At 43.7% G+C, this 144179-nt stretch overlaps 1 protein-coding gene across 1 annotated transcript; it reads right to left on the reverse strand.

Annotated features, from left to right (window-relative positions):
* Positions 1-31378: 31378 nt before the first annotated feature.
* TDRP (testis development related protein) lies at positions 31379-102568 on the reverse strand. Its single transcript, XM_066603516.1, has 4 exons — positions 102331-102568; positions 77775-77834; positions 35155-35258; positions 31379-32973 (listed from the first exon to the last, which is right to left on the reverse strand). Exons 1-4 carry the CDS (start codon positions 102406-102408, stop codon positions 32628-32630), a joined length of 588 nt encoding a protein of 195 aa, XP_066459613.1. The 5' UTR covers positions 102409-102568; the 3' UTR covers positions 31379-32627.
* Between the last annotated feature and the right edge of the window lie 41611 nt (positions 102569-144179).

Below are 144179 nucleotides of genomic sequence, written 5' to 3' on the forward strand. Positions count from 1 at the left end.
GATATATATATAAAACTCGGAGAACCCTTTTAAAGAGAAGCTTTCCCAGAGAGACAAACATTTCTGCCATAGTGCTTGCACATGAATGGAAGTATGCTATAAATTAGTGCTGACATATATGATGACAGAAGCCCGGACCCTGATCTATGTACAATCAGGGGCTCCTAAGTGAACAAGGCGCACATATAAAAGGGGGAGTGAAATGAACCATCTGCAATCATGAACCACATCCCCTTGCTGAATATCTGAGCATTATTTAGATGCAATAGACTGTAGTTGTTTCAGTGAAGTTGAACCGCTCTTCCGGGCCTGGAGAAACAAATATGCCCGCACCAGCTTCTCTGACTACCTGGTGCACATTGTGTATTAGTATATATTAGAGATGAGCGAGCATGCTCGTTTAAGGCTGCTGCTCGAGCGAGTAGCAGTCTTATCGAGTAACTATGTACTCGCCGAGCAGCATGTGGGGGGTAGCGGGAGGGAGCGGGGGGAGAGTGAGAGCTCCTCCCCGCTGACCCCGCCGCCCCCCCCACATGCTGCTCGGCGAGTACACAGTTACTCGATAAGACTGCTACTCGCTTGAGCAGCAGCCTTAAACGAGCATGCTCTCTCATCTCTAATATATATATATATATATATCGTTAGTGTAAGACACTACACCTGCTTTGATTAATCAGTGCTGCCCACATGATCAGTGTCGGCCTGTCAGAGCAGCATGTAGTGTCTTAGATGACCGATGCATACAATGCACAGTCGGCATCAGGTAGTCAGAGAAGCGGTTCGGCCATCTTTGTTTGTCCAAGCCCAGAGGGTTACTTTAAGGCCTTTCTCAAACAAGTGTTTTTATAGTGCTTGGCGCACATTTTTAATGCCCACTAAAAATGCTGCAATAAGCCTCCATCTATTTCAATGGGGCTTCTTAATCGAGCATTTTAGTGCAGTGTTTATAACGCGGGCTAAAACAAATGCTGTATGTTCTATTTTCAACATAGCAGCACATTTTTGAAGCACTGCATCACCCATTAAAATGATTGGGGTGTGTTAACCCCTTAGTGGCCACACCATAGACCTTTGACGTCCTGCTTTAGTGGGCTTTAATCCCTAGGGGCTGCGGGAAGCCCCCTCCCCACCCCAGTTACGCGATTGCCGGTATCTACTGAATATCGACAATCACATAAAAGTGTAAAAAAGTAAATGAAAGTTAACCTCCCCTCATGGATCAGACTTAAAATCCCACTGCTCCAGCCTACCATGTGTAGCCGAGAGCAGAGAGATATCCCAGTCACATGATCGCTGTTATCCAATGGATAACAATAGTGATCATTTAAAGTTAAAAAAGAGTTAAAGTTCCATCTTCCTTTATGGATCATATCTGTGAGGGAAGATGAAATGATTTACCTAAGGCCCCCAGATTTAACTGTGGACTTTACCCTGGCTTCTGCGCATGCGCCCATCGCCAGAATGGTGGACGCATGCGCAAAAGCCAAGGATTGTGGGGTAATTATATTTTCTCCTCTAAATTGTGTAATTCCTGAAAAGAAACTGTGGGGTCAAAATACTCCTGACACCCCTCAGTGGATACATTAAGGGGTGTAGTTTTTAAAATGGGGTCATTTGTAGGGGTGTTTATCATTTTGACACCTATGAGCCTTTGCAATCTTGGCTTGGTGCAAGAAAACAAAGTGTTCCTCAAAATGTTGACAAGTCATGTTAAATTTGTACGTCTCCTAAATGGTTATTAAAAACCAGAAGTTTTTCCAAAGTGCTTTCAGAATAAAGTAAACAGATGGAAATATATATCTCATCAAAAATTTGTATAGTATGTTTGCGCATATTTGAGATATTGTAGTTGAAAATATGACAATTTTTTCAATATGTTCACAATTTTGGAGCTTTTAATAAATATACACAAATTCTATCACCACCTAAATGAACATGTGGCGAAAAAACAATGTCAGAATCACTTGGATATGCAAAACCTTTACAGAGTTATTCTATGTTAAAGTGACACATGTCAGATTTCCAAAATTTTGCCTGATCGTTAAGGCATCATTGTACAGCATTTTTTAATGCTTCTTACTATGCGACCAGTAGGGGGGGGGGGGGGGGAAATGGTGACATCATCAGCGTGCTTTGCCTGCGTCGCTACTTCACAAAATATGCAGTAAAAATACAAACAAATGCTCACAAAAACGCTGTAAAATGCTGTGTTTTTACAAACATTTGTGCCAGAGTGTCCTAACTGAGACTGGTTTTCCAGAGCTATGCTATACTGTATTAAGCACGGTTTTACACTGTGCTGTAAACAGTTTTCTTTACAGCTCCTGGGTCCCTTTAACAGTTCACTGCTGGTTATGTTAATTGGGTATGATTACAGACTGGGGATCACATTTTCCTGTGGTCACTGGTGCAGACAGAGTATGATAGAGCACAGGCTCCATTGAAAACGGGACCAAAACTCTAAATAGGACTGCTTTTCGCACCTTTGTGAGTTGTGACATACTTAGCAGTAGACTGTGCGGCAAGTGTCAGGTATAACTGGCTACACAAGACCTAAAGTGCTCTTAGATGGAATGGACGTGAACGATAATTGTTCAGTCTAAACGCCAGCCAACAACTGAATGACGAACAAGAATCATTCGCTTCTCATTTGTCGTTCAGTTTCTGCAGACGTAAAAATCATTATTGGCTCGTTCACTTATCATTCACTGTCTCACATCGCGAATGTGAAACACTGAACAAGAAGTGAACGATTCTCGTTGTAAAAGTCAACAATGAATCTGCCTGTCTACGCAGGCTGCATGAGCGCGAGGGAGCTGGTGATGATGTCACTAGCTCATTCTCTCATGCAGATGAGATTGTGTCATCTAAAAGGAGTCTAAGTGGACGTCGCAAGCCTGGTCAGTGAGAACTGAGAAGGGTCCAGCCAGTGAATCATGCTTGAGCTGCTGCTCCTGAGATCATGTCGACTGGTAACTCATTACCCGTCATCTTGATTGACACTAATTATGATCTTGCATGTGTCGCAGGTGGTGGCAGGTGACACATTTTACAAGATATGACGCGGACGACAGAGTTACAAAAATGGAAACCTTTTATTTCAAACAAATAACTGAAAAAAGCTATGTTATGCAATATAGGAGGCAGTTTAACACATGGTGAAAACACATTTTTCATCCCAGCCCTATCACTTGATTGTAAAATATCAGGTCTCTGGAGAGAGAAAGACTGTGAGATGGGCCACACTCTGGGGGTCTGTGTATTGCAGTCACTTCCTTGCAGTGAAGTCCCTGTCTGATGCTTATCAGGCACCTTGATGCTGAGATTTTTTACTTTCACTTTCAAACAATCCAATGATGGATCAGCACAGCATTAGATAAGGCTATACCTTTAGATATACAGTTTAGATATCATTACCTTCTATAGTTACCTAAATAATCTATAGTCCATAAGTATACAGTTAGGATGATGGGCTGTGATCTCCTCTATTATAACTGTATGACAGGAGCTTTGTCATCATTCTCAGTAGCTGTGACAGGAGCACCTGTATCCCCTTCTGAACAGTTTTTGTGGTAGATCCATGTAACCACATCACACAGACTGAGAAAATGACTGGAAAATGAAGTAGATCTGAGCTGGTCAAACCTAAAATCACATGACCATTTGAGGAGAAACTTTCAGGCAGAAACAAAAGTAAGCAAAGGAACACTATCTCACTTATATATACTGTGGATATAGCTACATAATGAATGAATTAAAAAATCACCAGAGTGGCCCTTTAAGAACCAAATAAATTTCCTGGTACCATATGCAATTCCTGACTACCAGTAATTAAGAATGTATTACACATATCTGGAGAGTAACAATTCTCCACACTTCATATGGTATGTCACAAAGTGGCAATGCACAATATTTATCTGTCAGCTAGTAGCTCCCGATATGAACGAAGCAACTTGAATTCAAATACCAGTCCATAAAAAACCAGATCACAGATTTCTGCACATGTTTATCACCAGAACACTCCTCCATGTTTTGCAGGATCCAAAAGTAATTTACTTAAATCTAACGTGTACTTATGTGTCCAAGTTCGACGTTCGGCTCAGTCTCAATAACAGTTCAGTCCCATCCGGTAGAACTCTGGTTAAATTCCTGTTATACATGAATCTAGTACTCACACTCTCTCGAGTGCACACAAGTCTGTTGGCTAACTAACTCATACTCGCTGGTGTGCACACCAATGTTTACCAAGGCCAGCCTCACTTACAAAACATTCTGTATTCAAGAATCCTGGACTCCAGACAACGATCCCCCTGTAGGTTGTTGCTCCTCTTGGATGTTCTCACTCCTGCAGTTCATTGATTTTGACTGGTAACTCACTCAAAGCTGAGAAGCTTGTGCTTTTTCTCACTCAGGTCCCTTCTGCAGACAATTGCGCTCAGCCTCCTTTCCGAGCCACACACCAACTCTGCAATCCCAGATCTTTTTGCTTTTGTCACAACAAACTACTCCTTTTATTGCCTGGGAAAACTGCCAATTACAGAATGTCTTTCAAATTGTCACACAATTCTTACACGTGACCAATTTGTTGCACATTTTGTCGCATTTCTGCCCATCACTATGGCAAACCATTAACCTTTTAAGAGACGTTCCTTACATAGGGTACTAGTGGACCTGAGGAAAGTCCTCAACTGGAAGTGACCCTGGACTATTAGGGTGGTTCTGGACCACTACCAGAAGAGAGAAAGATTGAGATGGGCCATTTTTCTCATGACACAGCTGTGGTTAGTTTATATCTTGAGGGGCAAACTCAAACCTATCACAGACAAAACTTACCTATAGAGTGCAAGGAAATCCACCAAAAAAGGGGTAAATATGCAGTGTAAGAATTCATTATTGTCTAAAAACCAGAACATGCGCAATATGGAAGGTTTAAACATGCTGGGACCTCACGTGCTCTTACTGAATAAACAAGGTAGAAAAGTATATAATAAATGCACCACAATAGAAGTACATACACAATGCAAAAAAGTAAGTAAGTATAAACAAAGACAGGCTAACACTATATCTTCTCTGGCACATCCCTAAATTTTGACAGCAGTAGCCACCCAATTCACTTCAATGGGACAGGCAGAGATTACCAAGCACTTGAACTCAGCTATATCCAGCAGTTCCCATTGAACTGAATGGAGTGGATACACAGATACACATGTGGGCTTGTCACTGCTGTCAAAATTTAGAGAAGTCCTGGGGAAGATAATTTTTAATCTGTGGGAGTCCCAATGGTCAGACTCCCTACCAATCAGCAAACAAGATGGAAATACCCCTTCAAGCATTTCTTTCATCCTGTGTATAAAACTAGACAAGGGATGCTGCCTGCAAGTACCTGCACTAAGAAACTTACAGCGAATTATCACCCATGAAAACTTTTCTAAATCTGAGTCCGCGTTATTCGAGTCGAGCTTTTTGTAAAATCCGAGAGCTCTACTCGAGTAACAAACCCCATTGACTACAATGGGAGACTCGAGCATTTTTGTATGTGGGACGCCGGGTCCCAAGCTTTTTTTTTTTCCTAGGCTCTCTCTCTCTCTCTCATTAAGATATATTAAGAAATTAATCACCACTGAATTTTGGACCTACAAAAGGAATTTAAAAAAGAGAGATATTAACTTAAAGGGGTATTCCCAACTTTGAGATTTCTGGTAGGTGTGGGTCTTAATGGTGGAACTTGCATCTATCTCCAAAACAGGGTATGCAGATGGGCTGTTTCTATGCCTCCAGAGAAGTGAATTAAGAGAGTCATGGCATGTGTGGCCACTTTTTCATCCATTCTCCACCTCCATGGGGCAGCCAGTGGCCACCTCAGTAGACAGCACAAAGTTCTGGGCCCGCAGTTTTGGAGACAACTGGGGGACCCAGTGTAGGACTGGATCTAACACATTTATGCACAAGGAATTAAGGTAGGAATATCACTTTAGAGTGGGATATTAGTGCATTGAAATAGGAAATCGTTTTCACTACTGCTTTGGCTAGTGGTTTTAAACCAAATATGCAGGTTTGGGAGGCAACAGGAAAACGCATCCCATCAGTAAGTAAATACTTGCCATATAGAGTAGTATTTGTGCTGCACTAAGGCTTGGCACAGAATTGGAATGCACCAAGTTTCAGCCAATGCTTTTATTTGCCTTTACAGCTGTCATACATCAGTTCGATGACACCTGCACTGCTATGGGAACACTGCCATTGCCCACCTCGAATAGAACAAGAACGTCTAACATACTCTGGACATTGGCAGAGCACCAGGCCCTCATAAATTTGGGTTTGTTATTGTAAATAAGATAGAGCAGGATGAGATATTAAAACAGTGAAGATTTGGTGGTTGGCAAAAATCTCAAACATGAACCAAGTTATCCAGCAAGAGGTTCATAGGTCATGCTCCAGCTATTTTAATCCTGTTCTTGCAAGAGCACTTGGTATTTTTCAAAAGTTCACATTGCTAATCCTACTATCAATGTGGACATTTATATGGTTTTATAAAGAGTGTGAAATGAAATGAAAGCATTAGACCACATTTAGAAAGACAATTATGACAAAATGATATGCCCTCGCTGTATAACATAAGCTTGTATTAAAAGGTCCCTAAACCTAAAAAACAGTTCTTGAAAAGTCAAGACTGTGAAAAGAACTGCCGACTCCACGTACAAATATGTATGTAAATGTTTTTCTGGGTTCTCAGAACTAGAGTAGCGGTCACAGCTGCAGAAGTTTTCTTTACTTCCTGTCAGTAATACAGTTAAAGACTGTTTGATTGAAATAAAGAGAAAGTAAAGAAATATAGCGCATTAAAGGAGAAGTCTAGCATTACTATGTCTTTAATAACGTGCTCCCCACATTTGGGATTTATCCACACGGGACAAATATGCTACGGATTTTCTGCTACAGAATTGCAGGGGGGTAAATCCCAAGCATTTACAATAGCAACAAAATGAGTGAGATTAAACCTGATATCATCCACATTCTACAGAAAGGATCTACATGGATACTGACCTGCTTCTAGGATTATATATTCACAGTGCAGTGGTACCTCAGCTTGCGAGCTTCTTGACTTGCGAGCAGGCTCTCTCCCGAATATTTGCTCTGATTTAAGAGCAAAATCTCGGGTTACGAGACTGCTCGCAAGTCAAAAAGCTTGCAAGCTTATACACGGGGGGCTGGCTCAAGGGGTCTAATACTCACCTACAGCCGGCGTTACAGTCCTCACGATGGTCTGTGGCGCTGCCTCAGCCTGCTGCATCTTCCTCCACGCCGACAGAGCATTTCTTCCTTGAAATGGGGCTTGAATATTTTTGGACACCACCATAGACACTTGAATACAAACACCCCTATAGCAAAAACCAATTGACGGGCCCACAAACTTCAGATGGGACAGTTCCCATCCTAAACACATCAAAAAGTCCATTGTCTATAGCCAGGCAATCAGATACAACCGGATCTGCTCCAACCCAACAGACACAGAGGAACATCTATACCATCTTAAAAGGACATTTTTAAATCAGGGCTACCAAAACCTTAATTGATGACCAAATCACCAGAGCCACCAGAATACCCAGAAATCAACTACTCCAATACACAGGAAGAAAACAATCGTGTACCTCTAGTAGTGACCTACAATTCACAGCTAGCGGTGCTAACCACAAAGTAACTCCATCATACCATATGTCTGAAAGCTATATTCCCAGACCCTCTCCTTCTATGTTACAGACAACCTCCAAATTTGAGGAACCTTATAATCAGGAGTGCATTGCCCTCTGACACACAGAAAGGAACTTATCCCTGTAATGTAAGGAGCTGTAAGGCCTGCTCACATGTACTGACTGCAGACAGGATACAGATCCTCAACACACAGCAGGACTATAAGATCCCTGGGACATTCACATGTTCCATGTCTGATGTTGTGTACCTGATCCTGTGCAGTAAATGTCCTGTTGGGGGCCTTTATGTTGGAGAAACGGGACAAAAACTTCAAACAAGGATGAGATCTCACCGCCATACAATTAGAGAAAGAAAGACAGAATTACCTGTGGCGAAGCACTTTTCTAGTCATGGACACAACATAGAACACATAAAAGTTACCATATTAAAAGGCAATTTTGAGTCACGAAGCCATAGAAGAATTTGGGAGTACAAATTTATAACAACTTTTGACACTGTCAACAGAAGGTTACATTTTTCAAGAGGATTCATGCATGAGTGGGAAATATGAGAAATCTATAGCACAGATAACACACAAGCCTGGTGACCCCCTAACACTAATTCATAAACCATAAAACCTTCACATCTTTATCAGTGGACTATTTATGTATTTATTTCTCAACTCAACCTGTTGTGGTATGCTTTTGAGTGCAAATGAGCAAATTCTTTAATGAGTGGCAGATGTGTTCTTTTCCTGCACAAATGTGAAAATAAAGCATGCTGTTTTTTGTGTAACGCAATTGCACTCTCAAAATACACGCTTGTGAATGAACCCAATTAAAATCAATGGGTTCTATATTCTGCATATTGTGCATGAAAGTTTTTCATGTGAAAATGCACCAGTGTGTAGGGGGTCTTATACCATTACCAGTCTGCTCTGCACAAACTCTTTTGTATGAACTTAGCAAAGGAGAATAAAAATGGCAGTGGTTGCAATGAAGACAAACCAACACTGCTGTAATAAATTAAATTGGCAGTATCTCATTATCAAGAATCAACAGGAAGGGATTAATGTGCATGGGGAAATGTGGTGATGTATGATTCAGTCACTTGTGTATGTGAACAAAAGATAGAAGCAATTCAGTGGCGAAATAAGTAAGCAGTTTGAAATGAGCTGAAAAACTGCAAGGTGCCTCAAGGTGCCCTCAGTAAGGACTCTTCTCTGCAAGGTGCCATCAGTAAGGACTCTTCTCTGCAAGGTGCCCTCAGTAAAGACTCTTCTCTGCAAGGTGCGCTCAGTAAGGACTCTTCTCTGCAGGATGCCATCAGTAGGGACTTTTCTCTGCAAGGTGCCCTCAGTAAGGACTCTTCTCTGCAGGATGCCCTCAGTAGGGACTCTTCTCTGCAAGGTGCCATCAGTAAGGACTCTTCTTTGCAAGGTGCCCTCAGTAAAGACTCTTCTCTGCAAGGTGCCCTCAGTAAAGACTCTTCTCTGCAGGGTGCCCTCAGTAAGATCTCTTGTCTGCAAGGTGCCATCAGTATGGACTCTTTTCTGCAAGGTGCCTCCGAGTGCCCTCAGTAAGGACTCTTCTCTGCAGGGTGCCTCAAGGAACCCTCTGTAAGGCCTATTTTCTGCGAGGTGCCCTCTGTAAGGGCTCTTCTCTGCAAGGTGCCCTCAGTAAGGACTCTTCTCTGCAAGGTGCCCTCAGTAAGGACTCTTCTCTGCAAGGTAACTCAAGGTGCCCTCTGTAAGGACTCTTCTCTGCAAGGTGCCCTCAGTAAGGACTCTTCTCTGCAAGGTACCTCAAGGTGCCCTCTGTAAGGACTATTCTCTACAAGGTGCCCTCAGTAAGGACGCCGCGCTCCTGTTCCTAGAACATCTTGACACAGTACTTAACCCCTTAGTGACCAAGCCTGTTTGCGCCTTAATGACCAGGCCAAATTTTGCAAATCTGACATGTGTCACTTTAACATGGAAAAACACCAGAAAGGTTTTGCATATCCAAGCGATTCTGACATTGTTTTTTCGCCACATGTTGTGCTTCATTTAGGCGGAAAAAATAGACCGATAGAAATTGTGTTTATTTATTAAAAGCGCCAAAATTGGGAAAATTTTGAAAAAATCGTCATTTTTTCACATTTCCAACTGCAATATCTTAAATATGTGCAAACATAATATAGAAATTTTTGCTAAGATTTATATTTCCACCCGTTTACTTTATTTTGGGCGCACATTGGAAAAACTTTCGTTTTTTTTTAACTATTTAGGAGACGTACAAATTTAACATGACTTTTTAGCATTTTGAGGAACACTTTGTTTTCCTATACCAAGCCGAGATTGGAAAGGCTCATGAGTGTCAGAATAATAGATACCCCCCCAAATGACCTCATTTTAAAAACTACACCCCTTAATGTATTCACTGAGGGGTGTCATGAGTATTTTGACCCCACAGTTTTTTTTCAGGAATTAATTCAATTTAGAGGAGAAAAAGTAAAATTTCATATTTTTGCAAATCTGTCATTTTAAAGACATATTTTTTTCCTATAGTTTACATGAAAATCAGGATTTACACCCCAAAATGGATACCCCTATTTCTCCCGTGTTCAGAAATATACCCATTGTGGCCCTATTGTTATATCTGAGTCCACAACGGGGCCCAAAATGAAAGGAGTAGTCAGTGTCTTTCAAAACAGAAATTTTGCTTGAAGTCCTTTTAGGCCCCATAGCACACATGTAGAGTTCTTGAGCGCCCAAAACCATAGAAAACCCCCACAAATGACCCCATTTTGAAAACTAGACCCCTTAAGGAATTTATCTAGGGGTGTACTGCATATTTTGACCCCACAGTTTTTGAATGAATTCAAACCAAGCAAAAGGAAAAAATTGTGATTTTCGTTTTTTCGGCAATTCTGTCATTTTAAAAACAGCTTTTTTTGTACAGCACACATATGAAGGAAGACTTGCACCCAAAAATGGATACCCCTGTTTGTCCCGTGTTCAGAGACATACCCATTGTGGCCCTAATCTTATGTCTGGATACACAACGGAGCCCAAAATGAAAGGAGCGACCGGTGGCTTTCGGAACACAAATTTTGCTTGAAGTCCTTTTAGGCCCCATTGCCCACTTGTAGAGTTCTTGAGCGCCCAAAACCATAGAGAACCCCCACAAATGACCCCATTTTGAAAACTAGACTCCTTAACGAATTTATCTAGGGGTGTACTGCGCATTTTGACCCCACAGTTTTTGAATAAATTCAAGCAAAGCAAAAGGAAAAAAATTGGATTTTTGTTTTTTTGGCAATTCTGTCATTTTAAAAACAGCTTTTTTTGTACAGCACACATATGAAGGAAGACTTACACCCCAAAATGGATACCCCTGTTTGTGCTGTTTTCAGAAATATACCCATTGTGGCCCTAATCTTATGTCCGCATGCACAACGGGGCCCAAAATAAAAGGAGTAATCGGTGGCTTTCAGAACATAGATTTTGCTTGAAGTCCTTTTAGGCCCCATTGCCCACTTGTAGAGTTCTTGAGCGCCCAAAACCATACAGAACCCCCACAAATGACCCCATTTTGAAAACTAGACCCCTTAACGAATTTATCTAGGGATGTACTGCATATTTTGACCCCACAGTTTTTGAATAAATTCAAGCAAAGCAAAAGGAAAAAAATAGGATTTTCATTTTTTGGGCTATTGTGTCAATTTAAAAACAGTTTTTTTTGTACAGCACACATATAAATGAAGGCTTTCACCCCAAAATGGATACCCCTGTTTGTCCCGTGTTCAGAAACATACCCATTGTGGCCCTAATAGACTTACAGGACACATGGCTAGGCCTACAATGAAAGGAATACCCGTTGGATTTCAGGGTACCACTGAATAAATTTCAGGCCCCATTGCCCACTTATAGAGCCATTGAGCGGCCAAAACTATAAAGAACCCCCTCAAATGACCCCATTTTGAAAACTAGACCCCTTAACGAATTCATCTAGGGGTGTACTGCGTATTTTGCCCCAACAGTATTTGAATGAATCTAAGCAAAGCAGAAGGAAAAAGTTACGATTTTCAATTTTTTTGGCAATTTTTTCAATTTAAAAACAGTTTTTTTGTACAGTGCACATAGGAATGAAGACGTTCACCCCAAAATGGATACCCCCGTTTGTCCCGAGTTCAGAAACATACCCATTGTGGCCCTAATCTACTTACAGGACGCATGGCAAGGCCTATAAAGGACGGAACACCTGTTGGATTTTAGGGCACAACTGAATAAATTCCAGGCCCCATTGCTTATTTGTACAGAATAAAGATTGACTCCCTAAAAATCCCCCCCCCCTCCGCGCCCTTTTTGGCGTTCGCAAATCTTAGATAAAAGTAAAAATGTGAACTGTGTAGTATTTCCGAAGACAGGGGTAATTACGGAGGCTGGTTGGAATGGGCCCATGGGGCAATAAAACCGGGTATCCCCCCCCCCCTCCTCTCATGCTTTTTGGGGGTATTTTGTGACCTCAGTAGCGGGTATGGGGTGTAAAAAGTGGCGTTCCGTGAGTCTCCGTAAGCTTGATGAGGTGCGGCGGTCTCACACAGAAGGCGCTCAACAATGTGCTCCTGGAACTGCAGGAAAGCGAGCGTTCCCGGGGCTTCTTGTAAAATACGTCTCACAGGTAGCGGTCTGAATAACGCCGGGCTCACGCGGGTGCAGGCGGAATCCGCTTGCGGAGGCCCACAGCGGATCCCATCTGTGAGCCCGGCTGTGACCCTGCGTACGGCTGCGTAATGTACTGCGCATAACTGCCTACTCACACAGGCGGTCATGCACAGTACACCTTTGTTTGTATTTCCCGCACCATCGCTTAGCGATGACGCGGGTACCCGCAGCCCGTATACAATGTAGTTGCGTATGGACTGCGGGTATATCCACGACCATGGAGCACAATGGGCTCTATGTTGCCGATATCCGCAGTAAAATAGAACCTGCTGCGTTCTCTTTTCTGCGAGTGGATTACGCAATTCTGACCCGCTAATGTGAGCGGAATTGTGTAATCCAATGCGATTGATCTGCGTAATACCGTGGATCAGAAGTATGCAGAATCCGTAATTCCTATGCGGTCATGTGAGACCGGCCTAAGGTAGATCGCTACCTTTTTATCACGTGACCGGGGACCGCTCAACGAGGCCACCCGTCACTGCTCCAGGCTCTCTGTGACCGTTGGTCGCTGGGAGCAAGGAGATTTTCAGTTTCCTGGGCTCCCCGACTCCTGCGCATGTGTCCGGCTTTTTGCCGGCAATCGCATGTGCAGAATTCGGGAAGGTTCACGGAGGAGGATCGCGTCGGGATTCAAATACGCAGGCCTCCGGTAAAAAGATTCATCTCCTCTCACCGATCGCATCAGTGAGGGGAGATGAAACTTCAAATTTTTTTTTTTACTTTTACGTGATCGCCATTATTGGATAATGGCGAACACGTGACCAGGAACCGCTCACTGCGGACCCCCATTAAATCTCCATGCTCTTGGCTACGTTTTGTAGCCAGGAGCAGGGAGAATTTAAATTATCCTGGCAATCCACAGCTTTTGCGCATGCGCCCGCCATTTTGGCGACGGGCGCGTGTGCAGAAGCTGTGGTAAGGTCCGCGGATAAATCTGGGGGCCTTAGGTACGTACTTTCATCCTCCCTCACGGATATGATCCATGAGGGGAGATGAAACGTACGCTTTTTAAACTTTTTAAAACTTTTTTTTACTTTTTTTTTTTTTTTACTTTTTTACACTTTTTTTTCACTTTACATGATCACTGTCATCCATTGGATGACAGTGATCATGTCCCCGGTATAATCTCTCTGCTCCTAGCTACACATGGCAGCCAAGAGCAGAGGGATTTTAAATTCCCCGGGGCTCGAGCCCGTCTGTGCACGCGCCCGATGTCAATCATCGGGCGCGCATGCGCAGACGGGGATTCGGGTCCCGGGACATCGGGACACCGCTGAGGACTGGGGGTGAGTATTTTCACCTCCCCTCATGGATCCGATCCATGAGGGGAGGTGAAACTGACTTTTTAAAAACTTTTTTTTAACTTTTTCGCGATCGCCGCTAACCATTGGATAACGGCGATCGCGGTACCGGGGACCGCTCACCGCAGTCCCCGCTGACATCTCCTGCCTCCCGGCTACCTACAGGAGCCGGGAGCCAGGAGATTTTAAATCTCCCGCGCCGCCGGGCCTTCTGCGCATGCGGCTGACGTAATGCCGCCTGGCGCGCATGCGCAGAAGACCGGCTTCGGGCCCCGGAGCGGCAGGAGAGCGGGGAGCAGCGTGCCAGACCTCGGTGAGTAATTTCAGCTGCTCCGATGGATCCGATCCATCAGAGCAGCTGAAACTTTAACTTTTATGTACTTTTATTTACTTTTTTTGCGATCGGCGCTATCCATTGCATAGCGCCGATCGCAATGCCGGGGGGGGCTCCGAACAGCCCGGGATGACAGCTCCATGCTGTCAGCTACCTGCGGACACCGACAGCATGGAGCTGTCACGTCCACAGCCCGAGGGGCACTATTCTCTGCAGGAAGCATGTTTTTACGTCCTCAGAGAATAGAGCCCACTTCGGGAGGACGTAAAAACACTATGGGCTGGTCGTTAAGGGGTTAAAGGGGTTGTCCCGCGAAAGCAAGTGGGTCTATACACTTCTGTATGGCCATATTAATGCACTTTGTAATGTACATTGTGCATTAATTATGAGCCATACAGAAGTTATTCACTTACCTGTTCCGTTGCTGGCGTCCTCGTTTCCATGGAGCCTGTCTAATTTTCGGCGTCTAATGGCCAAATTAGACGCGCTTGCGCAGTCCGGGTCTTCTTCTTTTCGCAATGGGGCTCCGTGTAGCTCCGTGTAGCTCCGCCCCGTCACGTGCCGATTCCAGCCAATCAGGAGGCTGGAATCGGCAATGGACCGCACAGAAGCCCTGCGGTCCACCGAGGGAGAAGATCCCGGCGGCCATCTTCAGCAGGTAAGTAAGAAGTCACCGGAGCGCAGGGATTCAGGTAAGCGCTGTCCGGTGTTCTTGTTTAACCCCTGCATCGGGGTTGTCTCGCGCCGAACCCGTTTCGGCGCGGGACAACCCCTTTAATTTGCTGTGATACTATTAATAATCATTAATATAGATGTGCTGTCATTTGTGAACCAATACATTGAGGTAATGAATGCCCTTCATATGCCAATGATAAAACATATTTATGCATACTAGCATTTTAGGCTGCTTTCATACGCAGCACACTCAAACATTTTTCGCATAGCTTTTTGATGAGTTTTTTGTTATTAACGTTGTTTTTGCAGCCAGATGTTACTTCCACCCATTTTCCATTGCAGCCGCTTTTCATTCCTACCTTCCAAGAGCTATATCTTTTTATTTTTCTGTCAATGTAGCTGTAAAGGGCTTATGTTTTGCAGGAGAAGTTGTATTTTTTAATGAAACTATTTAATGTACCACATAAAATATTGAGAAACGTACTCATTTTTTTAATGGGATGCAAAGTAATTTTTTTGCTTAATTTTTACAATGTTCATTGAGTCGGATAAACAGACGTGTTAACATGAGTACATCGGGGCATAATCATTTTTTTTGGTGTGGCAGGAATGGAAAAATACAGCAATTCCTTCTGTGCTGTCTAGGTTTGTTTTTTTTGCAGACATTTATGGACGAAAACCCTATTATGATATGGTAATTAATCAGTGTAACCTGGCATATTCCTTTAGGTAATACAGGTTATAATGACAAGTTTCAAAAAGAAAATGCAAGTGTGCACATAATACAAAAGGTAGCAGCATAGTGATGTTATAGACCACTTGTCCCAATTCAAAGGGTTATTCATCATCTCTATCTTGCTTTTCATGTCTGCATCCTGGATATTGTTTCCAGTTTAGGATAAAACTTCCTGAGTTTCCCATAGGTTAGCAATGAATTGTCCAAAACAGTTACAAGTTAAAACAATGGGTCTGACACAACAAACACAATGAAGAACTAAAATAGTAAGTCAGGTCACAGGTCAGACCACAATGTTTCTGCATGTATATAACGTAGAAATAACAATGTTTCTAGCAATAATAGCCAAGAGTCTCTTAGACAATGTGGCTGTTGCCCAAGCCATGCTTCCACCAGCAGTCATCGGTCTGGATGGTGTGATTGCAGATTTCCTTCCCTCATTACCTGTATAGCTCTGCTAGATCAGCTCTTACCACACACAGAGTTTCAGATTAAGGGTGGCTCCCATGAGCGTATGAACATCACACTATAGCGCGTATCTGCACATTTTACTGTCCTTTTCACGCAGACCAGGACTGTTCACAGGAGCGTGAGACACAGCCACACCAAGAGTTAACAGACTATTTAGCCTAATCAGTCCCTGATGTGTTCTTTTCCCTGCAAAATTGCAGAGCATATTATGAAATTGCGCATGTCTCATGTGCGCATTTGGGCATCTCCCAGCGACTCCTATGTGGCCTTTGACACGCAAATGAACACTAAAATGAGCTTTTTTTGTGAGCGAAATGCACGCACAAAAGCAGAGCGGAGAGTGAGCCTATTGAAAACAATAGGTTCTACTCTCTGTGCATAGTGCGGAAATATGCCCGTGTGAAGTCACCTTAAGTGTAATTCAGGGGCGTAGCCTATGCATGGAGGAGTAGAGAACAACACTGTCCAGAGCTCCGCAGCCGTTACCCTTCAGAAAACCACCAAACCAGAAAACTACACCACTTTCCGGCATGAGGAAGGGGAAAAAAGAAAGGGAGACCCGCTGCCTGCCAGCGACACTCTGCTGAGCCGCTACCTGACAGGTCCAAGCGCTGCCGGCACTTCACACTGCTCCTCCAACATAGCGCCGGAACACCTCGTGCACTCGGACGCCCTGCTCCAATGCTCAAACGCACGTGCAGCCGGTGAGGGAGACCCCAGGCACACGGGAGAGATGTTGAAGAGCAGGTACACGGGGGATCTGAGGGACACCAACACCCCGCTCTGCACAACCAACATGGCGCTGAATCTCCATGTGGAGCGGGTGCCCCCCGGCTGCGGGGATGCAGGTACCATGCCTCAGCACGAGGACGGGCATGCAGCATATGAGGGAGATCCACAGCAGGTTAGTGGCTCACTGAAGAGCCGGTCTTCAGGCGATAGGAGAATGGCTGACGTCCCGGACTGCACCCACAATATGGCGTCGGACCACTGTGGAGTTAAGGCACCCCTCCTGTGCAGGGGACCCGGGAGTCCCGCTTCAGTCCTGAGGGGACCAGAAGCAGACTTGGGTCAGTGAAGGGGACAGGGACCTACAACAAGGGGCACACCAGTACCTCCAGGCCCCAGCAGAGATAACCAAGAAGGTCCACTCTGTCTTAATGACATCAAGGAATTTTTCCGGAACCCCAGCCAGCAGTAGCTGCAGCGGCCAGGGAGCAGCTCAGTTCCCACCACAGGGTAGCATACTGAACTTGGGCAGGCAGGAAAATGGAGGAGCTACCACTCCTACCTTCTCCACTACAACACCTTTAATAGGGATCTCCAGCACCAACCCACCCATCTCAGGCACATACACCCCAGAAATACTAACCTAGACGATATAGAAAACAGAGGCCGTCGCAACAACCTTAAACTGAGGGGCCTCTCTGAAGATATCTCACCAGAAGACTTATATGACCATGTGACCACCATCTTTAACAAGCTGTTACAGCGCCCCGACAATAGGGCGATTGAACTAGACAAAATCCACCGCTTGCAAGTCAGCAGAGCCCGGAACCTGAACTTCCCGAGAGACGTAATATGTCGGGTGCATTTTTACAGACAAAAAAAAGAAATACAGCGTATGGCCTGGAAACAAGGTCGATCAGGCACAACAGGGCGGAGATAACTATTTTATCCGGCGTGTCCAGATTGACTCTCAATAGTCGGAGGCTGATTCGTGATGCAGCACGCAAGGCGGATGCAACCTATAGATGGGGACACCCCTTTCACTTGATCCTCCAAAAACGCGTCCGCCTTTTTACGGTTCAATCTCTGGCGGACTTAGACGGAGCATTCAATTTCCCAGGAGTACCACCAACACTGGTTCCAGACTGGACCTTGCCCCTGGAGACAACATCAACCAACGTGTGAAGATCCACCTCCCTGTGGCCCAGCAGATATAACTAAACTCATAGTTTGCCTCATAGTTTCTGGGACGTTTCCATGATAGAGACTCGTTTCTCCACAGGACCTTGACTCTCAGGACGCTGCCTAGTTACCGATGCTCAAGGTTTCTCCCAATGGTGCCTGGACATTCTCCAGGCTCCCCCAAGGTTCCCAAAATATCTTCTTTCCTTCCTCCTCTCCTTTTCCCCCCTCACCACCTTTTTATTATATTTTCTTCCCTCCTCTTTTCTCCCCCTCTCCTCTCTTGCCATGTCAACTTGTATCCATCGGCTCAAGACGTACAAGCAATGGCGAGACGGACCGCCGGCGTTACTTGGACTACATTTTACAGTTTTCGGCCACTCGTTTTTCTGCAGGGAGTCCTGTATGTCAGTCTGCTTCTCTTGTTCATTTTCACCACCCAGCTCTGGGACTTGTGGCTGACTGAGTTTCCGTGCTTTCCCACGTTTCCCTCAGTAGGGCATCCGAGATCCTAGTTTCTTTCCCATTTTGTGGGAGTGTAGGCCCTCTGATTAATTTAGAGGTACTATAAAGTTTGTTGTGTGTCTTGTCTATCTCCCTAGTGTTTCCTCATCTCCCCTACTTTCCCACCCTCATTCACGACCCATTGTTCCCTCACCGGACTCACTTTTGTCTTAACAACTCCTGGTCTTAATCTTTACAGAACACTGAGAATGCCATCAGATTCCTCAAATCTTACAGTTGTCTCTCTTAACGCACAGGGTCTGGACATCCCCGAGAAAAGGTCCTCTATCCTTTGTCTCCTCTGGAAGAAGAGAGTTCAAATGGTCTTTATACAGGAGACCCACTTTTGCGCAAGAGCGGTCCCTAGATTCTCGGATGCCAGGTTCCCCAACGCCAACCATGGACCGAATTCAGAATCCAAATCTAAAGAGGTGTCGATCCTGATAGCCAGTTCAATCCCATGGGAGCACTCGGCAACAAGATGCGACACAGAGAGAAGATGCCTCTTCGTCAAAGGTAAGCTCGCTAGCACACCAGTCACACTGGCCAGTATATATCTCCCTTACTCCAACCAGGTGGCCTTTATTGAGAGGACCCTGGAGGCATTTAAGAAGGGCACCCTGATACTAGGAGGAGACTTTAATATACCACTTGACCTCCACATAGAGACTTTTAGAGGAAGCAGTTGTCTCACAATAGCCGCACACCGTAGAATTAGGAAAATACTCCATAAACACCAGATGATAGACGTCTGGAGGGTCTTACACCCTGACACTAGGCACTACACATACTTCTCTCCCCCCCATAATTCATACTCCAGGATAGACTCCATAGACTACTTTCTCCTACACCATTCAACTCTCCCATTGGTGAGGTCAGCAGAAATAGACAATATCACACTATCTGACCACGCCCTTATTACCCTATGTCACTTCCTACAATCCATGACAAAGTCTGGCATTGGAGTCTCAACAAATCCCTCATTCACAGTCCAGAGACATCAGGAGAGATCCAAAGAGCCCTAGATGAATATTTTGTGAACAACTCTACACCAGATGTCGACCCCTTGGCAGTCTGGGAGGCCCATAAATGTGTTATACGAGAAGTTTACATAGGGATAGCATCTCGAATTAAGAAAGAACGAGGGGCACTTCTCTGCGGGCTACTGAACCAAATCCAGGCTTTTGAACTTCTGCTCTAAACAGGATAGTACCATAGGGGCAGAATTAGCGCAATTACGGGATTGTGTGCACGCTTTGTTTAGCTCAGGCAAAGGGGTCCCTAGTAAAATGCAAGCGTCACTTCTATGACTTTGGCAATAAACCCAGCCATACATTAGCCCGGGCCATACGGGCAACTAGAGCTAGAACATACGTTCCCCACATCTCCTCCCCGTCTAGCCATATACTGCACTTACCACATCAGATAACAGAAGCATTTCGCGACTACTACCAGGCCCTCTATAACCTAACACCCTCACTAACAGAACAAGATAGAGCCACACAGAAGGACAAAATACAAGAGTATCTGCAACAATCAAACCTCCGCAGGATCCCGCAGGAGGCGATGGAAGCAATGGAGACCCTGATCACGCAGACCGAATTGGCAGCTGCCATAGCAGAAACCAACTTGGAAAAAAAAAACGGGACTAGACGGGCTCACTCTCTCTTCTATTACAAAAAATACGCAAAGACACTGACCCCGCACTTCTTGCGTGCCTTTGACTCCCTCAATACAAGAAAAGAAATGCCTAGAGACAATCTAGGAGCCCATATCACGGTGATCCTAAAAGAAGGGAAGGACCCCTCATAATGCCAGAGCTATTGCCCTATCTCCTTACTGAATGTAGATTTTAAGTTGTTCACAAAATAGTGGCAAACAGGATTTCCCCCCTTCTGCAACACACAATCCACGGAGACCAGGTGGGTTTTGTCCCACTCAGAGAAGCAAGGGACAATACGACAAAAGCCATAAATCTGATTTACCTGTCAAAAAATTAGCCCTCTCCGCATGTCTACTATCTACTGATGCTGACAAAGCGTTTGACAGAGTGGACTGTGACTTCCTGTTTGCCACTATGTCCCATTTAGGAATAGGCCCCAAGATGTTGCAATTAATTAATTAATTTTTAACCTGTGCCTGGAGCCATTTCTGAGCCATAAACGCTCTAACCTGAATGTAAGTGGAATTTAACTAGCTGATTCCGAGTACAAGATCAGATCATATGCAGACGCAGCATATCCAAATTTATTATCCGAAATCAAACTATACTCCGTACTCTCAAATTTCAAAATTAATTATAACAAATCCGCGGCTCTCAACATATCATTTCCTCAAACTTTAGTCAATGAACTAAAAAACTCATTTCCATTCTCCTGGGCGGGAGGTTGTATTCAATATCTGGGCACTAATCTCACCCCGGACATCGGGGACTTGTATGCAGCTAACTACCCAGAGCTTTTGAGCAAGACTAGGACAGATTTGAACTCTTGGACAAAGGGTCTCTTTTCCTGGTTCGTGAGGTGCGCGATATTCAAAATGAATATCCTTCCTAGAGTGCTATACATGCTCCAAGCCCTCCCTATCCACGTACCTAGACAATTCTTTGAACATCTACTCTCTCTTATGACCAAATTTGTTTGGGCGGATAAACCAACTCGTATCGTCCATAATATTCTGACAAGACCGAAAACAGAAGGGGGTATGGGCCTCCCAAGCTTCCCACGATATCACCAAGTGGTCTACCTGGCTCGCATAGTAGACTAGCATAGACACGTAGCCCTTAAACAATGGATGACCATAGAACAAGCAGCCACAACTGTATCCCTATGGGTCCTCCCCTGGGTACAGGAACAGATCCCATCAGAGCTATTCCAACATCCCACCATTGGCCCCACATTGACGACAGCAGCTAAAACATTCACAAGGTCAGACATTGCCCCCAAACCCTCTCCAAAGTTCCCGATCCTAGGCAATCCCGCATTCTCGCCGGGTAATGAGAGTAAGGCATTCAGTCTCTGGTTCCAGAGAGGCAGGTTTCGAGCTACTCATTTCCTGCTCGAGAGCCAATAGCTAACAATGGATGCCCTTGTGGGGATGTTGGAACCATCTTCAATACCGTTTTGGGAGACAATATAACAGACATTTTCTCAGGTCTCTTCCTCACCCCAGTGCCTTTACTCTCCCAAAGACCCAATTTGAGTCAATATGCAGTACAGAAGGGCCCTCCAGACACACACTATCACGCCTATACGACATTCTCAATTCCCAACCCGGTTCACACCCTCCGGGATTTATACAGAAGTGGGAGGAGGACCTTAAAATTACCCTCTCCACGTTGGAAAGAGAAAAAATTTTCACACTCACGCATTCCTCATCTATCTCCAGCAGAATTCAGGAATCCAGTTACAAGGTGCTTTCACACTGGTACAGGGTGCCATCCCGATTACACAAAATATACCCCTCGGTGTCTCCTCAATGTTGGAGGTGTGGGACTGAACAGGGAATTTTCTTGCATGTTTTCTGGGACTGCTCCATGCTGGCGGGCTTTTGGGCAGAGGTCTGGCGAATTACTTCCAAATTCATGCAATACCCAATACCGAAAACACCTGCTTTCTTTTTATTACATTATAATGAGATCCCTCTATCAGTCTACAAGAATTCTATGGTGCGTCACATGGTCGGGGTGGCAAGGTCATGTATACCGGGACTCTGGCGGCAGTCCACCCCACCCACGGTGGCTTTATAGCTCAATACAATACAGGGGATGATGGAGATGGAAGACCTTACAGCGGCACTCAGGGGAACCCAGGAAAAGTTCACGAAGACATGGTATTACTGGCTTGAGTTCCAGAACTCGACGGAATACCGGACGCTATTAAACACCAACCACTGAAGGTCCCCCCCTCCTACCTCTTATGTCTTGTACCCCATTGTATTCCACTGGGATGTGTGTTTAGTCATTAAATTAGCTAGTGGTTAAACGAGATAGTTTCTGTTATATCTCATGTTTATAAACACAATAATTCGAAGCAGGTCTTGAAACCCAGCTTAGCAGTTGTAATTAAATAACTGTCAATTTGAATAATAAACGGCTTTAGCGCATTAAGACTAGAGTTGAGCAAACATACTCTTCTGAGCTTGATGCTCGTTCGAGTATTAGCGTACTCGATGGTGCTCGTTACTCGAACGTGCTCGACCCTGCCCCAGCTTTTGGCTCCTCCCCACTGTGACGTCCCTGTTTTGGCCCCTCCCCGCATTGACGCAGCGCGCGTAATTGGCAATTTTTTTGTCTGGCAGGAAAGAGAGAGGGAGAGAAACCAAGAACCAAGAAGAAAAAAAAAGAAAAGCTCGGGACCCGGCGTCCCACATACAAAAATGCTTGAGTCTCCCATTGTAGTCAATGGGGTTCGTTAGTCAAGTAGAGCTCTCGAATTTTACGAAAAGCTCGACTCGAATAACGCGGACCCGAGCATTTGGGTGCTCGCTCATCTCTAATAAAGACTAAATGTATATCTTGTCAAAAAGTTATCAATGCCTAAAGTTGGTAACGCGATTAAAGTCATTTTTATTGTCGTTCAAAAACAATTGTCGGGATTAAAGATATTTACATTCCCTTACAAATGTACGAATATAGCATTCTTTATATGATTAATGTCAATTGTACTTTAATCGAAAACGAGAAATAAAGAATTAAAAAAATAAATAAATAAGTGTAATTCATTGTTCTATTAAGTCCCATTTAGACACAACGATTATCGCTCAAAATCCGTCTAAATGTGCCCATCTTTCAGTTTTCTGCCGATAAACACTGGTTCAGCAGAACAGCTGATAAGCAGGACCACACGCTGGGTTTTGCCAGCAGAGATCTAACAGATGATAACATTGTTACAGCTGATCTCAGTTCTCATGCCAGCACAACAGCTGATTAGCAGGACCACAGGCTGTGTCTGTTGTCCATGGTGCTGAGTTGTCCAAGGGGAGCCTGCAGCTGAACAATACAGCTAATTACAGAGCTCAGACCTCCTGCTGAGTTCTGTTACAGCTCCCAGAAGCATATTTGCATGCAAATGAAGATGATAATTAGTGCCTATTAGTACTTCTATGCAAAACGATCACTGATCTTTCAATCTTTTGAAAGATACCTGTGTGTGTAAATGGACCTTTACTCAGCTGTATACCATTGACTGATATACCTTGTATGTAGCTGTGCTCTTCCAAACCTCTGTTGTCAGTGAGGGTGCATTTACACATGGGATCTCTGTGTGTTGTGACCTGCACAGAAATTGTCCATGAAAAAAAATTATTTTAAAAGGGAAGTGGGGGGGGGGGGGGGGGGGGGTATTTATATAGAGCATTCTGCAATTTTTTTATTGCTACAAGAGAAAAATCACCTATTTTTAAGCACTTTTGTTCAGGAATCACCCATTATTTCGCATAGGAGGCAAAAAAAAGTTGCATTGCTCTTGCATGTAAATGAGATTTTTATTTTTACTATTAAAAAAAGATGCAACTTTCATGCCTGGTAAAATTGGATGCACGGTGATTTGATATATTTTTCTCGCAAAACGCCTTGCACTTTTATAGAAAAAAAAATTGCATATCACACTTACCAATGTAAATACGGCCCGCGCCATCTACAGTGGGAGCAGATTGTGACTGACAATCAGCTTTCCACTGCAACAGTGAAAATACTGATGCCCACTGTTAACCCCTTACATGGACTTCCACCTCTTTCAAACAATGAAGGGCAAGCATTTTCCAGATGAGACCGATTTCCAAAGTCACAACGTGGCTTTTGGAGCAACCTGTCGACTTCTATAAGCTAGGTGTTTAAAGTTGCATAACAAGATGAGAGAAGTGTGTGTCCCTAGGTGGCACCTATGTAGAGAAAGACTAATAACTGTGCTGAGTTTTGTTGCTTCAGGTCCACAGGAAGTGGGTCAAAAGAAATTTTTTATGGATTCCCCTGGCAAGTCCATGTTGAGGGGACTGTAATATGGGGCTAGTGTAAATCTTCAGGGCTAAATCACATGGCATACTTTTACAGCTGTTTTTTTTTCTTTTCTTTTTTTTTTCTTTTAAATATAGAATGATCTAAATTTTTTGCATACTTGCCTCCATATTTGAATTCTTTTCTATTGGGTAATTATGGATTAACTTTTGCCCAACAAAACATAATAAGTATGCAGGCAAATACAGATGAAACATTTCTTTTGAAACACGTGCGTAATATGAATCCATGCTATGGACGGGTTTTTATACTTATCGGAGATCAGCCTCAGAGTTGTTTTTTTTTACATAGGAGTTTGATCACTCAGTGTTATAGCTTTTTATAGGCTATAAGAGCCGAACCTGAACAATGAAGAATTTATTAAACCTGGTGGTAGGCAAAACTCAGGTAGTCACCCACAGCAACCAAACTTCTTTTATTCTCCAAAGCACCTCTAAAAATTGAGAGTTGGAACCTGATTGGTTGTACTGGCAATCGTTCAACATTTCTATTACACTACTTTTGATATCGCCCTGTCCAGTGTGTTGTCAGTTGATTCCTATTGTGTTGCTATGCAAGTCATCCTTTGAGGCCATGCCTTTAACCCATTCTTTAGAAAAATTCCCATTTAAAAAAAAACAAACAAAAAAAACCACACAGGATCATTTAGGCCTCATGTCCACGGGGAAAATCAGATCCGCTACGGATTCTCCATGTAGAATCTGTAGCGGGTCCCTCCTGCCCCGCGGACATGAGGGCTGAAAATACGAAAAAATGAGAATAAACTCACCTCCGATCCGCTCCGTTTCTTCTCTTCGCTGCGGCGTGATCTTCTCTCGTCGCGGCCGGATCTTCTTTCTTCGGCTCGGCGGATGTGCATGATGACGTCGGTGACGTGCCCCGCGCATGCGCCGGGCCGAAGCAAAATGATCCGGCCGCGACTGAGAGAAGATGGCGCGGCGCTGAAGAGAAGAACCGGAGCGTGTGAGTAAAATCAGATTTTTGTCTCCCGCGGATCTGGACGGCTTCCATAGGCTTCAATAGAAGCCCGCGGGAGCCGTCCCCGCGGGAGACCCGCATGAAAATGGAGCATGGTCCAGATTTTTTCATGCTCCATTTTTTTTAAAATCACTTTTATTGACGATCCGCGGGTATTTATCTACCCGCGGGTGGTCAATGCATCCCTATGGGGTGCGGATCCGCGCGCGGGAGAAGAGTTAAAATCCGCTGCGGATTTTAATTCTTATTTTCCCCGTGGACATGAGGCCTTAGTCTGAAGTATGCCATTTTAAAAAATTAACTTATCATTTCGGTATAAATTAATATGCAAACAATGTTTTCTTTGTACTTCGTGTATAATTTGCAAAATGCAGTGTAAAACAGTCCTTAGTTTGCTGCGTCTGATTAAAAGCAGCTCTACTAATTTTTGGACAGTTGGTAGTCTCTCATAAGTGATGGCTGAGTTGCCCGATTTTTATATGAAAAAGCAAAATGTGAACCCAGCAGCAGACTATTCACCATTCATTCACCATCAAGTTTTCATTTCTCTTTGAATAACATCAGTTCCCATGATATTCTATCCAGAAAAAAAATGGAAACCAAAACAGACCTATTATGAGTCAGTGGAAACTATTAGAATAACAGATCTGTCCTGGCTCTCGTATAAATGGATGACGTTAGTATGAACAGAGCCTAAGAAAAGTACAATTCTATATAAGTGCAAACACAGTGAGAGATTCTGATTTAATATGCACTGAATGGCCACTTCATTAGAATGTTCCGGACCTCATTTGGCCTTCAGAACTGCAGAAATTCATTGTGACATCTATCCTCAGGTATCAGAGGACCCAGGGTGTGCCAAGAAACCATTCCCCACCTCCATTAGCCTTAAAGGGGTTGTCCCGCGCCGAAACGTTTTTTTTTTTTTTTCAATAGGCCCCCCGTTCGGCGCGAGACAAACCCGATGCAGGAATAAAAAAAAGAAAAACGGCCAGTACTTACCCGAATCCCCGCGCTCCGGCGACTTCTTACTTACCTAAGTAAGATGGCCGCCGGGATCTTCACCCACGATGCACCATGCGGTGCACTGTGCGGTCCATTGCCGATGCCAGCCTCCTGATTGGCTGGAATCGGCACACGTGACAGGGCGGAGCTACGAGGAGCCGCTCTCCAGCACGAGCGGCCCCATTCAGAAAGGAGGAAGACCGGACTGCGCAAGCGTGTCTAATCGGGCGATTAGACGCTGAAAATTAGACGGCACCATGGAGACGAGGACGCTAGCAACGGAACAGGTAAGCGAATAACTTCTGTATGGCTCATAATTAATGCACAATGTACATTACAAAGTGCATTAATATGGCCATACAGAAGTGTATACCCCCACTTTGTTTCGCGGGACAACCCCTTTAAGGCCGCCTGCACACGAGCATTCCGGATTCCGCTAGCGGATTTTCACGCGCGTATGGTACCTAAATGTGCTTGCAGGTAGGTGCGGATGCGTGAAAAATCACACGCGGATATACGCGGATGTGTTGCGGAAAAAAACGCGCAGAAAAACCAGCAGACACCCCTTATAGTAAACCCAACCCCTAGAGAACTGCCCATTCCTTGGAAAACAGCTTAAAAACCAACACCCAGACTCCGTTTTGTCCCTCTTGCTTGTGCGAGCACCGTTAAATTATTCTGGCAACATGCTTTCACCCGGTGAGCAGATGTCTTTGTGGGCATGGTTGATCCATGTAACTTTTTTCAGGCGCTTCTCCAGCGTGACTTTATTTCAGTCACTGCGAAAAAATTCACAAGAGGAAGGCCGCCTGCACACGGGCGGAAATCCCGCGGTGGTATTTCCCGCGGGATTTCCGCCGCTGAAAGTCTGCATAGGAGTGCATTACAATACGCACTCCTATGCAGACGGCCGCGGTTTGGCCGCGCGAAATCTCGTGCGGCAAACAAACCGCGGCATGTCCTATTTTTGTGCGGGGCTCGCACTCACCCGGCCGCCGGCTACGGTCTGCGCATGCGCCGGCTGCGCGGCAGCCGGCACATGAAAGAGGCGGGGCCGCCAGGCGCGGGTGAGTACGCGTTCGTCACTGCAGGCTCTCGGGTCGGGTCCCGCAGCGAGAATTCTCGCCGCCGGATCCGACCCGCTCGTCTGCAGGCGGCCGAATTCATTACTACAGATTTTGCATTCTTAGATCCTGCATTGGCAAGAAATGCTACCTATTTCCCTCTACAAATTTGCCTGTGAAGCTCTGTGCTGTGTGTTGGGACGCCTCCTACCATGCCTACTTCCTGTAGTCATAGCAACCAGTGACTCCATCCGCAGCTGCACTGCGGATGTACTGCGTGAAAAAACGCACCCATTCACTTGTATTGGAGGCTTCACGCGCAGAATCCGACCCAAATTAGAACAGGTCGCAGATTTTTTCATGCGCGTGAAAAAACGCGATACAAATCCGTCCGTCTGGGGACAACTGCGGATCCTCATAGGAGTATATTGGCTGCGGTCTGGGGAAGATAATGTGCCTAAAATAACGCGCTGGAAATTCCGTTCGTGTGCAGGCACCCTAACTGTTGACATCTGACAGGAAGGGTTCATCGACTCAAGCTGCTTGTGCCAAATTCTGAACCTCCCATCAGCATAGAGCTAGAGAAATCTGGATTCATCTGACCAGGTGATGTTTTTCCACTGCTCAGTCATCCAATTTTTGAACTTTTGCCTTTCTGTTTCCCTTAGGGCTTCTACCCACTAGCGTTTTTTTTTTCCTTCTAAACGCTGCAATATTGCTGCAGTTTTTTTTCAATGGGACTAGTTTGTGCTTTTGCGATTTTTGTGCGATGCGATTTTAACATTAGAAAGTCTCATTGCAAAAAACACAGCGATATCACAGCGTAAAAAAACAAAAACAACTTGACTTGACCTGTTCGTCTGCCATTCTGGTCCATTTATGCTTAAAGTAAAGGGTTGTGTATTGAGAAGAACTAGTTGGAGCACTAGTGTTGCAATTTGCTTGACTGTGCACTCACTGTCTGTTAGAGCAATTCTTGACAGCTTCCTTTGACCCCTTTTATCAAGTTTACATGCATAAGATCTTTCACTGGAAGTTTTTCCTTGATCACATCAGGCCCAATGTCCACAGGCAGATTTGATTTGTAGAACCCGCGCTGGATATCCGCAAATCAAGCCACCCATGGGGATGCAGTAGCATCCGCAAAACAGTTAAAAGCATGCAGATGTAAATTTTTTTTCCGGCGTGCGGATCAAACGTGCAGGAAGAAATCGCAGCACGCTACATTTTTCTGCAGATCCTGCAGGGACAGCTTCCATTCGCTGGAGGACGTCTGATCCCCAGCACAGCCACATCTGTCACTGTGGACGTGCCCCGGATCTGCGGGAAAGAAGGAGATTTAAAAAAATTTAATTAAAAATTGCACTGCGCGTGCATCTGGTATGTCAGCCGGCGCGCTGGATGTATCTGCAGTGCTGAAGAAAGAAGATCCGGCCAACATGGAGGAGATCCACGCTGGATCTGGACAGGTAAGAAAATGTCTGTCCATGTCTGCGGGCACAGCTGTGGGAAGCAGCAGATGGAATCCGTGCGTGCAAATGGACATGAGGCCTCATTGCACCATTTTCAGTATACGGGCAACTTTTTTGCATGAGAAAACCACACAAGGTTGGCAGTTTTGAAATGTTCGCTCCAGCTCATCTAGCACTGATGACTACATCTTGTTCGAAATTCCTCAGATTGCTCAATTTCCCATTTTAATGTGGATTCACACTGAAACTGATCCACAGAAAACATTCTGGTAATAAAGTGGCCATTAAAGTATATATTACTATTATTACTCTGTTTTATCATGCTGGTTATTAAATGATTGGAAATGTTAGCCTGGGTAATCCTGGATGGAGGATTTAAGTTTCCTACTTTGTGACTTATTTATATCGAACTCCCCACACTAATCTATTTGACAGTTTTTGGATATGTAGTGTCACAGAGCAATTAATGACAGCACGCTTGTGAAACCAAGTAAAAGGGCTACAAGAACTAACTTGGATCACACTAGTATTATAACCAGCATGGATAACAGAAAGGTATACTGCAAAGAAACGAACAGCTGTGCAAATAATCAGCTTCCCTTCATATCTACCAGAAACCTGGGGAAAAACACACAACCTTCTTATTCCAGATATAAAAATAATGAACTAAACTATTGCAAAGCCTCTTCAAATGAGAATGGATGACATGTCAATTTCATTACAGAACTTCTAAAATGCGGTCCGTAATTTTAAAGGACAAATAAAATGAAATTGCTTCCAAATATACTTTGTGCTGGAAATGGTCTCTGGTTACAGAATAATAAAACCGTATGAGACATCACAATATTCATGAAGCTTCCATTCACAATTGTAAAATGCTGCAATAATATTGAGTTAAGAGCTTATCTAAATGAAAAGTTAGCACGTAGGTGTATGAGTAGACAGACGTAACAATGCAGATATGTCCTCTGGCATAATAGGCCCCATGAGAATATGTCTTGCTCATTTCTGGTTTTTCATAATACTGAAAGAAGACCCAATAAATTATTTTATTTCAATGAATTACCATGTTGGACAAAAGAAGCAGAAACGACAGATTTAGCAGCTTCGTGGAAAAAGGAACATGAAAAAGGGTCAAATGATGGCATCGCTCAATTGTCCAGTTTTGCAGAGCAATCCAGCTCAATTCTGTATATAAAAAGAAATCAAATGTGGATCTGATGAAAGCTCATAATGTACAATAGAATATGCTTCTATCATCTTATCTATGAGCAGATTAGAGAGAGTCTGCAAGGTTTCACAATGACCCGCTGCTCTATGGACTTGGGAAGGTAGGATCTATAGAGATTCACAGGAAACTATTAAGGGGTTTCCAAGATTTTGCGATACCAGTTTGGGGAATGTAAGAGCAAACATTGTATACACTAACCATCTAAATTAGTTTCGGGACCTGCAGCTACACTCACTGTCTGGCTTGTGTAGGGACTGGATCAAACTGATGCAATGTTACACAATAGCTACATTTTTTACCGGTCTGTCCTATTTGGACTATTAGTTCAATTCTTCTATTAACCCTTTAATAAACTTGCAGGTGAATAAATAGCTACTGCTGCTAATATAATCAGTGCAGATGCTGGCATGTTAAGAGGAGTTTTGCACTGTATTCATATGTAGTCCATCATACAGTAGGCATTATCTCAAGCCTTTTCTGGCCAGTGTGAGGCTGGCTGTAGTAACCTGCAACAAAAATGTTGAGCCAAAGAGAGATGGTTATATTTCATGTCAAAAATGTATCTATTTTTCACCATCTTCTGGCCAGTTTTAGTAAAACCATTGTTTAATGTTGAAACCAAAGCGGTGACTTCAATTAGATGCAACCTTTAAAATATCAAATAGTGTAAAATACTATAGAAGAAAATTTGAAATCTATCAAAACCTGCGTTAGGTTGGTAAAGCTTATACACATACATTATATACAGGGATGGAAAAAATATGTAAACACCGTACAAAATGCATGTCTTACGTTACATGGGATTCTAAATCATATTTTATTAAGACATGTAGAGACCGATTTTAAGTGGAGGCAATATGCTGTGAACATCTGCCCAAGCAACAACGTTCCATTGGTCAGGGGCTTGAGCCTCTCAGCTGCTGTTACCAGCTGACTCCCAAAACCACCCAGAGCAGGGCAAGAGGTGAAGTAAACACAAATTTGGCGGGAAAGCTCTCAGCCAAGCAGTGGTCAAAAGGGCAGCTCAGTACTAATGACTAAAATCCCATGCATTTCATACGGTGTTTCCATATTTTTGTCCACCCCCGTATGTTGAGGTATTTCACTCCAGCTTTCTTCAATATTAAACATGAAATCACACTAAAAGTTCTCAAACTACTATCTACTCTTCTTGCATAAAATGTGCTTTTTATTTTATACAAAACCCTTTGTATGTAGATCTCTTTAGTCTCCAATTACTCCATTCACTATAGCATTATAGATAAGTAAATGGACAAACCATGATATGGGTGCAACTGAATTCTTTATTCAAGATGAAAAAATACAAAGAATATTCTTCAGTTACTTCAACAACAACACTGACAAAACAATGCATCGACCATACGGAATAAATGCTACGTTGCATGGGGAGACTGACTGACGCTGTCGGTCAAAGTTATTTCACCTTGGTAAAGTCTTAGCTGTTAACCATGCATATCTACAACAGGCAAGCTTGACAATGCAGAATTCATAAAAAGACATTTTTACTCCCTATATATACAAAAATATCATCTAAAACAAAATGAACCTACCATGCAAAAGCCTTTTAAAATATCCTCTTCTAGTAAAGAACAATAAAAACCCTTTTTTTGGTCTACAGCAGAGGTAGACAGCCAGCAACTATAGTGGCTACAGAACTAGAACTTCCATTATTATCTGACAATCTAAAGGTTCTTTCACAATCGCTTTTTGATGCTCCAGCAGATCACGGCAGAGAAAAGGAAAGTCTTCCCACTGTACGGAACGTGAAAATGCTCGAGTCAATGATCCCCAACACTAAGTAGCAGAGCATGTTGGGTCCAGTAGTTTCACAATTGTATAAAACCCGGTTTACAGGGGCAGCTCTATATAGATATTAATCAACTAGGCATAATAGAATGGCCTTACGTAAATGTAATGTACTCTACTAGTTGGACAAACTCTGATTTAATAAAATAGTATGCAAAACACATCTCTTCTATGGAATTGTTTTCTAACACAAAATGCCATTCTTTACAAAAAAAAAAAAAAAGACATCCTTGTCTCATAAAAGCAACAAAAACGTAAATTAAGTTATCAATAAATTAAGCTGTGCATCACAAATACATTATCAAGGTGAAATACAGGCACTTGACAGTTTAATGTGCAAGGCAGATACCCTTTACTGCTAACAGTATAAGGCAGTCTAAATTACAACCAGTGTATACATTCTCTAAGGAATTACTGTTTTTTGGTAAAACCAACTTTCATTTCAGTTATCCAAGTGTTATGTAGGCACAATCAAGGACACCCTAACATTTTCACAGGTGGGTTTTTCCTTTTGAAACAAAAGTGAGCCATTTTAAAACTATGTTCTACTTAAAAAAAACTGATTAAGAGTGCAAATTTATTTTTGAAGGACTCATTTAAATATAAAAGTACATAGGTATACAATACTTGGGATATTTCGGTATAAAATGACATGACATCCATTAAACCTGTGGAAAGATATTGCATATTGCGAGATTTCTAGCTACATCATTCTAACTCTTCCCAATTTTCAGTGAGGTTGCCTTTGCTTCGCCGTCTAATACTGACTAGTTTGCCAGCTGACTTAATACTCCATCTAGAAGTGTTTCCAGAGCTTGACAAATTAGTATACTTGGAGGATCCTTTGCCTTCTTCTTCCCAGCCTTGCCATGAATGGTTGTCATCTAAAGGGTCTTCTGCAAAGGACAAGGGGTCTTCAACCATAATTTGTGGGGGCTCCCAGCCCTCAATCTCATCGGCTTTCTTTGGCTGAATATTTTGTTTTATTGCCAAACTGTCCCAAAAGCCAGATTTCTTCTCTGTTTTTACATCATCTTTTGTCTTCACAGAAGCTCTAAATATAATGAGAATACATAAAGTAGTTACAACAGTGTGTAAACTAATACAAACCTCTTCCTTGATTGTACTACTTAGGCATGGGTAAACTCATTTGCATAAAAATCAATAGCAAATCTTTGCTGCAGATTGAACACTGATTGACATTAAACTGCAACACCATTACCTTCTCATGTGAATGTACCTTTCAGTTTGATTGGACTTCAGCATTTTCTATCCGTTTTTTAAACCAAGATCGGGAGCAGACTCAAAAAAATAGAAGGTAATTGTTTCAATTATGTTTTTCTGTTTATGATCCACTCCTGGTTTTGGCTTAAAACGACTGAAATGAATTACTGACTAAAAACAGAAATACGAATGAAGCCTTTGCCATAAAGAATGTGTTCCTGTATTAAAGGGGTTTTATCAAGATCGAAAGTTATTACCTATCCACACAATGAGGGATAGCTTTATGTTCGGGTGGGGGTCCAACAGCTGGGACTCCAACGATCCTAAAAACAGAGGTTCTGACGGTCCCTACATGAATGGAGTGGAGGTTGCACATTGCACGCTCTTCATTTCATTTACAGTTATAGAAGTTGCTGACTGAGTGCTTAGAATGACCCCAATAAATAAGTTAGCAGATGATTAAATCTACTTGTGAACACCACAAAAAAATATATATACTGGATATAAAGAAACATGGCCAAAATTGCTAATTTGACATATCTTACTTCATAAAAAAATGGAATAAAAAACGATCTGTCATTTGAACCCAAAAATGATACCATTAAAAGTCAGTTTATCCCACAAAAAAAAAAAAAAAAAGCCCTTAACAGAATAAAAATGCTATGGTTCTTTGAATACGGCAATCCCCCCCAATATATCTCGTTTTAAAAGTTTTTTTAGTCTGCAAAAGTAGTAAGACAAAACCATACAAGAAATTTGTATACATTTAAAAAAAATTTGGCATCACTCCAATCTTGCGGTTTCATAGAATAATGCTATACTACTTATACTGCATGGTGAATGCTGTAAAATCAAAACCCAAAAAACAATGGCAGCATTTCTAATTCCCCCCCCCCCCTTTAAAAAAAAAAAAAAAGTTATAAAATACATTATATGTACCCGAAAATGATAGTATTAAACACACAAGGTTGAAGAGGCGCTCTATCAAAAAACTGGAAGCTGGCATCGGCTGAACTGCTCCATGACTGGAGACAATCTTGCGAATTGATGTGCTCCACAATTATAGTACGCCACAGATTTCTCAAAGATGGGTTGGGTAGGTGTAAGGCCAAAAAGAAACCATTGCTGTCAAAGGAAAAGAAGGTTGGCCCTGTTGAAAGAAGACCGCCTCTGGTCTTCCTGACAATGGAAAAAAGTACTTTTAAATAACGGGTTGACCTTCACAACTGGGGCAAATTCTGGATCTGTCTACATCAGGACCTGAGACAAGAGTTTAAGCCAGAGTGCACAGTTTCTACAATTAAGCACCCGATGTCAGTAATGGCATGAAGATCTATGGCTGCAAACAACGTTGGGAGACTACACATCATTGAAGGGAAGATTACTGGCACCAAATACTATGACATACCAAAGAAACATGCAATTCATCACCCGAAAATTGTTTCCCGATGGGGACTTCCTGTCATGGGTCAAAATTCATGAAGTAGTTTTTCCAGGGGAATAGTATCCAGCAAATGGATGGACCAGCTCAGTCACTGGAACTAAATCAGACTGAGAACTTATGGCAAAGAGTGTCCACCAAAATATCCAATACGCCCAATTTAAAAGAAACCTGGCATCACATGATTTTGAGTGAACTGCAAAAAAAGCTCATGCACTCCATGTCTCAGAGAGTCAGATTAGTGATCAAGAAGAAAGGACGGACAATTTGAACATTATGAATATCGATAATTTTCATATATACTTTGTAGCTTAACTTTACTGTATGTGGGCAATTTTTAATATGTTGATTTTTTTTCTTTAGAGAATTGTTCAGTTTTAAGAGAATTTAAATGTGTCACAATTTTTTTCTTCTTAAATTTCGAACAAAATGGCATGTAACATTGCCAACTAAAAATTTGGTTATAACATAATAAAACCTTCAAAATCGATCTACTTTTGAACAGTATTGTATAATTTAGTAGTACGAAGTAAAAAAGTGGCAGAATTTCCTTTCCTTGATCAGACTTACACTTTTGACTTTGGAGACTTTGATCCTTTCAGCAGTTGCTGTTCGTCGTCTTTGTTAAATATGGACGTCACATCCTTCCAGCCTCGAAAACTGGCACCCTGGACCTGGAAAAGAATGACACACAGTTTATTCATATGCACTGAACATTCAAATAAATATATGGGCAGCAGGTGGTTCAGCAGCTCTTTAATTTACATGGTAGATACGAATTCTGCATACAACTTATTTCCAGAATCAACATGCAGTCAAACAGTGAGGGTTTTATTCCAGCGCTTGGAACACTGGAAGTTTTATAGCCTCCTGGAGAAACAGTTTCCAAATAACAATAACAGCCTTGAAGACTTTTAAAAGTTTGGCCCAGTTATTTGAACAATACAGAATAAGTAGTCTGAAAGCAAACCTCTACTTATGTAGACAGCAGCAAATAAAGGTTCATTTGTTCAGTTCTCCTATTGGATCTACTTCCATTTACTTGGCATACATATCTGGTGAGAGCAGGTGATTGTGTTGTTTGAAGGGTGAACAGATTAATGCAAACTTTGTGTTTTAGAAGTTTTTTTTTTATATTTTATTTTCTGAAAAATTAACATACAGAACCTGTTGATATGGGTCACGGTAAGATTACACTTGTTCCCAGTTATAAACCATAGTCGAAACATATTTCATCACACGAGGACCCCATAAGTTATGGCCTCTTGGGTAGGCTGGTCAAGCAGCTATGTGTGAAATATCCAGAACTGAATTCTACTCTTTGGAATCGTTTAAAGGACAAAAGTGCCTCCAGGACTTAAAAAAAATAAAAGGATTAAAATTAAAAAAAAAAAAAAAGTAGAATTTTCTTTGCATTCCATATTTAACCCCTCCAGAAGCAGGTTTATTATTATCATGTCAGCAAAGCAAGCCGCGGATATTTTCCTGAGGTAATTCGAAGTGGCAAACGTGTACAGTGGCGCAATAACTGTGTCCTGGCCCGCATTTTAGCAATAGAGCTGTCCACAGAAATCTTCCGGGGTTTAACTGCATGGTCAGTGCAGCAAGCTCCGGAGATTTTCCGGGCGTGCCACTAAAGGGGTTAAAGGGATACTTTAAAACACATTTTTCCAACTTTACACTCCTTACCTGATTGCTTGTTTCACACTGAAGTACTAATTATATATATATATATATATATATATATATATATATATATATATTATATTGCAGTCACTTACATGCAGTGCAGCTTCCTGTTTGAGGCTTTACAGGCACCATCTTGATGCTGCGACTTTTCATGACAATGATGTCATTGAATGGCTGCGATTGGCTGAAGGCACGTGTGTTTCTGGAGGCAGGGATTTCAACCACTGCGTCCAGAAAGCAATGCTCTGCCGGGGACCAGGAGGGAGCGACAGCCTGCAGGAGCACCGCAGAACGCCCGGGGAAGTGAGTAATGATTTTTATTCTTTGCTCCGCTGTATTCCCGGCGTATAAGGTGACAGTTGGGGGGTCGTCTTATACGCCGGTATATATTTTTATTGTAACACATTTCTGGATGAATTGCAGGGAAGGGCTTATATATTTAAGCCCTTCCCGACAATTCATCCTGCGATCGCCGGCAGCCCATTGCTTTCAGTGGAACCTGCTGTATTGCTGGCTCCATTGAATTCAATGGGCAAACATCGTTCTTCTCTGCCACAGCTGTTACAGCTATGGCAGAGGAGAACGATCTTTATGCTGACAGTGGGGGGGGGGGGGGGGGGCACTCTTGCCGCTATTGTGGCTTAATAGTGGGACCTGGGAACTTGAGATGCAGCCCAACATGTAGCCCCTCGCCTGCCCTATCTGTTGCTGTGTCGTTCCCATCACTTTCTTGAATTGCCCAGATTTTCACAAACGAAAACCTTAGCGAGCATCGGCGATATACAAAAATGCTCGGGTCGCCCATTGACTTCAATGGGGTTCGTTACTCGAAACGAACCCTCGAGCATCGCGAAAAGTTAGTCCGGAGTAACGAGCACGCGAGCATTTTGGTGCTCGCTCATCTCTAGTTGTGACGCATTTCAACTGAAGTAGACCTAAAGTCGTTTTTCCAAGTTGGGGAAAGCTCTGTCATCAGGTCCCCCATGCCTTGAAATAGCAAATCGGCATCCAGCTAAGGTCTCCCTGTAACATCACTCTGCAGTCAGCCTAAACCCCCCTACAAACAAACTGCAGCAGTCAATGGCGGCACTGAGCAATCATGGCTGAGCGCTGTGATTGGCTGCTACAGCAGGTTTACGGGATGTCACAACAGCCTGTAAACAAAGACAGCAAAGACTTGAGCGGGGAGTGGAGAGAGGTGAGTAACTGCTGATTTATTATTTTAACGCATGGTGTCTCCAGTGACATGGGTTTCCTTAATTCAGACAACACCTCTAATTACCATGCTAGTCCATATTACAGCTGCATGACAATGGCTTTGGGCTTTGGTTCAGATGTGCTGCTTTTGCTACTTTTGTTTCTCAATTACAGTAAAAATATTTTGCTGTATGAAAAACGCAGCAAAAACACCACGAATCAGGCTTTACATAAAAGGTAAACTTTTAATCAACACGCACAATTCAATACATAAATGGCTGCATTGTACAAGCTTCAAGAATTAAATGCAATAGGACCTTATATGTTTTTCGAGAGAAAAATCTCAATTTTTTTTCCCTCCATCAGCGCTCCTCTATCCTTATAAATGTAGGACTATAAATCTAAATACAAAACCAAGGACTTGCTCTACTTGACGCTAGATCATAACAGATCAATGACAGATGAAAAGGTTACGTGCGTCTATTTTCTGATGCCATTCATACACTTTAAATGAAGTCTGCTGCAACCAGGTCCATATATTACAGAAGCATACCCTTGAGGATCATAAAGGTTGCGTGTTTCTCTGTCAGCTATGGCTTTGGCTGCCTTAGTTATACTTGGGCTCAGGATACTTCCTTCCTTTACTTCCTCAAGGCAGCGGAAAATTGACAATACGTTAACTATGGAGTAAACCTCTTCTGTACCTCCCTCACACTGAGAAAATGCATGCCTCCACATCTTTTGCCAAGTGTCTGATTATAACATGCTGTGAAAAACAGCACCCACAATGGGCAGGAAGAAGGAAAGGAGGGATTTAAATGGCCAGATCTCTTTCCAGGAATTCACCCCGCATTACTTATACAATCAGGAACAACCTTTTGTTGTATACTACAAGAATGCAAGTTATGCAGCATTAACATATACAACTTGGAACATTTTTAGGTTAAACGGACATTCAAATTACAATAGCCATTCATGGACCAAGGGCATTGGCAATTTGTGGTGCATGCAACTGGCTGAAAGATCAAGCCAAATCACACCGAGGCAAAGTAGAGCCAATGATGGGTCTCCTGTAGTCAGTGCTCTATGTACTATAGTGCCAGCTACCTGTGCCAAGGTGATCTCTACACACCATATGAGGATTGATTCTTTTTAATATGTACAGTGTGTGCTGAAGACCATAGTAAGTGATTTACAGCTTCAGCAGCTATGCCGAACTGGTTTTATCTGTGTTATCTGCCTTTTATTTTGAGTTGACACTGGGTTCAGAACAATATACTGGTTTTCCATAGGGGTTTGGTCTCAAGATGCAGCCTTTTAATTTACATAAGTTGTTCTGGAACAAGTTAATATGGTAACTTTAAAGGTAGTTGTGTAGTTCACTGTAGTTAAATTCAAAATGTTGCCCCCTAGTAGAGACCTATAAAATACACACAACGGATTTTGTATTGGGTGACACTTCAAAACTGCGTAACTTTAGAAGAATCTTGAATGTTGTACCTAAAATGGATATAATCCACTTAATGCTTAAAGCCTGAGATTGCACTAGTGCCATGTTCTCCTACAGTAAATTTAGTCACATCCAGCACAGGGCTGTTAATCTGCAAATCACATCAATATACGTACATATATTTGCCATTACCCAAATCAAGCAGGAAGTAGATCATTTTATACAATAGATTTCATCAAAGTAGTCACATTTGGCAGGCAAAGTGAAAAATGTCCTCAGCCCAGCTACATGAATACTTCTTCATAGGCTTTGGAGAAGGATATTTTCCTGTGCCAAATGACGTTGAAAGCTACAACGCTGATAGATGCACAGATACCTTACCATGTGCACTTCCATAAAACCTTCCAAAATGCTGTAATACACAGTTTTTCGGTAATTTGTATCTCTTACAATTCACATTAGCAGCAGCCCTAAGGAGTGACTGATAACGATAAGTTAATCCCACGTTAGTAGAAGGTTTTCTATATACAAAATTGATCACTTTATGTAGTAAGCCAGCCATTGGCCAACAGCTCTATCATCTGGTGTATTCACATGTGGCAGATTTGTTGCAAATATTTCTGCCACTGAACGTTAGTGCCATTTATCTGAACTGGGTTGTTTCACTGGCAAGTATGGGCATTTTTTCAAGTTCCATTCAGGTGAATGGGTTAGTTGCAGAACTGTGTGCAAGGCATCTGTCACATGTAAACATACCCTGAATATGCCCCCAGCCACGCCAAGTGTGCATTATTATTTCAATAGGGAGATGAAAATAACCTCATCTCACACAAGAACACAGAAGCTCTGCCACCTGGAAATTGTGGCGCTTTGGATAAGTCCAGATACACAAGATCCAGGGACTCTCCCTGGTCCAATCTAGAACTTACCTCCTTGTAGAAGCTGATCAGATTAGTTTGACAGGACTCCCTCATAAAGCCATGCTGATACAGAGTTATAAAGCCATTTTCCTTGAGGTACTCCAGGATAGTGTCTATTACAAACCCTTCAAACATTTAACCCACACTAGAAGTAAGACTTACCGGCCTGTAGTTTCCAGACGTTTGATCCTTTTTTGAATATCGGCACCACATTGGCTACGCGCCAATCCAATGGAACAGAGGCCGTCACTACCATACCAATACTATATTTTTGACATGGCAGAAAGGACCCAATAGCAATAATGTGCTGTCTTTAAAAAGTACAACAGTATATTGTGGCAGATACACTTTAATGTAATCATTATAATATTAAACACATAACTAACTGTTCAAATGCAGAGAAGAATATATAGCTCTAATCTTGCACTTTTCACGTCACAATATGGAAGTTAGGCTTTTTGAACACTGGTCAACAGAAATAAAGAATTGAATTTCGTGCTACAGTTGAAAGGCGCCATTTGGAGCCTCCGTCGGCAGTTTACTCAGATATAATGTGAAGGATACTGGCAGCGTCAGAACAATGGACAAAAAAAAAAAAAAACACAAAAAAAACAAGAATACTGCAGCATGATTTCTTATGGTGCAATTTTACACAATAAAACGCCCATTAAAGTCAATTGTTTCCTGAAAAAAAAAGGGGATGCACTCACATGTCATGCATGTGTGCTATGGACTTTTTCACACACCCATTGACTTCATACGACATCAATTGGGCCACCTTTTTTTTTTTTTATTTGCACGAAAAACAGATTATATTTCCAAGACACCTGCATGTTAAAAACATAACAAAATTGATGTAAACCACACATTGACTAATTTTTCACTTAGTCCATTTTTCACTGAACGAAATCATACTCTCCTGCGTGAATAAGGCCGTGAGTTATTTAGATTATAGCAGTGGAAGAAAATCTGCATCCGAGTTCACCATCCTTGCCAAAGTAACGCCATCACTGAATATATGATGTACAACTGGCATTTGCCCAGAGAAGGCTCAGGGCTCATGGACATTTTTCACAGCGTATTACATGTGTTGCAGGGCTGAGTGATACGCGATGAAAGGAGTCAATAAAAGTTAATGGACTTTCACTGATCCATGTACATTTACGTGTAGACACTGCGCATCGATACGCACGAGAAATAGATGGCAGCATGCACCATTTCTCTGCATGCCACGCAGTGTGAGCCTTATAGATTTGGATAGGCATCATATGCAACACTGTCTGTACACAATACATTGCGTATTGGCGTTTTTTTCATACGCAAGCTCGTTATGACACAGGTGCGGGGAATTTTTAAAAAGTCACACTGCGCATGAACATGTGGTACGCGGGCATGTGCAATACACTCACAGCCATACACCATCTCAGCTGGCAGACCTGCTGTATACAAATACCAGTATGGCCATGGGCACGCGGCCTAAGGCTACTCTCATGCAACCATTTATCGCGATTACTATAGCCTTTTGAACGCCGCGGTATAACACTACCATTGATTTCAATGGGGCCTCGCAGACTTTCCAGTCCCGCGATTTCCAAGAGCTGTCTGCTCTGTTTTTCCACGTTTAGTGCACCTCATCACCCAATCTCACCAAAAGCGGCACAATCGAAATTGCGGCGTTTTGCCAAAGGTATTGTGAGAGCAGCCTAAATGTAATATATACACATTACTCTAACACACTGCATACTGCTAGTGAATGTGAACTGTGTCTGCAGTACCGTTAAGGACCACTGCAGAGTGTACAATGCTGTGCATTTCCGGCACACAGTAGCTCCATTCACTAGCACATCGGCCCAGTGAACAGCTGATTGGCATGGGTCCCAGCCAGTAGATCCGCACTGATCTACTGAGGACTTGTCCTGAGGATAGGTCATCCACTGTTCCAACGAGAAAACCCCTTTAAAAGCAAGGTGTATTCTCACGTACCAGTGAGCACCAGCACTATGCGCTGCTGTTTTTCAGTGTGGTTATTGTCTGTGTAGAAACCTGTAATTAACATGTAGTAAAGTATACTACCAGTGCCTACTGGCACATGAGAATGTACCATAAGTTCATAATTAGGGCTGTACAGTGTAAAGAATTAGGATTGTTTCACTTTCCTAGGATCTGCAAAGACTTTGTAGCATTTTGATAGAATTATCCCCAAAAAAATTATCTCAAAACCCAAAACCTAATTTTCTTTTTAACCTTCCGTACAAATACAAGTTTCACTAACAGTGAGCCTCCTGCCAATAGTGTTCTCATGCATCACAAATGTGTAGCGACAAGATAAAAACTATCCGCCGTTATGTAAATAAACCGCATAAAAATAGTTGGAGACTTGGGCACATTGACAAAAAAAAAAAAAAGACAAAACACAAAAAACAACAACGCAGTAAGCGCTTATTATAGAGGCTAACACCCAAAGTGTTTACATTGGCATGGTCATTAATGGCCACTTAAAATTTGGAACCACTGCAAAAGCAAAGACGACATGTACAGCTTCATTCAAACAGGCAGGGTAGATACGGATGCAGATGTGAAGCATGTTGATTAGTCGTTTAAAAGTTGCTTGACTAGAAAATTCCACAGATAAGTTACTTCCAGAAGCTTGTAAAAATAAATCTACAATGTATCCAAATATTATTTTTAAACTGTATTAAAAAAAATGCAATCGACACTAAAAGCAGGGCAGGAGAAGAAATATAAGGGACTACGCTCATTTACATATTCTATGATTGCCACTGTTTCATTTATCACTATTTTAAACCCTTGTTGACCCGGCCATTTTTCGATTTACTCTTCCCCACCTTATTTAAAACTCAAATTTTGTTTTACTCCAGCAGCATAGCCAAATAAGCATTTGCTCTTTGTGAGACAAGCCGTACTTTTCAAAAAGTACAATTTAATGTACCATAACCATATAATGTATGGAAAAAATTGGGAAGAAATGGGGGAAAAAAAATGAAATTGATCCACTTTTTGGGGGGTAGGGTGGGTAGATTGTTTTTATGGTATCTACAGCGGGCTAAAGATGATATGTTAAATATTGTGTGGGTCACTACAATCCTAGCAATGCTACATGTTTAAAGCCTTTTTTGGTTGTGCTACGCTAAAAAAATAAAATACCTTCTAAAACAAAAATAGTTTTCGTTAATCATATTCTGACACGTTTTATTTTTCCAATTAAATGGGGCTGTTTGAGAAATAGTTCTTTGCAGGATGAGCTGTGGTTTCTATTGGTGCTATTTTGGGACACCCAATTTTTTGATCACTTTTAATTGGCTAAAAAAAAAAAAAAAAGCATAATTCTGGCAATGCGAGTTTTTTTTTCTGACTATGTTCAATGGGCAGGTTAAATAATGCAGTACTATGAAACAGACTGTTACATCTACAGCTATACCAATTTTTCAAAAACAAAATTCTCTAAAATTGAAAAAAAAAGGAAAAAAATAGGTTCCACTACAGAACTTGAATACATGATCACTTGTATAATACACTCTTCGTGAAAAAAAACAAAAACAAGAGACCTCAAGCACGAGGAGCTTTTTGCTGCAAAACTCAACATGCAGTCAGTCAACAGTGTTTGAAAGGGGACGCATTAATGTACTGTGAGAAACTAGGTAGTTGTATGGACGAAATGTCCACCACCTGGCCCATTCTGACCAGACTGTTAGGAGGTGTTGGGGGACCAGTGGATGTGTGAGGGCATACATAACAAGGTGACCGGGCTCAGAATGCCTTCGACAGACCACCATCATTAGACAGGATCATCTGATCATCCTACAAGCATGAGCAGCTCCAACTGTTTAGTTGTCTGCCACCCAAAGATAGGTTGCACTACTGGTATAGGCCCCCGTGTCTGTCGGAACCATTTTCAGGCACTTGGCTGAAGGACAATTGTCCCCCACAGAACACATTACGTGTATTGCCTTTGACACACAACCACCATCCTCTCCGTTTGCAATGGTGTCATAAATTACGAAACTGGACTGCTATGGGGTGGAACAGAGTGGTCTTCAGCAATGAATGTTTAGATTAACACGGCCATGGTCAGTTCCCAATGTCTGGAGACTTCGGGGTGAGTGCCTCAACACTGCCCCCACTGCTGGTGTGATCGTCTAGAGGCCATTGCATACAACAGTCTCTCACCCCTAGTAGTGGTATGAGGGACAATGACAGCTCAGCGATTTGTTCAGGACATCCTGCAACCATGTGTTGTCTCTCATGGCTGGAATACCAAGATGCATTTTTCAGCAGGATAACGCTTGGCTACACACAGCAAGGGTGTCACAGGAATGCCTCCACAACATTGTCACACTTCTGTGCCCTGGCTGGCCACCAGGTTTGTAGTCAATAGAAAATGGACCATCTGGGACGCCAACTTTGGCAGCTTATGAGTTTGTATGATAGAGATACTCAGTTATAGCAAATGTGGACCGATATCCTGAAGGATACAATACGGAACCTGTATGCCTCCATGCCAGTCTATCACATCTTGCATCCAAGCAACAGCCTACCTTCAAGTATTCAGTTTCATGCAATAAATTATCCTTTAGCTCAGATATTGTAATTGTTTATTTATATCAACATTACAAATCACACATATAAAGTAGCATTCAATTTGACAACCCCTTCTAGAGGGTTTTTTTTTTAGCAATGAGTGTACATTGCACTACTTGAGTATTGCAGTATATTGCACTTTTAACAGCAGCCTATTAAAAAAGGTGTTATCCAAGGACTTAAAATTTCTCACTGGCACCTAAGAAGTCAGACCAGCCCCTTTCGGCTTTGTTCTGACAAAGTCACGTGTTATTGTGGCCATCCGGTGTTGGCTCTTTATAATAATTAGGAAAGCCGTCGCAGTGATGGAAAGTGGGACTTGCTTAATTATAATGAGCCGACAGCCTGTCCCTCACTTGTGAAGTCACCAACACAGGAGGGCTGCAATATCACATGACTCCTTGTCAGAACGCAGCAGGAAGTGGCTGGACTGACTCAAGGGGCTGGTAAAAAAATTAAAAGCTCTAGATAGCCCCTATTAAGCCCTTGCAAAGTCATAGCTCAATAGGCTGTGAATCTTCAAAAGAAGATTATACTTATGGGATCTTGTGCTTCTAAAACCGCTATATTTATTGTCAATGTTAGCTTTTTAGGGTATGTCCATACAATCCCATTTTGCTGGATATCTTTCCTCGATTACACCATTCTGTGAGTTCATGAACATCGATTAACTACAGAAAACTGCATAGTTGATTGAGCAGGCATTTTGCAAAGGATATTTAACATTAGTGTCGGTTTGCGGCAAATCTGATATTCAGGCGGTTCGGCCTGGCAGAAAACACTGCAGGAGGAAGCATGGTGGCCAGGCAGCAGGGGCTCAGCAGTTAGCAGTGTTGCCTTGCAGTGCTGGGTTCAAATCTGACAACATCTGCATGCCCTGTGTTCTATAATAATCATCTTCCTTTACATAGCACAGTGCTTCACATCACGTGATATTCCCTGTCCCCACTGGGGCTCACAATCTATAATGAACTTAGCATATTTTTGAAATCTAGGCAAAAGTGCTAACTGCTGAGGCACAGGAGAAGGAGAACAACCACCAAACTTTTAAAAAGTTCACTCATCTCTAAAATGTTTTGCTAATTGCTTTCCAGAGGAATGTATCTATATTTTTAGTATTTTAGAATTGGGTCCAGAAAAAGCTCAAAATCACACAAATGCATCACTTTTGTTGCAGATTTGCAGTGCAAAATCTACACTGAAAATCCACAGTATGTGAATCCATTCGAAAGGCCAAGACTTTAGACTAAAATACATCACAGATGAAGGTCCTAATATGCATGTTTTAAGCCTCTCAGCAGGCAAAGCATCTAGTGATCTGCACAGCAACATGCTGCCACTGTAATGAGAGTACCATGTTATCTGATGAGAAGGCACTGAAAGGTGAGAGTAACAGTCAGCCATCCTGTAGACAGTGTTACTGAACTGTGACCTGGGTCGATGACAGCTGGAAACATTCAAGGTCTAACAAGAAGATGTAACCAAAGATTGTAACAGCAAGTGAAACTGTAATGGAAACGGATATCTTACTTGTGAAATAGCTGAAGTGAAGGATATTGTTTTCAACATTTTGTTTTGTGCTAAGAACGTTCACAGCATTTGTCATACTATGGATACATGAAAACACAGGATAACCTCATTTAATGGGGACTGCCCGGCAATGTCCCCTGTAGAGAGAGGGTACTGTAGTGTTGGAGAGGTGACATACAGTGGGTTTTAGTGCTAAAAAGGACAAGACAGACATACATTGGATATAAAAAGTCTACACACCCCTATTACAATGTAGGGCTTTTGTCATCCTACAAAGCAAATTCATTTCAAATTTAAATCCGGCTTTAATGTGACCCGTCATCTGTAGAATTCCACTGCAAAACAAACTGAAGTCTTTTAGGGTAAAAAACAACAAAACTAAAATAATGTGATTGCATTAGTGTGAACACCCTCTTACATTTGGGGATGTGGTTGTGTTTTGAATTGGCCAATCACATTTAAACTCCTGTTAAATAGTAGTCAGTGCACGGCTGCCATTATTTACAGTGATTTCGATTTACCCCCATATTTTCCTGACCATCATCTTAGTTACATTTTTCAGCACAAGCCATGATCCATACATTTTCAAGGCATTACTTATACCATGGAACACAGTGAAGACCGTCATCAAGAAGTGGATTAAATTCTGCACAACAGTGACATTACTAAGACCTCTGCGTCCCTGAAATATTGATGATGAAAAAAAAGAAAAAGAAAAGAAAAAAAATTGGTCTGGGAGGCTGCCAAAAGGCCTATAGCTAAATTAAGGCCTCATGTCCACGGGGAAAAGAATTAAAATCCGCAGTGGATTTTAACTCTTCACCCGCACCCCATAGGAATGCATTGACCACCCGCGGGTAGATAAATACCCGTGGATGGTCAATAAAAGGGAATTTAAAAAAATCATGGAGCATGAAAAAAAATGCTCCATTTTAGTGCAGGTTTCCCGCGGGGACGGCTCCCGCGGGCTTCTATTGAAGCCTATGGAAGCTGTCCGGGTCCGAGGGAGACCCGCACCTGAATTACACTCACCTGCTCCCAGTGATGCAGATTTTCCTTCCTTCGCGGCCTGACCTTCCTTCTTCGCGGCCGGATCTTCTTTCTTCGGCCGGGCGGATGCGCGCGGCACGCAGCCGGCGTGCCGAGCACATTCGCGGGCCGAAGAAAGAAGATCGGGCCGTGACAGAGAGAAGATCAAGCCGTGCAGAAGGGAAGATCCGGAGCATGCAGAGAGGTGAGTAACTGTTATTTTAATGCCTCATGTCCGCGGGGCAGGAGGGACCCGCTACGGATTCTCCATGGAGAATTCGTAGTGGGTCTGATTTTCCCGGGGACATGAGGCCTAAAGGAGCTGCAGGAATTTCAGGCAATTACTGGTTGTGTAGCACATGTGACAACCATCTCACATGTTCTTCATATATCTGGACTGTGGGGGAAGGTGGCAAGACGGAAGCCTTTTCTAACAAAGGAAAACATCCAAGCCCGACTAGGTTTTACCAGAAGCTACATCAAATCTGCCAAAAGTATGTGGGAGAACGTGTTATGGGCTGATGAGACCAAGGGGAAACTTCTTAGCCATAACTTCAAAAGGTATCTTTGGGCTAAAGCCAACACTGCATCACCAAAAGAACACCCTACAAGCAGTGAGGGTGGTGGAAGTAGCATTATCCATTGAGGAGCTTTTTCTGCTGCAGAAACTGGGGCTTTAGTAAAGGTGGATGGAATTATGAACAGTTCCAAATATCAGTCCATTTTGGCATAAAACCTTTGCTAAAAATGTTGACAAGGAATTTCACCTTTCAGAACAACGGCCCAAAGCATACTTCCTAATCAATAAAAGAATGGCTTTCCCACAAGATGGTCAAAGTTTTGGGATGTCTCAGCCGTAGCCCAGACCTGAATCCTATTAAAGATCTGTGGGTTGACCTAAAGAGGGTGATACACACAAGATGCCCTCATGATCTGACAGATTGAGCGCTTTTGCAAGGAAGAGTGGGCAAAGATTGCCAAGTCAAGATGTGCCATGCTGATAGACGCCTACCCAAAAAGACTGAATGCTGTCATAAAGACAACGGGGTTCATCAACAAAAGTATTAGTTTTAGGGTGTGTATATTTGTGCAACCACATTGGGGCGGGGGGCGTCCACCCTAAAAGATTTCAGTTTATTTTTCAATGGAATTGTACAGATAGATAATGGGTCACATTGAAAGTGGAAATAAATCTGCAATTATTCATCTTGGTTGTATTTTTTTTAAACAAAACCATGGCATTTTTACGTGGGGGGGTGGGGTGGGGGTTGACTTGTTATATCCACTGTATTCCTAAAATACTCAGGATATAGCTTTACATCATTTCTAATCAAAAACGTCTTGATTGAAGTTTTTGGAATAACACAATTATAAAATAGCACACTCATGCTAATAAGGCTTAGTCTTATGACTAAGACCACTATCACATGTGCGTTTGGAGTGTATGTTTTACTGTTCTATTATTGGAACGCGAAAACTGAATCTTAGCTGGAAACGAAGATGAAGAGACACATTATAGTCACTAGAGTCCATTGGGGCATCATGCTGGAACTCTAACAGACCCCATTGTCCCCAGATGAAATAGCACAACATGCTGTGCTATTTCACCCGGGACTGCGTATTGGATTGTGTATTGGAGGCTCTGAATAGAGCCTCCGGTGTAGATGTGAATGGGGCCTTATATGTCTTGTGTAATAAGTAGGATCATAGTGTGCCAGGATAGGGACACAGGACTTATTCTTACTGGTCTGGCTATGGAGGAGTCATAATACATTTACAGCAATATCTTACCGTGTTCCATTAGTATAACACCAGCTAAGCATGGATAAACATACTGTAAGTAGGGTCTGTTAAGGCAAGCTGTCACTAATCTTTTATGCATTAGGCTCAGCTTACATGTGTCTGTTCCCTCCCCAATCACACAGACATGCTCATAATTATTAGGACGCGGTCCAGAGCTCAGCATTTACCAAACTGTTTCCATCATAACAAACTACAGCCTGTCTGTTTAGAGTCTCTTCTGTAAGAATAACTGCGCTCACATTGCATTTTTTTCAGTGGTCACATACAGGTAATTATCTTTATGATCATTTATACAAAGAAATCAAATCACTACGATTACTTGGATGTTGTTAGAAAAAATTGTGTAAATACAACTATATATTTAGATAACCGTGACTCTATAGTGTCTAGTCTGGATATTGGTCACTTTCGTAAGAATTGAGGCAGCAACTGAAATTAGAAGCCTTAAATAAGTCCTGCATTAAAAGAAAATGCTTAATTCCCAATCGTATCCCATGTGCCACTTGAAAGAGACACTACCATGATTTTTTTTCATTCCTGTCTTTATATTTGAACAATTCTCTTTAGTTGTGCTGTGTGATATTAGCACCCTCCACCCTCGTTAGCCGACTGGATCCTTTATGCAGGCATAACCATGCTCGCTCCTCAGCACCACTTCTCCCTGTGTAAGAAGGGGATGTCAGTGAATGCAGTCTGTATGGGGATGAACAATTGTAATAACGATCATTTGTCCTCACACTATTATTTTCTGCACAGCGTATCGTCCTCGCGGAAGAAAGATCTTCTCCTCCCTTCTAGCCGACATTCCAGCTTTTCTATCTATTCTATCAAGTTGCAAGTGTTTCCGCGCAATGCTGAGTATGGGCTGCAGGTTGCTTGCATCCATAGACCTCTATTGAGGCCGTCCACGTGAAATCCACGATAGGATGGAGCATGCTACGATTTTTCTTCCGCTTGCAGAATCTGTGATTCGTGTCAGAGAGTGTGAAGAAAAAAAAAAAACGAAAATACAAGTTTTCAATGCCAGTGTTTTACCACGGATCTTCTGTGCGGATGGCGATCACGGAATCTGCAATTGAAATCTGTCTGTGTGAGACCGGCCTAGCAGCATTGCTTCTAGGAGAGAAAAGTGTATCACACAGGACCCACAGTACTGACATGTAGTACACTCCCACACAGTATTGCCATGAATGAGACCAAATGGGGAATAGAACAGATATTCCTAATCCATGGGATTAAAGTGTGTACAGCAGCATAACCACTTTATACTACAGCGTAAGTGAACGATTATAAATGATAAATACAGAAAAGGAAAGATTTAGGGGAAGGGGGGGGGGGGTATTTCAGGAAGTATTAACACATTGTATGAAGTCACTAGTGTTTGAACTGTTTATAAAGCAGATGTCAAACTTCTGAATCATCACAGAACGACTCCCCTGTACAATTAAACAGAACTCCAGTCGGCTCGCTGCTCTTCTGTGCCAAGCATTGCAATATGACGGAGAAGCAAGAATGCGATGCCAAGCACTATGAACAGAAGAAAGGAGTTGAGAGCTTTCTTTTGTATTGATATTCCCCCTTAATAAATCAACCCATAAGTGTTCTGCCTTACAAGTACAGAGCTAAAATTAACGTGATCGTCAGAGCTTCTGCTGTGGCATCTTGTTGTTCTAAAGGAATATGTTAAAATTACATCAAATCCTGAAAGTGAGAATGCCCCTCTAGGTATATTCAGACCACTATACTTATGAACAACACTAAATATATTATTTTAAACCTTTGCAATCCAATTTTGGATTCAGGGTTTCCTAGGCGGCTTTCTCTTGCTGCCATTATACAATGGCGCCATCTGCTGGCTGGAGCCAGTAATGCGGTAGGGGACATGCTGGAGAGGGCCCTACAACAGAGCGGCCAGTAATTTACAAGACAGAAGAATACCCTGCCGGACGTCTTTTGACATTGGAGCTGTACAACCCTCCATCAGAATGTCTGAAAATGTCAGACAGTGGATTGGAAAGGGCTAAAGAGGTATCCCAGAGACTGGGTGAAATTTTCAAAATTTTCCTTAAAATAAGACCTTAAATTTTAATTTTAAATGTACTCTTCCCACCTTTTAGTTCCATCCTGCAGTAGCAACTCTAGCGATACCTCAAGTTACAACGATCACAGGTATTATTGCTGCGTATTTGCAACATTCAATGGTCTTTCCTGGGCTATTGAACTTGAAACCACATTCAACACACAATGCCACAATCTTTATGGACGTGTCTGAAGTGCATGCACTGATTGTCTAGTTCTGTATATCCTGTACTGCATTTATCTGTGCCAGGAGCTGATCCTTTAGACACCCAATGAGAGTGGCCCTAATATTCTATCACATTATATAGGACTCTGAAGAAGCTGTCATCATAGAAAGTGATTTACACCTTCAAGCAGCTATTTCTGACCGTTAAATGTAAGGACTTGTTTTATTGGTGTTATCTGCTTATCTTCATTTTCTCTCATTTTGATGGCATCAGAACAAATTACTAGTTTTCCATAGGGTTAAGTCATCTTGCAAACCAATGAAAGGGGTTTTCCCACTACTTAAAATTGCTTCACATCCACTTCATACTTTCTGGCTGCTGCTGACGAGGATCTGTGACTGCTGCAGCCAACACTAGCCACAGCAGTGACCTTCTATAGCCAGTGATTGGCCGCAGCAGTCACATGTCCTGGTCAGCAGCAATTAGGAAGAACAGAGGGGTTGCGAAGCAATTTTACATTGTGGGAAAACCTCCTTTAACCATTTCCAATCCAATTTGAATCTTGGTTTTCCTAGGGGCTTACCGTATATTCCGGCGTATAAGGCGACTGGGCGTATAAGATGATCCCCCAACTGTCGCCTTATGCGTCGGGAATACGGTGTAGAAAAAAAAAAAAAAAAAGGAGCAGTACACACCTCCCCGGCGTTCTGCGGCGCTGCTGCAGGTCGTCGCTCCCTCCTGGTCCCCGACAGAGCATTGCTTTCTGGATGCAGGGCTTGAAATCCCCGCCTCCAGAAAGCTAATGCTGTGATTGGCTAACTCATGCGCCGTCAGCCAAATCACAGCCATTCAATGTTGACAACGGGAGCAGCAAAGCACGAGTGACCCGGCAGTGGAGAAGGGAGATCGGAGTGTTGTGTCCCAGGACCTGAGAGGCTAACGACAGAGAGCGAGCCATGCAGCCAATCAGGAACAGGGGGCGTCACCTAGCTGTCAAACAGCCTTACCCTTGTCGACAAGATACACCAGTACCCATTGGGCCTAACATCTTGAGGACTGCATATTACAGAGGAACATAATATTTCTCTTCATAATATGACAGAAGGTTTTTAAAAGAACATTATCCAGACGCAGCGTTCCACGATTTTACCTAAATGATTTCACGCTAATAAACTAAAACCAGCATTGCTGCAGAAATAGTTTGCTTGGCTGCAATGTATCAATATTGCAAGGTTTTTTTAGATACATTCCTTAAAACATATGCATTGATTACACCAAAGGGGGAAAAAAACATTATGGCCGCCTGCAGACGAGCGGGTCGGATCCGGCAGCGAGAATTCTCGCCGCGGGACCCGACCCGAGAGCCTGCAGGAACGAGCGCGTACTCACCCGCGCCTGGCGGCCCCGGCTCTTTCATGTGCCGGCTGCCGCGCAGCCGGCGCATGCGCAGACCGGAGTCGGCGGCCGGGTGAGTGCGTGCCCCGCACAAAAATAGGACATGCCGCGGTTTGTTTGCCGCGCGAGATTTTGCGCGGCCAAATCGCGGCCGTCTGCATAGGAGTGCGTATTGTAATGCACTCCTTTGCAAACTTTCAGTGGCGGAAATCCCGCGGGAAATACCGCGGCGGGATTTCCGCCCGTGTGCAGGCGGCCTATGCCACATTTCACACACTTTACATGTTGGACATACAGAGGAACTCTAGTCTATGGTAGGAGGTCAAAATGTTCACTACAGCTGATGTCTGTATATTTTTCTAGGCAACCTTTATAGATCCCTTCAGTGTTCTCTACCAGATTAGACCCGGTTGTTATTTTTTGAGATATAAATTTTAAAAATGTGTTTTGCAATACTCGGCTAAATTGGTAATAAACCAAATAGCTGTGGGAGACTAGATGAAAAATCAGTGTGTAATATGCAAGATATTATCCCTTTGTAGTTGGTAGCAGACTACAGGAAAGTTCTAACGGCTGGCAGATGTCTCACTGATTTATGCCATCTAGTCACCTGCTTCAATCAGTGATAGATATAGGCTTTCAGTAAAGGTCTGGATTTCATATATTACAGAAGAAGAAAGCAAACAACTGATATATGATCAAATTATTTACCATCCATCAAAGGCTGTAATGTTATAATACATTAGTAGCACATGAAGGCTAATAGTTTTCCCAATAAAACATATGTTGTCCATGTGAAGGGTTGTGCTTGATGTAGGACAACATTAAAGGGGTTGTCCCGCAAAAGCAAGTGGGGTTATACACTTCTGTATGGCCATATTAATGCACTTTGTAATATACATCGTGCATTAATTATGAGCCATACAGAAGTTATTCACTTACCTGTTCCGTTGCTAGCGTCCTCGTCTCCATGGATCCGTCTAATTTCAGCGTCTAATCTCCCGATTAGACGCGCTTGCGCAGTCCGGTCTTCTCCCTTCTGAATGGGGCCGCTCGTGCTGGAGAGCTGCTCCTCGTAGCTCCGCCCCGTCACGTGTGCCGATTCCAGCCAATCAGGAGGCTGGAATCGGCAATGGAACGCACAGAGCCCACGGTGCAGCATGGGAGAAGACCTGCGGTCCACCGTGGGTGAAGATCCTGGCGGCCATCTTCGCAAGGTAAGTAAGAAGTCACCGGAGCGCGGGCATTCGGGTAAGTACTATCGGGTTTTTTTTTTAAACCCCTGCATCGGGTTTGTCTCGCGCCGAACGGGGGGGGGGGGCTATTGAAAAAAAAAAAAAACGTTTCGGCGCGGGACAACCCCTTTAAATCATTTCAATTTAAACAAAACAAGGTAACAATATCAATATATTGTCAGGTAATATAGTGCGGTACATACTAGTAATGGGAGAATATAAGCCAATATAGACCATGAACCCCTAGGCATCCAATGTGATGACAATCTGTGTACAGTGCTGTGGAATACGTATGCACTATATAAAGGGGTAAAATAAAATTATGCCATATGGGTCTAAGGCCTCATGCCCACGGCCGTGACAGAGTCCGCCAGCGGAATATCGCAGCGGAGTCTGCCACAGCACCCCACGAAACCCCCATACTCACCACTCCAGATCTGCTGTACACATCCCGCCTGGCAGGCCGGCACAGAGGCGCAGTACAATGCTTGACGCGCCGGAAGTGCCAGATGACCCCCAACGGCGGTGGGTGGGGACGTGTATTCACGCATGCTACAGCAAAAGTATAGCGTGACAGAAGGCTTTGATTGACTACAATAAAAGCCGGCCGCGCATATTGTCAGGGTAAATAGAGCATGCTGCGTTTTCTTTCACGCTGCGGCATTCCGCAGGTTCAATAGATCCTAATAGCTGAGGGACAACGCCGCAGATTTCTGCTGCGTAAAACGCGGCAGAAATCCGACACTGGGCATTAGCCGTAAATAGAAATAAAAAGTTATGTCTTTAATACCCTAACGTTACAGGACGTAGAGTTACGTCCTGCGGCTTCGAGTTGTGCAAGGACCCGCAATGAGACCATTGGTTGCCGTGCGTGTATCATGGCAGCTGGGGTCCTTCCGAAAGGCCCCAGGGCTGTCACAGCTGAATGCCTATGAAGCTGTGCCTATGGCATGGCTTGATAGATTACATTATACTGAGATCTGACAAGCAATGCTATGGCATTGCATCATACTGCAGGATTGATTAAAGCATTTTAAGTTCTTGTTCTCTGGGGGGACTAAGACAAAAGAATTAATAAAACTTTTTTTAAACTTATTAAAAAAATAAAAAGTAATACATTTAAAAAAACAAAAAAAAACAAACAAAAACACACGTTTGCCATATTTACAATAAAATGAAACAAAAATACACATTTGGTATCGCTGTATCCGTAAAAGTCCGATCTATTAAAGTAATTTTTTACCCCATATGGTGAACATAGTCCAAATAAAAAAAAACAAACATCAGAATTGCGCTTTTTTTTTAGCCACCCTATCTCCAAGAAAAAAATGTAATAAAAGGCGATCAAAAAGTCGCATGTACTCCAGAATAATACCAACAGAAACTACAAGGCGTCCCCCACAAAATGAGCCATCGAACAGAGGGATTCCGCCCACGGCTTTTTATCCCAGGATAAAGCAGCAAAGTGGACGAGACAAGGACTAGGGCTACAATCCATAATATGCATTGAGGGGAAAATAGTCAAGTGCATGTGAAAGCGACTAACAAAACATTACGATGAAAGCAGTAAAATAAATGGAACTCCTACATACCGTATATACTTAAGTATTAGCCGACCCGAGTATAAGCCGAGTCAATAAGTTTTACCACAAAAAAAATTGGTAAAAAACTTATTGACTCGAGTATAAGCAGAGCTATACTCGAGTATATAGTAGGCAAAAAAAAAAAAAAGCAATACTCACCTATCAGCCGGCGTCTGTATCACCATCGCGATGCTGTGCCCGGCGGTGCGGCCAGCTGCTGCAGTCTTCTCCCCGGCTTGCTTTTGAAATCCCCGACGTCAGCGCTGTGATTGGATCGAGTGCCGGCCAATCACAGCCGGCACTTGATAAACCAACAACAGCCAGTTAGAATCACATCACTGAATTGCTGTAATTGGTTTATCAAGCGCCTGATAGCAAGATTGGGCATTTTACTTTTTGTGGTACAGTAAAAAATATTTTGTAGACTGAGCAAGAGCCGTTTATTTAAAAGTATTTGCAGTTGGGTAAGGTTAATCATCTTATCACATAATCTCATCTCCTCAAAGCAAATTGATCTGACTAGATCATTAGGTCTTGCTTCAGATCTGACACAAAACCTGAAGTCTGATATGGGATAAACCTATCTGTTTAGACATACCATATAATAATCCAATTCTGATGGATGGCCAAGTAGTTCCCTTTAAAAATAGAAAGGAAATGGTGTACTAAATGGTTAATATACAATTTGCTTATCTCTTTCCATTTCTTGGATTAGGTCCGGCTGCACCGACCATGCTGTTGATGCTGGATTAGTAAAACTGTGACCAACTGTTGAACTTGGTTTAAGGGAAAAGTGTTGCGCTAACAATTTTTGCTCCAAGATCAGAAAAGCCAAAGTTGAAGTGATCGGCGATCAAAGGTTCAACCTACAAGTAATGTATTGCACATGGTGATTGGTTACTGCAGTAAGCTGATCTCCCCAGCATTCATTGCGATAATGAAAACATGGCCACTACCAGCAGCAAAGAGGAGTGTAATTTCACCACCCAGGAAAAGCCTATCAAGCCATCAGCCTAATTCATCCTCTTGGATTTCACCACTTGAACTCAGATCAACTAGTTTGATCTGCCTAAATCGGGGGATCAAACTGAACCTAGATTTGAACCACGATCATGTTCAATGCTTTTCTATTTGAACTCTTGTTGAGCTCAGAGCAAAACTTTGGTGCAACAGGCCCTAAATGGGATACATAGTTAGCAAAGGGTAAAATAGAACATTTTTATAATTTAGGGGCTCAGTGTATGAACGGCATATCTGAACCCATGACCAAAAGTAAGATTTCACCAGCCACCGTCTATGAATGTATTCTGAAGCAAGATTTTCACCCGTATTTTGGTAAGAAAAAGATATTCAAATCAGATACATGCAATATATGAAGACTAAAAGAAAAAGAAACTAAACTGTAAAATTCTAAGCAGTGCAGTCCTTCAAATCACTTTCATTTTTTTGCTATTCCACTTCTCAGGTTTCTCAGTGTACAAAAAATGAATACTCTGACAGATACCTGAAAATTACCAATAAGCTTCTGTAACTATTTTGTCTTTGTACTGTACTTTGACATGTGGCATTTTTCTATGAATGCGCTCTGACACAAAGGTCATCAGTGACATCCTGTAAACAGGCCGGGGCTTCACCTAGGCTTCTAATGTAGAGGCCCTTGTAACATGTTCACAGAACGCCAGCAGGCCTGAAGACTTGGTGACGTCACGAGTCACATACTGAGGCGCTGCAGCTGAAAAACAGTGCTATGGCGCCATAGTAAGTATACTGCTTGGAGCAAACATTTAAAGAAAAAAAAAAAAAAAGTCAGCCAACCCCTTTAATATTTTTACCAAATAAAGTAGTAGATAGTTCTTGACAGTAGAAAGACTAGTCAAAGTGTCACTATAAATCAAACCTTCATACTAAATCCTACTTGCATATGGACTGAAATAAAGAACATTATTCAGGTTATGATGAGTGTCATCGCTGGCATCTGAACCCAGTCTTTAAAAGGAACACAAAAAACACAGAAAAAGCAAAAACTAAAATAAAAGTCTTTAAGCATACTAATTATCTGGTCACATACAGGTCTAAACTCATTTGGACAGACGTTTTGCCTACAGAGCAACGGGTAAATCTTAAGCCCCATTTACACCCAACGATTATTGCTCAAAATACGTTCAAACTATGGAATGTGAGTGATAATCGTTGCGTGTAAATGCTACCATCATTTACTCTTCGGCTGAACGAGGATTTAAAGGCAAGCTTCTAATGCATTGTTCAGTCGGAGAGTACATAGCAGGGACCACTGTGTTCTCCACTGGAGCAGCTGATTACATTGTATTCAGCTGAGAGCATGAGAACAAAAAGGAGCTGATTGCAGAGCTCAGACCACATACTGTGTTCTGCAAGCAGCTCCCAGAAGCTCATTTACATGCAAATGAAGCTAATAAAGTGGTAATAGAGATTAGTGTCCATTAGCACTTTATGCAAAATGATCGCTAGAACTGTCAAGCTTTCAATCATTTGAAAGATTGTCTTTGCGTGTAAATGAGCCTTTACAGATAGGACCAGGAAAATCTTTAAGTAGGTCAGGAAAAGGTGTGGATTTTAATGGATTTGATCATGTCACCATCTATAAATAAATATAGTCTGCATTTCCTACAAACAAAAACACAGGAGAATATATTTAGTGTAGGATCCCATCTATAAAAGGTCACCTTCATGTTGACAAAAGTCCTTATACACGTTGATCATAATGTGCGCCAAGAACCTCAGATTTGTATGTCTGTAGTAAACATAACATGGGTCTGGGCAAATACGGATTTCTCAAGTTGGCATGAAGAACCTCATAGGCCATACAATGGTCCTCTGGGAAATAAGGTATGCAAATAGGAGATACAATGTCTCTACAGTACGACCTATTGGAAGGCAGCGTCCCTATAAGTCACAGTAGCCGACCTTACAGACCTTGTAACATTCTTCGTCGTGTTGCAAGATTGGACACTGTCTTACAGAGAAGCTTTCTTCCAATAGGTGGCGCTCCAGAGGCATTTTCCCATGAAAATAGAACAGTAAAGCAGTTCACAATGCAGATATAAGGTGCTTGCAGTATGCGGTTGCAGCTTGAGTTTGCTTGTACAATCTATCATTATAATATCAGAGCAATAATTGTTGCGGGTGAATTCGTCCTATAAGCAAATTTGAAAATGGAAGAATGCCTCTATAGCACCACCTATTGGAAGGCAGCATTCCTGCAAGTCAATTACAGACTTCTCAAAACTTGTAACAATGAGTGGGAATTATGAGCCAAAGCTAGAATCTTCTCCAGAAGGAAAAGATAACCATGCACAGATAATCTATTTCAGGGTGCTTACCCCTCAGCCCAAAACATGGGCCAATTCAAGTTTTTGGGACCCTGCAAAATTGCAGTATAACCAGAAAGAGGAAGGAAGAAAAAAATAAAATCTCTTCTAGAAAATCAAAATGTTAAAATTTTACTTTATTAATTATAATTAAAATCCCATTTAGACAGCAGCCCATGACAGAATCTGTAGACACATTGCCAATACCAATTCAGCACCTATGGTTGTAGCAAAGTAGTGTTAGACCACTCTCTCACAGACTGGTTTTTTTTTTTACAGCATCTAGCGTGGCGTTTGAAATGTTGTAAGATCGCTCAATTGATTTCAACGGGGCTTTTTCAGACGAGTGTTCGAGCGATGCATTTCTATCACCGCTGTTTTCGAATACTGTCAGCTTTATATAACATTTCTGCGATTTTTAACGCACCTCATCATCCATTGCAATTATGGGGTAGGTTTTAAAAAAAAGCTGTCAAACGAGTTTAAAAATGCGGCGTTTTACAGACCCTAGTGTGAGAGCTACAAACTAAAGACACTGGATTGGTGTTGGAGATATCCTTACAAAATGTGTTGAATCAGCACTCCAGGGGTTAATCATGAATAAAACAGCACTTTATTCCTCAATGGTAAAAGACATAGCTGCAACGTTTCGATCCTACACACAGGATCTTTGTTAGAGATGATTGGTGTTGGAGATATGTCAGCAGAAGTGATTGTGCAGCGTTAGGCTGGGTTCACACAGGGCAGATTTGCTGCGGCGGCTAATCCCGGCATTAGCAAGCCACGTGGACGAGCCTTTCAAAAATCTCGTCCACACAGGACGGACAATCCGTCGTGCCAAAGCCGACACTGCGGCACAGATTCCCGGGACGCAGTCCCTCTCTAAGGGAGAGCCGGCCGCAACGGAAAAGCATGCGGCGAAGCTGCTCCAAAACCTGAAATCTCATGTTTTTTTTAGTAATAAAGTGAAGTATTTAAATGTCGATTGCCTGGAAGAGATGGACTGTTCTTTTTACTCTGTGGTTTGCCTGCATAAGTCTGGTCAGATGTGCCCTATTCCGTTTCACCAAAATATGGATCAGGCTAGCGAGTTGGTTCTTTTTTCTCTTTAGGTTACATATCAGTATGTCTCCAATATAAAAAGTTCTAATTGAACTTCTTGAATTCTGTAGGATTCAAGTCAGAAAAAAAAACAAACTTGTGCCATGTTTCACTATATACCACATTGTTTCTAAGAGAGAATAGCTAGGTGCCACATGTAGATGCCATACAATAGCACAGCGTGCCTATGGTTCTATAGACTGTGTCAATAAGTGTCTTACATGTGCGTGATGCATTTTAAGAATAGTAAATACGGCTGCCTCAAATGTCATCTCAAGGGTCATTTTAGAAAGTATGATCACAAGTACATGACTTTATTCTATAGTCAAAGTTAGCAGGGATGTATTAAGACTGACTGACCAAAATAAGAATAATTGGAAGAAAAAAGTGAAGTTTAAGATTGTGATATAAAATAGTGAATCAACTACTTCAAACTGGCGCAGACAGTAAGCCAACAGGATACTCCATGGACTTTGGATACCAGTTAACCCCTTACCACACTACACTGGTATTTGAAAAAAATTCAGTTCCTCGCACAGAATTTGTTGCTGTAGCCTTCAGTCATTCCTCTTACAACAGATATAATCTTAGATCTATTACTGGCTTGAGTTCTAGCTGGTGTTCTTTTTACATGCCTCAGAAAACGACTACAAGAGGGTTAACCAGATGTAACAGTTGTACTAATGCAAGTGAGCATAATCCTGATAATGTTAGTTATTCCCTCAGAGATCAGTGTAGTGGAGAATACTTAATTGCACCACAAACTTAAATCTTTATTTTTGGCACAAGTAAAATCAGATCTCAAACATTCCAGCCTCAAAAAGAAAAAGGGTTCATGTGTTTATTTTATTTATTTTTTTTAAAGCCCACAACGCTCTGTTATTCTACTACCAGCCATCAGACCATTTAGATCAGAGATCAGGGAAGATGTGGGGCAGAAGCACACAGTGAAGTTGCCATCCCCAGGCATCCAGGGTACATGCACCAGATTTTTTTCCCAGCGCCGTCGATCCCCAGGCAAGCGTCACTTTCAAGTGTAGCCTTAGGATGCGTATATACTAGAAAACTATGGCCAAGCAGAAAGCCATTGATTTTCTGCTCCACCATTTACCATCATAAGCCACAGACCGTATATACACCGCTCCTGTGGGGACACTTGCCTACTTCTTCACGGCCTTCAGTGATTACATGTAAGTAGAGTTGAGCGAATATACTCTGCCGAGCTTGATGCTCGTTCGAGTATTAGCTTACTTGATGGTGCTCGTTACTCGAACGAGCATCAAATAGTGTTCGACCCCGCCCCAGCTTTTGGCTCCTTCCCGCTGTGACGTGCCTGTTTTGGCCCCTCCCCGCCGCAGCGCGCCATTGGCAAATTTTTTGGAGGGAGGGGGAGGGGCCCATGGAAACAGGTGAATGCCCCAGTTGGCCCTGAACTAGAATGGGCCCTCACCCCTGCATGAGCTGCATACTTATTGGATGAATGGTCTATCAATTGCTGCTCACTGCATTTTCAATATATTTTCAATACACTTCAGTGGAAACAGGGCTATACATAAACGCAGCCAGTCAAAAGTTTGCACACAACTTTTCATTCTAAGTTTTTTTTGTATTTTCTACTTTGTAGATTCATATGGAAGAACTGAACATTATATGGAATTTACTGGTAAACAAAAAATAAAATTTTTTAACCTGAATATGTTTTATATTTGAGATTCTTCAAAGTAGCCCCCTTTTGCTTTAATGACAGCTTTGCAGTCTTGGCATTCTCTCAACCAGCTTTATTAGGTAGTCACCTGGAATGGTTTTGTAACAGTCTTGTAGAAGTTCCCAGAGGTGCTGAGCATGTGTTGGCTGCTTACCCTTCACCCAGCAGCCCAACTCATCCCAGACAATCTCAGTTGGGTTTAGGCGAGATGATTGTGGAGGCTATGTCAGCTGACGTAGCACGCCATCACTCTCTCATTTTGGTCAAATAGCTCCCATATAGCCTGGAGGTGTGTTCAGCGTCATTGTCCTGTTGAAAATCAAATGATGGTCCCGTTAAGTGCAAACACTCCTGGTAGCCATGGTGGTTAAGTGTACCCGTGAATTTTGGATAAATTACCAACAATGTCACCAGCAAGATACCCGCACACCACCTCCTCAATGCTTCATGGTGGGAAGCACACATGCAGAAACCATCCACTCACCTTTTCTGGGTCTTATAAAAGACATGGCGGTCAGAACCAGAAATCTACAATTCTGACTCATTAGCCCAAAGTAAAGAGTTACATTGGTTTAATGTCAATTCCTTGTATTTCTTGCACAAGAAATTCTCCTTTTCTTTTTGATGTTACTTAATAGTGACTTCTTTCCCGCTATTTGACCATAAGGCCACTCATACAGACGTTAGTAAAAATGGCAGTTTTGAACAGCGTTTTCAAAGCTGCAATGAGTGATGAGGTGCGTAAAAAAAAAAAAAAAAAAAAAAGACGCTGAAACACTGCAAAAATAGGCCTGATTTTCGCAGTCCCCTTTGAACAGTTAATGTTGAGATGTGCCTGGCACCTGGTCTCTGAAGCATTTAGTTGGGCTCTGTGGGGTGCTGTTAATTTGCAGTTTCTGAGGCAACTAATGAACTTCTCTGCAGAAGAGAACTCTTGGTCTTCCTCTCCTGGGCCGGTCCTCATAAGAGCCAATTTCATCATTGATGGTTTTCATGACTGCACTTGAGGATAACCTTCAAATTTTCTGGATTGACTGATGTTCACGTCTGAAAGAAATGGACTCTTTCCCTTTACTTAGTTAAGTTCTTCTTGCTATAACTTGGATTAGACCTGTACTTGAATGGCACAACACAACGACAATGGTCTCAAACAGATTAAGGCAGCAAGAAATTCCACAAATTAACTCTTGACAAGGCATACCTTTTAAATGAAAAAATTTCCAGTTGACTACCTCATTGAGAGAACGCCAACAGAGTGCAGAGCTGTTAGTAAAGCAAAAGGGGGCTACTCTGAAGAATCGAAAATATAAAAAACACTAGCCGGGTAACAGATACAGAATATGTGCAATACAAAACGTGACATTTTAAGAAGAGAGGATATCAGAACGTACGCATAAATATCTCGAAAGACACCTATGCCGATTAATGCTATGTTAATGAATTCACTTAAAATAGACAAATTCAATGATCCTTGCACTTAACATGTTTATTATATAAAGCTTTTACTGCAAGGCCTTGATGGTTTTCTTTTTGGGTGCTACAATTGCACGGTCACATCCAAATTATAGTAAAATTTGGAATTTTTTGTTGCAAATAGCAACCAATCACAGCTCAGCTTTCATTTGTTATTCGGCTAAGGTAAAACAAAACCTGTGCTGTGATTGGTTGCTATGGGCAACAGTTTTTAATCCTCAGTTCAAAGATAAAATGAAAGCTGCTCTGTGATTGGTTGCTATGGGCAACAACAGTATTTAATCCTCTTAGTGCTGAGATAAAATGAAAGCTGCTTTGTGATCGGTTGCTATGGGCACCAAAAACTGTTCTTTACCGTTTGTTAATTTCCTGTTAGACAGTTTTGATAAATGAGGGCCAGTGTTCATAATCTTGCTCCATGTACTCCTCCTGTCTGCAGACATTATTACATTTTTGCAAACGGTTATCCACACAGACATCCAAGGCGAAATTAGGAAGTACAAAATGGGCAAATGATTGGTGGCTCCACCAGGGTTAGACTGGGGCTAAAAAGCAGTCCTGAAACACAAATGGTCAGCACTCAGTATGAGTCTTCTAGTGGGAATTACTTGTCGGAAATAACCAGGAAGTACGTAGAATCCATGGGGGTTGCTGCATTAAAATTCAAGCAAAGGGAAAAAATGCAAATAAGGTTTCAAGACAACAACATTTCAGAATTTTTTTTTAGCCTATAACAGACAGACATTGACAAATCTATAGAAGATTCTGGTTTGCGCAACACTTTGTTTACTACTTAATGCCATGAGAGTTTATTCGTAGTTTACATGTCTCCCATAGAAATCTAAAATGTAGAAAATAAAAAAAGCAAGAAAAACCCTGGAGTGTAAGGCTGGATTCAGACGACCGTATATTGGCTCGGTTCTCACGCCGAGCCGATATACGGTGTCCTCATCTGCGCGCGGTGGGGGGTGGAAGAGCCAGGAGCAGGAACTGAGCTCCCGCCCCTCTCTCCACCTCCTCTCCACTCCTCTGCACTATTTGCAATGAAAGGAGGTGGGACGGGGGTGGGGCTAAGTTCCAAGAATTAGCCCTGCGCCCGTCCCGCCTCTCCTCATTGCAAATAGTGCAGAGGGGCAGAGAGGGGGCGGGAGCTCAGTGCACTGCTCCCGGCTCTTCCAGCCTCCCCCCTGCAGAGAGAGACGCCATCTATTGGCTGGGCGTGAAAACCCAGCCGATATACATTCCTCTGAATCCAGCCTAAAAGGTGTGTCCAAACTTTTGACTGGTTTTTTTATATGGAGAGCACAAGGGTGAGGAATTTGTGAATGACTGTCAGGTAATATTTGCATGTAGCAGACTGAATCTTACTGCTGGGCCCTGGGCACCCCAGTCCGACACTGACTGCCGGACGTCTGAAACCCTGGCTTACACCCCAAGCTAGTAATACCCAGCTTTCCCTATATGAGCATGCATATTGTAAGACTACCAATCACCAGCTAACAGTGGGGAAAGTCAGACATATACACTCTTGGGCTGAGCAGCAGAAGGATATCAAACTCTTTAAGAACATTCTTCTGAATTATTTCTAGTTGTTTTTTCCTTCAGTCATACCTTACACGGAGATAGGCACCAGATTGGCTCGAATATCAAATATTTATAGTATTTTTCATCTGTTTATTAAAGCAGAAGTGGAAAAAATAACACCTACTCCTGAAATGTTTGCTCTGTCAACAGTATTTTCTCTGCTAAATCTATTATTAGGCAGCATGTGTCACATGTAATTACCCAACGCTACGCAGAAAGCCATCATTGTCCTTCAAGGTTATACCAGATGCAAACAAAAATTAAGAGTGAGCACCACACTAATATCTGGTCATGGCATGAGCAAGGAGAATAAAACATTTACAGGCCATATACAGAACTGAGAGCACCACAATAAATCCCAGATCCACCCTACTCCCCACTGAGTGTTCATCTAAACATATACTAAAATACACAACACCTTATTAAGTCACGTTAATTATCTATTGCACTGTTTTTAGCACCAACATTCTGTTGATTAATCTCATAATATAACTGTATGGGGGAGCTTAGCTCTTTGGATTTGGTGAATTACATTTAATTCTAGCTGCATGAAGCCCCCAGTAGAGGGAGCCATTTTACACACTTGTATGTAGTCAGCTCCCTTAGGCCGCCTGCACACGGGCGGGTTGGATTCCGCATGCAGAATCTGGCCCTGGCGGTGGCAGTGTCCGCACGTACCTGCCTTTTTTTCCCTTCATCTGTACTGCGGATGGTCGGCACGGCTCATCGTTGGACATGCACAGTACAGTTTTTTTTTAAAAATTTAACTCTTGCAGTGGGGAGACCTCCACTGATTGCTAAAACGAATGGGCAAAAGTGCCAATCTGAGAGCTGTGCCCATCCGAGCAATGAATGAAATAATCCATATGGAGTCTGTACACTGCTCACAGCGATTGATGGACAAACAGGCATGGCACTCAGCTATGCGTTTCTGCCCTTTTACTTTATTGAGGGGGGTCTCAGCTACCGTATCACGATCAAAACTTCTGACACATTACTATATAACCTATGAGAAGTTTGTAGAAAGTTTAGTTAAGGCCTATTCACACGGAGCGATGATTGCTAAAAGGCAATCGTTTTAGCGATTATCGTTGCGTCTAAATGTGCGCTGCACTGCTAGGTGATCGTTAAATTCAGTCTAACCGAAAAATCGTCAGTCAGCCTTGACATACTAACAACGGGGTCTGCGATAGCAATGGTCGCTAGTTTGATAGTAATAGTATAGTGGACAGTGGGATAATGTATAGATACGAGCCTGTAATCACATTTTATTAATAGACCGCATAGCACTTTACATCACGTGATATATGTTCGGTCCCCACTGGCTCACAATTTGTAAACTCACCTATTGGCATGCTTCTGCAAGGAAACTGGAGTATCCGTAGGAGACCCATGCCAACACCTTCTATACAAACTCCATGCAGATGTTGTCCTTAGTTAGATTTGAACCCAGGACCCCAGTGCTGCAAGGTAACAGTGTTAATCGCTGAGCCACCAGTTGAATATTTACTTGTTTAGAATGGTAATCCTAAGTACTTTTAGGTTTTGATGCTCAAGAATATATACATCAAATAAACGAGGCGTCTCGGGTGATTTTTGACAGTTTGTATAGTAAATGATCCTGTTACATGGCGAATATCCTGTAACCCAGTCCACAACACAGCTATATAATTACCTGATCTGGCCATCCCTTTGACCTAGAAAACAGCTTACCAATTAAAGTAATGTGGAAATTCTCTAAAGCAGCTCTTCTTATACTAAGAAAATGATTCAATTAAGGGAAAAACAACTGTGTACTTTGCTTTAGTTCTAGGGACAACTATCCAAGAAAACAATTATCTAGTAATGGATGTCATAAGTGGAATACAAAAGAGGAAGTCTTAAAGATATAATATCCATTTTTTTAGGTTTGCTTTAAGGCTTTATTCACAGGAGCGTATATACGAAGCTATTTACCCATGTAAATACGCCGGCCATCAGAACAAACGCATTAAGTCTATAGCATTCATTCAGATGGCCCGGGGGCATTTATGCAAGTAAATAGCTCCTGTGAATAAAGCCCAAGGATGCCTGCACACGAATGGGTCAGATTCCACATGCGGGAGCCCGCAGCGGAATCCGACCAACATCCGCGCGTACCTGTAGTTTTGCCTTTTTTCTGTACTGCGGATGGTCCGCACGGATTGCCATCGGACATGCACAGTACAGATTTTTTTTTAAACTCCTGCTTTTCCTGCGACCTCGTCTAGCGATTACGTGGATTCCGCGACCTTTCTGCAATGTCAATTGTGGAAGGGGCGCGAGCCGGATGGCTTCCGTGGAAGCAGTCTGCGCAAAAATGGAGCATGCTGTGGTTTTTATCTGTGAGTGGAAAAATCTACAATGAGCATTGCAGAAGTGTTGTAGATCTGCGTCATCGCCTAGGCATATAGAAAGAAGACGACTTCTGACAGGTAAGCAGGGTCGCAGGCACCGGACATGGGAGGATTCCATGTGGGGTTTCCCACACTGAATCAGTGCATTAGGCTTTATGCAATGTAGCCAATGCATGTGCAGACATCCTGATGCAGAATTCACATCCAGTGTCATGACACTTGAAATCAGTGTCACAGGATAAAGGTCCGCACACAGAAAAAATCTGCGCTATATACACTATGACGTAAAATTATATTCAAATGAGTGTTGCGCCAATTTGACGTGGATTTAATGCGCAATTGATGCAGAGTCAGCACCAAATCTGTTAATTCCAGTGTGAACAGGGCACATAGCCTTTCGGTCAGGTTCATGTGTTTTTTTTTTGTGCAGTGGCAAGAGATTATACATTAAAATATTAAGTTCAATTCACAATAGGAGAAATTTATTAAGATTGGCATTTCTCAGCTTAATATTTTTTCCACTGCCTAATCTATGCAGAGGTGCACGCCTCTTCATATATTAGGTGCATCTTGGCTCCTCTGTGCGCCTACATGGAAATGTATGCCAGGTCCAGCTTGGCGAGTACCTCTAGCATAAATTACACCAGTTTCTAGCATAAATTATACATAAATATGTCAGTCTTGAGATGGCCACACCCCTTCTAACAAGCCACACACTTTTTTTTTTAGGAAAAGTGGCACAGACTGTCAAAAGTCACTAAAGTTTTGCACAAGCGAGCCTTAGTGGCATAAAAAAAAAAGTTTATAAAAATGACCCAAATATGCCCATTTTGTGATTTTTGACCGCAGTGGCATTTTCCTCTATGATTCAGCAAATCCTAGGTGTTGCATTTTGGTCACAGGCTCAGATCCTCCACCCCACTTCTTCAGCATTCTTATAGACCTACTGTGACCCATTGCCAGAAGCTCACCAGTTGAATGCTGTAAAGGCAGCAAGATGGCGGGAGTAAGAAGGCTCAGCTGGCAGTTGCCACTGCAGTCCTACAAGTGGTAAATTGAGTGTCTCAGAGATTTGCATCATATCAGTATAAATTATCTTAGGTTGTAGCTGAGCTGAGTTTGTTATGGGTTTTTGTACTGCAGTTATTTACAAGCAGCCAAGAACCACACATGGTTAGCAGCTCATTGCCACTGCTTTACATCAAGTACAAATATAGCACAAAAGTCCATGTACTTCACCTGTACTTGCTGAAAAACAGTAGTAAATGGCTTGCATTTCCTTTCCGAGCAGTTTTCAGGCTACAAGGCAATAACCCTAGTCCATCCACTATATGAGTGAATGCAGCCTTCTGTAGTGCTTATTCAGCATTAGTACTGAGGATTACAATATTCTACAGTCCTGGACCTGAAGAGGAGTCCAGGAGTGAGAAGGCCAAGTACACGAGTCTGGGCTGGGATCTGAATATTTAGTTTTTTTTGACTGGTCTGGATTAAATTAGGGGCCTGGAATGGGGTGTGAATTAACTTAGAGCATAATAAGGTTTTTCTGTCACTACACAGTGCTCGCGTTTTTATGAAAACAAAGCAAAAGTTCAATCCAAAATTGCATAGAATCCTGAACAAACACGCAAGTGCCACTCAGCAGGAAAAAAAATCCAAGAGTAATGAAAGAAAAGGGCAATGCAATTATACTGATTTATAAGTAATAGCAGCATAGGAAGAACAAAAACACCATCAGAAATAATAAAGGGTAATTGAAGCTCAATTATGACGATGGAATCAATACTTTGAGGATGTAATGCTTCCCTCTGTAGGAGTAGCTATGGTTACTTGACAGCACCATGCAAGTTTAAAGTGTTAGACCCTCTTAGCAAATTTCATTATAGGAAAATCTTTAGGACTGCTGTCTCTAGAATAGAGCACTTCGTAAACTGCGCAGTCATCCGTTTTTTTCAAGAAAAGTTTCTTAGGCTACGTTCCCATGTAGAAGAAAATTTAGCAGAATGTTCGCAACGGACATTCCATGCCAAATTCCGCATCATAACCACAATGGAAAACCTGCACCATAGTTGCAGATCTTGACACGGTTTTCATTGTGGATCCACAGCAGATTTCACCCTCTCAACATTTGATGCAGCAGCAAAAATACAATCATAATTCTGGAATGTATTAGGAGAAGCACAGAGTCTAGATCACTAGAGGTAAATATCCCCCTCTACTCTTCCTTAGTCAGACCCCATCTGGAATACTGTGTCCAGTTCGGGGCACCCAGATTTAAAAAAAGACAAACAAACTGGAGCAAATTCAGGGAAGAGCCACTAGGATGGTGAGCAGTCTGCAAACCATGGGTACTAGTGCAGTATGTCTCCACCGGAAGTATGGGTTGGGCTGTCTCAGCTACAGGTAACACCCAGGTCATGTCCAAAAGCTTCATATTGGCTCCCGCACACACACCTTCTCCACACAGCCATGCCTATTTCCGAGCTGCTCACCCGAGCCTCCCGAACTCACTCAACCCAGCATTTTCTACCAGTTTGTCCGATGTAGAGCTGGGTAATCTGTGTAGAATTACTTTCTTAATTTAGCAGTTGAATTATAAAAGACTTTGTTTCAATAGTGACACAGGAAACCTACATTTTGACAGTTTGCAGACCATGGCTGTGTCCAAGTACTATAGCTAAGAGTTGACCGTATTTTTAAGCATTTCTGTATATCATTAGGATACCATTAGGTATATCATTAGGATACCTAGGATTAAATGTTCCTTTTAATAGCATGACTTTACTTTCAGTTCAGTCATATTTTAGCTTACAAGAACATCTTACATTACTCATACAAAGTCTTGTTAACGTTGGCCCAGCAGCCGACAAATATGTTGGTTTCAAGAATGAGTCGCCTTGACAAATATTTTTAGGGAGAAAAAAAAAAAACGTAAATGAGAATATCATAAGGTATTTCGCATATCAAAGATAATTGAACTACACTAAGTACTTAATCTTTATATATTGCAAACCAAAGATATCTTACATGCAGAACAGGGTTTGGGCGGGTGTACAGGTCATGGGGTTACTTTACAATTAACACCCCTTATTAATAGGCATAAAGGTCTATTAATGACCTCAAGTTTTATTTATTTAAAAGTCACTTACGTTTTATAAAATGTATCAGTTGTATGTTCATTCACAAACAACTTCAAGAGCTTTTAATAGAAGGCTTTTAACTTGCAACGTGTAAACAGCAAAAGAGGAAACTCCATGAGAAATGGATATCCTCCCTTAACCAACACAAGTATTCACCCTTCTACTTCATATTCATGTACACTTTCTTACTGGGTTTAGCAGGGGAAAAAAGTGTTTGTTCCAGTTTCGGAGATGGATTATGTCAACTTTTCTATAAATAATATTTCATTTCTTGTTGTATTTATAATTTTATAAATTATTATTAATTTATAAAATTTTATAATATTAACCCTTTGCAATCCAATTTTGGATTCAGGGTTTCCTAGGGGGCTTTCTCTTTTTGCCAATATACAAAGGAGCCATCTGCTGGCTAGAGCCAGTACTGCGGTATGGGACATGCTGGAGAGGCCCCCCGACAACACAACAGCCAGTAATATACAGAAAGAATACCCTGCCGTACGTCTTCAGACATCGAAGTTGTACAGCCTTCAATCAGAATGTCTTCAGACGTCAGACAGTGGATTGGAAAGGGTTAAAGGCCTAATATAAAAAAGGTATAAAAGGGCCAAAAATTAGAGGAGAAAAAAAAAATTTAAATCAGAAACAGAGAACTGCAGTCCTTTTGCTTTGTTTCTTCCTTCGGACCCATTCATGACGGTATTTTCAAGCCATGCATTGTCCATGTATTCCACACACAGCACACGGGCCCATGATGGCTAATCACGCCATTTACAGGTTTGTACAAACATTTCAGTCTCTGCAACAAATGGGTGTTCCTGCTGATAGCATATGAATCTAGGTCCACAATCAGATTTGGTTTCTAACCAACTGAAATCCATTAGATCAGTCAACAACATACTAAGGCTTCATGCACAGCTGTGTAGATGGAGACTGAGCAAATGGAAAGATGGAAAAATGCCTCAACAGCGCCGCCTATTGGAAGGCAGCATTCCTAAAAGTCAATGTCAGAAATTCCTACAAGCCTTCTAACAATGACTTGGAATATTAGACAAAGCCAGAGTCTTCTACAGAAGAAAAAAAGATAAGCCATCTTTCCATTTGCATACATTTCAAAGAGAATCATGGATGACCAAGCGGAAGCAGACTCCCTAACCGCGCCAGTCACATTAGAGGAAGCTACTTCTGTAATGAATAGCTTTTCTCTCCACAAAAGCCAGGGCGGACTACCCTTAATTTATTACAAAAAATTCCAAGACATACTCCTACCACAATTAACCCTATCTTTCAACGCACTATTAAAGGGAGCACTACTGCCGAAACAGTCACAAGAAGCCTATATCACACTTATATACAAGGAAGGGAAAGATCCACTATCATGTGGAAGATATACCGTATATACCGGCGTATAAGACGACTTTTGAACACCGAAAAATCGGGTCTGAAGTCGGGGGTCGTCTTATGCGCCGGTAATACAAAAAAAAAAAAAGTGTAAAAAAAAAAATTTCATTACTCACCTCCCCCGGCGTTCTGTCGCGCTCCGGCAGGATGTCGCTCGCTCCTCGTCCCCGGCGCAGCATTGCTTTCTGAATGCGGGGCTTGAAATCCCCGCTTCCAGAAAGCTAGTACACACGCCGGCAGCCATGACAGCATTGAATGGCTGTGATTGGCTGAAGGCGCACGTGTTAGCAATCACACCCATTCAATGAGGTCATTGAATAGTGTGATTGGCTGAAGCCACGTGTGTTTTAGCCAATCACAGCCATTCAATGATGTCATTGAATAGTGTGATTGGCTGAAGCCACGTGTGTTTTAGCCAATCACAGCCATTCAATGATGTCATGGCTGCCGGCGTGTGTATTAGCTTTCTGGAAGCGGGGATTTCAAGCCCCGCATTCAGAAAGCAATGCTGCGCCGGGGACGAGAAGCGAGCGACATCCTGCCGGAGCGCGACAGAACGCCGGGGGAGGTGAGTAATGAATTTTTTTTTTTTCTCCACTGTATACCGGCATATAAGGTGACAGTTGGGGGGTCGTCTTATACGCCCCGTTGCCTTATACGCCGGTATAAACGGTAGGCCAATCTCTCTTTTAAATTTAGATATCAAACTATGGGCAAAAATCCACTCCAAGCGAATAAACAGATTTATTCCCGCTTTGATAAATGAAGAACAGTCCGGTTTTGTCACAGGAAGGGAAGGCATAGACAACTCGACTAGACTCCTTCACATAATTAGCTATGCCAAAAAACTAAAAATCCCCTTAGTCTTTCTAGGTATAGTTGCTGAAAAGGCGTTCGATAGGGTAGATTGGAATTTTATGCGAGCAGCCTTAATAAAATTTAATCTCCCCCCCCCCCCCCCCCCCGCCTGATCAAAGCAATTTTTACTCTATATTCAAACCCCTATGCTAAAATTAAAGTAAAATGATTCCTTTTCACCACCCTTTTCGATCTCCAACGGAACTCGTCAAGGCTGCCCTCTTTCCCCAACCCTCTTTATCCTTTCACTAGAAATCCTGCTTCAGCTGATACGTCAGAGTGAGGATATTCAGGGAATCCGCCTAAAACACCTGTCACTTAAATCCGTAGCCTTTGCTGACGATAACCTGTTCGTTCTCAGCAATCCAGAACAAGCCCTCCCAATCTTAAAAAACATCCTCGACCTCTATGGATACATCTCCAACTTTAAAGTCAACGAAGCTAAGTCAACTATACTAAATGTATCTCTATCCCCTGAAATCGCTAAAAAACTAAAGAACCTCAGGTTTTACTTGGTCAGAGACCTCTATAGAATACTTAGGTGTCAAGTGTTACGGCACTCTGCCCCCCTGAGCGCCAGGTGGGGTGCCCTGATCTTCCCGCACCCCACTGTCCCTGCCTACTTGCCTCGGCCCTGGCTAACCCCAGGCGGACAACTGGGCGGCGGTCCCTGCTCTGGCTAGGGACCTGGCGACTACCTAGGTGGAGATAACTAACGGGGGACAGAGTGCTGACAGAAAAGGCAGGTGGAACAGACCAACAGAACTTACAAGGCAGAGCAACGCTGGAGATGGAGCTCACAGGCAAACTGGAAGGACACTGACTAGCAACTAGAACAGACTGAGACAGACCTGACTAGAGGCTAACAGAACCAATAACTGGCAGTGAGCTCAGGTCACTGCCAGCCTTTTAACTTCAAGCCTCCGCCCATGGGCGGAGAGTGGGAGGAGCCGACTCCCCCACTGTTGCATATGGAAGGTGGGGGAGAACGGGCGGCCCCCTACGGGCGGACACGGCCACACTCCCGCACGCTGGCTGCCCCACGCCGCCGGGAGAGCCCCGACTGCCGAGCTCCGGAACGCCGGAGCAGACATCGGAGCGGAGTGCGCCGGCCGCGGGACCCAGCGCCGCCCTGCATGGTAACATCAGGATAACAAAAAATCTTGATCACCTATTTGACAGCAATTTTGCCCCACTTCTATAAAATATCTCCTCGTCCTTGCGAACTTACGACCTACCAGTAATTTCATGGTTTGGCCGGAGAAACCTCCTACAAACATACGTGGTCCCTAAGATCTTATATAAAATGCAAATGCTCCCAATCTACCTCCCGGACTCCTTCTTGTAACAGATCAGATCAAAATTCTCCAAATTTATTTGGAAACATAGGAGACCCCGTCTTACCCACAACTTACTGACACAGAAGAGAGAATTCAGGGGTATAAATTTGCCGGACATGTATCGATACTATAACGCAATTCAACTAACCAGATGGCTAGAGCTAACTAACCCTTCAAAAAATAAAATAGTAAGAAATTTAGCGCAAGCCACCTATGGTAAATATTTCGTAAGACACATGTGGTTTCCCATACAAAAATCTTATAGGAAGTCCACCTTTGATCCACTCTTGAAAGGTGCATGCAAGATTTGGGATACTCTCAGAGCCGACCTAGCACCACACCCATCCCCGGCAGCCCCTCTATCCCTGATACCAGACTATTTGGGAGTAAATTTAGACCCTCACACAGAGAAATTATGGTCCGCCTTTGAGACGCTATCTATTACCGATCTCTGGGTAGCTCGTATACCCAAAAGTAAACAATATATAGAAAAAAAAAACTTACTCTCACAGACAACATTACCACCACTCAACGCCTTATCATACCACTATATATACAAAACTCTAGAGAAATTCAACCAGGCCTACCCTTCTTCACGCTCATACACAGAACTGGAGCGAGTGATGACAACACGCAGCAACTCTAGCAGGAAACTTTCTCAAATCAAAAAGAATTTAATCACACCGCTAGTAACAAGCAGACCACAAGCAGCTTACATTCTCTCCTGGGAGAAGGAGCTCAACATTAAGCTTTCGGATGAGGACCTAAGAGTAGTGTTGGGGCGCTCACATGGTCACTCCACGTGTGTTAGGCTTCAAGAAAATAATTTCAAGCTATTAACAAGATGGTACAGGACCCCAGAGCAGCTCTTCGCCTATAAATTGGCTGACTCCAATCTTTGTTGGCACGGTTGTGGCCAGGTGGGCTCCCTATTACACATCTGGTGGACCTGCCCAGTAATACGGCCCTTCTGGGACCAAATAGAGTCTAGGATCCAAGAAATCATCGCCAGCACCTTCAAACTTCTTCCTGAATATATTATTTTAGCCAAACCTTCTTCAAGCTACAAACCTAGTAAGACTAATCTAATTACCCACCTCATAACGTCCGCCAAGGCACTGGTGCCCACAAAATGGCTAACACCTGATATACCTACAATAAATCAATGGCTAGCAAAAGTAAATGAACTTTGCAGATTTGAGGAACTTACAAGTAAGACCTCCAGAACACATGACAACTTCCTACTAACCTGGAATCCATGGGTGACAAAAATGTCCCCCAACCACTAAAAAACCTAGGGACCCCATGTCCATTGAAGACCCCTAATAAAAAGTTTGGTATCCCAGAGCCACACACAGTTACTGATGCTTACACGTGAACATCCCCCTTCTTAGAACGAGGAGCAAAATCCCTCCCCTTCCCATACCCCCCCCCCTTACGCTCACTCAACCTACATCTTCTTCCCCTACTTATATTGCTTTGTATTATTCACGCCTTTAGGACTGTTCAACACGTTCACATCTAAATGCTATTGGATTGTTAAAAAATGTTTTTAAAAAGTGATTATTTGGACTTTGTTTGAAATGAACATGCATTATAACCATGCTGACTTTCTTTTCAATGCCTATACCATGTGTCATTTTCTTCTTCTTTAACGCTTTAATAAAGAAAGTATTTACAAAAAAAAAAAAGAGAATCATGGATGGCCTTATAAGTCTCCTCACTAGGTACTCTCCCTAAGAAGCAGCTATACTCAGCCTGCAGACTTCAGCCTATGCAGTCATACACAATGTGCCTACAGGTAATATTGACCCACCCTGAGACACAGCATTCTCATCCAAAAGCCAAACTAAGGTTTGCCACTGCATTCAATCAAATGGATACATAGATACAGTTTGGACCCATAACAGATACTATATTCTATATAAAGATCCTTAAAAGGGAACACATGAGACAGAGTCATAAATGTAAATGGCAGATAATCTTGCCTTACTATGTTTCAAGGGGTTTGGCTTGGCCAAGGAGCAGGATTATCTGTGTTCTACTGCAGACAGGGTGCAGGTAGTAGACTAATGCAGCAGCCAGTTGCCCTACAGCCAGTAATATGTTCTTCAACACTCATACACATTTAATATCTAAATAAAGTTGTACAACAATTGTTTACACTAACCGCACAAAAAGGCAAAATACTTAAGATTTTTGATAAAAATCTGTGGGCCCATCTGCCACGTCCAGGTGAACCTTACTGGATGGATTCGTAACCCTAAAGACACCTCTCTTTGGGCAAAAGAAAAAGCCTCCAAATGAATGGAAAAGCCAGTTACGTTGCTACTTATACACTCACAGAAGCACCTGGGGAAGATCGGTAAATGAAGTGCATGACAAAAATCAAGGTAGCTAATGCTCCAGTAATAAAACACAAGGTCAGCACTTCCAACAAATGTGATCAAATTTAGTACTTCGAACCTTGCATTTTTATGCAGTCAGTTGTGGAATTTCACTTAGATATAAAATGTGTAGCATGTGTTTCTGTTACTGCATTTGCTGCAGCCATGGTTTAGGAGCCCCTTCACATTTAATTTGTTGGAAGCGCCTACTTTGTTTTTTGTTAGTTGTCCTACAGCCAGACACAGGCTAGTGAAGAGAAGAGTGGGATATAGCAAAGAAAGATTTATTTATATTTCATTGGAATAGAAGACAAAGAATGAAGAGGATGAAGCATGAAAGTGCTGGGATACGTCTCAGTGTACATTTTCCATGTTCAGTGTTCTTTTAATACAACCATGTGTATAGTTTTTGGTAGATTCTTACAATTATTTCTATTTCGTTGAGTGGTGCTACCATAACTCTTAGGCAGAATGCCTTTGGGGTCATATTTGACTCCGAACTTTCTTTCACTTCCTATATTTAGTCAGTTATACGTTCAGGTCACCTGCACCTCGAAAACATCTCCAGAATCTGTCCATTTCTTACTGTAGGCACATCAACATTCTCATTGTTACCTAATCCATTTTCAGCTTGACCACTGCAACTTACTACTAAAACTAGTCTTCCCATCAGGGCCACCTTTTCGTCCGTTCGTCACACCGATGTCTCTACCCTATGCCAATCATTTCGGTACTTGTCCGTCCACTATATTATATAATTTAAATTCATTTTTCCACATTGCTGCTCTGCCCTTTATCTCCTCTCTAGGTTTTCTGTTCATGTAATGACGTTATACTAATTTCTCTCTCATTTCTAGCCATTTCGCTGAAGGACAGCCCTGTACATTTTGCAGTGGCCTGAGTTGGTGCTGCAGGCCACTGTTTCTGTTGAGGTGCCACAGTGTCTCAATTATTGAAAAATTTTTCAATAATTATCACAAATGCTCAGATCTAATTCTCTGCAGTAACGCAGACCCTCTCTCTATCACTTTCTCAGCATTCCTTTTGAGATCAGAGAAGACGCAGCAACTTCAGAAGCAGCCGCTCATCACATTAGGAATCCACCCTTATACCCAGTGGAGCCAAGAAAGAAGACTGGGCATGTGTGACCATCCTAGAGCAATTACTGAGGTGGACACAGAATAGAAACAGCAGCTATTATACCATTAGTCTTGGAATCTCTGAAGATATCATTTTTAATAAGTGCAACAACACAAAAGGTTTATAATTTTGGGCTAGATTTAAGTATAAACAATATTTTTCATGGGAGAGCCACTTTAAAGCAACCAGCCAGGGATTTCCTTCATTACATAATTAAATGTTACAATATTTTTAACATTACTTTGGCAGCATAGTGGCTCACTAGTTGGCACTGATGTTCTGGGTTAAAGTCTGACAAAGAACAACACCTGCATGGAGTTTGTAGGTCATCCCTGTGTTTACATGAATTTCTTCCCACACTGCAAAAACATACTAATCGTTGAATTTAAATTGTGATCCCTAATGGGGACAAAACCTTATATCAAGTGATGTATAGTGCTTTGGAATATGTAGGCGCTATATGAATGAGTAAAATAAATCCCATTACCCTTTAGTGATTGCCCAATCATAACAACCCACAGAATAAGGATAATAAGGGGTTACGTATAATAAACCGCAGTGAACAAAAATGTATGTCCTCAGGAAACAGTAAATATAATAAGTCAATAGAAGGCAAGCAAAGTGCCCGGCAATTGAAAAATGACCAGAAAGGAAACTGAGACATACCTTTGTAGCAAGCTGGGACACCGGAGATTGCTGGTCAGCCTGCAGCAACTGGTCTTTACTCTAAAAGATAAAGACAGATTTAGCAGTTAGTCAATTAGCAGAACATTTCGCTTTACATCAGGCTGCTAAACCTCTCGGACCAAACAGCTTGGTAATTATTAAAATTTTACAGATTTTAAAAACAGGGCTGCGGCAAGTAGCACTGATGAGTTTTTAAAATATACATACTTCTAAGGCCAGCTTCACATAGCCGACCCCCCCACCCCCCAAATAAAAAAACAAAAAAAAAAAACATTGTGCCATTCAGACCTTTGTATTGTGCGCATGACCTAAAAAAAACAAACATGTAAAACCCAGCTTGTCCTATTTTGGCGTGTAATATGCACCATTATCATAGTCCAGTGCATAAAATACACATCACATGCGTATTTGCTGTAAACTGCATATTACACATGCAAAAAAAATTAAAAATTTACACATTTAATACGTGGCCTAAATGCGCTCGTCTGAGTGAGCCCTTAAGGAGAGTGGCAACAAATCTGAGCTTGCTCCGTTTGTAGATGCAAAGCATTGTAAAAGTATTCATCTCCTTTGGCGGCTTCCTGGTTTTGCTGTATTGCACCTTGGAATTAAAATGGATTTCTGGAGAGATTGTGCAATTTGATTCACACTTACATAACATGTCTACAACTATGTACCGTATATACTCGAGTATAAGCAGAGCTTTTCAGCGCGCACGCGCACGCACACAAAAATGTGCTGAAAAAGCCCCCCTCGGGTTATACTTGAGGGAGGTAAAAACACAAAACAACAACAAAAAAAAATGCAATACTCACCTCTCAGCCGGCGTCTGTGTCCCCAGCGCGGTGTGGCAAGCTGCTTCAGACTTCCCCCCGCTGTCATCTCCCTGCTCGGTTTTAAATTCCCCCGCCGTCAGCGCTGTATAACTAAGCGCTGTGATTGGATCGAGCGCCAACCAATCACAGCCGGCGCTCAAACATTCACAGCCATTCAGTGAATAAACCAAATCACAGCCATTCAGTGATGTCATTGAGTGCCGGCTGTGATTGGCTGGCGCTCGATCCAATCATAGAGCTTAGTTACACAGCACTGACGGTGCTGTGTAACCAAGCCAGAGAGATGACAGCGGGGAGAAGTCTGAAGTAGCTTTCCACACCGCCGGGAAGGGCATCGCGCCAGGGACACAGACGCTGGCTGGGAGGTGAGTATTGCGTTTTTTTTTTAACCTAGTATATACTTAAAGGAGATGTCCCGCGCCGAAACGGGTTTTTTTTTTTTTTAACCCCCCCCTCCGTTCGGCGCGAGACAACCCCGATGCAGGGGTTAAAAAAACCACCCGCACAGCGCTTACCTGAATCCCGGCGGTCCGGCGTCTTCATACTCACCTGCTGAAGATGGCCGCCGGGATCTTCTACCTTCGTGGACCGCAGCTCTTCTGTGCGGTCCACTGCCGATTCCAGCCTCCTGATTGGCTGGAATCGGCACGTGACGGGGCGGAGCTACACGGAGCCGCTCTCTGGCACGAGCGGCTCCATAGAAGACTGCTGAAGACCCGGACTGCGCAAGCGCGGCTAATTTGGCCATCGGAGGCCAAAAATTAGTCGGCTCCATGGAGACGAGGACGCCAGCAACGGAGCAGGTAAGTATAAAACTTTTTATAACTTCTGTATGGCTCATAATTAATGCACAATGTACATTACAAAGTGCATTATTATGGCCATACAGAAGTGTATAGACCCACTTGCTGCCTCGGGACATCTCCTTTAAGTCAATAAGTCTTACCAGTTTTTTTGTGGTAAACCTTGTTGACTCGGCTTACACTCGGTTTGGCTAATACTCGAGTATATATGGTAAATGCAAAATGTTTTTTACTGTGCCACAGAAAAAAAAAAAAAAGTATAAGTATTCACCACCTGAAAGTCAACACCTTGTTGAGCCACCTTTTGCTGCAAGCACACATGTAAGTCTTATGGAGCATGCATCTATTAGCTTACTACAAAGAGACACCAGGAAAAACTGCTGCAACTCCTTCAAGTTAGATGGGTTGTGTTGGTGTACAGCAGTGTTCATGTCATGTCACATTCGCAATTAGGCTGAGATCTGGGCTTTGACTAGGCCAATCCAAGACATTGAAATGCTTAACCTTAAACCCCTCCAGTGCAGCTGTAGACTGCTAAATGCTGTCTGAAAAATGTAAAGTTTGCTTAGGTTTTTCTTTTTGGCCATTCTTCATTAAGAAGCCATTCTGTGGAGCGTACACCCTAAAGTGGTCCTATGGCCAGATACTTCAAACTGTATTGGGGATCTCTGGTGCTCCTTCAGAATTAGCCGTGGTGCCTTTTACTGAAGCTCTTAGGCCCAATGCACACGGCCAGATCTGCATTGTGGAATACGGAGCCGGCATCAGCTTCCGGATTCCGCAGCAAATACCAGCCATAGCGTGCAATGCAAGAGCAGGTTTCCATGCCCTTGAGCAGAAGTCAATTGCGATTTTCTGCTCACGGTGGGGAAAATCGCAGCACCTTCCATTTTGAGCTGGATTCTGTGAAGTCAATGGAAGTTGTTCGTCCGGCAGCCCTCCCGCAATCATTATTGCAGAAAGGCCATGGAATCCATTTCATCGCCTAGCGACGGTGTGGTCACATCTGTACTGCATATGTGGGCTGGCCAGGCACATCCACAGCACGGATGAAAACTATCCAGATAGGTATGTCGGGGTCACAGGCTGGGCACCGGGTTGGATTCCGCTGCGGGATCCCACGTGCGGGATCCAACCTGTTCGTTTGCAGCCGGCTTTATTAAGGCCATCCTACCTGGTCTGTGAGTTCTGGTGGGCCGCCTTAGGTTATCAGGTTTGCAGTTGTACCATAGTCTTTCCATTTTGTTATAATGCATTTAATGGTGGTCTGTCGGATGTTTAAAGTTTGGGATAATTCTTGCTTCTAGAACCCAACCCTGATCAAGGCTTCTCGAACTTACTATACTTTTCCAAAACTTGGTCTCTGACCTGTTTGGAGATCTCATTGCTCTTTGATTGGTTAGTGGTGTTGCAGACACAGAAGGCCTGTCAGAACTGCTGTATTCATCTATGTGACAGATCATGTGACACTTTAATTGCATATAGGGTGACCTTATTCAACTAAGTATGTGAAATTTTAAGTTATATTGACCAGACCTTAGAGATTTACTACCAGAGGGGATGAAAACATATGCATGCACTTTTTCTCTCTGTATTGAGGAGGTCAACTATATGAATTGTAGAACTGCTTGTGTTAGTTTAGTTAAATTGTGTTCGTTATCCAAGTAAAAAAATTCAGAAAACAAGAAAAATAAAGAAAAAGTAAGCTGTGGCTCTCAGAGTGCCAAAAAAGCCCTCATGGGTTAAATAAGCTGAAAAATCTGCCATGAGACCTAAAAATGTGACAACCAATATGTAAAACTACATTCTCTGTTCATAAAGACACTAATGTAATCCTGAAACACTTGTAGAGCTACTTTAATCTATTCAACATGCCTACTGTACAACTTCTGTCGACGAATTTTGTGGTTTCTTGCTGCTCAATGAGAAGAAAAGCCAAACCTGTTTATTAACAACATCTAAGGAATGCTGACTATTCTAAGAATGCCGCAAGTTAAACCGGCAATAAGAGATTAATAAACATTTCTAAGACACATTCGGGTATATTAAATACATGAATCAAATAGCACAAGGATTCACTATATTAACTTTAACTTGAATTTATTTTCTAAACTGTACAAGGGAAATAGTACAATTGTATCTGATTTATATAAAAACCAGAGAAGTCAAGCAATTATATGTTACGAATTGCAGACGCCATCTTGCCTAATCTGTCCCTACTGACCACCGCAGTGCGCGCTCTCCTCCAGTCTGTGGCAGGTGCCATGCTCTGACAGTCTCTCACATCTGCAGTCTTAAAGAGCCAGCGCATGTCCCAAACTTCTGTGCGCATCCTAAAGTTTGCCCTCTGACAATCGCGAAGCACCTCTGGTTATATCAGGCTCCTTCCTCTAAGGAATCTGCCTACGATTTTGGTCTCTTTGTTCAGCTGACTACACATTTGCTCCGATTGCCTGGCTAAAGATTCTGACTATACCCCAACTACTCTGCATTCTCCACTCCTGACCTCTGCTTGTTGCATTGACCATTCTCCAGCCTGCTCCTGGCCTGTTTGTACTGTTCTGATTCTACTCTGCACAATTTCTCATGTTGAAGTTTACACTGCCTGCCTTGATCCCAGTGTCTTCTGACTATACCTGTGTGCACACATTCAGGTACTGCACCTTGATCTGTTGAGTCAGCGGCCATATAACTGGGACGACTTAGTGTAAAGGTCCCTGGTCCCTGCAACAAAGCCCAGAACCCAACTGTCAGGGTGAAATGGTGAAAACTGAGATTCCTCAAGTGTTGCTTTTACATCTGGCCCAAAGTCAAACCATTAAACCATTGTGTGGCACAGTGGATCCATATCCACCGATTCTGACAATATGGACACTGAAGGGAAACAATCGGCACTGTTCTTCACACTGTCTCTGCTTTCCTCTTCTCATTTGTTGTATCAAAAGTTGGCAGAATCTTCTCTTCTTCTTGTCAGGCCGCAGCAGCTCTTGTCGGTGCGGGAACGAGCCTCTTCTCATCCGCGCATGCGCAGTTCTTCTCTCTACAGCCGGGACCGATATACGATCTCCTTGTGTGCAGGGGGGGGGGGGGGGGGGGTGGAGGATGGAAGAGCGAGGAGCAGGAACTGAGCTCCCACCCCCTCTCCGCCCCTCTGCACTATTTTCAATGAGGAGAGGCAGGATGGGGCAGGGCTAAGGTGCACGCGTTAGCCCCGCCCCTGTCCCGCCTCTCCTCATTGAAAATAGTGCAGAGGGGCGGAGAGGAGGCAGAGAGGGGGCGGGAGCCAATTCCTGCTCCTCGCTCTTCCATCCTCCCCCCCCCCCCCCCCCCTGCACACGAGGACAACGTATATCGGTCCCGGCTGCAGAGAGAAGAACTGCGCATGCGCTGATGAGAAGAGGCTCGTTCCCACGCCGACAAGAGCAGGAGAAGATCCTTATCGTAACCAGGGACGACGGAGGAGCAACACGGGGGGGGGGGGGGGCACCCCTTCAGGTAAGTCCAAAACTTTTGTTTGCTTCATTTTCCATGCACAATGTATATTACAAAGTGCATCGAAATGGGCAAACAGAAGTAATGACATGCAATGTTTCTGGCCAGACAACCCCTTTAATGCCTGTCAAAAGAGTCAAATCCAGACTCCTTCCTCTATAGATAAAAGGATGCCTATAATGGGAAAACCCCTTTAAGTCCAGGGACCACAGTAGGCCCCCGTGCAGATGAAAAGATTATCCTTGATCATACCCATCACAAATTGGAGCTATGTGATTGAAAAGAGCCAACATTGGCCAAATATGGGTGATATTATTTATGTCCCATGTATTCCACCATCACAAGAGGACATGCCTACATCAATTCTGAGGCAATGTCAAGATATCATATAACCCCTAAAGAGGTTGTCAGGTATAATTCTTTTATATAGTGTTTGGGCCCCTGAGCCCAGAAGGCCAGGCGTTGTCCCATAAACCTGTCATGTGGGCTTGTAATGTAGAAGCCTCAAGGCAGGGAAGTCACTGATGGGATCCTTGTTTGGCCTCCAATTAGCTGCAGCGGTCACATGGATAAACAACTTGATCAGCCCACTACCGCCAATGTTTGATATACTCTGAAAACCCCTTTAACCCTTTCCAATCCAATTTGTATCCTGGTTTTCCTAGGGGGCTTACTCTTTTTCTGCCGTTATACAACGGCGCTATCTGCTGGCTAAAGCCAGTACTGCATGGTGATATGTTGGATAGGTTCCAACAGCAGAGAGGCTGGCAATATACAGTAAGAGACCCCTACAGATGTCATCCAACATCAGAGCTGTACAGCCTTAAATCATAATGTCTTCAGAGCTCAGACAGTGGATTGAAAAGGGTTAAACACCACACTTTGCGGCTGCAGCAGAGCGATTCATTTGGATATTACTCTTACAGCAGTAGCTAACAAAGAAACAATAAGCCAAGAGACTTTATTTTTTCTCTCATTTGATGCTACCATATATACTTTTACAATATAGTGCATCTAATTTCTCGCGACAAATTTGGCGCTATTGTTTCATTTATTTATTTAGGTTTTTCCTACAAAACATTATCCAAGATTGGTTTTTCAATAAATAAAACACAAATACTATCAATTCCTCTAACACAGCCAAAACAGAGGCTCTATGAAATGTATGCCGTCTGTCTTTGAAGGGTAACGTGTCAGAGCATCTCTGTCATCTCTGCGTGTCTCAACACTTCCTCTATTACTAACTACAACCCTGCTTAGATCAAAGGACTTCGAACATGGCGAACTAGCAAGAAGCAAACTCGTGCGCTGCATTACTGAAAACAAGAAGTAACCTGTTTGCACCTATTTTGGGACTGTGTCCCCAAGCATTTTTTGTTTAATTATTTTTCATGTATATCTAATTTCTTCCGTCTACATTTATTAATCATTACATACTGCAAATTCTGTTATAGTAGTTGCGAAAAATGAAGATCAAGTCTCAGTTTTCAGCAATGGCAAACCATCCGCAGCCTATGAACACATCCTAAGGATATTATCACATGGTGGAATTGACTGCGTAATTTTCCATGGCGAATTCTGCTTCAAAAAAAGCGTCAAAATTTGTGGCTGACACAGTATTTGGCGCGGATCTTAACGTGGAATTTGTCAATAGGCAAAATTCCAAAACAGAAACTATAAAAGACGTGACATCAGAATTCCTCACACAGGTTCTAGATCCATTTATCCATTAGGTGGCCTGTCCATGGGCATTGCGATATCCAGCCGCGGATCTCCGCCACGGGAGCTGCCGCCTGGGTGCGGGAGCCAGCAGATGGATCTCCGCGGTGAGCCTTAGCCTTAGAAAGAGGCCTTAGCCACGTCTTTCTGTTAAAGGGTCTATACATCCCACGGACATGTATGGCAGACTGTTCTGTGACCTGCATAGAGGTCATTGTGCAGGGAGGGGAGTAGATAGTCACAGCTGATCACCTATTGTAAATGCTGGGTTCTGGGTTATCTATACACCTGTTTACCTTTTAGCCTGTGAGAGGACTGCTGTAAAGTTCCTTTCCACAGATCAGGAATTATTAGCCTATTACTAGGCTCTGTGGTCAGCGTTAAAAATACAGGATTTAAGGATCAAAAAAAGAAAAGAACCCCCCCCCCCCAAAGTCTTTAAAGAAATATGTTTAACACAAAAACGTAATTATATAATAGGAAAACTAACAATAGTCCAATTGTATTCGGCTTTAGTGACTCTTTAAAGTGTCAGCTCTGCACAAATAATTGCTGATCTGCACCCAAGATTACACTAGAAGTAAATAAGACTTCTGGAACCATAGATAATGTATAGAATGTCCCATCTGGATGAAACGACAGCCTTCTAAATGACTACACAAGTGCTGACGTCACCGCTAAGACTCTACGTAGGCAGAGTTCGCCGCTGGATCGCGGGCTTGGTGATTTTTAGGATTAAAGCCAGTTATAACAGAAAGTGAACGAACAGTAAATGTTTTTTTTTTGTGTTATCACTAATTTTCTTAGTCTAAATGAATTTAGAGCGATTATCGTCCCGTGTAAACGGCCCTTAACTGAAGAATTCGCCAAAGATAATAATCTCGCTTTAAGGGCCATTTACACGGGACATTTGTCGCTCAAACAAATGAAAATCTGCAATAATCATTAAGTCTAGATGCAAAAACATAATTTACTTTTAGTTTACTTTTCCTTGTTGCTGCATAAAAACTATTGCTCTATCGCGGGCTTCTCGCTGCGTGTAAACGCTCCACACTCTGCATTTCCATTAGAATGTAAAGCGCCGAGCGAGAAGTCAGCAATGATCTGCTTGTCTAAACGCTCTGTACAAGCGCATAACAAAATTGTTGCAGTTGTTTAGACAACTGTCGCCCCGTGTAAGCCCAGCATTACCTTCTCACTCACACTGGCGTTATGCGCATTTTTTTCACGAACATAACACGCAGTGCTAAAATATACGTATTTGCTGCATATGTTAAATCCCTATAGCCTACATTGGTGTGTATTATGTATCAAAATGGGACATGCTGGTTTTTTTCACATATGCAGTACACGCATGAAAAAAAAAAAGATGTAGGTGTGAGTGGCCCAATAGTAAAATGTGGGTTTATAGCACCGCACCCATATGAGTGACCCCTTACTGATGTCACATCGGCTTTGGGGGCAGACGACAGCTCTGAATGCAGAAAACAAAATCCCAACCGCTGTTGTGTTTCTGGAAGCCCAGCAGTTTACGGTTGTCACCATCAGGCCGAGTTAGTGGGGTAAACTGGTGGCACGCAGCTGCGGAGAGCAGAACATACAAGTGGCTCTTAAATCTTCAACTTTGCTCTTATATGTACAGATGTGACGATTTTCTGTCTGATCAGACCACTTATAGTCTAAAAGCTTTTACACAGGAGTGAGTATCGCTCGCATCGCTCACAGCATGGCGGCCCAGGAGCGTTCTCCCCTCGCCCGCCTCCATTCACTGTAAGCAGCAGTAGTTCGGTTTTCAAGCATGCTGAAATGGTACGACTCTCGCTCAGTCTCTGCATTCATTTACACGGGACGACTATCACTCAAAACCCCACGGGAGCTTGAACAACCACCAACGATAATCGCCCCTTGTTAGGGTGAAAGCACACAGGCGGATTTGAATTGCAGAATCCGGAGGCGGACGGTCGCCTCCTTATTCCGCAGTAAATACCGCCCATAGCATGCTATGCACAAGTGATTCTTCATGCACACAAGCGGAAACCAATTGTCGTTTCCGCTGTCAGATGAAAAATTGTGGCATGCTCCATTCTCCTGCTGTGTTCATACGGACGGCATCCATTGAAGTCAATAGAAGCCATCCGACCCGTGGCCCTTCTGCAATTCACATTGCGGACAAGCCACAGATTCCACGGGAAAAGCAGGAGTTAAAAATAAAAAAAATATACATATATTAAAATATACATATATTAAAATATATATATCACACACACACACACACACACACACACACACACACACACACACACACACACACAATTGATGTGTAACTGACCAGTTGATCTGATTGAAATCTGTCTCACCCGACTGGTTGTGCATGAAAATTTGCCGGCCAATCCCGATTGTAGCGTGACCCACATCAGACAGATCAGAAGGACACAAGTGCTGATGTCACCGCTGAAGTACTCTACGTAGGCAGAGATCGCCACTGGATCGCTTGAACCTTCTACGTGAAGTGCTGAGCCTTTTATACTCAGCGAGAAGCCAGCAATGATTTTTATGATTGAAAGGCAGTTATAACTAAAAGTGAACGAACAGTAAATGTTTTTTGTATTATCGCTAATTTTCTTTGTCTAAATGAATTTTGAGCGATAATCGTCCCGTGTAAATGGCCCTTAACTGACCAGTTGATCTGATTGAAATCTGGCTCACCCGACCGGTTGTGCATGAAAATCTGCCCGCCGATCCAGATTGTAGCGTGACCCACATCAGATAGATCAGAAGTACAGCTCCATTATAGGCATTAGGGAGGTTGTACTTTAGGACAATTATAATGAGGATGATGTGTACTGGCCATAAACTATGTGTAAATTGCCGACTCTGCAATTAGTCTGATTAGTCAGAAAACTGTGTAACATAGCACGCACATAGGAGGAGAGCTTGCTGCTTTATGCTATGGAGATCGAAGGCTCGGATATAGTCATGGCAAAACCAGCACAAAATGCATTAAGGATGCTACACCACCAAAGTGCAGGCCTACTTTATAGGATCTTATATAGAAAACGCAAAAGTGGTTTGTGTTGTATACAAATCCAATGTTCTGGATCGATTTGAGTGAAATTTGCATGAGCGCCCTTTAGCACCAGGCGACGAATACTGGCCTAACTAAAAATCAAAAACCCACCGACTTCCCCTGTAATTTTTGTTGCCAAGAGCAACCAATCACAGCTCAGCTTTTATTTCTTATACTGCTGAGATAAAATAAAAGCTGTGCTGTGATTGGTTGCTAGGGCAACACAAATTTTCTTTTGGACGACTTCCATAACATTACGGTGCTCGTCTTATTTTTTTTGGCCCACTTTGTATATTCCAGGACTGCTATTCATAAAAATCGCTGTGCAACGCACCGGTATATCGTCCAGAATGTATGTGATACATACATTTTGTACGATATCACAGCCGCTATAGCCGCACTGCATCAAGAGGATTCAGCTTTACCTTTTCTTCCGTTAGGGCGTCTACCCACTTGCGTTGCCGATTTTCGCGCGTGAAAAACGCAGCGTTTTCTGCGCGTTTTTCGCGGCGTTTTTTGCAGCCCTCCATTGACAATCATGGGTGCATTAAGAGAAAAATAAGGAGACATATGCAACTGACAGTTCCTATGTGAAAAAACCCCACCAAACGGAAAAAAACCCCAGATGGACAAGAACACATTCTATACTAATTGCTCTTGAGAAAAAACGCAAAACATCGCAGGAAAAAAAAATCGCCAGTGGGTAGGCGCCCTTATATCGAGGTACTGCAGGAGAGGTGAGCCCCTTTTTTCTTTGCTATAATCTGCACGGGTATATCACCTAATTTAAAATAAATATATATAAAATTGTAAGCAGGATCCTATAAAAGGTCTATTTCCATGTGAGAAATCAGGCGGCAGCACTGGGAAGTGACTAACCAATGCAAAAGTCTTAATAAGAAATATAAACAGGCTGTCTTCAAAAAGAACAATCTCAACAGTTTCACAGTCCTTGTAAGGTTAGGGAGTGGTTCTCGCCCAATCTTTCCTCAGGGTTACTTCCATTCAGCTCTCCCAGGTCAGTTGCACCCAGCTTTCCAGAGTTTATGCACAGAGACTTTCCCTCTCACTCTGTTCCTCTGGACCGACTTCTCACTGTCCAACAGCCTCTCTTAGGCTGGGTTCACACCGGGCAGATTAGCCGCAGAAATTCCGTCCGGAATTTCGCCGCGGCAAATCCGCCTGCAGTCGCTAATCATCACTTTCTACTTTTCTAAACAGCTTGTTGATTTTTTTCAATCACATGAGGAAACTAACACATGATCCTCAGATCACTCTGTAAAATGTTGCAATACTTCTGTGCATTGCAGTGCATTGTGGTCACCAATTAGGCCCCCTCTACTGAACTTCTATGTCCAGAAGGAGTAGAGGTATGAATAAACTACAGGTTATCTTTTCCAATAAAACTATATATCAACTACCGGTAATACAGCTCCTCCTCAATACCATGCTGCTTGCAGATTGAAAATGCAATCCATTATGACAGGTCCCCTTTAACCTCATCCGGATTCTGGTGCGTAACCTGAAGAGGGCTATACAGGCAAGCCTCCAAAAAAATACTGATAAACTGAAACTTTGCAGGAGACATGGTCTAAACTTCCTCCTCAACATTGTATAAACCTTATTTGCAGCTACAGGAAACTTTTTCGGAGTTGACTTTGGTACTAGTGCACTATGTCTCCACCTGATGCATGGGTGGAGACATGGGTTGGAAGTCCTGAGTTACAGGGTACACCTAGGTGATGGGCGGGCACAGCTGTGGATTGGCTGCTGCACACACACGTCCCAACATGTACCGCCCATCCCCCTGCCGCGCGCTCGTTCACACACACACACACACACACACACACACGCGCGCACGCACACGCACACACGGCATTTCCGCTCCGGTCCCCCGCTCCCCCCGACACCACTCTCACACAACTTCCCTGCCGGACTGCCCTGTCAGCTCCCAGCTCCCATCCCTCCTGCCGCCGCACACTGCCATCTCTGCTCCTGTCCCTCCGGCGCGGCGTTCACACAGCTCCCTGCCGGACTGCACTGTCAGCTCCTAACTTCTGTTCCCCCACGGTACTAATCCCCATTAGTACTTTATCAGCTGCCTTTGCATGTAAATGAGCCTGCAGGAGCTGCTTGCAGAACTCAGCAGGTGGTCTGAGCTCTGCAATTAGCTCCATTGTTCTGGCATGGGCTGCTAAGAGAAAATGTTATCTCCTGCTCCTGTGGAAAGCTCAGCATGCAGTCTGAAGGATGTTTTTTAAGCTCACCAAAAATCATCGTTCAGACGAAGAGTGCATGATGGTAGCATTTACACGCAACGATTATCGCTCATATGCCATCGTGGTAACACATTTTGAGCTATAACCATTGCGTCTAAATGGGCCTTAAAACACCTCACACGCGAGTGCAATGCAAGGTTTACCACTGAAAATAATGGGAAAAACTTGCTGATCCTTCAATGCGACCGAAAGAAAACTTTGCTGAAGTGATAGGAGGCGTTTGACTTACCGTGTGTATGTCATCATCTACCTAAATCTGAAGAAATCTATGTATATATCCACACACAGATAAAAGGGTACAGACAGTGTGCGATTCATTTGCACATCATCTCTTTTTGTCAGCCATATCTACAAGATTACTTTCTCTTACCAAGAACAATTCCATTCTGCTCTACTGGCTTAAGGTCCGTTTACACAAAGCGAGAAACTGTTCACACGAGCAACGGATGGCAGAATTTATACATGCATATAGATCATTATTACACGTAACAAACTGCATAAAATGTATAACAAACGATAAGCAAACAAATTATTGTTCGGCATTCAATCGCTGGCCGTGTTTACACTGCACGATTATTGTTCGCATGCGCCCAATCCAAAGCAAACACACCCTTAAAACGAAGAGTCACATTTTTGACTAGATGTAAATGGCCTCTCTAAGCACTGTTCCTGTTATGAATATTTGGGATTTGTCTGATTGTCTAACTAAACCAAGCCAACGTTTGGAATACATGACAAGTGTGTACACAAAATAGCATTTCTAGTACACATATAGCCCAGATGTGACCGCTGTTTCCTTGAATCAAGTTAGTTACTAAATAAGTAACCAGCCTGAATAAACATATTGACTAGAGATGAGCGAATATACTCGTTTCGAGTAATTACTAGATCGAGCCCTGCGATTTTCCGAGTACGGTGAAAAGATTCGGGGGGGGGGCGCCGGGGGGTGGGGGAGGCGTGGCGGAGCGGAGGGTAGCAGCGGGTAGCAGCAGGGAACAGGGGGGAGCTCTCTCTCCCCCCCCTCCCCGCTGTAACCCCCCACTCACCCACAGCGCCCCCCGAATCTTTTCACCCAAGTACGGAAGTACTCGAAAATCGCGGCGCTCGGGCGAAAAACGGCCGTGTCCGAGTAGGTTCGCTCATCTCTAATATTGACCAATGCAATTGTACAAGTTTTCCTAAGCGCAATAAAAAAAAATTTGGCTTAGTCTATGTGGCATATTTATTAAGCTCTCCTCTTTTCTGCTACTTCCCGACTTAATTCCTTAACAAAATAAGATACAATATGGCTGGTACAATATTAATGTAGAAAAAGGGAAAATACTTCTAGATTAAGAAATCTGATATTCAACTAGTCCACCAAGTTACCTTCACATAGTGCCTCTCTGACGTCTACAATATAAATTATTAAACCAAATGCTAAATAATTAACAGAAATATGAAGGGTGACGTAAACTCAAAAGGGACCACAAAGAAATGTTACTGTAGAAATGGCCAATAATTCAGGCTGCAGAAAATCATTACATTACATATCAGCCCTTCACTCAGCAACAAGTCTTCCATTGGGAACCATTACTGAAGGGATTGATGTGCAAAACATCATGCTGGTTTCTAGTCCTATAGGCCTTATGGCCACAACATTAACCCCTTAGTGGTGGCCTAATTTGCACCTTAACCAGGCAATTTTCTTCATTTTCTCATCATCCCATTGCAAACGCCAAGGAACTTTTTTTTTAAACTTTTTTGTCAACATAACCATACAAAGGTTTGTTTTTTGCAGGGAAAGTTGTATTTTTAGTAGCATTTCTTTGCACTTTGGGGTACACATGTTGTATAATATTTTTTTTACTTTTGAAGGGGGCACGATTATACCTGTACAGTACCAGGTTTATATAGTTATTTTACAAATCCCATTAATTGTCAATGGGGTCCATTCTGCGCTGTTGACTTACATTCAAAGACAGAGCCATTTGGCCTCGAGGATTCCCCTTTTCTACTCCCCAAACAGAGCAGGAAAGCGGAACCCCAGGCTCAGGTGTGAAACCAACCTAACTTTTTTCTTAGGCCGGCTGCACAGGTTGGATTCCGCATGCAGGAGCCTGCAACGGAATCAGACCTGGAGTGTTGCCGACGTCCGCGTGTACCTGTCTTTTCTGTTCTTCATCTGTACTGCGGATGGTCCGGATAGCTCACCGTGGAGGTGCGCAGTACAGATTTTTTTTTTCTCGCGCAGTAGCTATACGATGATGCGGAATTTACGACCAGCCCGCAATGTCAATTACAGACTTTCAGGTGTTGATATACATGAGAAATAGATCCCTGTATTTCTGTATGGGCGCTTATGCAAATGCAATACATTGCATATGTGTGGCGATTCATATACAACCCCGCTATGAAACAGAGCAGGGAAGGAAAAAATAAATAAAAAAAGAGACACTCACACTATGCATATCTGTGTGCATGAGATACGTGGTCGTGCGCAGTGCGCACGGAGCCATATACGAGATCTCTGCCGGCTCACACAGGCCAGTCACATTCTGGGGGCCTCCTACAACGTTTTACAGATATGGTCGTGTGAATGAGCCCTTGGGCATGTGAACCACTGAACGATAAGAGGACGTGTAATCTAAACAGGCTTCCTGCGTGTAAATGAGCTGCTGATGACGTCACCAGTTCGTTCGGGCAAACAAGAATCGCGAGATTCTAAATCAGTGTATGAGGGCCATTAGCCAGATGGATAGGATATCAACCCTGCAGACAATAAGCACAATATTTGACATTTGCCCTGTGTAAGTTAATATTAGAAGGAGTTCAGCTGCAGCAGAATACGTCTGCTATAGATTCTGTATTCCATGCGGATGTTGCCATCAGTTGCCCCATAAATTTCATCGCGTTGCATAGGGTGAACTTGTGACATGACAGACATGCTATAGACATGAGAAGGTGCAGCATGCCCTCAAACCCACTGGAGAAAAATCTGCTACATATGAATGTATTCACATGTATCGTATAGTAACTGGTTGCAGATTACACGGATACATCACGACAAGACATGCCAGAAACAGAACACACAACAATACTTTGTGGGCCTCCATAGAAGAATGCTTCCATGTGGTGCGTATAAAGAAGTTTACGCTGTTTACTTGTACCCTGTGGGGAAGAGGAGGTACAACACAGGCAGCATTTAACCCTTCACACAAACATCCGCTAATGTGCCGACCATGACATCATTCAATAAAGCCACAGAGGATGCAGTTACATTTAACTAAATCCCTTTTGTCGAATCTCAGGTGTGCAGTAGTCCATTAACATCATTCTTCTACCCTGTAGTCAGGGGAATCTGGATTTGGTTTCTAAAATAAAGCCCTGGGCTGGATAAGAGCAGGGCTAAAAGAGATCCTTCCAAATAAAGCCGAGGATCGAATACTGTGTCAACAAAAATGAGGCAAAAATAAATACTAGATTATACAAGACTCGTGGTTCTTTTATAATAACTCTATGAAGCATAGCAGAAGGGAGACGAGCTTGTAATGGAAAACTACTGGAAGCTAAAGGACTGGATTTACAGCTGGAACCCGGGACAAGGCTTTCATGTGTGTCCACAGGGATCCGTGTAAGGACACAGTCACATCTGCACTGGAGGCGACACAAAATCCCAACACCACAGCGCTGCATGCTGTGCTACTTAGTCCGGTAAAATGCTTGGCGGTAGAACATCGACAGCTGGAGGAATCCTAGCATAGTCAATGCAGTTCGTTCGGGTTCGGCATGTGCCTGATCTGGCAGTTCCAGTGTTTTAGTTTGGTCCAAAGGATGAAACCAAAACATGGAAACAGACTGGACCTGCAGGGCACATGTGACTGGGGCCTAACAGTGCAGTATATCATCCATATTTAGTAAATCTTATTCATACCACAGTCTCATACACTTGGCTATGTTGTAGAGAACCAGAATATAGCAAAATATAGCAGTGCTTGGTGACTTCTTTGTCCTTCGCATGCCTTCAATTTCATATTTCTGTTGGATTCCATAATCCAATGCCGGATTTTGGCCTTGACATACAAATAAAAGTGGCATGCTGTATCAGATGCAGTATGTACAAAGCTTTTCTCCCCGCAATTTTCGCCACATAGGGCACCTGACTGAGCAGTGTACGGTGCCACATAAATGCCACGCTGCTCCATAGTATAGCTCTTTACAGATGTCCAAGGTGGCGCAAGAAACAGCACATGTGAATGCACCCTGAAAGACTACTAAACTTAGAAATTAAGGCATACCCACACTTTCAGGTGACTTTTCAGAACAAGCTACCATGACACTTTTTACCAGCTCTCTCTCTACAGGCTTCATCTCTAATTCTTATCCAAAAGAAAAAAATTAAAATCTCTGCGCTCGTTTCGTAGGGGAGTGGAGCTCACTACCAGTATTTAAAGAGTATACATTTATTCAACATATAATGACAGGAATCAAAGAATGCCTGAGAATTTTTGCAAGGCGCTCTCTAAATTCTTCATCTCTAATTCTTAGTTTTCCTGAGCTAGTGGGTGGAGACAAGCCATTATGATGGCTCCCATATACTGCACACATAGGAGTGTAGTATATCTTTTCTATCACTCTTCAGTGCATACTCCTAAATATCTGCACAAAAGAAATTGTACAGCAGTACAGATGGGAAGCCAGTGGATGTAAAACAGTAAACACTATTAGCTTCTGCAGCATGTATATTTCATTCTCTCTACTCCTCCCTCTCCCTGAAGCTCCGTGCTTCTCCCCTACCCCCATAGACTTCTATGGGCAGCACGAGACAGCAGCAAGCAAAGAAACCCCTACCTTCTATAACTCATCTTGCTGTCTCTGTTACTAGAGACAACCATCACTTAACAACAGGCTTTTGGCAGTAAATATAGATGTTGTTGAGGGATAATGTGTTCTCACTCGTTTCCCAAACAGACCAGAGTGTCTCCATAATGTTCAGGTCTGATTACTGTGCTGGCCAGAATTCATCTTCATGCTCCTAAACCACATCTAGGCATAGCAAGCTGCAGGGATAGTGGCATTATCATCCTGGAAATGGCATTTCCGTGAGGAAACAGTGTTAGCACCAGTGGGTGGTCTTGATAGGTCAAAATGTTAGTATAGTTATTGGCAGTCCCTCTCCCAAACCATGATGGACCCACAACCATATATATATGGTTTTTTTTGTTGTTTTTTTTTTATATATATATATACACATTGGACTGGAGCCGTTTTACGCAAAAGACCACCTGAATAGCTGACAGGCAGTTTTGATACATGCATGTGGAGGAAAAATAATTATGGTCTAAGATTGCAAACGCCACATTCAGACTCAAGTATGAATGAAGTAAACTAGGTAATTAGTAAATGCCTATTTTGGATGTTTTATTGTGTTCGACTATGTTGTAAATAAGTACAAAGATAAGCATTAACAAATAAAATAAAATCCACACATGTGCCCTATTTTTGAAAAATACTGTAAATGACTTAACTGTACAAAAATATAAGCTGTTCCAGTCTTATCTCTTAACATTCCACGGAGCGAATTTAGATTAATCCGCACATAAACAGTTTTTCCTTTGTGTCAGCGAGGACACAAAGGTGGTTTTACATCAGCGTTCCACCACAGACCCTGCACAAAATACTGGAAGAAAAAGTGCTGCATGCGGACAACCGAGTGTAAAGCGAACAGACCCCATTATAGCCAACGAGGTCCATTTGGTGCTGTTCAGTTCCGTTCTACAATTGAGCCGTTTGGCCACGGCGCATCCCCTTTTCTCCTTCCTAAACGGAGCAAGAAAGTGGAACCCCTGATGCAGATGTGAAGTCACCCTAAGGCCGCCTGCAGACAAGCGGGTCAGATCTGGCAGCGAGAAATCTCGCCGCGCGATCCGACCCCAGAGCCTGCAGGGACGAGCGCGTACTCACCCGCGCCTGGCGGCCCCGGCTCTTTAATGTGCCAGCTGCCGCGCAGCCGGCGCATGCGCAGACCGGAGCCGGCGGCCAGGTGAGTGCGTGCCCCGCAGAAAATTAGAACATGCCGCAGTTTGTTTGCCGCGCGAGATTTCGCGCGGCCAAACCGCGGCCGTCTGCATAGGAGTGCGTATTGTAATGCACTCCTATGCAGACTTTCAGCGGCAGAAATCCCGCGGGAAATCACGCGGCGGGATTTCCGCTCGTCTGCAGGCGGCCTTAGGCTACTTTTACACAGACACGCCAAAACAAAAACTTGCCTGCGAGTTTGCACAGTCTAGAGGCTCAGTTACAGCAAATGCTGCAGAATACCATACAGAACCTGTATGCCTCCATGCCCACCTGTATCACATCTTACATCCAAGCTAGAGGCAGTGCAACAGGGTACTAAAGCCTCCATGCCTGCCCATTTCACATCTTACACCCAAGCTAGAAGCAGTACAACAGAGTACTAGAGCCTCCATGCCCATCTGTATCACATCCTGTATCCAAGCTAGCGGCGGTACAACAGGGTACTAGAGCCTCTATGCCCACCTGTATCACATCTTACATCCAAGCTAGAGATGGTACAACAGGGTATTAGAGTCTCCATGCCCACCTGTATCACATCTTACATCCAAGCTAGATGCAGTACAACAGGGTACTAGAGCCTCCGTGCCCACCTGTATCACATCTTACATCCAAGCTAGAGGCAGTACAACAGGGTACTAGAGCCTCCGTGCCCACCTGTATCACATCTTACATCCAAGCTAGAGATGGTACAACATGGTACTAGAGCCTACATGTTCATCCGTATTATTTCTTTTATACAAGCTAGAGATGGTAACACATGGTACTAGAGCCTACATGTTCATCCGTATTATTTCTTGTATACAAGTTAGAGGTGGTACAACAAGGTACTAGAGCCTCCCTTCAAGTGTTCAGTTTTCCACAATAAATTCCTCTTTTTGCTCTGATATCGTAATCACTTAGGGCTCTTTCCCACGAGCATATATCGGCCGGCGTTTTCAAGGCCATTATCTGGGGCGTTGAAGCACGTGAATGGGCCCACAAATTTAACGTTTGTGCGCCCGTTCACACGGCATGGAACCCGGCGCATATGCGACGAGGTCACCATGCCCTCGCCCCTTTCCCCTCCCTCCCCATCGCAGGCTCACCTCTGCTTGTTCTTTGCAATGGAAGGGGGTGTGGGCGGAGCCAAGTGTTGCTCAAACCGCCTCCTCCCATTGATGGCTGTGCACAAGGGACGCCTCTTCTCCGCAGCCAGCAATGAGAGGAGGCGGGATGAAACGACAATTAGCCCGCCCCTGTCCCACCCCCTTCCATTGCAAAGAATGAGTAGGTAGGAGAGGAGAGGTGAGCCTTTATGAGGGGAGGAGAGCAGAGGGAGGGAGTTTAGCAGCCACGCTGCTAAACTCCCCCACACCTCCGACTGCTGCCATGGGCTCCCATAGGAGCCCATGCAGCGTCTGACGTATTCCGGCCCAAAAGATAGTTCCAGGACTATCTTTTGGGCCCAATGTAAAAACGCCCGGCGCTATATTGACCTGGCCGGTCGCTTTTACATCTCAGGAATACGGCCATGTAATCTGATGCATTGGAATCCAATGCATCAGATCACAGCGTATATCAGTCGGCCGTGAATACGTCCGGCCGATATACGCTCGTGGGAAAGAGCCCTTAAAACGTTACAAATCAGACAAAAAGTTTCATTCGATTTTGACAATTCCATTTTTGTTTGACTTCGAGTATATTTGGATTCTTCTTTGCATTGAAGCAACCATGTATCTCTGAAGGCATTCTGTCACTTGAGAGGTTTTTTATGGGAGGAAGCTTTAAAACATATGATAAACTATTTTTAACTAATAATTATTCCCCTGCGCCCCACTTACACCAGGTCAGACCGGCTTTGTTTTTAGCCTCCACCAGGTTCATCAAAGGGTTGCTTTTCTGCAGGTAGATCTGGCATACATACCAAGTCTAATTAAGACACTTCCTACATTACTTGTTTTTTTATATGGAGCAACCTATACTTAGCTGACATAGGAATGTCAGTAAAACCTTTATAGTACTACGGTTAGGCACTACTGCTCATGCAACACGGAGCCCAGCAGTATAGAAATATGTCATCCCATGATTGGCAAGGAGGTGTCCCTTCCCAAATGATCAGCTTACAGCCCTGGATGCCAGTAACCTGGTACCATCAGGGAAAGCGCTGGGCAGAAGTCAATAAGCAACCATGTAAATACAATATCCCAGTGCTTTGCAGAGGCTAACTGCTCTAATAGAAGACCCCCAAGCAGACTCCATTAGCCCTAATTACCCTAATAATCAATTTCCCACTAGAGGCATGGACTGGAGATAGCATGACCAACATTTAAACAGTGAGGTCCAACTGTAGGACCCCACAATGATCCTAGGAACAGAGGTGGGAGATATCAGCTGAGTGAGCGGATTAGTCTATATGCAATTAGGTCTCCATTGTTTCACACACATCACGTTGTCATGTTTTCAGTGGCAACTTCTGCTGCACTGCGGACAGAAGTTAGTTAAAAGTGAAATCCAAAGATTAAAGTGCCAACGCACATACCAGTTTGGTTTGTAATAATTCTCTAAGATTATTTGGGCAAGTGGCAATTTTATCAATAATTTACAGACTCACTGCATGGTGTCCTTTTTGGTCAGTGGCATTGCTATAGGAGTTGTGATTGCAATGGACCCCCTAAGTCAGGGGACCCAAAGGCCCCCCTCACCACAGCTGTTGGTCCCCTCACAGCTCTGGTATATAGAGTAGAACAACCCTTGGTAGCCTAGTGGGCATCATGCCAAGTAGAGTATTAGCCAGCTCCTCTGCCATCTTCCTCTATTAGTGTAGTAGTCGCAGAGGAGGGAGGAACCAGCTAGTACTCTCTGCTCGGCGTGATGCCGGATAGGCTGCAGCAGCTACGCGAGCTACACAAGGTTGTTCTGCTCTGCATGCCCGGAATGTGAAATGCAGGAGGCAGAGAGGGGGCACACTATTAGTGGGACCCACCATTAGAGGGACACAGAGGGGTCATGTTTATTTTTAGAGGGAATTTTAGACATTATTACCTTATGGGGGTGCATAGAGGGGAATTGCTACGTGAGGCATAAATGGGATCCTACTATATGGTATGCAATATTACTGTAAAGCACAATGGATATAGTATTTTTTATTTTTTTGAGGGTACTATGGAAAAATTATTACTGTGTGGATATACTTTGTGCTGCATAAGGGCGCCTACCCACTTGCGATTTTTTTTCCTGTGATGTTTTGCGTTTTTTCTCAAGAGCAATTAGTATAGAATGTGTTCTTGTCCATCTGGGTTTTTTTTCCGTTTGGTGGGGTTTTTTCACATAGGAACTGTCAGTTGCATATGTCTCCTTATTTTTCTCTTAATGCACCCATGATTGTCAATGGAGGGCTGCAAAAAACGCGCAAAAAACGCAGCGGAAAATGCGCAGAAACCGCCGCGTTTTTCACGCGCGAAAATCGGCAACGCAAGTGCGTAGGCGCCCTAAAAGGGGACATTAGTACTGCATGGAGCACAAGCTCAGGCATTATTACTATGGGAAGGCACTGAGGGATATTCGGGGTAGCAATATGGGCATAGGTAGGTTGTGGCTAGAAGAAGTCTTCATAATAACCTGGGCTTGGATAGAGAAGAAAAAGGAAAGCGATTGACTTCAAATCACAGAAGATGCGATCACTGGAGGTAACAGCACTGTAATCACTATCATTATGTAGAACCGGTATCTATTTTACAGTGACTGCATTATTTAGAGGTATAGAACATGCAAATACAAGTGAATGTGTAGCGTTTGTGTATATTAGACCGCACATGGCATAGTACATAGATACTGTCTGATGCGAGTTGTGCCAGAGTCTCTCAGGCAAAAACTCAGTTATGGCTAGGCATCTAGCCTAAGGCCCTAGTCACATGGTGGAATTTCACTTGTGATTAAGACAAATCCACATTGTTTTAGCATTCTATGGAAGTCTGCATGGTAGTTTGTACAGCATGCACTTTTTGCTTGTGGATTTTCAAATCCGCAATGCCAAAATAAGAGCTGACATGTTAATTTTTGGTGCCATGTCCATGCCAAATCCATACAGAAACTGCATCAGGCAGTGACTGCTCACAGATTAGCCTCATTTAAACTGTATGAAAAATCTGTAGCAGAACTCAGGACAGCAGCCTCATGGATCTACCTCGGATTGAAGTGTTTAATCCAGCCCGTTCTCTTTTGCACAAGAAAAGACTAGAAGCAATGGGATGAAACTGAAAGGGGGGAGACACAGATTGGATATGAGAAAAAACGTTGACAGTGAGGGGGATCAATGAGTAGAACAGGTTACCACAGGAGGTGGTGAGTTCTCCTTCAATGGAAGTGTTCAAACAAAGGCTGGACAAATATCTGTCTGGGATGATTTAGTGAATCCTGCACTGAGCAGGGTGTCGGACCCAATGACCCTGGAGATCCCTTCCAACTCTACCATTCTATGATCCATGTGGGAAAAATCCAGCACAATCTGGCAATACACCTTGTGAACATTCCCTGAGGCCCCTGCACATTAGTGTATTTGGGCAGTGTGCTGTGATATGCCTATGAGGCTATGCATATTGATGTACTAATGCCCTCAAAAATAAGAAAAAAAAAAAAATCATCGCATGTCCTATTCCTGCCCATATAAAAGACGAGAAATAGGACATGCTCATGCGCTATGTCCATCTATGTTGCGCAGCACATGGACTAGTGTCCGTGTACTTTCTGAGGGTACTTTTACACGGGTCAAAAGTCATCCAAAGAGCGATTAATGGCGACCATCATACTGTGTAAACATGGGACCAGACAGGGAAAGTGTGCAAGAATCGCTCACTTATTGATGTTCGGTTTTAACCCAAGACTAAACTCAGGCAACTGTTGGCCTGTTTGAATAGACAGTCATTCATTTATTTATGAACGATTGCCTGTGTACTATGAATGGAGACTGGCGGCTGGAAGAGATCTCTGGCGCGCTCCTCCATTCAGTGAGCAGACGTAAGAACACAGGAGCGATAACCACTGGGACAAGTGCCTTACAGTTGTCCCACGTAGAAGTACCCCAATACGAATTGTGCCAGAACCTCTTTAGGTACAGCTCGCCATCACGACTGCTGTGCATATAGCCTAAAAGGACATTTTTTTCTGCTACAATTGCCACTTGTATTGCTATGCCGGTTAGGGCCCTTTTACACTCAACAATATCGTTCAGATTCTCGCTGAATCGCGGGAATCTGAACAATAATCAGTCTAAATGCCGCCAGTGACTGAATGACAAAAGTTTGTCAGTTAATCAGTTTCTGCAGGTATAAAGTCCAAACGACCATCTATGAACAAACGGCCTGTTTACTGTCAATGGAGGCGGGTAGAAGCGATCTCCGGCTCGCTCTGCCTCCATTCACTGAGCGATCATTGCTGTGAAAGCACAATTATGGCTGGGAAGACTGTTGGTCACTTAAGCGCCTGACAGTCGTCCCATGTAAAAGGGCCCTTAGTTTAGACCACCTTTTACTTGGCGTAGTTTATGACAATTATTGCAGCAAAATTTAGCAGAGTACAAAAGTACAGAAGCGATCACCGCCGGGACAACTGTCAGGTGCCAAAACACCCAACCTGTGCAAAAGAACCCTTAATCATCAATCCAAGCAGGACTTGACCTTCAGATCTAAAAGTTTAACGTAACTTTTAATAAGTTTTGAAAACTTTCAAAAGACTTTTGCTGTGTTTAGATAAAAGAATACCAACTGTTTAGTGGCTTAAAATAACATTCTGCAACAAGTTATCAGACAGCTTAGAAATCTGCTACATCTGTACATAGAATAAAATAGAACATGACCTAAGAAATAACACAGCAATGACAACTAACACCCATGTTATACCGTCCTCTTCTGGAGTGGTCTCAGCACTCAGAGAGGAAACATTAACAAAGTAAAGGAAGAAGTCAGGAAGTGGAACAGAATGGGACAAATGGCTACAGACCAGGTCACGTCTTATATAGTAGTATGACCTGCCATGACAACCAGTGATTACACTGGGGGGTGTTCAGTCAGCGATAACCCTGTAGCTGCCGGCCACAGATAAGGGCCAGTGGCCGAGTCATCATGTCTGCAAGGAGTGCAGCTTGCAGTAGGTGTGTACACGGTGCAAGCAGCCATCACTCAGCCTGCTGACAGCTCCTTGCATGGAGAACAATGGTGACAACTTCACAGCATTGATGACACATGTAGCAGAGCCGAGGAGGTCATGCCCAGGGCGAGCTCTGCTACTTAGGACAGGAGAGGGTACCTGCGGGTCCGGCGGAGCCTGCGCCTCTTCATCAGGGCTGTCCTCTATGAGAACTCTGCTCTTGTTCAGCTTCCACATGCTGCGGCTCCGGGCCTGTGTGCGGAGAGAGAGTGCGGTCACACGGGGCTGGCGGCAGCAACTTTACACAGCAGTAACTCCATCCCGGGCGGGCAGGAGGCGGGAGCGGGGAGGGGTTACACGGGGAGATGGAGATAACACACCGGCACATACACAACAATGCATGGAATGAGGGGGGAGGCGGCCGGCCGACACTTCTACCTCACAGTGCGGGGAGCATGGCGCAGTACGTGGCAATACCATGTACCTCCCCCAGCGGCCTGCCAGCAGGGGGGCAGCGCTGTGGAGAGGCCATTCACACGGAGCGATTACGCTCAAAATTAGTTCAAGCGAGCGAAAGTGCGCAATAAGCGATCAGTGGGAATGCAAAAAAAATGTCGGTCACGGTCGTTTATGGTGACTTTTCAGTCAGCTTAAAAAACCTCGCTGGCTTGTCGCTCCGTGTAAACACTCCACACAGGAGGTGAAGCGCTGACGAGCTTAGCGGACGTGTCAGGGGGAAGTCTCTCTGTGTAAACGCTCTGCACGAGCGCCGACGACCTTAGTGGTGACCTCAGCGCTCGTGTAGTCGTCCAAAAGACTGTAAAAGGGGCTGCACCAGGGGGAATCCATTGTAATGGGGGACACGGGAAAATATCTGCACACCTCCAACACCTGCTGCGCGGCCAACATATATCAGCCGGCCGATAAATTGGTCAAACTACCACATCCAGCGGGAATGTGAGCGATTGACGTTCAGTGTAAACGCACGCCCAGCTGATCACTATTGGTCGCTTCTCGTTCTGCGTTTAGTCTGTGTATAATGGCAAACGGCGGATTGTTCCGTGTACACAGGCAGTCGTTCACTTACGTACGACTGCCTGTTTACTGTGTGGCAGCGGTGGGCTGAGATGATCCCCGCCGCTCCATCTCCGGCCACCGAGCGATGCTTGCTCCCATGTGGGAATGTATCGCTGGGACGGGCGGTCGGACATCTGCGCCCCACAGGTCATCCTGTGTAAAAGGAGACTTACGTGGAGCCGACGCCAGTTCTTTTATTGCTCCATAAAAGAAATGGAAGCAGATTTTTCAACAGCACCCATGCGGATCCATGTGTCTCCATGGTTACAGACTACAAACTCTCTGTATAAAGGAGTTTTCCAGGACTTAACGGGGTTTTCCAGGGAAACAACTACTGATGACCAATCCTCAGGGTAGGTTATCAATAGTTAGTCTCCAGCAATAAGTGGATCGCCCAGCCGGACAGTGTCATGGCGAATGGCAGCAAAAGAGCACTAGCTGGCTTCACTGCCATTGAAATCAATGGGAACTGAAGTGGCTATTAGGCCCGGCTCACACGACCGTGGTGGATTCCATATGCAGGAGGCCCGCAGCGGATTCTGTCTGTGATCCCGGCTGCTGACACCGCATACGGCGTGTAATTGTATTGCGTATGACCGCTTACACACGCAGGTGGTCATGCGCAGTACAGCTTTTTTTGTTGTATTTCCCACACTGTCATGATGCGGGTACCCACAGTCCGCACACAATATAATTGTGAATGGGCTACGGGTATATCAGCGACCGTAGAGCACAATGGGCGCTACGGTCATGGATTCCGCGGTAGAATCGAGTATGCTGCGATTTTTCTAATGCTGGTGGAATCCGCAAGTGTGAAGGAAACTTTGAAACTACATGTCTTTCAATGCTCGCTTATTACTGAGGATCGTCCGTGCCGACAGCGATCGCAGAATCCACAATTTAAATCCCGTAGTGGAAGAGTAATAGCCACTTCGGTCCCCATTGATTTCAATGGGAGTGAAACCATCTAACGCGCATCCGCTGCCATTCTGTATGACACACGTCCAGTCTGCTGCACTGACAGCGGGCCAGGTGTTTACATTGCGTATGTACAGCGTTTATACACAACGCCGCTAAGCCAAACTGAGCATGGCAGCGTGCGTGAGATAAGCTGTCATGTGCAGTGAAAAAGTCGCTGCAATACACCAGCTTACACAGTGCTATAACAGTGCGTTATGTGCGCAGCATTTTACAACACGCTCGTATGACCCCGGCCTTTGGGTGATTTCACATCTGCGTCCAGTTGGAAATTCGTCTCAGATGTAGCTGAAAATACTGGAGGACAAAGCACTGCATGCAGCGCTTTTTCTAACGTCCAAAAGCCAGTCAGCTTCGTGGAAGCGGTCGGACCCTATTATAGTCAATTGGGCGTTTGGTTCTGTCCAGAGACGGAAACCAGAATCCCATTGCAGGTGTGAAAGTACCCTTTCATCTAGGAACAACTGCCTGTGTACTCTGGAGGAAAGCGGCCGTCCGGAAGAGATCTCTGCCACATTGCCCATTCAGAGTGCCTTCACACTTGTGATCGCGATATCGCTGCGTTTTTGTAACACAAATGTCAATAGGACTTTCTAATCTTAAAACGTATCACACAAAAATTGCGCTTTGCGATTTTTTTGCAATGCATTTTCAACATTAGAAAGTCCCATTGACATTTGCATAAAAAAACGCAGCGATATCGCAAGAGTGAAGGCACTCTCATTCAGTTAAAGATTCACTCTTGTGTGAAAGCACGCTTCCCTTCCCTTTGAGAAATCCATCCCAGTATTAGTGACCTCTACTATGAAGAACCCAGTTCTGTAGCTCGTCCCCTCCAGGCTCTGTGTTCTGCACTTTTCTCCTGGCCTCCAGGTCACATGACCAGCACCCTGAGAACGAAATCGCAAGTTTGTGTGTTGCGATGTGATAAAAAGGAGACTCCATAGGGAAACATGGGCTTTAAAAAAAATTGTAAAACGCAGAAAGATAGGACATGTTGCGATTTTTAAATCTTGCAACATCGCATGAGTGAAAACATCGTAAATGGGAATGAAACCATTGAAAATCATTGGTTTCATAATTCTGCCTTTTCACTCACTCTTGCATTGCGCAAAAATCATGTAATTTTATGGCAAGTGTGAAGGCACCCTGACATTTTCATGGCCGGCCGATATACGCTGCCATCTGATGCATTGGATTCCAATGCATCAGAACACACAGACATATTCCCGCGGCGTAAAAGCGCCCGGCTGGGCGCTCTTACGCCTGGCAGAAGAGATAGTCCTGGAACTATCTTCTTGGCCGGACTACGGCCGCTGACATAGACTCCTATGGGAGCCAATGACAGCGGCTGAAGAAGGGAGGTGGGAGGGAGTTTAGCAGTGTGACTGCTAAACTCCCTGCCCCTTCTCTTCTCCTCTCTCCTCCCCTCCGGCTGTTTGCAATGGGAGGGGGTGGGACGGGGCAGAGCCCCCTCCTATTGCTGGCTGCGGGGAGGAGGCTGGAGCTTAGCTCGGCCCCCGTGCCATCCCCTCCCATTGCAAACAGCTTAAGGGGAGGAGAGAGGAGGTGATTCGGCAAGGGGGAGGGAAGGGGAAGACAGCTTAGCAGAGTTAAGCTGTCTCCCCCCACCCGACGGTAAATACGCCAAGCCCGTGCATCAGAAGGTAGCGTATATCGGGCAGTCGTGAAAATGCCAGCCGATATACGCTCATGTGAAGGCACCCTGAGGGTGCTTTTAGACGGGGTGAGAAATCATTTGCCCAAAGCAAACGATGTCACAGTTTGCTCACTCACTCTTTTACAGGATCATTCAGCTTGTTGTACCAGTGAAGGAGAACAACTGAATGATTGGGATTTAAACTGAACGATTACCAAATGAGTCAACGATGATTTTCATGCTTGCATGAAATGAGCGATTAGCAAATTAATGATTGTTCATCTTTCGATCGCTGGCCGTCTTTACACAGAACAATATTATTATAATGATAATTATCATTCAAATTCGAATGATCTGGGGATCTTTTGAATCATCGCTCCGCGTTAAAGTTCCTTAAGTTTGCACTGTCTAACTTTTAGAATATATTTACACAGTGGGTTCTGCAGCTGAATCTGCCTGTAAACCTACGTCAGAAGTCTGCAGCTGTTCTGCCACGGTTCTTGCTGTTGACCCACATGCGGAGTTAGCCCTGCCAATGAGCAAAACCCACATACATATCCACGCAGCTCCATGGAAAGAAGTACACAGCGAGGGCGACACGAGTTACAGAAATGGACTGTTCACTGCAGAAGTCACTGACTGTATTTTTCATGGCCGGTTTTTTAAAAACGCAGCATGATGTATTTTTTGTGTTTTTGCCTCCATATTGCTAATATTTTTTATTGGGCAAATACGGATCAGTATTTGCCCAGTAGAAAATTAAAATATACGGAGGCAAAAGTAGATCAAATACTGATGCGGTTGTAATGTCATCTTTAGCACGTCCGTATTACGGATCCGCATTACAGACAGGTTACAATATGCTTGTCTGAAAACAGCTTTAGGCCGGCTGCACGCGGCCGTGACAGGCTCCGCTGTGGAATTCCGCGGCGGAGTCCGTCACGGCGCCCCCCAGGAGACCCCAAACTTACCTGCGGATCCGGCGTCCTCGCTCCTGCATGACGCTTCCCCGCCCACCTCCACCGCGTCATATGACACGCCCACCGCGTCACATGACGCGGCCGGCCATGTGATATGACGCGCCGGCCGCGTCATAGGACGCGGCGGCGGTGGGCGGGGAAGCGGTTTCACACTATCTTCCGCTGTGCTACAGCAGCTGATACTCCTCCCTCTATATCTGTCCCCGGCACTGGCTCTAGTCTTTGCTGTGTTTGTTTACAGGTTGCAGTCAACCTCTGAAGTCTCATAAACCTGCAGCTACAGCCAGTGACAGCGTTAATTGATGAGCGCTGTTATTGGCTGTAGCAGCTTGTTTGCAGACAGGTCAGACTGACCGCAGCCTATGAACAAACAACACAGTGGAGACCAGAGGGACGAGTGGGGAAAGGTACCAGCTGCTTTGTTACTTTACACCATGGTCGATGCACCTTCACATATCCCAGACAATTCCTTTAAGATAAGTCATGAATATCAGATAGACAAGGGATGACACCCAGCAGCTCCACTAGTCAGATGTTTGAAGGGGCCAGGGTTTTCATGTAAACCCTCTGGCCTCTTCATGATATACAAGGCACAGCGCCGTACATTGCATAGCAGCTGTGCCTGGTATTTGAGGTCAATCCGATTCACTTTAATCGGACTGAGCTGCACGAAGACCATGTGACAAATGAATGCCACAGCGCTGGCCAAAGATGAGGTATCAATGCCGCCCAAGCACCATGGCTCCTTTCAACAGCTGACTGGCAGGGGTGCCAAGAGTTGGACCCCATCAATTTGATATTGATGACTTGTATGAAGGATAGCTTATGAATATTTAATTCCCAGAAAACCCCCTTAGGGCTTCTTCACACGAGCGTAATTTTGTCACGTTATGCAGCCGTGATAATCACGACCGCATGACGGGATGAAACAAAATCACTGATTTTAATGGTTTTGTTTTTATTAGCGGTATTCTCGCCCCTAATAGTACAGGCGAGTCCTATCTTTCCTCCACGGAGTTAATACTACATGTAGAAAAGATAGGGCAGGATCTATTGTCCCGCTGTTTTATTCAAATTTGCGCAAACTAATGCAGAGTTTGAAAAGTCCAAGAAGAAGAAAAAACCCTGTTTGTGCACAATTACACTCCATAGCACCGATTGCATTTGCGCATACAGCCATCTGTTTTTACCCGCAATGCTATAGTCATACTCTCTCCTGTCTGCTCCTATATCTTGACAAGCTATCAAACATACCAGTATATTTCTTTCTAGAATGCTCTACAAGAAAAAAACAGTACATGGGGTTGTTTATCCGGGTCTTGTAAACAGGTAGGAATTTTCAAACGTTGTTCCAGGGATTATTCTCACTGCCATTATGGAGACAGGAAGGAACTTTTTCCCCCAAGGTGGCTAAATGGCTTTGCCTCATTGGGGGTTTTTTTGCCTTCCTTTGGATCAACAAGGGGGGGTGGAAACAGGCTAAACTAGATGGACATTGTCTCCTTTCAGCCTAACATACTATGTGGGGACAAACTAATACAAAACAGCATTCAGTCAATAGCAGCCTACTGTTTCCAGATAGCAACAGTAATTTTTTTCTACACTGCAATAAAGTGGTCGCTAGAAATCTTTGACGAAAACCCCTAAAAAGTTGCCAATTGGTGTAAAAATGAGATTATCAAAGTTTCAGCTTGATCGGATAACATTAACACATGCCTCATCAACCTTGGGCCTCTTTCCTATGGCGATAAAGTCGTGCCATTTTGTTGCGTTGCTACAATGCCACAAATCGCATGTATGTGAAGCCCATGCTTTCCTATGGGTTTATTCAAACATGCGATGTTTTATAGCATGCGACATCTCAACACAAAAACCTTGCGATATGCCCGCGACTCAGGAGGTTTTGTAGCCCATGTTTCCCTATGGAGCCTTCCTCTCTGTTGCATCACATGAAAACGCGATTGCAACTTTGAAAATTCCCTGCCTCCTGGAAGCGCTGCCTCTGATTGGCTGACGCTCAGCCAATCACAGCCAGCGCTCGATGAACCAATCACAGCCATTCATCGAGCACTGGCTCTGATTGGCTAAGTGTCAGCCAATTACAGCCAGCGCGGCCAGAAGAGATGAAGAAGACCAGTGCCGGGGAAGGAAGGCAGCTGTAGTGGAGCCCTGGACAGCGCTTCTAGGTGAAGTATACTTTTAAAAAAAATTATGCAGTTAGGGATTATTTTAAGGGTAGAGCTTATAAAACCTCGCATGTGGTGCTACAAAGTCCAATGACTTTGTAGCGCTTCAAAATCGAAGAATTGCTGCGAGAAGAAGCAGCGATATCGCATGGACCAGCTATGAAATATCGCAGCGATTTTCTCACACTGATGCCGTGTAGCTAGTGTGAAAGCAGTCTTAAAGTATTCCAAAACAGCTATTTTTCTAAACAAATTGGGGGGTTTCCACTATAAAATTTGAACGGTTTATCCAAGTAATGTGTTATTTTTTTCGTTTGTAGAGAATGTTCCTGCCTTCAATTTTCACTCCCCCAACTTGTTTGACAAATATACATATCCAAGATTTCTTTTTTATGGACTTGACCCAGAAAATTGACTTAAAAAAAAAATGTAAAACTTCGCCACAAACATAATAAAATCACTTTTTAACCATGCTTTTGTTGTTCGTTGAATTCTTTGCATTCCATCACATCTGAGTAATGTTTTATTATAAGTTTTTTAAATGTATATTTTTTAAATATATATTTCTTGTTTTCCAGAGCTGTAAGTAATAATGGATCCAGAATAAAGATGAGCGAGCGTGCTTGTTTAAGGCTGCTGCTCAAGCGAGTAGCAGTCTTTTTGAGTAACTGTGTACTCACCGGAGCAGTATGCGGGGGGGGGGGGGGAGGGGCGGCGGAGGCCAGCGGGGGGGGGGGGGGGGGAGGGGCGAAAGAGAGATCTCTGTCACTCTCCCTCCCGCTCCCCCCTGCTGCCCCCCGCATGCTGCTCCGGCGAGTACACAGTTACTCGAAAAGACTGCTGCTCGCTCGGGCAGCAGCCTTAAACAAGCATGCTCGCGCATCTCTAATCCAGAACCTTCAACTTCGTCCTCTACAGCTACAAGTGGTTTAAGTTAGAGGCAGAACGACAGGATTTTTCTGATTGGATATATGTCCCAGCAAAACCAATGGGCAAGTTTTACGCAGTTTGTTTTACAATAAACGCCAAATTAAATTAGAAACCAGAGATGCTGCAAGGCTCACAATCTAGGAAGTTCTACTTTTTTGGCAGAAAGCTTAGATACCTACCAAACATTTGAAAGATTGTATTGCAAAGCATGAAAAACTTCACAAGGAGTGGAGAAAACTGCAAAAAATGCAACCAAAAGTGTAAGTCAAGCTCAAAGTAAGAAAGTGGAAGCTCTTAAAGGGGTTGTTCCGTGCAAGCAAGCGGTGTTAAGCATTTCTGTATGGCCATATTAATGCACTTTGTAATATACATCGTGCATTAAATATTGGCCATACAGAAGTTATTCACTTACCCCCTCCGATGTTGGCGTCCCCGTCTCCATGGCGCCGACCGAAGCCTTCTTCTCCCTCGATTAGACGCGCTTGTGCAGTCTTCTCTTCTGTTCTGTTGAATGGGGCCGCTCCGGCGTGCTCGCGCCGCAGAGGTCTTATTAAAGGAGAAATGGATATTACTACAGGGAAAGGGCATTATGGATATTTATTACTACAGGAGGGGGTATTATGGCTATTCATTACTACGGGGATTGAATGGCTATTCATTACTACAGGTGACAGAATGGCTATTACTACAGGTGAAAGAATTTTAGCGATTTATTACTACATGAACCATCATAGCTATTACTATAGGGGACTAGTATGGCTACTTATTACTACAGTTGGACAGTATGGCTATTTATTACTATAGGGGGCATTATGGCTATTAAAGCAGGGGTGTTATGGGAATAACTACATGCAGATGGTACAGCTACTTATTACTGTAAGGGACATTATGGCTATTAATTACTACTGGGAACATTATGGCTATTTATTACTACAAGGGGACAGTACAGCTATTTATTACTACAGGAGGACAATATTGCTTCTTATTTGTAACAGGAGGACAGTGCAGATCATTGTTCATTACAGGGGTACAGTGTGGCTTGTTATTCATTACACAGGAGGAAATCACACTGCTAAACAGTATTTAGGGGAACCCATGTGTGGCACTATTCAAAGTTTATCTTTATATAGGGATTATGAATATGAAAAAGCAAAGAACCAAAGACATCTGTGTGGTAACCTCCGAAGAGACCTGTCGGTCTAGACTGGATGGAGAAGAAAGTAATACAAATTGGAGATGACATCATGTGAGTCACAATTACATTGTTTATTCTGCTTCTGATCAGTCCTGTAGTCACTGTATGGTCTGTAGAGTGATGATAGGTAGTAGCATTCTTGTTTGTGAACTGGCAACAACCATCATACTTTATCATTGTTCAGGTCATATTAGGAAGTGAAAACCTAGATAGCAGAGGCTGACTTGGCCTCACAGTTTATCCCTTTATTGATCTTTATGATCTTGGTACTTAGCTTGGCTCTGGTACTTATTGTATTTACCCAAAACATAACAGCCAATGAATACTTTCAACTTTAAAAGTAAAGCAAAATTCATTGCAGTATGTATTGCGTGCCACTATTTTTCCCGTAGTATTGGGAAGGGGGAGGGCTGGCCTGCATTGAATAGATAGCATCAAGGAGTGTGCTCCATTTCCAGCAGTAAGCAGTGCCCCACATGCCAAACTACACTACATAGGTAGAATATAGGTTACCATGGGTTCGCTTGGCATTGTTTTGATGCAGAGTGCCAAAACCATGCCCTGTTTTTGTTACTCTGTCTGTTTGTGTATGGACGTAACATGTGTATATGTCTTATTTTTCTTTTTCGTCGGTGAAGTAATGCTTTGGGGGGGACTTGGGTGGAGCAGGAAAGGGGCACCACTTCACTATTCCCTTAGGCAGCAGAAAGGCTAGGGGCACCCTGATGTGCAGTTATAGATCAAGTAGCCCAAACCCGCAGTCCGAGTGTAATTTCACTAATAAAGCTAATGTCTGGTTAGTTGCTCATTATAATATTGTATTTGTGTATATTCCTGTTTCCCGGAGACTGCACAAGGTTTTACGGATAAGCCAACTGCAACATTGTAAATCAGGCTTCACTGGTAATAAGCTGTTAAATGACCCAGAACCTTTTATTAGGGAAATCAAACTCTGTAAATGAGGCATATCTGTGAGGTTGAGGTACTAGCAAAATAAACTGAAGTAGCATGCCAATTAAAATAAATGGCTTATGCTGAAAGTAATGTATGACATCAAGCACACAGTGTTGTACGCGCCCAGGACAGCAGAGTATGCGCACAGAGGAAAATTGCCGTACAGTCCGCTGCTGGAAGTCGGGATTCACAGGGGTGGCAGAATGTCCCCTAGGCCACTACAGATAGTCCCCGACTTGCGAACATTCGACTTACGAATTTCGCTAGATACGAACTATCTCTTCTGCACAGTATGATGTAATGCTATGGCATTACATCATACTGTGCAGGGACCGGACAAGCTTCTATCAAGCCTGATAGAAGCCTGTCCGGTCAGATCGCGGGACACTGCGGTTGCTAGGCAGCCGGGGGCCTTCTGAAAGGCCCGAGGGCTGTCTATGTAGAGCGCCTATCAAGCCGTGCGCTTGATGGGCACTCTGCATAGACAGCCCTGGGGCCTTTCAGGAGGTCCCCGGCTGCCTAGCAACCACACAGCGTCCCGCGATCTCATCGTGGGACGCGGTACGGGCCCCCTGAACGTCGGGTGCAGGCTGTTTCTTACAGCGGGCACCCGGCGGCAGCAGTTCCGACGAGCCGCGCCGCTCGGCGGAACTGTTAACACTCTAAATACCGCTGTCAGAGCGGTATTTAAAGTGTTAACAGTTCTGACAAGCGGCACGGCTCGTCGGAACTGCTGCCGCCGGGTGCCCGCTGTAAGAACAGCCGGCACCCGACGTTGTATGGAGCGGGATCCACCTGCTCCATACCATTTGTTCGACTTGCGAACAAAACGGACTTGCGAACGGGCTCCCGGAACGGAACCTGTTCGCAAGTCGGGGACCACCTGTACTTGTCTTCATTAGAGTGAGGGTTCATAGGGTCTGTAAGCTTGGACACCCATGAATCACTAGAGTACGTTTTTTTAGGGGATACTGAAGCAAAAGTAAAATTAAATGGTTATTAACCCCTGAACAAACTTTGCATAAATCAATAGTACAGACAAATATAAGGAAACCTTTTAAGATATAGTGTGGCAATGCCTCAGTTGGAGGTAGAAAGGAATATTGCAAACATATCAGCTGCTGGCAACACATACGCTTAGTGCTATGGCAAATAATAAATGCTTACTCGTCAAGGTGCCAACTACACAGTAGTTCCCTCACTACTAACATAGTGGCCTAGCGCCACTACACGTACCCAACAGGGTGTTAGTCTGGAGACGTCCTTCCCCGTCAGACTCGTGGCCGTACTACAGCCTGGTCTCCCACAGGCGTCAGGCTTTCAGCCTCTCTCAGACCCTGGCCTAGTTCTGGCTTCCAGCTTTCCCGCCTCGGCTTGTAGCAAACAATCAAATGTGTCTGGAGAGTTTTTGCTCCTCCAGCCACACCCAGACAGCTGTCCCTGCTGATTAGCACATCTTCAGTACACAGAAGGCTTGGTAACAGCCCCCCGCAGGCCATTCTCTACACAGCCTTGCCAAAATGGTGAGGGAAAAATACTTCTGTCTTCACTTATAAGACCGCTTTCCTTCTCCCTCTGCCCCTAAACTCTGAAAGACTGCTAAATATGCAGTCTAACAGTTCATTGAGAGGGTAGATTACATGCTGCCTAGAGAAGTCTATGGAGAGGAGAGAGGTGAGGGAGTTAGAATGAAGCAGACTAACACACACAGGTGTTGCTGCAGCTAAATAGTAAGTGTTTTACTGCCTCACAGACAGTGGAATCACGTCTACACTACTCAGTACTTCTCTATAAAGTCTTCCATGCTGCTGCTGCTTCTCTGTGTATGAAAAAAAAATGATAGGGGAGCAGGATCTTCTGTGTGTGTGCGGTGTGTGGAAAGCATCATAATAGCAGTCTCCACCTACTAGCTCAGGGAAAATTGAGAATTAGAGATGGAGCCTGGAGAGGGGAAAATGGCTAACAATTCCAGGATGCAATTTACATAATGACCAGAAACGGTGTTATTCCTGATGTACCCAGAAAACTGCTTAGGGCACTTTCACATCATTCCGATTCCCGCTGGATCGTGGGAATCTGAACAATGATTGCTCAGTGTAAATGCACACACCAACTGAATGACGAATGATAATTCATTCAATTATCATTCGTTGTTCAGATTATGCACACATCAAAACTGAACAATGATCGTCCCGTGAAAACTGGCCAACATTCATCTATGAACGATGGCCAGTTTACTGTGATGATCGCTCCTGTGTAAAAGCATTTGCGCCCGACAGACCCACGTAAAAAGGCCCATATTCTAAAAAGTCATCTGTAATGACAGGTGTGCCTAAAGGAATATATGTGCTGTGCTGGTTTGATTACAGAAACCACTGCTACAGTGCCTTCGGTTTACATAGTGCATGTGCACTGACAAGGCATACAGATTATTACGTCTCTGTTGCAAAACCCGTGTTGATCCATTGGGCTTTCTACAAGAACAAATAAAATATACAACATATGCTTTTTTTATACATCTTGCAACTGCAAAAAGTCCAGTGAAGTCTATGGAGAGCCTTCAAAACACACATGAATTTCTATATCAGAGTACTACAGATTTTAAAGGGGCTTTTATGTGTTTCCTGTTCCTCCCTAGACGACAACCCACCAATATTATGAATCCATAATGCTGATACCACAGACATGGCATATGTATTAGATGCTGTATGATCTGTTAATATGGATTTATTGCTGATTTGTATTCTGTGTATGAAGGTAAAAATATTTATTAAACTTGGCAAGGCATGTATATCTGCTGTAAACATATCTCTACCTTGAAGATTCGAGATGTAAACCAATGGCATTCTCCCTGCAGTTCATGTATTACAAACTTCAATCTAATATCTTATTTCTACTGTTTCAGAAATATAATGTACTAGCGCCCGTGCTTGCTCTTCTACATGTTTCTTTATACATATTTGCTTTCATTGGTCTGCTTGTAATTTGAGGCCCATACACAAAGTGACAATGATCAAACATGTACGTGTGGATGAGTGACCTACAGTCCTTTGAATACCTTTTACAGATCACGGCTTTAAGATGCACAACTGGAACTCAGCCAGTCAGTGACAGCCTTATTAGGTGGATAAGAATAGGGTGGACTGGGAATTAATCAGACATAATGAGATATTGTAGCTAATCCTTCATTTGCTAAAGTGCCTCCATTGATGATTAGAAAATTAATCAAGTTAAGACTTGGTGAATAAGCTATTATTGGGGGGTCCTTAAAGGCCCTGATACACATTAAACTAAAGTTGATGAAAATGGATGATTTCTCACAAAAATATCGTTAATCGGGTGAGATTTAAAGGCGTTTTCTGGGGAAAATACTATTGATGACCTATCCCCAGGATAGGTCATCAATAGTTGATCGGCTGGGGTCCGTCGCTCGGGACCCTGACTGATCAGCTGATAGTGCACCCGTTGACAGCATTTCCATTACATAGAGGTCGGAGTAGAAGCAGTGGAAGTCTCTGCTCCGGCCTCTGTGTGGTCTCATTGAAAGCACAGAGGTCAGATTAGAGACGTCCGCTGCTCCCACTCCGACCACTGTGTATTTTCAGTGCTGTCGGTGGGCACACAATCAGCTGATCAGTCAGGGTAGCGAGCAACAGACCCCAATCAATAGTAATCTACCTGGGAAACCCCTTTAACAATGAATAATTGTTTCAGTCGAGTGATAACAGACTGTCACCATCTAGAAAGAAGATGCCACATCTGATATTTTCGTCCAATACTCAGACGAAAGATTTTTTTCATGTATGAAAGTTTTTTAATCCACTAACAAGCAATCTTCTTTGAAAGGATATTCCCAGAAAGATCGTTCATCTCTAGCTCAGTGTCATTGAACATGTATGGCTTGTTTGAAAAACTGTAATGAGCAATACGACTAAAATGTGTTTGATTGTTCAGCCCTCAAGCTGCTACCATTTAATCTCTAGGGCCTCCTTAAAAATGCCTTCACACCTAGAATATGTGTTGTGGATTTCTCACAGCAGAAAAATCTGCAATAAAATCTGCATCAACTTGTGTGGATTTTGATTCAGATCCACAGCAGACTTTACCCCTTCAATCCAAATGGTAGAATCTGCTGTGGACTCAGGTCACAATGCGCACCAATGGTGCAGACTTTAACACAGTTTTAATTCAGAATGTCATGCAAATTTTTGTGCAAATTTTTCCAATCTGCATCAAATATACTACTTGTGAAAACACCTTTGGACTGGAACAGGAGTTAGATAAACTGTTACGTTCAAGCACGGCGCAAGCACGATCTCTCAAATGATTATGTATAGAGATGAGCGAACGTACTCGTCCGAGCTTGATACTCATTCGAGTATTAGCGTGTTCGAGATGCTCGTTACTAGAGGCGAGCACCACGCGATGTTCGAGTTACTTTCACTTTCATCTCTGAGACGTTAGCGCGCTTTTCTGGCCAATAGAAAGACAGGGAAGGCATTACAACTTCGCCCTGCGATGTTCAAGCCCTATACCACCCCCTGCAGTGAGTGGCTGGCGAGATCAGGTGTCACCCGAGTATATAAATCGGCCCCTCCCGCGGCTCGCCACAGATGCGTTCTGACAGAGATCAGGGAAAGTGCTGTCTTGCTGGAGTTGCTATAGGGAGAGTGTTAGGAGTATTTTAGGCTTCAAGAACCCCAACGGTCCTTCTTAGGGCCACATCTGACCATGTGCAGTACTGTTGAGGCTGCTTTTTGCAGTGTTGCACATTTTTTTTTTTGTATATCGGCCGTGCAGAGCATTGCGCCCTGCAGTAATTATACATAGTCCAGGGCCAGTAGTGGTGGTGAGGCAGGGACAGAAGACATATTTATTGAATATAGGGCCTTTCCAAAAACATTTGGGAAAAAAAATCTATTTGGGCTGCCTGTGACCGTCCTCAGTGTACTGGGTCTCTGCTGGGGGTAGTTGTCCTAATTCATACGCAGCCAGCTAAGTGTAACAGCAGGCTTGCGCAAAATTATTTCCTGGCTCTGTGTTGGCTGTTACATCACCGCTGTATTCCAGTCCACAGTGCAACAGTCTGCAGTTATTTTACATACTCCAGGGCCAGTAGTGGTGACGCAAAGAGAGAAGACATATACAGTGTATATAGGCAGTGGGCCTTTCCAAAAACATTTGGGAAAAAAAATCTATTTGGGCTGCCTGTGACTGTCCTCAGTGTACTGGGTCTGTGCTGGGGGTAGTTGTCCTAATTCATACGCAGCCAGCTAAGTGTTACAGCAGGCTTGCGCAAAATTATTTCCTGGCTCTGCTGTGCGTTCCGTAAGCGAAGTCAGCCTCCAACCACAGGCCAATAAGTGGCACATTTAATTACAGCGTTCTGTTTCTGCACTACTGGTAATACAGCATGCTGAGGGGTAGGAGTAGGCCTAGAGGACGTGGACGCGGGCGAGGACGCGGAGGCCCAAGTCAGGGTGTGGGCACAGGCCGAGCCAGTGCGGTGGCCAGGGGTAGAGGCAGGGCCAGACCGAATAATCCACCAACTGTTTCCCAAAGCGCCCCCTCGCGCCATGCCACCCTGCAGAGGTCAAGGTGCTCTACGGTGTGGCAGTTTTTCACAGAGACGCCTGACGACCGACGAACAGTGGTGTGCAACCTTTGTCGCGCCAAGATCAGATCAGCTGGGGAACCACCACCACCAGCATGCGCAGGCATATGATGGCCAAGCACCCCACAAGGTGGGACGAAGGCCGTTCACCGCCTCCGGTTTGCACCACTGCCTCTCCCCCTGTGCCTCAACCTGCCACTGAGATCCAACTCCCCTCTGAGGACACAGGCACTACCGTCTCCTGGCCTGCACCCACACCCTCACCTCCGCTGTCCTAGGCCCCATACAGCAATGTCTCTCAGCGCAGCGTCCAGACGTCGCTAGCGCCACTGTTTGAGTGCAAGCGCAAGTACGCCGCCACGCACCCGCACGCTCAAGCGTTAAACATGCACATTGCCAAATTGATCAGCCTGGAGATGCTGCCGTATAGGCTTGTGGAAACGGAGGCTTTCAAAAGCATGATGGCGGCGGCGGCCCCGCGCTACTCGGTTCCCAGTTGCCACTACTTTCCCGATGTGCCGTTCGAGCCCTGCATGACCACGTCTCCCGCAACATTGTACATGCCCTCACCAACGCTGTTACTGCCAAGGTCCACTTAACAACAGACACATGGACAAGCACAGGCGGGCAGGGCCACTATATCTCCCTGACGGCACATTGGGTGAATTTAGTGGAGGCTGGGACCGAGTCAGAGCCTGGGACCGCTCACGTCCTACCCACCCCCAGAATTGCGGGCCCCAGCTCGGTGCTGGTATCTGCGGCGGTGTATGCTTCCTCCACTAAACCACCCTCCTCCTCCTCCAACACAACCTCTGTCTCGCAATCAAGATGTGTCAGCAGCAGCAGCACGTGGCCAGCAGTCGCTGTCGCGCGGCGTGGCAGCACAGCGGTGGGCAAGCGTCAGCAGGCCGTGCTGAAACTACTCAGCTTAGGAGAGAAGAGGCACACGGCCCACGAACTGCTGCAGGGTCTGACAGAGCAGACCGACCGCTGGCTTGCACCGCTGAGCCTCCAACCGGGCATGGTCGTGTGTGACAACGGCCGTAACCTGGTGGCGGCTCTGCAGCTCGGCAGCCTCACGCACGTGCCATGCCTGGCCCATGTCTTTAATTTGGTGGTTCAGCGCTTTCTGAAAAGCTACCCACACTTGTCATACCTGCTCAGAAAGGTGCGCCGGGTCAGCGCACATTTCCGCAACTCCAAGACGGACACTGCCACCCTGCGGACCCTGCAACATCGGTTTAATCTGCCAGTGCACCGACTGCTGTGCGACGTGCCCACACGGTGGAACTCTACGCTCCACATGTTGGCCAGGCTCTATGAGCAGCGTAGAGCTATAGTGGAATACCAACTCCAACATGGGCGGCGCAGTGGGAGTCAGCCTCCTCAATTCTTTACAGAAGAGTGGGCCTGGTTGGCAGACATCTGCCAGGTCCTTGGAAACTTTGAGGAGTCTACCCAGATGGTGAGCGGGGATGCTGCAATCATTAGCGTCACCATTCCTCTGCTATGCCTCTTGAGAAGTTCCCTGCAAAGCATAAAGGCAGACGCTTTGCACTCGGAAACGGAGGCGGGGGAAGACAGTATGTCGCTGGATAGTCAGAGCACCCTCATGTCTATATCTCAGCGCGTTGAGGAGGAGGGGGAGGAGCATGAGGAGGAGGGGGAAGACAGCTTGACCCACTGCTGAGGGTACCTATGCTGCTTACCTGTCATCCTTTCAGCGTGTATGGCCGGAGGAGGAGGAGGATCCTGAAAGTGATCTTCCTAGTGAGGACAGCCATGTGTTGCGTACAGGTACCCTGGCACACATGGCTGACTTCATGTTAGGATGTCTTTCTCGTGACCCTCGCGTTACACGCATTCTGGCCACTACGGATTACTGGGTGTACACACTGCTCAACCCACGGTATAAGGAGAGCCTTTCCACTCTCATTCCCGAAGAGGAAAGGGGTTCGAGAATGATGCTATACCACAGGGCGCTGGTGGACAAACTGATGGTAAACTTCCCATCCGACAGCGCTAGTGGCAGAAGGCGCAGTTCCGAGGGCCAGGTAGCAGGGGAGGCGCAGAGATCAGGCAGCATGTACAGCGCAGGCAGGGGAACATTCTCCAAGGCCTTTGCCAGCTTTATGGCTCCCCAGCAAGACTGTGTCACCGCTCCCCAGTCAAGGCTGAGTTGGCGGGAGCACTGTAAAAGGATGGTGAGGGAGTACGTAGCCGATCGCACGACCGTCCTCGGTGACGCCTCTGCCCCCTACAACTACTGGGTGTCGAAGCTGGACACGTGGCCTGAACTCGCGCTGTATGCCCTGGAGGTGCTTGCTTGTCCTGCGGCTAGCGTCTTGTCAGAGAGGGTGTTTAGTGTGGCTGGGGGAATTATCATGGATAAGCGTACCCGCCTGTCAACCGACAGTGCCGACAGGCTTACACTCATCAAGATGAACAAAGCCTGGATTTCCCCAGACTTCTCTTCTTCACCAGCGGACAGCAGCGATACCTAAACAATAAGTAGGCTGCACCCGCGGATGGAAGCATCGTTCTCTATCACCATCAAAAACGGGGACATTTTTGCTTCATCAATCTGTGTATAATATTCCTCCTCCTCCTCCTGCTCCTCCTCCTGAAACCTCACGTAATCACGCCAAACGGGCAATTTTTCTTAGGCCCACAAGGCTCAGTCATATCATTTTTCTAAACAATTTTTATACGTTTCAATGCTCATTAAAGCGTTGAAACTTGCACCTGAACCAATTTTTATTTTAACTGGGCTGCCTCCAGGCCTAGTTACCAATTAAGCCACATTAACCAAAGCGATTAATGGGTTTCACCTGCCCTCTTGGTTGGGCATGGGCAATTTTTCTGAGGTACATTAGTACTGTTGGTACACCAATTTTTTGGGGCCCTCGCCAACAGTGTAATCCAATTAATTTTTTGCCCACCTGCATTACAGCTGACGTTACATCAGCTGTGCTGGGCACTGCAATGGGATATATTTATGTACCGCCGGTGGCTTCCTGGCACCCACCCATGCTGTCGGTCCACACGGAGTTGTAACTACATGTGTCCACTTCTAAAGAACCCCAGTCTGACTGGGGCATGCAGTGTGGGCCGAAGCCCACCTGCATTAAACATGACATTACCTCAGCTGTGATGGGCAATGCAATGGGATATATTTATGTACCGCCGGTGGCTTCCTGGCACCCACCCATGCTGTCGGTCCACACGGAGTTGTAACTACATGTGTCCACTTCTAAAGAACCCCAGTCTGACTGGGGCATGCAGTGTGGGCCGAAGCCCACCTGCATTAATCATGATATTACCTCAGCTGTGATGGGCAATGCAATGGGATATATTTATGTACCGCCGGTGGCTTCCTAGCACCCACCCATGCTGTCGGTCCACAGGGACTTCACAATAGGGAGTTGTACCTGCCTGTGTCTATGAATTAAAAAGCCCGGTCAGGTTGGGGCATGCAGTGTGGGCCGAAGACCACCTGCATTTAATCTGACGTTAGCTCTGCTGTCCAGGGCACTGCAATGGGATACATTTATGTACAGCCGGTGGGTTCAAGGGAGCCACCCATGCTGTGGGTGCACACGGAATTCCCATTGCGAAGTTGGGGATTCCCAGTTGTACCTGCCTGTGACTATTTATAAAAAATCGCGGTCTGACTGGGGCATGCAGACACCTTGACAGAATGAATAGTGTGTGGCACATAGGTTCCCCATTGCTATGCCCACGTGTGCAGCTCCTGATGGCGGTGGCACAGGATTATATTTCTCATTGCTTCTGTACAGCATTGTGGGCTATCGCCCCGCCCCTTTTAAAGAGGGTCGCTGCCTAGCCGTGCCAACCCTCTGCATTGTGTGCCTGCGGTTCCTCCTCATGGCCGACGCACTTATAAATAGACATGAGGGTGGCGTGGCATGAGGGCAGCTGAAGGCTGCGCAGGGACAATTTGGTGTGCGCTGTGGACACTGGGTCATGCAGGGGGTGGGGGGTTGGGCAGCATGTAACCCAGGAGAAGTGGCAGCGGACTGTCATGCAGGCAGTGATTGTGCTTTGTTGGAGGTAGTGTGGTGCTTAGCTAAGGTATGCATTGCTAATGAGGGCTTTTCAGAAGTAAAAATTGTTGGGAGGGGGGGGCCCACTCTTGCCGCTATTGTGGCTTAATAGTGGGACCTGGGAACTTGAGATGCAGCCCAACATGTAGCCCCTCGCCTGCCCTATCCGTTGCTGTGTCGTTCCCATCACTTTCTTGAATTGCCCAGATTTTCACAAATGGAAACCTTAGCGAGCATCGGCGATATACAAAAATGCTCGGGTCGCCCATTGACTTCAATGGGGTTCTTTATTCGAATCGAACCCTCGAGCATCGCGAAATTTTCGTCCCGAGTAACGAGCACCCGAGCATTTTGGTGCTCGCTCATCTCTAATTATGTATTTTTTGTTTGTCGTTGCATTCAAAGACTGCTAACATTTTTCTTTTTTTTGTCAACAGTGCTGTGAAACGGTTTTTTTGAGTTGCACTTTTAAATAGCACTTTTTTTTTATCCATGTGACATTTTGAGCACTCTCTATGTTGGTTTTTGTAAGGCGATATAGGCCAAATTAGCTATTTTCACCAGGTTTTTTGAATTTTTTTTCATGAATATGCACTATCTGGGTTAATTAATGTACTACCTTTTTACTATGGGTAACAGGGGGCACTCCCCCCCCCCCCACCCTCTGTCAACCTTTTATAAGCCGAGCACCCAATGCTCCCACCACGGGGGACCCTCACTGGGCTTCTAATGCAGCACCGTCAAAAGATGGTGCTGCAGAATAAAGCCACTTAACAGTGGCCATCAAAAGACGTATGGGCGGCCATTAAGGATTTATCTAAAACATAAACAATAGCAAAACCAATAGAGGCAACTGAAATTCTTAATATATTGCTACTTTCATTTAGAGGACTGGAACTTATGATGAAACAGCTTCAAAATTTTTCAAAAAGACTTGCTTCAATTCACTTTGCTGCTACTGTGTTCCCAGCTGATTCTCTGCCTGAAAATCTAAATGGAAAATCTATAGCAATTCTGCTGTGTGTTAACCTACCTACCCTAAAACATTAATGGGCCTTTCAAAAGGGTCTAACTGCGTATTCTGCTGCGGAATTGCAGCTAGATTTAATCTATTGTCAATTCCATATCAAATTCCACAGGTAGCCGGCGGATTCTGCTGCGGAATTTACCAAAGCTTGTGGTGCATCCTGAGAGCTAATTCTACCTGTGTAAAAGACCTATTCACGTCATTAGTTTCCCCACCGCTGTGGTTATCATCCCATCAGACCACATTGGTCTATGCTTAACACCCAGCAGATATTTACATGCTGTCTAACTATGTGACTGCTTCAGCCAGTCACTAGCCTCAGTATTGATATTGCTGAATCAGTGATTGGTGATCATGTATTTAGACAGCATGTGGGTCCAAGTCCTGAGATCCCCATCAACCACTGAAAGGAAAGAACAGGAAAGCCCACATGGGCGCTATGCCCTTTTGGTTTTGATTGGTGTTACAAGCCAAGTGTCTGGTGTATGGATTCAGGTATTTCCTATGGATTTGTGCACTGCACACTTGAGAGTTGAACAATGTCAATCACCTTTGAAGGGGCACAGGGCTCAGCTCAGCACTTTTGTCACTTTGTTTCAGCGATCAACAGGGTCTCGGCCCTTGAACCAGTGAAAAACTGACATGTCAATAGTTTTATGAAAACTACACTTCCAAGGAACCTTGTATTTTTCAATATGGCTTTATGAACATGGCTATTTTATGGATACACGTAGCGATCTGTAAAATTTTATCTATAGGCAGAGGCATAACTTGAAGCTTCTGGGCCCAAATGCAAAACCTGTAACAGGGCCCCCAATTATAATGCTTTATTCATAGTACTGGGCTCCCCATATGGAGAAGACAGGCCTTATGGGCCACCTAAGGCTCCCAGGCCTGGGTGCAACCGCATCCCCTGCATCCACTATAGTTACACCCCTGTCCATAGGCCTGAATCTAGCGAGTAGTGTACTCCATTCCTGCACTTTATTATATATTTAAATACAATATCACCTCTGTGTATCCTGGTGTGAACCGAGAGCAAGGCAGGTGGCTTGGTCTCCGCAACCAGAAAGGACGCACACGGGGTGGTCAAGTTAAGAAAAATGTATTTACTACAGGTTAATAAAGGCAAGTTAATGGTAAAAGAACAGGAATAAGGAGAAGCAAAATTCACAGTATAGTTTGAACAATTCAAGTTAGATTTCACAATATATTCCACGTTTACTATGTCCACCTCCACAGCACGGACACTGAAAGAACAATAGTCCCAAAACTATCCCTGACTGACCCTAACTTCACATTTGGGTGCGCACCCCTCTTACCAGTGGTCCGGGTGGACTGCTTACAGTGTGTAGAAGCGCGCGTTGGGGCCCGATGTTGTCCCTTTCTAGTATAGCGAAGCGTATTCTCCTCACGGTTATCACAACATCCGAGGCAATAAAATCTCTCAGCAGGCAGGAAAAAAAATGGATGAAATGAAATCCAACAGCAAGTAGCTCAGCACACTAACAGTCCTGCAGAATCCATACACCCCGGTGTGATATAAGCCAGGGTTGTGCAGTTACCGTCCGGTACTCAACAGCACTGCCAGTCTATAACTTTGGTGGCAATGTCCACAGCCACAATATCAGTATTACTGGTTAGCCACTGGGCACAGTCCTTTCAGCATGGCTCCACTGAACATTCTGTCTCTTTACACTCTGTCTGCCTCTGGACTGAATTACACACAGGTTAGCTGCACAGGAAAGTCCTCTAAGATCTCCACACACTCTCAATGCAGCACAGACACTTGGTTTTCTCTCTGCAAAGATGGCTGCTGCTCTCTGTGTGTCGTCACATCCTGCTTCCTTCTCATACTGTGTCTGCAGACAGGCAGGCTGACCTCATAGGGGTGTGTCCCTCCAGCATCACATTCCCAGTGCAGGGGCTGCTGACCAGAATCACAGAAACACATATACACTCAACTTTAACACAGTTTAAACAAATGAAACTTGGCACATCATTGGGCTGTATATTAGGACAAGTATATGCACAGAAGCAGCACTCCTATTGCCATAAGGCTGGGAAAGAGTCTGTATATTACACTGGAATACAGCAATAGGCAAACTGGACTTTCTTTAAGTATCTGATATATAAAAGTCTATGGGCTCGTACTATACAATAGTGTCATGTCCGATTACCTATTGTATTAGAGAAGTATTCTCCCATAGAAACAATAGTGCCAGGTACCAAAAAACAACATTTTCACTTGTTTCTGCAAATTCAGAATTACTATAGAAGTGTAAACTTTCCATCATGTAAATGAATCAATTCCTAATTCCACCCTAGTTTTTATCTCTCAGTCTCATCTGTTTTCTCATAGAGGATGTATCTTCTCTGTGAGGACAAATGTACAACATGTTGGATTAATCCAGTCACACGTAGCCTACAGGGTTTAGGAGGGAGTGAATGTTAGGAGGGAGCGAATCCGACCTCAATGCTGATTTTTTCTCAGCCTGCTTGGCGGGGGCAATGCTCTGTGGAATGGATTGTGGTTAATCTATGCAGGGCTTAAAATTCCTGTGACCCATATCCACATGCACTGGTTAGTGTGGTGATAAAATATTAAAACTATGCACTCAACCTGCTAACATTATAATATAGAATATTTACAAAATATCACTAGCAAGTGTAGAAACAAATGGACAAATTAACTTTTTTGAAGTAATTTAAAATACTGAAATGAAAATAATCTGAAAATACATTAGAAAGGAAAGCTCTGGAAAACGGAACCTATCAATATTAAAGTCTAATTAATCAGAATTAATGCACAATAGTCGCTGGCATCATACATTGCCTTGGCAACTGTACTGCCCAGCATGTAGTTGCATCTTTGCATACTTATTGTCAGACCAGATTGGAGAATATATCGGGAGATACACTTTAACCCTTTTAGTGACTGCTAATACGCCTTTGTACTATGATCACTTAGGGGTCCTAGGCTACGCCACCACAATTTTACTGTTGTCTAGTCTGTGTGACACGTGCATCCCAATGCCCAACCTATATAACTATCATGTTAGTTATTCTGCATGGTGCACAGCATAAAAAATGCCAAAATTATTATTTTTTGCTTATCTGCCTCTCAAAAATAGAAAGCAAATGAAAAGTCAATTAAAGCTAAACATACCAGATGAAGGCACCGATACAGCGCTGAAATGCATTGCTGCAATGAAAGGATTACTTCTACCTTTCTGCCTCCTGTCAAATGCGCCAAATCGCTTTGTTCTCCAGGCATCTCCTGTTACTCTACAGTCGCTCCTGATCCCGATACATTGGGGAGGCTGCTGCTGTATTTCTGGCAGGCTTTTCGGCATGTTGTACTGCTAGTACAATACCCTCAGGTACCATTATTCCTGTTTATCCCGTTTGTTCACCTGTCCTTCTGTGCCACGCAATGGAGCGCTAGTTTATTTTATTTTACAATCCACATTTCATGTGTCAGACGAAATGCTCCAGAGTTTCCCTAAGAATCTTCAACCCATCTCCTTCTGTGAAGCTCCTGTCCAACTGGGGACAAGGTGCCTGGTCTCCCCATGCAGTAATAACCCATACATCAAGGAATCCACATGTGATAGAGCTGTTAAAAAAGGCATAGCTTTTCAAAGAGGGTGAGTTCACGTGTAAAATACAAGGCAAGTGTGAGTGAGTTAACATAACTCAAGATATTGCAGCCAAGATCCTAGTGGGACACCAAGACACCTCCCATATCAGATAGAGACCACAAACACAAAGCGCACAATCCATCACATATACAAGGAAATGGAACTTCTTGTAAGAAGTATAAGATTACCCTTAACAACGTAGATGGGAACTGTGGGTTACCAAACTGTAGGGTAAGTCATACAGACAGGTCTCATGCTCCACTCTTACACATAGACTGCTCCACATGTCCACTCTTTTACACACACTGCTATATATGCACTCTCTTTTTCACAGACTACTCCTCATACCACCTGCTCTGAAGCAGATTTCTCCCTGAGACCTCATCACTTACATAGGCTCCCCATCCACATGCCACCATTCTCACACAGCCGAGCCCAGAAGCCAGCTGTTTCTTACATCTGACACCCACCCACAGCAACTGGGATCAGCACTTCAGTTGATCACGCTCTTAACCCTTCAAATGTCCCAACTGGAGTTTGGGGGTCCTGAACGGCTCCCCATGAAAAGATCACATGGTGCCATTCGGATATCATGGAAGCCAAGGGCCTTCTGAAAGCCTTCAGGGCTGCCATTGCAGATTGCCTATCTATTGCCTATAATAGAGACTGGCTACAAATGGTGACCACCAAGTTCTCTCCTAGGCCTTATTCTTTTTAGTATGTTTGCAAGTGACATCGGAAAAAGTTTGGTGAGTAATGTTTGTCTGTTTGCTGATGACACAAACGCTTGTGATGGGGTTGGATATAGTGTTTTTGGACTTTGAAAAAGTGTTTGACACTGTCTCTTATGCGTGGATAATAAGTAACAAGGTTTTAAGAGTTAGAAAGTATCATTTATAAGTGGATTAAAAACTGATTTAAGGGCCATATCCAGAGGTGATTCATATTCAGAATGGTCTCCGGTAATACGTGGTGTACCCCAAGGTCCCGTTCTTGGACACTATTAGGCTGGGTTCCCACTGACATAAATCCTGCGGAAATCTCGTGGAATGACCGCAGCAGACCGCACGGAAATAACTCAAGATTTCCGTGGCTGAAATGCAGCTTCAAAACTCGTGTCATACGGTGTGGGTTTTGAAGTGGCTTCACCGCCTCCATTCTGCTGAGGCCATCTCTCCACATATAGAGGAGAGATGGCTGCAGCGGAGACGGCGCTAAAATTGAACTGCCAAGACTTTGATTTCCCTCTTCTGCTATGCCGCTAGGTGAAGACCGGGCTGACAAATCCGCCTTCACCTAGCTGTATAACAGTAGAGGGTACTGTACCCAACTGTGTCTGAACCTATTCTCTATAGAACAGCTGCAGACACAACAGTTTCCATACTACAGTTGATTAATAAGTGTCTATATTATATATAATTTATTTTTAATAGCCCTGTTCCCCACTGTGTCCCACCACCCCTGGTGTTTTACTGTTCTCCCCACTCATATGCTGTTGTCCCCTATTCTGCAGATGGCTTCTCTCCTTACAGCGAACGCTCCCCGCTGGACGCGATGCAGGGAGAGCAGTAAAACACAGAGTTTCCTGCAAAAACTCTGTAGCCTATTCTGTAATTTAAAAAAAGTTAATTTACTCTTTAAAGGTTTCTCTTTAAACAACTCCAGTGTAGTTTTAGCAGTATGATTAGGGTCATTGGCCTGCTGGAAGATGAACCTACGCTCCAGTCTCAAATCTCTTGCAGATTGAAATAGGTTTTTCCTGAAGATTTACCTTGCGTTTGGTGCCATTCATCCTTCCTTTGATCCTGGCCAGTTTTCTAGCCTCCACTTATGAAAACCAGAAAACCATCCTCACAGTATGATGCTGCCACCACCATGCTTTATTCTAGGAATAATGTTCTTGGGGTGATGGGAAGTCTCAGGTTTACACCACACATAGTATTTCCTATGATTGCCAAACAGTTTAATTTTAGTCTCATCTGACCGGAGAACCTTCTTCCATTCATCAGGGAGGCTGCTGCATGCTGTTTGATTAACTCCAAATATGTTTTTGGTAATTTTCTTCAAGCAATAGTTTCTTTTTCTGCCCACGTCTTCTATAAAGCCTCACTCTGTGGAGCATATGCCTTATAGTGGTCCTGTGGACAGATAGTTCCACATCTACTGTGGGTCTTCAGAACCCCTGGTGTCTTTGTTGAATCTCTGATCAATGCACTCCTTTCCTTGCCTTCCATTTTGTTCTAATGGTGCTCTGTGGGATGTTCAAGGTTTAGGATCTTTTTTAGAGTGCAATCCTGATCTATATTTCTCCACTACTTTGTCTCTGACCTGATTGAACAGCTCCTTTGTGTTCGTCCTTGCTTAGTTGTGTTGCAGACTCAGGGGGCCATAAGAGCATGTGTATTTATACTGACATTATATGACACTTTGATATTACACATGGGGACCTTATTAAACTGATTATGTGACTTCTGGAGTTAATTGGTTGGACCAGACATTATTTAGAGTTATCATAGCAAAGGGGGTAAATACAAATACACTCACAACCTTTCAGGTTTTTTATTTATTTTGGTCTGTTTTATCAGGTTTATTACACAAAATCTAAATTAAAATCCATTTTAATGCCAGGTTGTAATGTAACAAAATAGGAAAAACAGAAAAGGGAGTTAAATATTTTCTCAAGGCACTGTACATAATATGGACTGCACTACTTATGTAATGCAGTGTAGTATGTCTGCATACCAGTGTTCAGTTACTTTCCTAATGTCAATTGATTTTTTTCATTAAACTAAATATTTTCTTAGAGAGGGTCTGGTGCTCCCAGGTTCTATGATCTCTTCACTTAAGTCTGGCCATGCATGCATGTTATTAGCATCACTGAATGTTACAGTAATAAAATCTAGCTCACCACTTGTACAATCCAGTCATCTTTCATGTATTATTAGACTTAAAGGGGTTGTCCCGCGAAAGCAAGTGGGGGTATACACTTCTGTATGGCCATATTAATGCACTTTGTAATGTACATTGTGCATTAATTATGAGCCATACAGAAGTTATTCACTTACCTGTTCCGTTGCTGGTGTCCCCGTCTCCATGGTGCCGTCTAATCTTCAGCGTCTAATCGCCCGATTAGACGCGCTTGCGCAGTCCGGTCTTCTCCTTTGCTGAATGGGGCCGCTCGTGCCGGAGAGCGGCTCCTCGTAGCTCCGCCCCGTCACGTGTGCCGATTCCAGCCAATCAGGAGGCTGGAATCGGCAATGGACCGCACAGAAGCCCTGCGGTCCACCGAGGATGAAGATCCCGGCGGCCATCTTCACAAGGTAAGTATGAAGACGCCGGACCGCGGGGATTCGGGTAAGTACTATCTGGTTTTTTTTTTTTATCCCTGCATCGGGTTTGTCTCGCGCCGAACAGGGGGGCTATTGAAAAAAAACAAAAACCGTTTCGGCGCGGGACAACCCCTTTAAAGTCCATTTACACGAGACGTACTGTCAGGTAAATGCTGCCGTCCCAGTAAAGCTCACTCCAGTACCGTTACACTGGAGCGAGTATTGCTGCCATTGCCCAGAGTGTGGCCAGCATGGAGGTGTGGAGGCTGAAGAGCGTTCTCCCCCCTCCCGCCTCCATTCACTGTATGCAGAAACTGAACGATAATCGTCCGGTGTAAAAGGGTCTTAACTCTAAGCTTTCTAAATTAAAATGTTTTAATACAATCCTTCAGTAATAGAAACAGTTAGAAAAAACTTTCTGTAATATAATTCAGTATTTTGTTAAAAAAAGCAAAAATAGGAGAGAAAGGGAGCAGATTATCATCTATAGCATATGAGGGATATTGGTGAAAGGTATTCCTGTGTTTATCCCTATCTGCACATACATATAACAGTAGCTTGGCTAAAACATCATCAGGAAGAGAACAAGTCTAGACTTCTCTAATGTGTGTTTATATCTCTCAAAGTGACATGACTTGTTTTGTACATAGAATAAATCACGCAGTCGGACAGATTAGCCATGTAGATAATACTACCTACAAAAAAAAACTACTTTGTATTTATAAATTCTCTTAGCTAAATACATGTAGTGCTGCAACTTTTTTTATGTATTTCAATTTTTCCTGTTGATGTATTTGGCTATGACTACACAGCAATCTTTGATTGTCTCTGTGTTGCAGTGAAATTAAACCGGGTTACTGTAATGTCATCTTATTGTTTCCTTTGGGAAACAGTCGTAGTGATCTTCACAAAACATCTGACCTGGTTGGATTGTAGCCCTAGCCCTATGCCACAGATGATTTCCTAAACTGCATACAGTTGTAGCAAATTCTCAAATGTAAGACATTTGAGGTAAATATCAGATTTCATCTTATAAATGTGATCTTTAAATGTTTCCTTTCATTGACAGCAAACAGTCATGAAAATGGTAAAGATTTGTAACATAAAGTCTGTTGCAGAACTTTAAAGGAAGTCTGTCAGGTTATTTTTGGCATATAAAGCCAATATACTGTCAGATGTGGGACTTCATGAGCAATAAAACAGTACCTTTTTTCTCTCACCGCAGGCTCCCATCCAGAGACATAGCCTCATCAGGACTTCTTGTGCTGTATGCTAATCAAAAGTGGACAATCTGATGGGCAGTTCTCATCTTTAAGCAGTCCAAGCTCTCTCACTCCCTCTTCCACAAAAAAACCCATTCTTTGCTGATTAATGATTCCACTGGCATCATGCTTTCCAAGTACAGCTTGCATGCACCCCATTGAGGGATGAGGTGCGTGCTCCTGACTAATGTCAAGCACATGCACCCATTCCTAAGGTGAGGCGCACTATTGTTGCAGTGTAATATTTTATAGTACAGTTTTTTAACCTTTTTGTTTTTTTCAATATTTAAAGCCTTGTTTAAGGAAAAAAAATACTTTTTTTCTACAAAAATTTTTAAATGCCATGGTCTGCAATAACTGTGGCATTTGCAGGGTTAAATGGTGAAAAGGAGTGATTAGGTTAGTAAGTCCTCATTTTTTCACTGCTTTTCTGGGAGAAAACCCCATACGTGACAATCAGAGAGCAAATATGCATGAAAAAAAATGTAGGTCACCCCTTCCTTGGAAGAGAGTGATATACAGGAGAATCACAGACCTTCTCTGCTACAGGCTCACCCCCAATTCAGAATTCTTGATCCCACTTCAAACAGTTGTAGCACTGGTTGGTCCTTCAAGTGCTACCAATTTCTGTGTCATTTTAATGCCTGGAATGTTGGCATTAAAATTACACCAAAAGCATGTTGGTAGCACTGATAGAAGTGGAGCTACAACCGTTTTAAGTAGGATAAGCTCTGTTGGTCCAAAACTGTAACAAAGTTTGTCCTGAACTGTTGGGGGGTAAAGGGGTTGTTACACTTCACCCTGTCTTACACTTCACCCTGACTAAATTTCGTGGTTGCGGTAGTGGGGTGTAATTTTTGGATTGACTGCAATGGAAGCCGTCCGCGTGTACACCCGTGGCAAATAGAGCATGCCGCGGGTGAGGACGGGCGATTTCACGGTGCGGAATTCCACGATGGAATTCCGCACCGTGAGCATTAAAGGGGTTGTCCCGCGCCAAAACGGGTTTTTTTTTTTTTCAATAGCCCCCCCGTTCGGTGCGAGACAAACCTGATGCAGGGGTTAAGAAAAAAACAAAAACGGATAGTACTTACCCGAATCCCCGCGCTCCGGTGACTTCTTACTTACCTTGCGAAGATGGCCGCCGGGATCTTCACCCACGGTGGACCGCAGGTCTTCTCCCATGGTGCACCGTGGGCTCTGTGTGTTCCATTGCCGATTCCAGCCTCCTGATTGGCTGGAATCGGCACACGTGACGGGGCGGAGCTACGAGGAGCAGCTCTCCAGCACGAGCGGCCCCATTCAGAAGGGAGAAGACCGGACTGCGCAAGCGCGTCTAATCGGGAGATTAGACGCTGAAATTAGACGGCACCATGGAGACGGGGACGCTAGCAACGGAACAGGTAAGTGAATAACTTCTGTATGGCTCATATTTAATGCACGATGTATATTACAAAGTGTATTAATATAATATGGCCATACAGAAGTGTATACCCCCACTTGCTTTCGCGGGACAACCCCTTTAAGCTATTAGGTTCAATAGAACCTAATAGCTGCGGAAGGAGCCCTAAGTCATGGCATGCAGTTAATAAACAGTGGCAGTATGGCATTGTTATCCTGACATGGTATAGTGGTAGTATGGAGTTGGGGGGAGCCCAAGCTGAACTTTTCCACCCGGGCCTATAAGTCTGTAGTTGTGCCCTTGTTTTAGCTATGTGTGTTTTTTTTTCTTTGTTGTATTTTTTCTGTATGGAGAAGCCTATGGGAAACCACCAGAAACATCACCAGATCTAGAATATGTTGCAATTTAAAAAAAAGAATGGAACAGACTAAAAAAAAGCAGTAAAGTAATTTAAAAGCCACCTAAGGGCTCATACCCACTGCCGTTTTTTTTTCTCTTGCGCTGCGAGAGCAAGTGAAAACACTCGCCTCGCAGCGCAAGAAAAACGCTGTGGCAGAGGATTCCTTCATCCCCGCGGTCCCCGGAGGATGCAGTGTCTTTTTCCTCAAAAAAACACAACTGTGTAAGAATCAACACAAAAGCTGCATTTTTTTTGCAAAAAAGACTGTGGAACGAACCTTAGGGTTCGGTCAGGCAAGCAAATTTTTCACGCATGTATAGGCGCATTTTCAAAACGGACCCATTAGAACCAATGCTTTACAATGAAAGCGGTCACATGTCCGTTTTTTAGATGCAGAAAAAACTTGCACCTGCAAAAGATAGATCATGTGAGTGCAAAAGCACCCGGACACGTGATTTTTTTCTTCATGCTATGTGCGATTTTTAAATTTTTTTTCACGCGCCTATAATCCGTGAAAGCTTTGCACATCGGACTGAGCCCTTAGGGTGGTTTCATACAGGGTTCTTTTCTTAGAAAAATGCTGCATTTTTTGCTGTGTTTTTTATAGTTTTTTTCTTTCTTATTCAAAAAAACACTGAGCAGGTGTTACCTGTAAGTAAGTAGGCAAATATGAAACACTACAAACAGCATGCTCCAGGTGTTTTTCAGATATTTTGTAATAGTCTATTCTATAGGGAATAAAAAAACACACCTTTTTTCAAAACGCAGCAGGCTGTAGGTATGACAGTTTTTCAGACGTTTTGCAATAGGCTTTTCTATAGCGAATAAAAAACGCATGAAAAAAATGTATGTAAAAAAAAAAAACACTCAACAATGCTTGTATAAAGCATATAACAATAATAGCATTTTTCCAAGCCCAAGTCATTAGACAAGTGTGTGAAGGCAGCCTTAAAAAGGTTGATCCATCAAAAATATTGTTTCTAGTTCTATTCAGCCCATAATTCTAAATATTTTTTGTATTTACACTTAAAAATGTTTCTATCCCCAGATATTCCAGGACTAATGTCAGGATAGCGCCATCTGCTGTTCTTATTCAAGAGCCTTTCTTTGTCTGGTCCACCGCAGTACAGATACTCCCCTTCTTACGAAAGTTCAAGTTACGAATTTCGCTAGACACGCACAAGTCTGTCCTACAGTATGATGTCATGCTATGGCACTGCTTGATAGGCACTCTGCTTAGGCAGCCCTGAGGACTTTCAAAAGGCCCCTGGCTGCTGTGGCAACTGCGCGGCATCCCGCAATCTTATCACGGGAGGCCATACGGGAGCCCCAAATGTCGGGTGCAGGCTGATTCTTACAGCCGAAATTCGTCTGCAGCAGTTCCCACAAGCCACGCCGCCCTGGAACGGAACCTGTTCGTAAGTAGAAAAATATTATGAAGAAGCGCCTGATGTAATTTTTAAATGTGTTATATAAATATAACAAAGAATGAGTATTAACTCACCTGGTGCCAGACGAGGATACCTGTGAAGGGTACCTCGCTGACACCGTAATCCAAGTTCGCTTATAGTTAAGCCTTTTATTCCATCCGAACTTGTACGGAGAGCCGCAGGACCGTTTCAATAAGCTACACCGGGTAACCGGGGCTTAATACAGAATGCACCAAGTAGAAAAACCAACTATCCGCGCTCCAAGGATAAAAGGGATCCAGTATAAGGATAATAACGTCCTTCTTTATTAAATAGCGAGCAACGCGTTTCGGTATTACAATACCTTTTTCAAGCTCTCATGCAGGGCTAAGTTCCAGGAATTAGCTCCGCTCCCCGTCCCACCTCTCCTCATTGAAAATAGTATAGGGGGGTGGAGAGGAGGCAGAGAGGGCGCAGGAGCTCAGAGCACTGCTCCCGATTCTTCCAGCCTCCTCCCCCCTGCATAGAGGGACACTGTATATTGGCTGGGCGTGAAAACACCCTAAGGAGAACTACTGAACAGTCAGTGTTTAAACAGAACGACTAGCGATTGAGGCAATGATGATTTTTATGCTTGCAAAGCAAACCAATTATTGTTCATCGTTCAATCGTTGGACTTGTTTACAGTGAAAGATAATTCAAACAATCCAGCAATTTTTTTTTGAAGGATAATCGTTCCATGTAAAAGCACCTTAATGCTGTCACACCCTCTTATCATTAGCTTGGCATCTCTTCTGACATTAGAGAAGACGTAGTAACTTCAGAAACAGCTGCTCACCACATATCCAGTGAAGTAGAGAGGGAAGCAAGACTGAGCATGTGTGACCACCTTGGAACAAGTACTGAGGTGGACATAGAATAAAAAAAAAACAGCAGGTGGCGTGATTCTACCATTTGTCTTGGAATATCTGAGAATACAAACATTTCTTTACCCCTTAGTAACCAGCCTATTTTTTGCCATAAGAACCATGCGATTTTCTTTGTTGCATTACAACAGCCATAACTCATTGACATATCCATACAAGGACTTGTTTTTTGGAGGACAAGTTGTATTTTTTTAATGGCACCACTGTGAAGTACATGTAATGTGTTGTATAACTTTTACTAAATTTATTTCAGGGAAAGATGGAACCCCCCCCCCCCCCCCCCGCCAGAAAATTCCAACATTATTTTGGAAGTTTTTTTTATGGCATTCAACATTTGGTAAAAATAGCATGATAGCTTTCTTATCTGAATAAGCATGATTACTGCGATATCAAGCTTATATAGTTTTTTTTATTATTTTAAGCAGTTTTGCACTATAAAAAAATCTTTTTAAGGCCACTTTCACAGGGGGCGATAACATTGTGCGATTTTGCCGTGATGCAATAGCGTGAGAAAATGCATGTATGTGAAGCCCATGCTTTCCAATGGGTTCCTTCACATTAGCACTGGTTTCTCTGATGCTATCTTGCAAGAAAAAAAAAAAGGCATGCTCTATATTGCCACGATTTGCGATTTCTTTCTTTTGTGTGTAGCCCATGTTTCCCTATGGAGCCTTTGTTTTTGTTGTATCACAATTCATGAAATTGCAGGTTTTCGTGTGATGCGACTTTATGATTACAAAGTAAGCCCTACCCCAAAACTAAGCCCTAGCTGCACTCCAAAAAAATACTGTAGGGAATGCTTACCTAAAAGGCTTGGTCCGGATCCTCCTGCTGCTCTCCAGAGCTCCGCCGGGCCTCCTGCAGTCCTCATTCGCCCACTGGAGATCACTTCCTGGTTGCATGATTCATAAATCCCGCCTCCAGGAAGTAATGTTTTTGATTCGTTCATCGAGTGCTGCATTGATAGGCTGAGCAGTGCTGAATGAACCAATGCAATAGCTGTGATTGGTTCATCCAGCGCTGCATTGATTGGCTGACCAGCAGCCAAAGAACCAGTCAACAGCTAGCACGTTATGGAGGAGGGATTTATGAATTGGCCAATCAGTGCCCTGGCTCAGCCAATTCATAAATCCTGCCTCTACAATGCGTTGGCTGATAATTGGTTCATCCAGAAATTCTTAGACAATTAATGCAGAGCTGGATGAACCAATCACAGCCATCACATTGGTTTATCGAGTGCTACATTGATTGCCTGAGCAGCGCTGGATAAACCAATCAGAGCCATCGCTTCCTGGAGGCATGATTTATGAATTCAGCAACCAGGAGGCGATCATCTGTTGGCGAACAAGGACTGCAGGATGCCCAGCGGAGCTCCTGAGATCAGCGCAAGAACCTGGGCCGTGCCTTTCAGGTAAGTGTTCCCTTTTTTTAAAAAAAAAAAAAAATGGAATGCAGCTAGGGCTAATTTCTGGGCTTAACATCCTCATGACAAAATCGCAGACATCAGCGATGCGATGCATAATTTTTCACAAAAAAAAAAAAAGCATCACTGGCACTGCAAAATTGCGGGGACAAAGCTGCAATTTGGCTGTGATTTTGTAGTGGTAATATCGCTGTCGCCTGTGTGAATGAGGCCTAAAGAAAATCAATTTACTCTGCATCAGCACAGTCTAAGACCAATAGCATTTTTACTGTTCAGGCAAAAATGGTATGTAGGAGCTTGTCTTTATAGGAAGAGTGGAAATCTTTATTGGTACCAATTTGAGGTACATGTGACTTTTGGATTACTTTTATTGCATTTTTTGAGAGGCAGACAAAAAAAAAATAGCAATTGTTGTATTACTTTTTAAAATCACTTTTACGGCATTAATCATGCGTGATAAATAACTAATTATTTTCATTGTCTAGATCATTACGAATGTAATAATACCTAATAGGTGTTTATTAGAGATAAGCGAGAAAGCTTGTTTAAGGCTAATGCTCGATCGAGCATCGGTCTTGTCTAGTAACTGATTACTCGTCCGAGCACCATGCGGGGAGGGGGCAGCGGTGGGGAGAGAGAGAGATCTCTCTCACTCTCCCCCGCGCTGCCCCCTGCATGGTGCTTGGACAAGTAATCAGTTACTAGACAAGACCGATGCTCGATCGAGCATTAGCCTTAAAGGGGTTGTCCCGCGCCGAAACAGGTTTTATTTTTTTTCAAACCCCCCCCCCCTGTTCGGCGCGAGACAACCCCGATGCAGGGGTTAAAAAAGAACACCGCACAGCGCTTACCTGAATCCCCGCGCTCCGGTGACTTCTTACTTACCTGCTGAAGATGGCCGCCGGGATCTTCTCCCTCGGTGGACCGCAGGGCTTCTGTGCGGTCCATTGCCGATTCCAGCCTCCTGCTTGGCTGGAATCGGCACGTGACGGGGCGGAGCTACACGGAGCCGGCATCCTGCACGAGCGGCCCCATTGAGAAAAGAAGAAGACCCGGACTGCGCAAGCGCGTCTAATTTGGCCATTAGACGCCGAAAAGTAGGCGGGCTCCATGGAAACGAGGACGCTAGCAACGGAACAGGTAAGTGAAAAACTTCTTATAACTTCTGTATGGCTCATAATTAATGCACAATGTACATTACAAAGTGCATTAATATGGCCATACAGAAGTGTATAGACCCACTTGCTGCCGCGGGACAACCCCTTTAAACGAGCCTGCTCGCTCATCTCTAGTGTTGATTTTTTTTTTTTACAAATTGGGGTATGTAAAAAAGGTTTTGTGGGGAAAATATGTATATTTTTTCTTGAACTTAATTTTTTTTCCTTCAATTTAACTTTATTGAACATTTTTATGCTATTTTTTTAGTCCCTTAGGGGACTTGAAGATACAGTCATTCGATTGCTATGATAATTTACTGCATTATGTATGTAGTGCATTCTACTAAGCCTATGACAGCAGCCTATTAGACTCTGCTGGAGGCGAGGCCTCATAGGCTAAGTTACATTGCAGCCAAGAAAACCTTTGTCAGGCCTCTGGCTGCCATGGGAACCCATTGGTACCTTGCAATCATACTGTGGGATGCCAATGGGTGACAAAAGAAGCCCCTTTCCCCTGTCATCTGCTTACATGCTGCAGTTGCAATTAATTGTGGCATGTAATGAGGTTTACCTGCAAGGATCTGAAGTTTCTCTGCTACTGTCAGTTACAGCAGGAGCCTGGCTATCAAGAACATATACTCACCCAGACTTAGACTGCCACAGCTCAAGCACTACACCTTCCATTCACCCTACCAGTGCTCTTTTTACATACTGCTCCAGCCCATACATGGAACATCATAGAGACTGACTACAGCCAATCACAGGCCTCAGCCTGATTGGCTGCATTGAGTCTTTGAAAATATTTCTTTGCGGCAGGATTAGTTTGGGATTTGCTTTGCTGGGATCAAAGGACATATGTCTGGTCCTAAAATACAAAGTCAGCAGCCAGTTGAAAGTTTAATTAGACACTTAGCTAGTTTTATTAACAGAGTTACGAAATGAAAATTAAATAGAATATAGCAGGAATCAAAATAAACACCTTGCCTCTCCGGGGGGGGGGGGGGGGGGGGGGAGGGTTTCATATGATTGGATTCTAATTGCGGAATCCACGATCACCATCCATGTGGAGGATCCACAGCAAAACGCAGTCATTGAAAGGAATGAACTTTCAATTTTTCTTTCATATTCATGGATACGAATTGTGTATTCCGCAGACTCCGTGGACTCCACATGGATGACCTCCATTGAAGTCAATGGAGGCCATCCGACCTGTCACAGATGGGAAAAGGGGCACCCCGACCGATCCTGAATTTATCATTTGCCACAGATCGACTGTTCCGAGCACTCTCGCCACTATGACTGCTTGTCATGGCAGAGCCTTGATCGATCACTCTAGCAGAATTGCAAGAATAGATTCGTTAGAATACAGGTGGATCTGTACCCAGCTTTTCCAGGCTTCAGCATGCATGCAAACCAAAAGCTCAGATCATCCCCTGCTCCATTCTAACGGCCCAGAGCCCTGCAATACCCAAACACACGCTGCCCCCGCCAGCTGTTAAGGGAAGTTGGGACCTAGACTGTGAATTATGAATACAATCTTTGGATTTATGGTTCGTTTTAAAACACACAAGGCTGACTAATAAATTGCAGATTTATTCTGGAAAAAGACTAGCAGTGCAGATATAAATATATATATATACAAAAGATATACAAAAAGGTTGTTACAAAGGAGTATAATGGAATACAGGTATACATAACAAAACAGTACTTAAAAATAACAGGAAGATAAAACAGGAATAAAGGAAAAATACCACATTTTGGATACATGGCCCAAGGTTCTGTTTGTGCAGAGTCACTAAAGCAAAAGGACAGCCTTAAACTGTGGGCGTATCTCTGAAGTCTGACAATTTTTGTAAGGAACCCACTTAATTTTAAAGCCTACACAGAACCACACCCTAACGGCCTTTTCTGATGTCATCGGGATGGCTTGAGTACATGTGGGGAAGATCTGTAGATAAACCCTGATTTAATATTTTAGCCATATTTTCCCGGGAGGCACTCCAATGGGGAAGATATGGCCTGTTTAATATCAGAAATTTACCTATCCATAGATACTAAGCATGATACGTAAATTATGCCCAGGTACGCAGATATGCCATTTCAGGGAGGGTTTGAGGGGCCCGTTGATGAGTTTTGACCAGCTGGCCATCCTGATTCCAAAAATATAACTCATATCAGGACCTTTGCACGACTAATAATCTATATTAAGAGATTCTCCATTAATCTAACTCTCGGTGCCAGGGAGTCTGCGAGAACTACCCGAGGTGGTAAGCGTCATTGCAGGAGTCAATTAGCATCTACCTCTCACTGCCTTAACCTTATTGACACCAGAACAAAGGACTTCCTATGGCCACCTGTACATCAAAGGCCTGGCTGTTGAGAAGGAGGAAGGGGGGAATTAATATTGAGTCCACTCAGCTTTCCCAGAGACCTGAACGGCAAATTGATATGGATAGTTGAGGGACACTTGTTCACTATCTGTATATCATACGACCCGCAGCCCATATGCAATTAACATTGCATATGGGCTGCGATTACACACGTCATTGCTTAGGGGAAATACAAACAATGAAAAAAAAAGACTGTACAGTGCATTACTGAGATGCGCAATACAGAAAAATCAAGTATGCATGGTGACCGGCCGGGCTCAAAGCCATTGGTGTGAGCCTAGCCTTATTGCTACAAAGTGATGTCCAATTAGAGAGCTTCTCTCTACTAGCTTATAAAACACCAGACTTTTGCAACCGTACTCACAAATCACAGAGGAGCTCACACAGACCATCTTTCTGTGTTCCCCCAGGCAGAGCAGCTAGAAGTCTGTCTGGCTGCACCTTTCGTACCCACCTACTGGATTACCTGATAAATCAGCCAGCAGGTGGTACTCTCCCAGTTGTTCTGTATACAGCAGAAACATGGGGGAAGCATACCTCTCCTCCTCCACATCTTTTTTTATATCACATATTTTTTCTCTGCTCAGACCACTGCGACTGAGCAACTGTCACCGTACAAGAGTATACCTGAGACAAGGTGTCTGCATTTCCCTGCAGATGTCCAGGACGGTGCTTTACTGAATAATTTATAAGCTTTTAAAGCAAGAAACCATCTGGCGACTATTCAAGTTCATCCATTTGAGAAGGGCATCATTTGTGACGAACTGAAATTTTCTTCCCAACAAGGAATACTTAAGATATTCAAGGGCCCACTTGATGGCTAAGCTTTTTTGTTCATAATTGCCCAATTTTTCTCATTTTTGTTTCATTTTCTACTTTAATGGAGCACATAGTGTTCTTTTCCATTACTAATTTGTGATAACATGGCTCAAATACCTGTGTCAGAGGCTTCAGTTTGTACCACAAACTATTTTTTTAAATCAGGGTTTACCCTGATACTGTAGCTAATTTCAATGTTTAGAGTGCTTTCTCAGCTTCCAGACTCCATTTTATCATCAGTGACTTTATCATCCTTTAGTGAGATCAGTTAAAGGGGCTGCTATATTTGCAAAAATGGGTGTAAATCATCTATAGTAGCCGGTGATTCCCAAAAATGTTCTTACTTGCATTTTACTAACTGGTTGGTGACAATTCTGAATTGCATTAACCATGTCAATTCAAGGTTTGACTTCCCCTCTCCCGATTATGTAACCAAGGTATTTAGCCACGTCAATCCCAGTGTTGCATTTCTTGGGGTTTTCTGTCAACCCAGCTGTCCTCAGGTCATCAATCACTGCCTGTTCTAACTAAGTGCGTCTCCCAGTCTCAACTAAATATTGCTATGTCGTCAAGATAGGCAGAAGCATGTTGTTGGTGTGGTATCATGCTTCTGTCCATTTCTATCTGGAAAGTTGCAGGGGCCCCATATAGTCCAAATGGCATGTTCACACATGGAATAACCCATCTGGGTCAGGAAAGGCTATCTGCCAATATCCCTTGGTCAGGTCTAACATCGTAATGTAACTATTGGCATGGGATATGTATCAAACTTAGATTCTGAATTCAACTTTCTAAAGTTATTGCAGAACCTTATAGTACCATTGTGTTTTGGAATTAAGACAATAGGGCTCTGCTTCTCTTCATGCTTCAGCAGTCTTGTAGGGTTTGTACTTTTACTCCAGGTTTTATACTGTCATGTTTTATGAGCATAGTTTGCCCCGGTTTCTCAGAAAAAAATTCTTTGTTACGAATAACCAACTGTTTAGCTTATTTTTTCTATACATCAGAAAGAGACTCGGCTATCTTTACCTCTAATATTGGCCCATCAGGAACAGTCCGTTTCTTTATCCACCTCTAATAGACCATTATGGCGTTTCCAATACAAGAATTCAGAGAGTGAAAACTGTTACTTCACTTATGGCAAACAATAGATAAGGGAGTAAAAATTCCAGTCTTTCTTATCCTTATATTCTACCTTTTAAAGCATTTGTTTGAGGGTCTTATTAAATCTTTCAACCAAACTATCAGTTTGGGAGTGATAAACTGATATGCATATTTGTGAGACTTTGAACAACTTACATAGCTCTTTCATTACCCTCGACATCAAGGGGATATCCTTCCTGATCCATGAGAATTTCTTTTGGTATGCCCACTTTACTGAATACGTGGAACAATTCCTTGGCAATAGTCCAAGATGACGTATTGCACACAGATAGGTCTTCGGTGTAGAGTGTGGCATAATCCATTATAACCAAAATGTGTTGGTGTCTATGTGCTGACATTACCAAGGGCCCGACCAAATCCATCTCAATCCACTCAAATGGTATTTCAATAATGAAATACGAAGCCTAGGTGCTGATATCTGACAGAGTAGGTAGTAATATCACTCCAGGCCAGAAAAACCTTTACAATATCCTTTTTGGACCTTTAAATGGCAACCCACAATGTATCCATGTGCCAGATCCGGAACTGTTTTTCCATAGGTTTTGGAACAACTAATTGCTGCACAGTAACTTCCCCATTTTACTCAATTTGATATGATAAATCGTTTTCACGTACCAAATTAGAGAAAGCAAACTTGGCACTAGGTCCATGTTTATTGCTTTTAGATTTTCTCTAGCTTGAGAAATGGCTGGGTTTCTTAATTGTTTGCTTTGGAAGTCATTATGACTTCTAGGTTGAGCATAACCCAGTCAGTGTCAGTCTCAGTGGGTCATCAATATCCCCTGCCATCACAGAGAATGGAAACTAAAGGGAGACACCTTCTTGCACTTCATCTGCCTCTATTTGTGAGAAAACCTAAAACGGTTCAGAGACGATATCTGAAGTTGTGGGAGCTTCAGATGTCTCACTTTTTCGAACCAGATATTTCTCCCACAATTTCTAGAAATAGGAGAAATCCCTTGCCACATTAACATTATGCAATAATCTAAGAACTAACCCAGCCCTATGATAGACAGACCCGTAGGGATTGGTAATACAAACAAAAATTGAACTAATTGAGACTAGAGATGAGCGAGCACCAAAATGCTCCGGTGCTCGTTACTCGAGTCGAACTTCCCGCGATGCTCGAGGGTTCGTTTCGAGTAACGAACCCCATTGAAGTCAATGGGCAACCTGAGCATTTTCGTATGGGACCTATGCTCCGCTAAGGTTTTCATTTGTGAAAATCTAGAAAATTCAAGAAAGTGATGGGAATGACACAGAAATGGATAGGGCAGGCGAGGGGCTACATGAAAGCACAATCACTGCCTGCATGACACTCCGCTGCCACTTCTCCTGGGTAACATGCTGCCCAACCACCCATTTCAGTAATAGTAGCAGTGAAGACAGGCCCCAGTAACAATTCTAAAGCAGCAGTATAGGGGGAGCACAGTATTAGTTCCATTTCAGTAGTAGTAGCAGTCTAGACAGGCCCCAGTAACATATCACTAGCAGCAGTATAGGGGGAGCACAGTATTAGTTCCATTTGAGTAGTAGTAGCAGTCTGGACAGGCCCCAGTAACATATCACTAGCAGCAGTATAGGGGGAGCACAGTATTAGTTCCATTTGAGTAGTAGTAGCAGTCTGGACAGGCCCCAAAAACATATCACTAGCAGCAGTATAGGGGGAGCACAGTATTAGTTCCATTTGAGTAGTAGTAGCAGTCTGGACAGGCCCCAGTAACATATCACTAGCAGCAGTATAGGGGGAGCACAGTATTAGTTCCATTTCAGTAATAGTAGCAGTCAAGACGGGCCCCAGTAACAATTCCAAAGAAGCAGTACAGGGGGAGCACAGTATTAGTTCCATTTCAGTAGTAGTAGCAGTCTAGACAGGCCCTAGTAACATATCACTAGCAGCAGTATAGGGGGAGCACAGTATTAGTTCCATTTCAGTAGTAGTAGCAGTCTAGACAGGCCCCAGTAACATATCACTAGCAGCAGTATAGGGGGAGCACAGTCTTAGTTCCATTTCA

Source organism: Eleutherodactylus coqui, chromosome 1 (assembly GCF_035609145.1).
Source record: "Eleutherodactylus coqui strain aEleCoq1 chromosome 1, aEleCoq1.hap1, whole genome shotgun sequence".
NCBI classification, from domain to species: domain Eukaryota; kingdom Metazoa; phylum Chordata; class Amphibia; order Anura; family Eleutherodactylidae; genus Eleutherodactylus; species Eleutherodactylus coqui.

What these genes read in the sequence shown, in the direction of transcription:
- TDRP (XM_066603516.1), bottom strand. Translation starts at nt 102,408, where the DNA reads ATGTGGAAGCTGAACAAGAGCAGAGTTCTCATAGAGGACAGCCCTGAT. An exon ending in AGGCTCCGCCGGACCCGCAG is followed by an intron (nt 77,835 to 102,330) that starts GTACCCTCTCCT and finishes TTTATCTTTTAG; the next exon opens with AGTAAAGACCAGTTGCTGCA. An exon ending in TGTCCCAGCTTGCTACAAAG is followed by an intron (nt 35,259 to 77,774) that starts GTATGTCTCAGT and finishes ATTCTTTTCCAG; the next exon opens with GTCCAGGGTGCCAGTTTTCG.